Here is a 144,179-nt window from a genome sequence, read left to right as displayed (position 1 = left end):
GATCTATGGAAATTAATACACAGTTAACCTTTCTGGCACAATCCCTTCATTAAGGGCGTGTCCACCATAGTGTGATTGATCTAGGGCGCTTTCACTCGGAATCGATGGAGTAATATCCTGGATCTAACGATCTCTTACAAACGCACAAGGCACACAAACACACGTGATGAAGAACAATAATACTTTTTTTATGCCGCTATCAATCCACCGCTCTGTCCATAGTTAGGTCTGGAAAGGGTCTAATTATATGAAATCCAGGCATACCTGACTGTTATATTTGTAAATAAGTGATGCACCGAGGTCGGTAACTAAAACGAATTTGATATGTTAAGGAGAAGAAATACAATTCTAATAATACGAGAATTGGTGATGCGTTGTTGGCATTTGAGAAAAGGAAAACCAATTACTTCAAGGAAACTGCTGCAAGTTAACCAAATGAAATAGCGAGGCTGACCGATTTTTAAGCTGCTAATTTGATCTCAGAGATGACCAAAATCTGACAGGTTGGAAATGTAACTGAGCTAGCGTCATCTGTTTGCTTCCATTTTTAGATTTCTGTGGTAGTCGATGTGAACCATTGCCCCAGTGGAGTTCATAAAAGATATAAATTACATCGACTGAAGTAGACAATCAAAGAGACTGCCTACAACCTAAAGTGACCCATAATGATGCTTGAAGCGTATTACAGCGTCGAGAAAACATTTTATGTTATCATTACCTCGATTGGCGTTCCAGGTAAGCGACTGCAAGAACACAGGAATTCCGTGAGAGAGCGGTCTTTGTGTAGCTTATTGTGAATTTTATTTGCTTTGTGAAATGACAGGTTAGTAAATCGGGTACCAGCATCCAAAGCTATGTACGGTGATATAACTTCGTTCATTCACGCAGTGTGCATTCCGTAGTTTCCATATTACTTTCATCCACAGGAGTCAAACCTGCCCATGGAACGTACGGTAACCTTGGTTCCGTAAGAAGACTCTTCCCTGACAGGTTCTGCACAGGTGAACAAGAACTCAGGGAAGGCAGCTCACTGGAATGCTTTACTAACACGGATTGTATTAAGAAGTTCACTTACAACAGAGGTTTCCAACTTTTTTATGACATTGATCTTTACCATTAACTGAGAGCTACGTGAACCACAGACTGTGAGCCCCTGACCACGGGGCAAATAACAGAGAGGCCATGTTACTGGAATATAACAACTGAATTTTGCCGAGTGCGGCAGTAGTTCTGTAATGAAACCATTTTCTTCTGAAGTACAGACTGGCTTTGTCTTCCAAATAAACGTCTTCTCGCTCTCCTTGGAAGTCCAGTTGCGTCTTTTACATTCTCGGTGCGGTGTAACCTGTAAATTGGGTTCGTGCAGGCATTACCAGAAAGTTTGGAAAAATAAAGTATCCTCTTGCTGAGATCGTATAGTTGATTTTTTTCCGCAAATTCCATCGAATCTTTCTCCGTTCATCTTCCCCCAAACTCTTCAAATGGTTGTTATCTAGAGACACATTTACTCATCTCAAAGCTGTATTCACTCACGCGTTTTGCCTCCAAGAGTATATGTTGTATTCCATAATGTCTCTCTCATCTGTTTCTCCAGTGAATTTATTGGCGATTACAATACTGTCCCAGGGGAAGTGCGATCTATCCACTTGCACCAATCGCTACTTGGTGGCCATGGGAACGGCAGATCTGATGGTCATTATCATTGAGGTAATTTTGTATCGGATCAGCGTTCATTATTTCCCAGTGACTGTCCTGAACATTACTCCCATGGAGAGTATTAGAGTTGTCCTATCTCGTATAGCCCTCGACTGTTCTGTCTGGTTCACAGTCGCATTTACATTTGATCGTTTCGTCGCCATTTGCTGCCACAAGCTGAAGGCAACGTATTGCACCGGGAAAACCGCGGCCACAGTTCTGACAGCAACTGGTGTGCTATTCTGCATGAAAAACGTTCCCTTCTACTTCGCACTTGAACCGCGAGAAATCATTAACAATGTACCGTGGTTCTCCGATATAAAAATAAGTTACTACACGGATCCGGGGTGGAAGGGATTTGACTGGTTTGATACGGTACTAACTCCATTGCTGCCTTTCGTTGCAATTCTGATTCTCAACGCTCTGACAGTCAGACACATTTTAGTGGCCAGTCGGGTCCGTAAGGGACTGAGGGGACGAAACAAAGGGGAGAGTCGCACTGACCCTGAGATGGAGAGCAGGAGGAGATCAGTGGTTTTACTCTTCACACTGTCTGGCAGCTTCATCCTCCTGTGGCAGACAACTGTTACACAGTTCCTCTATTATCAGATAACAGGAACAGGAGGCGATTGGAATGATTCTGAATATATCTTTTATAAAGTCGGATTTTTGCTGAGTACTTTAAGCTGCTGCACCAACACATTTATTTACGTGGCGACTCAGTCCAAATTCAGGGAGCAAGTGAAAAACCACATCACCTCAGTTTCTGTATTTATTCAGAAAACCAGCTGGTGAGCGGAGTCCAGCGGCCTCCGCAGTTTAGTATTTAGCCTCCAGTTCCCGAAATCCGTGCAGCAATCGACCAGACTCCACCTTTAGATATACAATCAGCGACCAGCCCCTAAATTTCGATCCAATGATAACATCCCTTTCCAAAAATCATTTGTTTCAACCTATTACTGGTGCTTGTAGCAAACTACCCACAATGACCGCTGTTAATGCCTTTCCGCTGTCAAGGCGCGGAGAAGGTTTCACTGATTCACAAATGCCAGCGTTCTCGGCTTTATACATATCAATCACTGCTACCGATCTACCAAGCTAACTCAACAGTCGAAGCAAAACTGCCGTAGATTCAAGGTAACAGTCGTTAGGTTTATCATTTTAATTCTGGATAACTGATAGACCGATATGGTTCAAACACCTGATATTTATCAAGTTGGATTCGACATTGCCGACCGATGATTGAGGTACAGTTTTGCTATAGCATATCTGTGTCCTCAGAGACTGGAGAGATGCGACAGTATCTAACCATGATAGTAAACAGAAAGTACACTGCAGATGTTGGGGTCAAAGCAACACGTACAACAAGCTGGAGGAACTCAGTAGGTCGGGCAGCATCCGTGGAAACATTCACTGCTCGCTTCCACGTTCCTCCAGCATATTGTACGTGTTGCTGTAAACATGACAGCTTTGAATGTAAAAGGAGATACTGAATATTGACCCACGTCGACGGGAAAGCATATCCGTAGGTAGATTGGGGACCACTTAAAAGGAAGTTTCAGTTGTTTCAGGGCATCGCCAATTACGGTCTCCACATATTAGTTAAGAAAACTCGCTGCAAAGATCCTGCTCAAGCTTATGCATATCCTGCATTATTTCATCAAGACCACATTCTAATGTTTCCACAGTCCTGAAACCGAAGGCTTACCTACTCCGCCCTTCCTCAAATGGAAGACTCGATGTCCCAGCCAAGAATCTGATGGAAGTAATCAGATCCAACCCATCTGCAGCGAGTAACAGGGGATAGTGCAGATTTGATCTCAACTAGTTGATGTTAATTTCATAGGATATGTTTTCTCCTTAAATCACATCCAAATAAGCATTAGCACGCAAATGTCGCTTTGTAATTATCCGCTACATTTTACGTTAATAAAATAACACATCTCAATTGCCTAGAATCTCTAAAATTACAGCGATATTCCGTCATTCAATAATATCTCACCACATTCAGACACCATCTACAAGGTGTGTTCCCCGTAACACTACGGATTAAATAAACCAATTTAATTTCATGCTCTCTGCGAAAATAATCGAAGTGCTGCAACTGAGCTTCTCAACCGAACTATTACCACAGATTTGAGTAGCTGGTGCAGTTCCGCCCGGCCCTGTGATGGTTCCCGGCGGTGGCCAATCGCCATCTGATCTAAGTTCGGTAATTCATTGTACAGCTCTGAAATTACTCCGTTTGTACTTCATTGTCCCTGAATGGACATTATTGGAACTCAGTTGACCCCAGGGCAGCAAATTAAATTAAGAATTCTATTGTTCTTTTAGTACCAATATTCAGTCAGAGCACTTCTCCAAACTCCAGACACCGAAATGGGGGATTTGCTGAGCGATTGATCCCTCTTCACCAGGCTCCTGGCATTGCGGTATTTATTGCGATCGAACCACCTCATCCTTTTCCAGTCATTTCGAAATATCTTTCGATCTCAGTGTATCTGGCCTGTCTAGTCCACCTGTTGCAGGTGTTCCCATCGACTGTAGTCGAAGGCAGCAAGTAATGACTTGCAATTATTTTTTTCTTTTCATGTTCTGAATCAAAGCAGGAGGCTCAGTTCAGGTTACTCGGGTAAGAGACATACTGCTGTTTTCCATCTCACCAAAGCTAAACCTCCTCTGTCCCACCACTTCACTCGATATATTGGAAACCGCAACATTTGAATGAAGCAAACGCCAAAATTAAAAATCCTTCCATTAATGCTCCCTTGAAGTAGCATTGTAATTGACATTACTCACTTATTTTAGGAATGTTCTGCTATTGACAGGCATCATATATAGATAGCAATTATCAGGTAAAAGATCACAAAGTTTTGACCATTTCGTTTAAGAATTATGTTGTAGAAACCTAATATTTTCCATTTTGATAAACGGAAGCCAAACGTACTCTTGTAGATTCTTGTCATTTCAGAGCATAACTCGGTGGGCTGGTGAGTGAAATCCACACTGATTCTTGTTGTTTCCTCACATTATGAACATTGTATGGTGAGCACGTTCGGTTTTCACTCTGTTAAGAAATATGCTGCAATATATAGTGGTCCCGACACCTTCCTAGAATTTGCAGGGAAGAGTTTGTCAGGCGAATTCACGATGTGGCAACGTGTGGTGGTAGTACCTATCCATTTCTTGAATTGTTCATCTGAAATCCATTCAGGAAATCTGTGAATCTCCAATTCGATCTTGTAATTTCTAAAGCAGAATGTAACCGCGAGGTTGTCAATTGTAGAAACAACATTTTTCGTGGTTTGAGTAGTTTCATTGTTAACTCTGTTAATAATTCGGATTGTTATATTCCCCAACGGTTGTAAAATATGCCGCAATTCCGATACGACAATCGCTTGTGGCTACAATGTATCCCAATCTGATAAGTTCAACAGAGCCTTTTCTTCTTCTCTTGCATGTTTTAAATTCGCTATGGATATCGTGTTCAATTAATAAATGTTGTAAAATTTCTGGAGGCGTGCATCGATATACCAACTAGTAATTTGGAGTTTATCTCCCGGAAGTAAGGTAACCAGCTCTTCTATTTCTGCTTACTGAAGCTCTCCCTTTTGAAGATGTATGAATCTCAGAACAATACAAGAGTTTTGTAAGATTAGGCATTGCAATCCTTGTGGTTTCAGTGGTCGCGACCCTTCCATGGGATAACTTACGTATGGAACATCCCAGGGCTCCTAAAAAATTGTGATTGAGTTGCCAGGCGTAGATGGTATCCTTTCTGATCTATGACCAGATAATAGTTCCTTTACATTTCCTTGAAATTGTACTTGAGTTATAACCCTTTATTGTCTGAAGCAGATCCAAAAATGAATTCCCAGTACTATCCATCTTTTTTTTTTCCACATATCAATGTTATTCGGCCATGGTTATCAACAGACATCGGTCCTATTTATTTACTAAACCTCTTTTTCATAAATTCGTAATGCCATTCTAGCTTTCTCATCTACCTAGTGTACTAACGTCCGGTGGAATCTAAATGTATGTTTGTCCCGTGAAAGTTGTGACTATTTCAATCACAGCCATTCGGATGTTCATTCTTTGCATCTGTCCAAGTGAATGTTTAATTAACCAGTAATACACTATATTGTATAACTTGTGACTTTCTGCAGAGTTTGCTCTCTATTCGGCAAACATTATTATTCCGAAATTAATCGCTTTGGAATACCTGGTAATAACAAAAAAAAAAAAACGAGAGCATGTTCTGCCTTTTCCAATTAATATAAACATGGAGTCTTAGAGAGGTATAAGACTTTTTACCCATCTAGCATCTGCTAAACTATGTAAGCTGCCGACTCCCATCCATCCGCATCGGGAACATGGCCATCCATAACTCTCCCATACATGTACCTCTACAAATATCATGAACGCTGCAATAGATTTAGCAATCCAGCCCCACTAGTGCTGGAAGCTGGTTCCACACGCTCACATCCCTCTGACTTAAGAAGTTTCCCCTTATGTTCCCCTTAAACTTTCACCTTTCACTCTAACAACATGACGTCTGGCTGCGGTCCCACCCAAGCACAGACGCAAAATCCTGCTTACATTTGCGATATCGGTGCGTCTTGTCATTTTGTGTAACACTGTTTCTTCCTCTGAATTCAATTCTTCCATCTTCTCCTTTATTTTCATAAGAGCTGATGATGAATGCAATAACCGTTTGCTCTCTCTTCCATTTTTACTGCCTTGGCTGGCGCCATTGCAATGATTGCCATGCCTTAACACTATCTTATTAAAGCGGATTATGAAGAGAAATATCTTCGGCATTCGGGTGCGAACTGGATGTAGTTGCCCGGAAAATGATGGGGGCAACTTCTCTTTCATTCTCATCACACATACATTGCCGGAAAATAAATATGACAACATCACCATTTTCTCCCAAAGCATCCTATTGACAATTTGACGTGGGTCTCTGTTGTGATGGAAATGAGAAAGATTCTTTGGGTCTCATAGGCAAGGGCCCTGGACACGCAGTTTTATTAATAAGGAGTTTATTTACAAGGGGAGCAAAAGCGTAGGAACAACGCAAGCGGCTACAATATTCGTACAAACGCGCTTAGAAGAGACGAGTATTGCAAAAGTCGGGTCGGCAGTACAATACATGGGTACACATACAAGCAAGGGAAAAATAACTACAATACCAGCCCGTTGGCTATGGGCAGGCACGGTTCTTTGCTAAAGGGACAACAATAAACTCTCCCACAACGCTATCGAGTGCATACCTTACCACGTGACTCCAGCGCCGTTCTGCAGTCTTCAGCCTGGAGTGAAGCAAGGTGGTCCCTGGAGGATGGCAAAAAAAGAGCGAGCCAAATACATATAGCAAACTTTATAGGTCAGGGGGCTGCATGGTCCAACCCAGGTGAATCTCCTGGGGGGGGCAACGGCTTGGTCCTAGACAGGATAATCCAATTAATGTGGCCAATGATTAAGTGTGCATTGATTAGTTGGAAGAGGCGAAATTTAGACTGGCATGTGGTGACTTCCGACCAGGTGAGGGCAGTGCTGTCAGGTGACTAGCACGGCTCTCTGGATAGACTCCACACGTCGGAAAACGCACCACAGAGCCAGGACACATAAGGGAGAGAGCAAACAATATCAACATATACCAGAAGTAACCATTTCTAAGCAGCTAAATACAGACAGACGAACTCCAAATAATTTGGCATGCACAACATAGTATAAATTAGCGATAATGACAAGAATGAGTGCGATGGACCAGTGAATTACAGTTGTCTACCACCCCCGGAACCTAAACGGCCACCAATTGCCCCATGAGGTGTTTTGCTGGAGGAGCTGGTCCTTCGATTTTTGAATTTTAGCCACCGAGTCTCGAACGTGAGCAGCAAAAGTGGGATAAATCTCAGGGTAGGGACTCGAGTGGAGGTCAAATTGTATGGAGGGAAATACCAGTTCCTGAAGCACCCACCGCATCGGGGATCAAGGGAAGAGACGTTGTGTAGTGGGGAGGTGATGGTGGGGGAATGCCAGCAGCCGCCCCCCCCCCAAACAGATATACCAAAATCAGCAGGAGCAAACAGTCTGTGTAAACAGTTCATCTCGATGTCATCCAGCGGGATCGGTGTGAGTGGCAGCGCACCATCGGCGTGTGCTGCTGTTCGCAAGCACATCTAGCAGTCCGATCTGTTGGTGTTGCTGGCAAACACGCAAGCGACACTGAGGAAGGTGTTGGCAGCTCTCACGAAGCCGATCGCAGCGAATAGGATGGATGACTGAAGTAGCCTCATTGTCCTATTGAGGGAGGGGTGGTTTGCGGGGTGGGGTGAGGAGAAAACTCATTCCCGTCTGGTTAAATGCCGGGTATGTATACAGGACAAATCGGATTTACCCGGATTGGCGAACCAGCCGGTGTCCCCTTGACTGTGCGCGATAATTTCTCCCTTCCTGGAAGGATCCTTTGGCTGTCTTATCCATACTCTACCCGAGTCCTCGGTCTCGGAGGTTCGGTGGTTTCCCAGCCGGGAGATGGAGAGTGTGCCAGATGGCGGGACAGTGGGGACCCGCTTGGCAAGTGGGCCGTGTGATTAATTGGTGCGAGAGTGTGTCAGAGTGCATTAGGTACTGCCCAGGAGTAAGTATAGATTTCCGGTGGTGTTTTGGAGGGTGAGGGCTACTGCTGCACGCTCGGCAAGTTGACTGGAAACCCCTCCCCCTCGGTGGTCAAAATTTGAACGTGGCGGAATGAAGTGCTGCCGCTTTCCACAATGGTTTTCCCCCTTTCCAGCGGCTGGAGCCGTCTGTGAACCAGGCGCGCAGTTTGTTGTCGTGGTCGAGGGAATCGAAGGGTTGACCCCAAAACACTGGGGAAGGTTGTACCTTGGGATGTCCGGGGTAAGGTCCTGGGACTTTTGGAAAGTCATAACATCTTCATGGAGGCGGCTGACCCCTTCAGGACCGGGTTCAGCCCGGTCCGCAATGTACAACTTCCACTTGACAATGGAGGACCTGTGGGAACAGCCCTCTTTGCGGGTGGAGTCAGGGGACTTGACACATCGCATTATGGAGAGAGGGCGAAGGACGACAGGATCGGTGCAGTTCTGTGCTCTGTGGCGAGGAGCACCAGGTAACAGGCTAGCAGCTGGCGCTGGAAGGGGCTGTAGAGCACTACCGCTTCCGATAGGGACTTAGTCCAGAAGCCGAGGGGCACTCTGCGCCCGTAGGTCTTCTGCTAGAAGCTCCACTCGGCGACCGTCTCACTGGCTGAAACCTGTAACTCAAAAGGCAGACCTGCCTGGCGGGGACAATGTGGCACTGGTTGTTCCACAGCCTGTTTATCTGTATCAAAAGCAGATTGTTGCTCTGGTCCCCACAGAAATATGGATTTTTTTCCTGGAGATCCTATAGAGTGACCGAACAAGCATGGTCAAATTGGTTATATGCTGTCTGCAATAGCCAGGGAGCCCCACAAATCTCTGTGTGGCAGTTTTATTAGAGGGGACAGCTAAATTATATATATATTAGCAGCATCAGAGATGATTCTGTGGCCAGAGTCCCATTGTCCTCCCAGAAAGAGCACATTTTGGCTGGGGCCCTGTACTTTGCCCAGCCCCTTCCCCTGAGGGATTCAATTAGCACGTGAAGGGCATCCGAGGCAATGGTCTCAGACTGACCTTGGAGGAGGATATCGTCAATATAATGGGAGATTGACTCCTCGGGGGTAAGCGGAGAAAATCGCGGGAGTAAGGCCATGGCAGATAGTGGGGCTGTGGACATAACCTTGGGGTAGGCGACAAAAGGTGAATTGTCTGCGATCCCAAGTAAATGCAAATTGCTATCCTGCTGCAGTGGGACATAGAAGAATGTATTAGCGAGGTCACCGACCGCATACCAGGGTTTGTGTGGACGTCCTGAGATGTCCTCAATGAGGGTGACAATGTCGGGTTTAGCAGTGGCGGGGGGTGGGGGGGGCAGCCTTGCTTAAGTGCCTGTAATCAACGGCCATCTCCCAGGAGCCTTTCTTTTTTGCGGACTGGCCAAACGCGGCTGTTGAAAGGGGAGGCTGTGGGTCTAATAACTCCCTCCCGCAGTAGGGCTTGAATGGAGTCCGTGATTTCTTGGTGTTACCCTGGTACTCTTACTGACGGTTGCAGATGACCTTGCAGGGAGGGGGACAGCAATGGGCTCGCACTTAGACTCCCCAACGACAACAGTGGCTCGCACGATGCCGAAGGTGAACTTGCCCTTGTTTGACTGAAGGGACTGCCCCTTTAAAACATTGATCCCGAGGATACATTCCGAGGAGGAGGAGATAAGGACGTACAGGTCGGAAAAGGGGGGGGGGGGTGGTGGATGGTTGCCTATTGCTAGACGATATGTGACCTCCCGGGCGGTCAAAAGGTAGCCCCTCATCCCCTGTATTTGCATGTCGGTGCCCCTCCATGTGGCTGCATTCCCTGGAATGATGGTGTGCTGGGCACCTGTATCGACAAGTGCCATCCACATCTGCGTGTTCCCCTTTCCCCAATATACTACAACAGGTCCCCCGGGCGGGGGAGGGTGAGAGAGCAAATGCGCAAGGGACCCTGTTCTTCATCCTATGAGAGGGGGGAGGGGAAATGTCTGCCACGCCTGTGATGAAGTGCCTTGGTGGTGGAGGTGGGAGATTTTTGCCTCAGGAACTCTCTGAGTACTGCCTTGAGGGCAGGCGAGGCAGTTTCAGGTAAGGGAGGTGCAGAGGGTGGGTCGGTGTGGGCATGGTCTGGTCGGGCGGTCTATGGGTTGTGGGAGCCCCCTGCGTCGGGTTTGTTGGCGGGGCCGATGGTGGTTTTATAGCAGACAGTTTTGCTCCAGCAATGCTCCTTCCGTGGGGCATACAGGTTGGGGGTGGGGATGCCATCTATGCTGTGAGAGTCCACCCCTGTACGCAGCAGGTCTGTGTAAAGCTGCCTGCGTGTAAAGCGGGGAGGGACAGTTTCTGGAGCCATTGCCTCGGTCCTGCGGACCTGGATGGGTGCCCCCTTCTGCATATATTCTAATCCTACCAGGTGGGGGATAGCATCCCGTACGGTCTTACCGCTGGCTGGTGCCTTGAGGGACAAAATGACTGACTTCAGGTCGGGGCGCGCGGTAGTGATTAGGTATCCTGCTAGAGCACCGGTCACTCGTGTGTCTTCGAGTCCTTGATAGACGCAGTTGACCAGTGCCAATACCCTGATAACCAGGGTGCCCTTACTGACCGTACCCTATTGCGAGCGCCCGTGTAGATCCCATTCCAGAAGGGTGGGATATCGGGCTCTCACCGAGGTCACTACTCGACCCCACAGGGTAGTGCCATCGCAAACTTCTGTTTGTGGCGCCCGCAGCGCATTGTTTATGCTCTGCTGGTCAGAGAGGCTTTCCAGTACGCTTGCCTCCTGATGGGAGAGGCTGAGAATGGGGCCACTCTCGTCCAACAGCCGGAGCAGCCAGGCGGCCAGGTGCTCGCCATTTGGATCAGCTCCTTGGGGGAGAGATCCTGGTACTCCTTGGTCTCGGAGTGACACGAGGTAGGTCTGGCGGTCCCCCCTCCTCCCCTTCCTCCCTGCGGTGAACCTTGGACAGCATGGTGACGGGTCGGCCATGTTGGAGCTCGCGTGAGAAGGGGGAAGGGTGGTTGTGGGAATTAGGCTCCTCGGGCACCCACTCCATGCCGCTATTCAGCCAGATGTCCCCATCCCCCAGACACGCGTCCAGCTTGTCGTCGTGCTGGACCTGGGCTCGAATCCTTGGCGGGTCCGGCTGCCAGCCAGACCGACGGGTTGCCCACGCCCGCTGCAGTTTTACGAGCCTGCAGGCGGCCTCAGTTCCCCTGCCCTCGAGCTCCATGTCTCGGGTCTGGGCAGTTTGTGCTGCCTCCCGCAGAGTGCAGCAGCGCTGCCGGGGCTCTTCCAGCTCCTTGACCTTCTGACCACATAAGTGCTGAATGTGGTCGGTAATCCTGACCTGGCGTCTCAGCAGGGACGCAAACAACCAAATAGCGCCCCTCTGACTCCCCTTGGCATTCGGGAGCCCTGATTCCTTAAGGAGGGAGACCACCTGGTGGCCCAGCTTCTAGCTGCTCAGACCACTCCACTGATTTCCCGTGCTCTGCCAGCATGCTGGCCAGACTCTCAAATCCCTCCCTTACATCGGTACACCCGCGGATCTTACTCTGGGTGCCTGCACTGGCTTTCTATCCCTTTCTATCCCTTGTTCCAGAACATTCTCCCCTGTGCCCTTTGCCCAGCCAGCGCCAAACTTTGTGATGGAAATGAGAGAGATTATTTGGGTCTCAAAGGCAATGACTTTGGTAACACAGTTTTAATAACACGGAGTTTATTTACAATGGATAAAAGCTTGGGAGCAACACAGGCGGCTACAATATTCGTTCAAACACTCTTACAATAGACGAACGTGGGAAAAGTCGGGTCGGCAGTACGATATACAGGAAAACGGTGTTGGGACAGCGTACACGTACACATACAAGCAAGGGAAAAGTAACTACGATAGCCGCCAATCCTTGACTCAGGGCAGGCACGGCTCTCTGCTACAGGGACAACAATAAACGTTCGCAAATCCTATTCAATACACAGCTCACCACGTGTCTCCAGCACAGTTCTGCAGTCTTCAGCCTGGGGTGTGGCAGGGTGGTCCCTCGAGGATGGCAAAAGGAAGCAAGCCAAGCACATGTGGCACCCTTTATAAGTCAGGGGGCTGGAGGGTCCAGCCCAGGTGATTCAACGGTGATGGGGGGGGGGGGGGAGAGTGTTGGCAACGGCTTGGTGCTAGACGGGTTATTCCAATGATGGTGGCCAATGGTTAAGTGTGCATTGATTAGTTGGGAGGGATGAAATGTTGATGGACTTCCGACCAGGTGAAGGCAGTGATGTCACATGACAGGCACGGCTCTCTGTAAACAGAAGGGTTGTCAAATTATATGAGCGTCATGAGGGCATAACTAAATTTGGTGGGGGTTGGGGTGGAAAGAATGTAGGAGTCTCAGTACCAGTAGCTGTGATGTTAACTGTTCAGTCTAAAAACATGGTTTCTCTGTATTGTTATGGAATGGTTTCTCTGTAACGTTATTTAATGCTGAATGGGTTTCTGTGTTCTGAATGTTCGGGTTATGACTGCAGATAAGGGGGGGGGGAATAACCAACTGAGTATTGTTATGCTATCTTGTATGAGTAAGCTGAGCGGGAGCTCTCAGCCTTTTTCGGGAGGCCAGCGAGGAGCGGACAGCAGTGCCAGTGCGGCGGACACTGGACGTCGGCGGTTCGGACGGTGGCCGAAGTCTCGGAAGGTCGTTGTGGATGGACCCGGAGGCGTGAGCTCCAACGTATTAAAATATTATGTGCACAAGCTGATAAACTTACTGATTTGGCGCCTTTAGGTTATCTGTTTCTACTGACCCATCAGTAAGAAATAACTATAAAGTTGCAATCATTTACTGGCCTTTGTTGTATTTGTGTCTGGTATTTGTGTTGCGAGCGTGTACTCGGGGGGCATTACACCGTATTTACACCGAAGTATTGCACTATTGGCGGGGCGACGGCGGTTCACCACAGGCGAACGGGGTAAATTTGGTCACGGATGCTACACTTGCTTCTCCCACTTTACGTTATTTATCATGGTGGTGCTGGCGGTGGTTCGGGATCCTCCATTGTCCCTTAAGAATCAGCAGCGCTCTCCCCATACCACTCACTAGAGATCTTACGCTTTCATGTCAGCCTGTGTCACACACCTATGCTGGTGAAGCCAGACCCCATCATTGAGGCTCAGGGTACAATTCTCTTGATGATTGTGTGTCCATCATATTATTTTGTGGGTACGGTCTTTCTGACCCCTTCAAGTGCAAACACATTGTTCTGCTCTTTTTGTCGTCTCTGCTTTGGACATTAACCCTTCATGTGTCCCTCTTGGCCAGAGTTATAACATTCAAATACACCAGCTTCAGTTCTCTCTGTTGCTGTCCCTGTTGCATTTTCTCTGCCCCTCCTTGTCCCATGATATTGTGGCGGGAATGCCGTTCGTTTGGGTCCTGATAAGTCAGCCAGGCAGCCTGACATTCAATAGGCATCACCTTCCCATTAGAGAATTCAGTGATCTTTGTTTCCGCTTTCTCCACGCTCTACTCATTTTGCACAGTAGCCCTGCCTCAGTATTTTTGGGTTCAGAAGGATCAAACATTTCAGGTGTCTTTTGAGATTCGTTGGTACATGAGACGCCAGTGTCCTCAAACATCTATTTGATGCTTCTGGTCCTAAGTAGTCCCACTGCAATGCTGTCCCATATACTCCTTCGATCAGTCCATAAAACGGATGCAAATGCAGTGGGATGTTCACCCCTCCCCCCCCCCTCCGGTAACATCTCTCTAACCCGCCTACCGGGTCCTCTCTGTTAACACCCAATACGGTCACTGTTGAGTTTTTCAGTTCCTTACTCGTACCCACACCGTGCCGTTATACAAGTGAAAAAGCTGAGTGTATATTTGGATGTAAACACGTTATAATCAGTTTCCTTTCATTAGAATCATCTAGGCCGTGTATTATTCTCTGAGGACAAGTTGCTAAGAAAAGCTCTCGAGGATTGTACCTGAGTACTCAAGTCCCGATATCCTCGGCAATATTTCTAAGCTGCTGTAGCCCGAACGGTGTGGTGTATGTTATATTCTGATTTTGAATTGCCCCTCCCCAATAGTAACTACGGGTGCCGCTCGGGCAGACGGTAGCACTGGCTCCCCGTTGGTTGGGTGGCAGTGTGAGGTCCTCGGGAAATGATGTTTCATAAATACTGGAACCATATCTAGTCACTTCATCTGCTAAATCCTGCCTGTCCGTATCTGCAGATTTACCTCCCTTCCATTTTTCAGTAGCAAAAGCACATATTATCCCTCCCTGTGCAGTATCCTGCAGCTGCTGAATATGTTTTAAAGACTTTGCCTGATCGCTAGTGTTACCATTTCTTTGCTGTGTTGACTTCTGCGTCGCATTCATCACCGTCTTTAAATCACTGCACTGTTTTCTTAATCCTTTCTCTGCATCCTTCGCTAGTTCGGCTGCTTCTTCTAGTTTACCTTATTATTCAAGTTATTTCTCACACGTGAACTGGAACTGGATCGTATGCATCAAGTCCATTTCTCCCTAACCGTGTAACCCTTTCTCTGAAGGACTCTACCTCCATTTGCAGCCTTTTGTGCTCTCCTTCTAACTTAACTCGCTCGGCTTCTGCTTTACGCCGTCATTCGTTTTCCGATACTAATCTATGCCATTCTGCCTTAGCATTTTCTGTTAATTCTATCGAATCCTCAATTAAACAACCGCCTGCTACTGCTTGTTGGAACTTCGCTCGACGTTGCCCTTTGGCGATTTTCCACGGAGCTTCTCCACCAGTTTTCCCTTCACTGCCAGGGTGACTGACAGACTCCTCATATTGTGGCCACTTCTCCAGCTCTAGTTCTGCAGGTATCCAATCAAAACAATCCAGGTGCTTTGGACTTACAGAGTTTCCTGAATTCTTCATCCTGTGTTAACTACCCAGCCCCAGATCTCTGTACCTCCCCCACGTTGTCCCACTCTTGCCCCCCGCTGAACAATGAGATTTATCCTCGACCCCACTCAGGGACACCTACTCTGTTAGAAGAATCTCCCCTCGTAACGATGAACAGTGAATCACAGAGAATCTGTATTTACCGACAAATAGCTTTTGTTGTTTCCACTGAAAGCACGTGTGTTCACTAGTAGAGCCCACTGTTTGCTCCCAGTAGAATTCCTTGACACCCCATAAGCAGTCAGTGAAGAGAAAATATATTACCCGGGAAAGAAATCTACTCTGGTCAGGCATTCCTTGTGGTACCGAACACAACACGTCCGTGGAGTCCTCCTCTGGCTGCTGGAGAGTTATCGCCGCTACATATTTGGAGCTCCTGAGTCTTATACAGCTCCTCATCAATTGAACCACTGAATCACGTTCACCTTCTTACTGGTCATTGTACAGGGCTACAACGAATATTGTTTCAAGAATCTGCCCATCACTGCTTTGGGTATTTGTGCCTTTACACTGACTGGTTCAAATCCAGATAAATGAAGCACCCCAGACAGGGTAAAAGGAGATGACAGTTTGCTCCTTTCTGGGGTTTTACAGAACAAGCAGCTACTCCTCTGAGCATGGTCTCAGGTTGAACAAATCATTACCTGAAGCTTCCTCTCTCGACATTGAGTTGCTCTGATTAGATTATCCAGGAGCCGGAATCGGTTTAGAGTTCACAACAAGGGGGAAGCAAAGAAAATTGGCTTGTCCGCTTCCCCTGTCCTTGAATAGACAGCGGTGTTTATCTGGCCAACATCATAGAGCGTAGAACCGTGAGGTTTGTATAATTGTTAAATTTCTGTTAATTGCAGGGACGGTACATGTCTCTGATCAGCCAGGGCAAAGCCAATAAAGTGCCGGGCTATATTATAAAAAATGAATCCCTCTTTCCATTACAGTTCCGCGGCTTTTTCTTTTATGTGCAGCTGCTGTAAAAGGCTGACTCCTTAGAGCGTGTTGACAACAGTTGTATCAGTCTGTGCCTTTGCAGTCCGGTGCTAGCTGTTCTCAACTCCTGAGCTCTTGCAGCATGGTACCGGCTGCAGTAAAGATCTGCATCCTGACACTACGGTGCCAGCAGTTCGAAAGATCTGTGGCCTTGCTCTACGCGGTCAGCTGCTTTAATACAGTATGGGGCCGACTATTATTACGATCTCAATCGTTAGTCTTGCGCCAGTTGTTGTACCCTTCTATGTCCTTTCAGCGCGGTGCCTGAGGAACCTGTCTATTCCCTCTTTGAACACTCTGACTGGTTGTTCCCACAAACCCTGCAGGCAGTCCCTCAAATGAGAACCACAGTGATTGTAGAAATAGGAATGTTGTCACATGCCTCCTTAATCCTTTGCCCACTCGGCCTCAAATCATTGACCAATAAATTGTGAACAGTACAGGGTAGGAACATTTCTGTAGCTCACTGCTGTGTGCTAACCACGATGACAATTTACATTGCATGTTTGTCTGTATGTGGTATGCGTCTGTAATGGGCTGATCCTTAAAAAATTTTACCCATCTGAATGTCGTTTGACCTAAAACCACCTTTCCTTCCTATCAAATCATCTAAGAATATGACCCTCCCAATATCTCTACCTTTTTCTTCCTTGCTCCCTCACTCTCTCCCTTAGAAACATAAAAAGTCCACAGCACAATACAGGCGCTTCGACACACAAAGTTCTGCCGAACATGTCTCTACCTTGGAAATTACTCGGCTTACCTATAGCCCTCTATTTTACTAAGCTCCATGTACTTATCTAATAGTCTCTTAAAAAACCTTATCGTTTCCGCCTTCACCACCGTCGCCCGCAGCCCATTCCACGCACTGACCACTCTCCGAGTAAAAAAACTTACCCATGACTTCTCCTCTGTACCTACTCCCCAGCACCTTAAACTTGTGTTCTCTTCTGGCAAACATTTCAGCCTGTGAAAAGCCTCTGACTATCCACACGATCAATGCCGCTGATCATTTGTTATACTTCTATCAGGTCAGCTATCATCCTCCGTCGCTCCAAGGAGCAATAGCCGAGTTCATCCAATCTGTTTTCATAAGGCATGCTCCCCAGTCCAGGCAACATACTTGCAAATCTTTCAAATGAGATGGTGCAATTTCCGAACCAGGCAGTGATGCAGCTGCTCAGGATGCTCTCAATACAACACCTGTAGAATGTGGTGAGGATTGGGGTGGTAGGGGGGGGGGTGGGGTTGGTGAGAGATTATTCTCAGCCTTCGCAGAAAGTAGAGACACCACTGAACTTTCTTTGTTATGGAGCTGGTGTCGAGGGACCAGGTGAGATTCTCCGCCAGGTTAACACCAAGAAATCTGCTGCTCTTAACGATCTCTACCGTGGAGCCGTCGATGTTCAGTGGAGAGTGGTCACTCCTTGCTCTCCTGAAGTCAACAACCATCACCTTTGTTTTGTTCACATTCCGAGACAGGTTGTCGGCTCTACACCAGTCCGTTAGCCGCTGCACCTCCTCTCTGTAAGCTGACTCGTCGTTCTTGCTCATGAGACCCACCACGGTGGTCTCACAGGCGAACTTCATGCTGTGGTTCGAGCTGTGTGTTGCTGCAGAGTCGTGGGTCAGCAGAGTGAACAGCAGTGGACTGAAAACGTAACCCTGGGGAGCCCCCGTTCTCAGTGTGATGGTGTTGGAGATGTTGCTCCCGATCCGGACTGACTGTGGTCTCCCAGTCAGGAAGTCTAGGATCCAGTTGCAGAGGGCTCAGCTTTCCAATCAGTTTCTGAGGGCTGATTGTGCTGAATGCTGAACTGCAGTCTATGAATAGCATTCCAACGCACGCGTCTTTTTTGTCCGGATGGGTTTGGGCCAGGTGGAGGGCGATGGCAATTGCGTCGTCTGTGGAGCGGTTGGGACGGTACGCAGACTGCAGGGGGTCCAGTGAGGGGGGCAGCAGGGTCTTTACCTGCTTCATGACGAGCCTCTCGAAACACTTCATGCTGATGGATGTGAGTGCAAAGGGACGGTGTCGTTGGTCGGGACACTGAAGATTTCTTCAGCACGGGGAGGATGGTGATGGCCTTGAAGCAGGTTAGAGCGATAGTGAAGCTCAGGGAGATGTTGAAGATGTCAATGAGAACATCTCCTAGCTGGTCTGCACATCCTCTGAGCAATATGCCAGGAATATGTTCTGGTCCAGTGGCCTTCCGTGGGTTCTCCCTGCACAGGGTTCTTCTCACATCGGCCACGGTGAGACACAGCACCTGATCATTTGTAGAATGGGTGGACTTCCTCGGCGCCACGTTGTTTTCCGCCTCAAAACGAGCGTAGAAGTTATTCAGAACATCTGGGAGGGATGCATCACCAGCACAGGCATGTGATGTTGCCTAGTAGTTGGTGATGTCCTAAATGAACTTCCACATGAGCTGCGTGTCGCCACTGTCCTGTGGATCCGCTGGGCGTTTGCACGCTTTGCCTCTTTGATGGCCCGGTACAGTCTGGCCCTCGCTGCTGTTAGGGCTGTCCTGTGACCTGCTGTGAAGGCGGAGCGACGGGTCCTCAGCAGCGCAGGCACCTCCGCGGTCATCCATGGCTTCTGGTTAGAGCGTGGAGTGATGGTATTGGACAAAGTGACGTCATCAACGCACTAGCTGATGTAGCTGCTCACTGTTGCTGTGTACTCCTCTAAGCTGGTACAGTCGCCATCAGTTGCAGCCTCCCTGAACATGTGGCAGACAGTGCGCTCAAAGCAGTCTTGAAGAGCAGAGATGGCTCCTGCTGGCCAGGTTTTCACCGGCTTCTGAACTGGTCTGGAGCGCCTGGCCAGCGGTCTGTATGCTGGGATAAGCATAAACAGAGATGTGATCTGAATAACTGAGGTGCGGGTGGGGCTCCTCCCGGTACGCGTTAGGGATGTTTGTGTAAACCAGGCCCAACACGTTCTCCCCCCTCGTTACAAAGTCCACATACTGATGGAATCTGGGGAGCACTGACTTGAGGTTCGCGTGGTTAAAATCACCGGCGACAATAAACATACCATCAGGATTCTGCAGTTCGTTAATAGCCCCGTGCAGTTCACAGAGCGCCTCCTGAGCATTAGCGCTGGGGGGAATGGAGACACCGAATATAAGGACAGAGGTGAACTCTCGTGGCAAGTAAAATGGTCTGCATCTAAAAGCAAGAAACTCCACTAGCGATGAGCAGTGTCTGGAAAGCAGCACAGAGTTCTTGCACCATTCCGTATTGATGTAAACACTCAAGCCACCACCGTGAGTCTTATCGGAAAGAGCTGCATCCCTGTCCGCTCGGAACAAGGTGAGCTCATCCAGCTGAACGGCGGCGTCCGAAATCCCATCAGTCAGCCACGCCTCTGTGAAAACATACGCACAGTAGACTCTGTACTCCCGCCGAGTGTTTCGTTTGAGTCGGATGTAGTCCAATTTCTTGTCCAGGGAGCGGAGATTGGAGATCAGAATGGACGGGAGAGCTGGCCGGCTATGGTTTGCTTTTGCCTGGCATGGACCCCTGCCCGCTTGCATCGCTTCCGCTTCCTTTCACATCTCTTATGACGTTCCCATCTCCAGCCACCAGCATCAGGCGACTCCGAGGACTGCAGGACCGAACCCTTTAGCAAACCGAGGTCGTGTAATTTAAGCAGCAGATCTTCCTGAGAGTTTGTTTTTGGGCGATCACTGTATTGTAGCAGCATCTGGCGATGGTAGGTAGTCGCTTTGTTATCCACGTGCCCTAATCAAAAATTGTGTCTCAAAATTAAATTAGAAAATTAAATTACAGTAACACCAGGTCTGAAAGGCCGCTGCTGCCCTGCCGCGCCGTACGTACAGGAATTAGGCATCAAATTGTCTTATAATGGTGGAGCAGACTTCATGAGTCAAATAGTCCGAATCTGCTCCTATTTCTCATGGTCTTATTGCAATCAGAGCCTGCAAATAATGCTCCGGATTGGGTAATCTAATAATGTCATTACTTCATTACTTTCTGACCGACAGAATCTACAGCTTCGCACAACTGTCATTTTCAGATGCCTCATCCTAGGAAATCCTTATGTGCTCTCCCGCTGCCTTCTTGTTCCAAATGGAAAGAAAAATGGAGGATAATCCTTTAATAAACTAGCAGTGAATGCGGTCAGTATAAATTCGGTGAATTCGGTTGGTAATCGTTAATATTTTATATAGAAGGTGATTGTTCCACACCTACTGGGGTTTCATAGGAGTCTTCTGGGCAGCCAACTGAATGAGTGGGATATAATGAGGAGGGAGCTGTTGGCCAGACGAAACTACAGTCTGATCAAGGAGACGTGAAGCAGGCAAATAGGTTTTCTATTTTTCCACCGATTTGATGGTCTCTGAACTGGTTCTTGCTCTGGGATAATGCGATTAGAGCAATTTAACGTGGAGGCAAGAAGCTTCGTGTAATGGCCCGCTAAACCCAAGACCATTCTCAAGCAAGTAGTTATGTAATCAAAGCAACTAATTGTGTTCACAAGGAATGTCAGGTAATGACCTGCCAAATCTGAGGCTGTTCTCGGAGGAGCAGACACTTACCGTGTAAACTGCCAGACCTGTAAAAGAAAGATTCTGTCATCTCGTTAGAGTCTGTCTGGCGAAACCATATTTAACTGGTCTGGACCAGTCAGAGTTAAAACAAACACAACTAAGCAATGTCGGAGTGAACAGAGCTATGACACAGTGTCGGCTCTAGCCCTGTAAAATGACCAGTGAGAAGGTGACCCAGATAACTCAGGTGACGGTGACCCAGTGGGATGGAGATCCACATGATGAGAAACATTATAACAACCAGGAGCTGCAAATATGTCGGGACAATAATTCTTCGGCAACAAGAGACCAACCATCGTCGATAAAGAGTAGCCCACGGACACTTGGAGATTGGGAGAGCAAGGAATGTCCGGCTAGCGCAGAGTGCTTTTCCCAGAAGGGAAAACGACTGGGAACTCTGTCTAATTCCTGTGTAACACTATTGGTCACGCCTTCCGACATCGAAAACGGCTCATTTATTCTGTCTCTCTGCCTTTAACCTGCTGATTAGTTCTGAGTCCACATATGTACATTATCCGTAATCCCATGCGCTTATCAGAAAATTTCTAACATCCTACCCGCACCACATTCTTCGGTTTCCAATTTTCCATCTGTACATCCATCTCTCAACGCACGCTGACTCTGCCAAAGATGTTGTTGTTGTCCATCCTGCACCGTGGGTGGGGATGTGGGGTTTAGGTCTGTGCCTCTCTCTTTTTTTAATCTTTCAGTGTGATGCGTGACAATATAATGTATAAATTCCAAAGGTCCAGCAGTTCACATCTAAGCCTCTTCTGTTGTGATACAAGACTACAAGACCATAAGATATAAGAGCAGATGTAGGCTATTCGGTCCGTTCCGCCATTCAATAATGGGATGATCCACTTCATATAGTCATTCCCACTCCCCTGCTTTCACCACATACCCTTTGATGTCCTGGCTAAACAAAAAAAAAAAAAACTATCTTACCTTACAAACAAACTTTGACTTGGCTTCCACAGCCACTCTTGGCAACAAATTCCACAGATTAACCAACCTCTAACTGAAGTAGTTACCCGCATCTCAGTTCTAAATGAGCATCCATCAACTTTGAAGCAATGCAGTCTTGTCCTAGAATCCCCTACCATGAGAAATAACTTTGCCATATCTAATCCGTTCAGACCTTTTAACATTCGGAATGTTTCTATGAGATATCCCTTATTCCCCTGAAGTCCAGGGAATAAAACCCAAGAGCCTCCAGACCTTCCTATCACCGTAACTCTCTCATTCCTGGAATCATTCTCGCGAATTTTCTCTGAAACTTTTCCAATGTCAGCATATCCTCTCTAAAATAAGGAGCCCAAAACTGCACACAATACTCCATGTGCAGTCTCACAAGGGCCTTATAGAGCCTCAACATCACATCCCTGTTCTTACATTCTACACCTCTAGACATGGATGCTAATATTTGATTTGCCTTTGTCACAACCGAATCAACCTGGAGGTTAACCTTTTGGGGTATCTTACACAAGGACTCACAAGGCGCTTTGCATCTCCACATTTTAAATTCTCTCCACATCTGAATAATAGTCTGCCCGTTTATATCTTCCACCAAAGTGCATGACCATATTTGTAGTTCCAACATTGCATTTCATTTGCCAATACTTTGCCCATTCCCGTAAACTATCTAAGTCTCTCTGTCGGGTCTCTATTTCCTCAACACTACCCGCTCCTCCAACTATCCTTGTATCATCGGCAAATTTAGCCTCAAATCCATTAATGCTGTAGTCCAAATCATTGACGTATATCGTAAAAAGATGCGGTCCCAAAACCGACCCCTGTGGAAATCCACTGGTAACCAGCAGCCAGCCAGAGTATGAGCTCTTTATTCCCACTCTGTTTTCTGCCGAACAGCCAATTCTCCACTCACGCTAACACCTTCCCTGTAATTCCATGGACCCTTACCCTGCTAAACAGCCTCATGTGCGGCACCTTGTCAAAGGCCATTTGAAAATCCAAGTACACCACGTCTGCTGCATCTCCTTTGTCTACCCAGCTTGTAACTTCCGCAAAGAGTTACAGTAGGTTTGTCAGGTAGGATTTTTCTTTCCGGAAACCATGCTGACTTTGGCCTGTCTTGTCATGTGCTTCCAGGTACTCCGTAATCTCATCCTTAACAATCGATACCAACAACTTCCCAACCACTGATGTCAGGCTAACAGGTCTATAGTTTCCTTTCTGCGGACTCCCACCCTTCTGAAATAGCGGAGTAACGCTTGCAGTTTTCCTGTCACACGGTATATTGCCAGAATCTATCGATTCTGTAGACATGAAGAGGTGTCATACGTTTGGGCCTCCAGAAATCGCACAGACTCTATTTCCGATTTTGTGTTATGACACTGGTGTCTTTTGCAGGTCATACTTCCCTGGTGTGGATACTTTAGAACATGTATAGCTATTTATCAAAGACCCAACATCGATCGTTGTGACACATCACTGGTTACGGGATTGCAATCCTAAACAAGGGTATTCCCCAGCCCCCTCGCACATTGTGTCACCTATCAAAATGCCAATTTCTGGACACTATGTATTGCGGGAGCTTGCCAATGCTCAGATATCCAATGCCTAGAACCATACATTCCTCGATATTCTTGTTGACCTCCACAAAAACTCAGTTCAGTTCGCGAGACATTATCGCCCAATCACCACGTATATTTAAAGCGGAGATCTCTAGGTTCCAGAGAAGTAAGGATATCAAAGTATCGGGTAGAATCCTGGCGATAGGGGTTAAGAGGGCTCATGACTCATCCATGGTGGGATTGTGGAGCGGACTGGATGTGGCCTCATTGTATTTCATTGTCTTATAGTCTTTTGGTGTGTGACAGCTCGGAAGTAGCAATCCGAGTTTAAAGTTGTATGCACAGTTACGTGTTTGCGCAGCTTCAAATATAAGCATATTCACAGATTTGGCAAGCAGACAATTGGAATAAAACTCAAACTATTTTGGTGCAAAGTGATCACGTTGGTCATGGTGCTGCTGAACCACAGTAATTACAGATTTGGGTGTCGAATGGTTAAAGTGAAGTAGTTGCTGTTGAGCCCGCTGGTGTGGGACTTCAGGCTTCTGCTCCCAGTCCTGGTGAAGGGCCTCGGCCTGAAACGTCGGCTGTTCACACATTTCCATACACGCTGCTTGACCTGTTGAGTTCCTCCAGCATTGCGTGTGTTGCTTGGATTTCCAGCATCTGCAGATTATCTCGTCTCTGTAAATTATGCGGGTTCAGGGAGGATAAATATCATCAGAACTTTCTGACGGTGCAAAGTAATTGACAATGAATTGTTACTTGTCCCTCGCTCTGTGATTTAAACGGAATAATTAGATGGCAGCCTAATATCTGAAAAGCAAACGTGGTGTGAAGCGGGGATGATACCGAGTATACATCCAAATGCACAAGACAAATTATAACCGGAGAATGGAATATACTTAGTGGAGCATCACGGTCCGCCATAGGCTCTACCGTGTTTCCACATCGAAATTTCACAGGGTCCTTGTTGCTTCCAACATTTCTCTTTTTGTATGAAGTGGCTTTGTATCGTCTTGTACTTTTGAAAAGTTGAGGATTTGATCTTGTCCACAAACGTGCGTATGTTTGTCACCGAGCGCTTATACAGGCCGACACGACAGAATGCGTATATTAAGTAAAATCGATGTAATGCTCCAGCCGTCTGGAGAAAATGTTCGGCCAATCAGTCCCGGTGATAGTTTTCTCTACTGCATGCTCATGACATCTAAGTTTAAACCCCGTTCCCTGCATACTTTCCCCTCCACTCTATCCTTACGTTTTCTGTCACTGTATATGCAAGGGTTAACTGGACTTGTTCGTTCATTCGGTTTAATTAAGTGAACACCCACTAGGTCTGATTACGTCATCGGTTTGTGCTTTTTTAGTACAAATAGGGGTTTCTTACAATGATTGTCAGTACGAGCAACGCCTCCGGTAATGACATTGTTCAACAGACCTGGCGATCGGAGTTCCGACGCACCGATCCTGGAGAGTAGAGTGCGACAGTTTAACAACGGGTCGGAAACTGGGATCAGTTCAGTGGGAATTTACACTAATCGATCAGAACGTTTCAATGGGGATGCTAACTTCAAATCTCACCCAGAAGGACTAACATTATCACAGCGGATCAGAATTGCGCTCTTGGAATTTGAGCCGGTTTACTACCCAATTCTTGCTGTTGTTGCCACCTTTGGTAAGTCGAAGTCTTGTGTTGAAACTAATTCGAGCGGTAGCTGTACCATGGTCTTATTATCGCAGACAACACGCATGTCACGTCCACTCCTCCCCATGTTACCCACAAATACACAATGTTCTTTTTGCTTGCTTGATAAATACTCGTAATTCCACGTTTATATTCGAAAAAATGTTGCAAACGTCGGTGGCAGACTGACGATTTATTCTCTTTTCTGACTCAGCATTGCATTGTCCATCCTTAACTGTCCTTGAGAAAGGGTGTGCCAGTTGTCTTGTGGAGCGGCTGATGTACTTTAGGAAAAGATATTCCACATGGATGTTGGGGAGACAGTGCCAGGAGACTGTAAAGGAATTGCGATATTATTTTCTACGTTCTAATATATGCATCGCTTAACGTCCAAGATACGTTCTGTGAAATCGGACGTTATGTGATTTGAAAGTTGTACGAATACCATATTATATACTTAGCAAACCTACTTGGAGTCCTGCAGTGTACCTGTTTTCTACAGTCGGGACTACGGACGTATATACGATAGGACGTTGTCAGAATGGACGTTAATGGGCGCACACCTGTAGCGCATTTCAGAGGGAAATGTCAAGACAGCGCAATCCCCATGCTGTGCTGCTCCTGATCTTCCAGACGGCAGCGGTCGCGGGACTGGATCCTGCTGAAGAGTCTTGCTGAGTTGCTTCAGTGTATCTTGTAGGCGCCACCAGTGTCTGCAGATTTACAACCGTAAGCGCCGTTCTCTTTTCTTGTCTTTCCTTTTAATATCGAGAATGTAAACTTATCACTGCACCTGTTGCAAAATCTGTTCCTGCCCGCTACCCTAAACGTCCATAAATATCACACACAGCTGCAATGGACGTCTTCATCCGCCTGTTTTTTTTTTTATTGAATCTGAGGATAGTGCAAACTTCTGTCCGCTCCATTACTCAATATTCAAAGAAAAACCCACAAATCTGCTCCACCGGTGGAGAATCGACGATTTTGGTTCTCTCGGTCACCGGGCATGATGAACCCATAATTCCCTATTCAGTACCTGGCTTCGGAGAGAGGAATTTCACCTACTCCCTGTCGCCCTTTCTAAGCTCTGACCGACTTTTGTGCAGAACTTCTGACTCTGCTCCTCACACACACTTGGAACATGTTTGACTTTCTCACTAAAGGCCAGTTTATAGTTCGACCCGCAATGCATTCAGTGCGGACCGAACAGTGAGTCATCAGGGAAAAATGAGTCGCTTCTGCCTTTCTATCGTTTGTTAGTCTAAAACACGTTTAAACCAACACAAAGTACATGACATCTGCACCTTTGCCAGACAGGGAATCATTTTCTGTCCGCAGAAAAAGTATCTGCGGAACAAATCAGTAAGATCAGCATATATAGATTAATGACCTCAGCGAAAGAAGTAAAATGGCGGAGACATTACAGCTCTGTCAGTGCGGGGAGGGGGGGCAGTGAGACAGACTGCGAGATTCCGGTCGGATAACTGAAGGCAAGACGACAATCGGTGAGATGGAAAATCAGTAGGCTTAGATGTAGTGAAAACTTCAAGACGATCTCGTCAGTTTGTGAAAATTTTACGTAATCTGCATCCGCGTCATTAAAATTCGTGCTTGTTGTTTCAGTGATAATGGCAATTCAGCTTCTTGCCTTAATCCGGCGGTTTTGCGGAAATTAAAATGCACCACCCCAGCCACTGATAATGCTATCAATGCACGTTGACTCTGTCCGTACCTGAGTTACTATTGGACACATTGCTTTACTCTCTCCACCGGACCCCTACCTGACTATTTTATTTTAATCCTGGGGTTGACCGAAATATTCTTGCACTGGTTCATTCCGCCAGTTTCGATCCACTGCAGCCTTCTCACACTCTCATTGTGTACCCGTGTGTTCACTGGGAATTAATGTTTTCCAACCATCTCCATTACTTACAAATATACTCCACCTGTGGTCTAATACCGACGCCAAGGCGTTGAATCACCGTCCGACAGTTTCAGCAGCAACTATATTTGGGTGCTTGTCTGTATCATTCCCACCTGAAACATCAGACTTCAGTACACTTCTGTTTTCAGCTTTTATATGCATCCGAAACACTGCCCTTTCAAAGGGACCGAGTAGTCAGTCAATTATAACATACTGATCAGATCCGTGCCTTTTGGTGAAATGTTTGATTTGATAACGCAGGTGCAAAAACAGCGAAAGATGCAAAGGATGCGGCATTTCCCCGAAACCTGTTCAGCTGAAAGGTTATGGATTTTATTGACCCCAGTTCCATTTTGCGTGCAGCCACGGTATTCGATCCACAAGCACGACCTCTGTTTTATTGACTTTGACCGTGAGTTACCGTGATGTACGGAGACTGATGATTCTGTACTGAACCGGGGCGAAAATCAACTCTATTTGTTCGACTGAAATATGGCTCAACTTGAACACAATATTTACTGCCTCCCTCAGATTGTATATTTCTATGTGGAGAAAAAGCATACAGACGCTATCTGCTCAATTTTGTCCTCACTCTAATCGTGAAATCCACAGGTTCTTCTGTCCGGTGGATGACGTCACTTCCAGTAATTAGTGTGCTTATTGAATATTAATCCCTGACTGACCAAAGAATTGCTGCCAATTACCGATATATTCTTCCACCTCTGGAGCGTGCAAGTATTTGATTTTGTTCTGAGTAAAATTTGCAACAATGCTCTCAGTTTGATGTTTAATTTCTGTACTTCTGCTTTTCACAGTGAACGTGCTGACGATTGTCATACTATCACGGGGAAAGTGCGGACTCTCTAAAACAGTCACCCGCTATTTGATGGCCATGTCAGCGGCTGACCTAGCGGTTGTTTTCCTGGACGTTATATTGATGAAAATTCCGATGGCTTTTCCGGATGACTTCTCCTTCCTGTATTACGTCCGCGTGTGCAGAACCCACGTCTTCTTATTGCAGGCCGCCACAGATTGCTCTGTTTGGTTCACCGTCGCCTTCACCTTTGATCGATTTGTGGCCATTTGCTTCCAGGATCTAAACGCTAAGTACTGCACTGGGAGAACGGCGGCTGTGGTTCTGAGCACAGTGACTGCACTGAGTTGTTTAAAGAACGTTTTCTGGTTCTTCATGGTCCAAGATGTATATGCTTTATCTAACCTAAAGTGGCCTTGCATGCAGAGATTCGGAGTACTAGGGTCATTCGTCTGGACAGTAATCGATGTCGCTCGTATTGCCTTTTCGACTGTGATCCCGTTCCTCGTTGTTATCCTGCTCAATGCTTTCACCATCACGAACGTTTTACTGGCCAGTAGAGCCCGCGGCAGACTCCGGGCTTCCAGCCGTGGTCAGAGTTCCGGAGACCCGGAGATGCAGAGCCGCAGAAAGTCCCTCGTTTTACTGCTGGTCGTCTCGGGAAATTTCATCCTGTTATGGGCGTTGTACGGGGTGATGGCAATATGGAACAGAATGATTCATGCAGTGCGCATCCCATATTGGTTGAGGATACCTACATTTGTCAACGAACTGAGCTACATGCTGCAACTTCTGAGCTGCTGCACGAACACCGCTCTTTACGCCGTCAGCCAGACTAAGTTCAGGCAGCAGCTGAAACAGGTGCTGACTTCCCCTCTCACTCTCATTTGGAAACGGATCCGACACTGAGAGGCCATCTGACCGGCATACGTCTCCTCTACTTTGAAGAAGGAGGTCAGAATGTTGTCCTTTGATTATCCGTGTTGCTCCAGGTTCTCCCTGAATGGACGGACACAACTCTCTGGTTTCAACCCTTGCTGACACGCACACTGCCCTGATACAGTCTCATCTGTTCTCATCTGCAACTCTGTTCATTCGGTTTTAATACATTAAGCAGCCCAATTGTTTTAAACAGGTGCACCCTTTCCTTTCCGAGTCACAACCCGGAGCCGTAAAACTAATGTAATATTAGACACATGACCATCTCGAAATCACATAGTGAGAACAATGACAACCTGGTGTTCATAACAGTAACTAGTTCCAAATTGTTGTAGCTGCAAGAATGGGGGAAGTTCCTGTCCTCTGAAACTCATTACATGAGTGTGAATTTCCATAGTGATTAGAACATGAACATTATAGGGAACTGCTTTTAACGCAAGTTCAACATTGAAATACAGCGAGCCATCACTGGCTCAAAAGGAACACTGCAATAACACATTCGAATCGGAAGCTCCGGCACGATATCTCACCACCAAATATTAAAAGCAGCACACGCAAAATGCTGGAGGAACTCAGTTGTTTAGACAGTGTTCACGGAAGTAAACAAATAAAACAGTTGGTTCTTCTGTCCAATATCCTTCTTGAGAATTGTAAAGGAAGGGTGAAGCCGGCAGAATAGAAAAGCTGGTGGAGGGGAAGGAGAAGAGCAAGAAGGTGACAGGTGAAGCCAACAGGACAGGGAAGCTAAAGGGCTGGAGAGGAAGGACTCGGATCGGAGAGGAAAATACACCATATGAGAAAGGGAAGAAGGAGGGGACCACGACGGGGTGATAGGAAAGTGAGAAGAGGACAGTGTGGGGAATAGAACAGAGCAGCAAAGGAGAATTTTTACGGGTAGGAGACTCGATATTCACGCCATTAGTTTGGAGGCTTCTCAGACAGAATTAAAAGGCGTTGCGCCTGAACCGTGCAGAAAGCGGAGAGTCGAGGGTGGGGAGAGAGAAACATAAGTTTCTTGGTATGATGGTGGAATTTGCAGTGTAGAATATGTTGAACTCGGGGTGACATTGTGTGGTAGGTATGGACAAGGGGAACACTGTCGCTGTTAAGGCGGCGGGAAGAGTAGGTGAGCGCGGATAGCCCGACCATATTTTTAAAGGGATATCTCAAAGAAACAAATCACTACCTCCCATCCCCATCACTCCGCTGTCGGGAGGGATCGTTCAGGACTGATTTCCCTTTGTCATCTCTCCCTCACGACTGATCTCTCTCACGGTACTTTTCCCTGCAAGAGGCCAGCCTACTACACCTGCCATTCACCTCCTCCTATTCAGCTCCCCCGGACAAGTCTTCAAGGTGAGGTAACACTTCTCCTGATCTGTTGCTGCCTTCTCCACGTTGACGAGGCCCGTGATGAGCTGGGCTTCATTTCGTCGAACACCAGCGCTCCAGCGGCGAAAGGCGGAGCTTTCTGGTATCCAAACATTTGAATTTTGTTTCCCAATCCCGACCCGATATTTTCTGTCCATGGCTTTTTCTTGTGCCACGGTGAGCATAAACTCAAGACGTAGGAGCAACAACCTGATGTCTTTAATGTCAGTTAAAAACATCCCTCCACCTCTCCTCTACCTCTATTCACCGCTCTGTCCTCATGTTTATTCTCACCCGCCTATCACCTCACACGTCGTCCCCGTCCTGCTCCGTTTTCCCTGTGCTCCTCTGTCCTCTCTTAACAGAGTGCTTCCGCTTCAGCTATTTATCTTTTTACGCATTTCGCTTCTTCTTTTTCCTCCCCACGCCATTTAATCTGGCTTCTCCCCGCTTACTTGCCAGAGGTCTGTTCCTATCAAATTCTGAACGTACTTACACACTTATTTACTAAAATTAATTAATTTTAATAGTCTGTTTATTTTCATTCAACATATAAGCAGTTGTGTTGCCAAGCCATAGAAAGGTTCAGATCAGGCGCTGCTCACTTGGCTCTATGTGTTTGAGCAACGAAGTTGGGCCGAACGGTCTGTTTGCCATATGACTCTATTACACAGGGCGTACAGCTCCGTAACACGTCATCATTCATAAGTGCATTGTCCATTTCACAGGTTTAACATAAATGATTTCAGAAGACGCTTGTCCTAACAAACCGTTCTGGGAATACAGAATCTATTTTACTTCTTTTTTTTACTAGATTGAGTATATTTAATTGATTTGAGGAAGAGCGGGAAAGATGGAGAAAATTATCCGCCCGCTCACACTGTATCAGATGTTCCCAGGTTCTGGACGGAGACTACACGCTTTCCGCTCGAGCAGAGACAGAAAAACACAAAATGAAACCCACACTCTCACACTGTAGCAGAGACTGAAAGATACAGCATGAAACCCACACTCTTACACTGTAACAGAAACTGACAGATAAAGAATGAAGCCCACACTCTCACACTGTAACAGAGACTGACAGATACAGAATGAAACCCACATTCTCACACTGTAACAGAGACTGACAGATACAGAATGAACCCCACACTCTAACACTGTAACAGAGACTGGTATTTACAGAAGGAATTCACTGAACCAGAGAGTGGCACCTGCAGAGCCCCACACTCTCAGTTTATACCAGGGGCTGATATCTACAAAATGAACCACACACTCTCACTTCGCACCGGAGACCGGTGGATACAGAATGAACCGCCCCTCTTAACACTCTACCCGCGACAGGCATGTGGAGAATGAAACACACACTCTCATACTATCCGACTGAATGTTTCCCATTTGTTGATTGTCGCTGCACTGCTGTCGTTCCCTCTCACTAATTCGTACTTCACGTGAATTTCAAATCAAGCCACTCTTCATTTCCGGATTGAAACGTACTCTCTGATCTCCCAACTCACTGTTTTCTTTCATTTATGCGGCTACCGTTGCATTCCATCTGCCACGTTTCCGCCCAGTTAACAGAAACAACTTTGACATTCGTCACAACCTCAAATCAACAGATATCCACAAATCCGTGTGCACCTACATGCGCCAACAAACCCCTAAATCTGCACCTATTCCCAGTTCCACATGAACACCCGAATCCGTGTTCACCAACAAATCTTCATGCAGTATCAAATCTTCTGACACCTCTACCTGCAAAATTGATTATCGCAGATCGAGAATCCTTTCAAACAGTTCAGAGCATAGTTGTCTCCACATTTAAAAGTACACGAAGAACAGAGTTCAATATTCAAAGTGTATTTATTACAAATGTATTTGTTAATAAAACATCCTTGAGTTTTCACATCTCTGAATCAACTTCCACACTCTTTTCCATATTTACCCATTTTCACCACAACACCCCTAAATGTACGCACATTCCCGGATCCACACCACCCTCACATCATATGCGCAACCCCTAATCCATGTGTACCACTAGTACACATTCACACCAGAAATTAGTCTGCATCTCCTAATACAACGACACCCGCAAATCTGTGTGCACCCCCGAATTTACCGGCTTGGGCAAATCGGAGCACATCACCAAATTAATGTGCTACTTTATATTCGCCGTCATACTAAAAAATCTGAACACATCTCCAAATCCGCGCGCACACCAAAATCTGCCGACAGTGCGATATGCACACCAGATTATCCCAGAGCAAGAATAATTCATATATTAGCTGTCTCCACTATAAACAATAGCGAGAGATATGTTCAATGTTCAAATTGCCCTGTGATTCATCACACCCGCAGATCGACCAACATCACTAAGCTAGCCGAAGCACCCCAATCCGTGTGCACCTCAATCGGAGCCCAACAAAATATTCGACAGCACGCCCCGAAGACTGTGAACGGCACAAATCCGTGTTCTCCCCTATACCGACAGCCATCCAGAAATCCGTCCGCCCTCTGACACCTCCCTATGCATATTACATTATCCGTGAGCAAGAATCACTTCAGAGGACTTCTGCTTCAATGAAACAACCTCGAAATTCGTCATACATTCAAAACTGTAGATACCGCAAACATGTTTATACCTTTCTTAATTTCTTAATACAAAGACGCCACAAATCCAAGTATACACCCAAATTCGTATGCAATCCTAAATCCACGGAGACACCCAAAGCTGTGCACATCCCAAAGTAAGTGCGCACTCACAAATCCATGTACAGCACAAACACGTTGACACCCCCACTTTCGCAGTATAGTATCCCAGAGGAGGAATCTTTTCGAACTTCCCAAAATGGATGTCTCCACAATAAAGACACAAGAGTACTGTTGAAAGTTCAAAGTGCTTTGATAATGGGAGTATCTATAAATGATACAACTTTGAAATAGCTTACAACTGCAAATCCGCAGGCACCACAAATCTATGGGATCCCCGAATTCAGTAAACCTCCCTATATTGAGCTAGACACCCCTAAATCAATAGGCGTTCCCAAATCGGTGTGTACCTCTATAATAGCCGACACTGCACTAAATCTGTGCAATCCTCAAATTAGTGTACACTGCAGACCCGCTGTCATCCCTCATGCAAAATAAATTATATCAGAGGAGGAATCATTTCAACAAATTTCAGAAAATGGCTGTTGCTTCATTAAAAATACGCACGCAATCCGAAATTTGATTGCAAAGTCAGATGAGCTGTCAAACCCATTTCTTGGTGTATTTCCAAATCCGTAATCATCCGGATAAAGGACAACACTCCCTAAAACGTTGCACATCACCAAATCCAGATACACCCCCAAATCCGTATTCACCCCCGTGTTCCAGTACACAGCCCTAAATATTCACGCATGCCGAAATCGACGCGCAGCCCATAAAACAGTGTGTACACCACAGTTGCCGACTTTATCCTAACTCTACGCAATTCCCAATTCAGTGCGTATCCAAAAGAAAGCTAGCATCCCCACATGCACCGTACAGTATTCCAGAACAAAACGTATTGTAAACCGTTCAGAAAATGTCTACCTCCACCTTAAAGTAACAAGAATACTTTTGAAAGTCTTGCATTGATTCTAAAAGTATCTATAAATGAAACAAAATTCAGATACGTCACAACGCTAAATCCGCAGGCACCAAAACACTGTGAGAAACCTGAAATCCGTGAACAGTTAGCCATTGGCCGACATGATCCTAAATAAATAAGTATTCCCAAATCAGTATGTACCTCTATAATGGCGGTTACATCACTAAATCTGTTCACATCCTCAAACAGGAGTGCATCCCCATATTTGCTGAGAGCGCACTAAATCTGCGCAATTCCCGAATCGATGCACAAACACTCTGACACGCCAAGATGCATAACAGATTTTACTCAGAGCAGGAGTCATTTTAAGCAGTTCACAAATTGCTATTTCCACATGACAAATTCGCACACATCCCAAAATTCGTCTACAACTCCAAATCGGCCGACACGCCCAAATCTGGTGTAACCCAAAATCCGAGTGCACCTCCATATTCTAAGACAGACGCCTAAATCTGCGCGAATAACCAAATCCGTGTGCACCCCCAAATCTGGGCACATCAGCAATAAGGGCGCACCCCAAAATCCATGTGCGCCCCAAACCCGTTGACAAACCCACCTGCCCACTGGATTATTCAAAATCAGGAGTCATTTTAAACAGTTCACATTTCTCCTTGAAAAAGGAGAACAAAGTTCAAAGTTCGGTGTACATTTATTCTCAAATTATCTATAACCGAAACAACATTGTGATTCGTCGCACACCTATTCCACCGACACCACCAGCTCCCTGTGTATCCATACTCGCCATGCACATCCACAAATCTCTGTGTATCCCCAAATATGAGTGCGTCCCTACATGTACCTTCGTTTCTCCCAGAGCAAGAATCATTTCAAACTTTTCACAAGATGGCTTAATGCACCGTAAAAATAGCAAGAACGAATTTTAACGCCAAATTGTATTATTTATGAGTGTATCAGTAAACGAAATAACCTTGATATGTGTAATTAACCCAAATCCAGCAAATCGCACAACTCTACATGCACTCACATATCAGTATGCACACTTCGTCGCTGTGCACTCCCAACCTGCCAACACTTCCACATACACATTGTGTTATCCCAGAGAAAATGCCTTTATTAATAAAGCACCTATTAATGAAACAACCTTGACATTCGTCACGACCCAACATCCACCGCAACCCCAAATCTGTGAACACTCGAAGACCGTGCACACCGACAAATCTACTGACACCCACATATGCACATTAGGTGTTTCCAAACGAACAATCATTTCAAAACGTGCAAAAATTAGCAGCATTCTCCTTAAAGAAGTAGCGAGAACCAAGTTCTAAGTTTAAGGTACAATTACTATTAAATGTTCGATAATCGACTTCGAAATTCGTCAGAAACCCAAACCAACCGGCACTCACAAGTCCATGAGTACCCATACGCGCCGAGACACACCTAAACTTGACCATATCCCCAAATCCTCAAGCAAACCCATGTCTGCGTGCAGCCGAAACCCTCACCGACCCTAAGTCTCTGTGCACCCATATTTACAGATACGTTACTAAATCTGCACAACTCCCAAAGTCAAAACCATCAAATCCGGGTGCGTTCCCAAATCCACACGCACCCCAAAAATCCTTGTATGCCCATACTGGCCGAAACTCTCCTAAATCTCTCCGCACCACCACAGTTCCAATGACACATCGCATGAACATTAATTTATTCCAGAGCAAGGATCACTTCCAGCAGCTCACAAACTAGCTGGCTGATACTTAAGTAATAGCAAGATCGAAGTTCAACGTACATTTAGTTCAGGTTTCTGTAAATGTGATTTGTCACACATCCACATCCATCGACAGCCACAAATCCGTGTGCGCCCACAAACTCGCTGACAATCCCACATGAATTTAAGATCATCTTTGAGCAAGAAAAAAATCGAACAGTTGACAAAATCAAACTTAAACAATCATCAAAGCAAAGTACAACAGTGAAAATGCTTTTATTGATAAATTGTCGTAAAAAATCCCTGACACACCAAATCGCCATGCACACCAAATTCGCGTGCAGCCCCCGACCCTTCGAGACACTCAAATCTGTCTTCATCCACTAATCCGTGTGAAGACACAAATCCATGTTTACTCATAAATCGGCGCACATCCTAAGTGCGCACCCCCAAATCGATGAGCCCTCCGAACTCGCTGACACCCCCAGATGTACAGCAGAGCATTCCAGAGAATGAATCATTTCAAACAGTTCTAAAAATGGCTGCCTCCACCACAAAATAACACGAATACTGTCTAAAGTTAAAGCTGCATTTATAATGTAAGTATTTGTAAAAGAAACTGCCTTCAAATACAACATAACTCCATATCCGCAGACACCACAGATCTCTGAGAATCGCTAAATCAGTAAACATCAGAATATAAGCCAAAACAACTCAAATTATTTCGCATCTTGAACCCGTTCATCTCTAAATCTATTCACATCGGCAAATGAATGTGCATCGCAGTTTTACAGACACCGCCCTAAATCTGCGCAATTCCCACAGCAGTGCGCTCCTGAAACAGTCTGACAGCGCCGCTGCATAATTGATTATCTCAGAGCAGGAATCATTTTAAACAGTTCACCAATACCCGCCGCCACCATAATTTAACAAGAATACTGCTGAAAGATCAAAGTGTATTTATTATGAAAGTATCTGTAATTGAAGGCATTTTCAGATACGTCACAACTCCAAATCCGTAGACAAATCCGTAGAACCCGAAATCCATAAGCATCGCCTTATTGGCTTACACACACCTAAACCAGTGTGCATCCCATGTTTGCCAAAACCACACTAAATTTGCACAATCCCCAAATATGTCCGCACCCATAACAGCCTGACAAATAAAGCAAGAATCATTTCAAACAATTTAGAAAATATCTGCATCAACATTAAAGATTAAAATACCGCATACGCCCCGAAATCTTTTTGCAGATGGGCGACATACCAAAATCTGCGTGTCACCCCAAATCGATGTGCACCACCATATTCAACAGTACATACGTTCACATCACTAAAATCTGTCTGTAATCCCAAATCTGCGCCATTCCCAAATAAGAGCGCACCCCAAACCCGCTGGCAACCCCACAAGCTTAGTAGATGAATATTAAACTTGAGGAATAATTATTCTAAGCACAAAATGGCTGCCCTCACATTAAAAACCCACACGCATCCTAAAGTCCGTGCGCACGTCACCAAATCCGCCGACACAGCCAGAACCCCCATATGCACCCACAGAAACGTGGCGACTCCCATATTCGCCCACACACCCCTAAATATGCTATCCCCAAATAGGTGCACACCCAATATCCGGGCAGACCGCTAATTCCATGACCGCTAAATCAGAGCGCATCCCCAGATCCAAGACCATATGCAACACGCAATCGCTCACACAACTTCAGTGAGCACCCCAAACTACTGACACCCCCACCTGCACATCAGAACATGGCAGTATCGACTCTGAACGCAATCAATCATTCGTGTGCAAATCCCGATCCGCAAATTCACACAAATCTAAGTGTATCCCCACATGCCTGTTCATGCCGATGTTCGAAATTCAGTGCACATCACCCATCAGTCTGCACCCTCAATCTATGCACATCAAAAATTAGTTTGCACCCCAAACACGGGAATACCCCACATACATAATAGCAGGAATCAATTCAAACCTATCAGAAACTGTCTATTTCGACATTAAAAATTCGCACGCATCCCACATCGTTCGAGAACGTCAAATCTGCGCGCAATCCCAATTCTCCGTAGACCCCCACACCTCTAAATATCAGTGTACTCCGCAATAATTGTCAATAAAACCCTAAATCAGTGCGCATCCCCGAGAACACGTTCACTACCGTTTACACCCATATTTGCCGGCAGGCTCATATTTGTTTCCACATCCCTGAAACTGCGCACACCCCCTATTCCATGTTCAGCCCCGAAGCCGTGAGAATGAACATGCACACCCCCTATGTGCTGACCCCGCGGTAAATTTGCGCAATCCTCAATTCAGTGCGCATACAAACCCATTGTCACCCCACATTCAAAATACACTATTCCAAAACTCTAGATGTAACCGCAAATTCGTGTGCTACCCCAAATTCCATAACACATCCTCGAATTCATGTTCTCCTGCAAAGCAGTGTGCACCCCAATATTAGCGGACGCTACCTTAATTCTAAGGAATCCCAATCCAGTGCACAGCTCACACTCGCTGACAACCCCACATGCACTTTTGCTTATCCAGGAGCAAGAATCATGTGAAACAGTTCAGAAAATAAATGTCTCGATACTAACATCCGCAGGCAGCCCAAAATTCGTGTGGAACTCCAGATCCGCCGAAAACACCCAAATCGTTGACTAACCCCAATTTCGTTTACACCCCCATATCCGAGAACGAATATGAGTATTCTCAAAACCATGCACGTCCTCAAATCAGAAGGCACCACAATATCCATGTGTGTATCAAACCCCACATGCATCCCAGTGTAAGACTCTTGCTGCGTATATCAGAAATAAAACACATAAATAGAAATCAAGTTCAAATTAAATTTATTACTAGCGTATCTATAAATGAAAGAACTTAGATTCGTCACACCTCCAAACCTGCAGACACCCCAAATATATGCGAACCCCGAAACCCTTGCGCAACCTCCAATCCGTATGCACCCCCATATCTATGTACAACTTTAAAACCGCATGCTCACTAGATTATCCGAAAACAAGAATCACTCCGACTGCTGCTAAAGATGACAAAATCTGTGAACACCGCAAATCTGATTACAGCCAGCAAAACACAGTGCTCCCCAATCCACCAAAAACCTGACATACCTGTGCACCTCCAAACTTATTTAATAACTTTCTAATGGTCAGGACATATAAATATTCGGATTTCAATTATAAAATGATAAACTGAATTTACAGATGACACCTAGATTCAAAACGTGGGTGGAGAGCGAGGCAGGTTATGAAAATTTTAGCAAGAGTAAAGCACCTGGAAAAATCGGCTTAAGAATACTCTGCAGTAATCTCCTCCCCGTGAAATGTGATTGAGAAGTCAATATTTTCCTGGATTATCCATCCCCTTTCACGAATAATAGAATATCATTTATCAATGCTTTCCTGGTCCCTTCTTTGTGGCTATGAAGGACACAAATATATTGGTTCTGTCCGCAGTAATCTGATCGGCTGCCTCTCAGTAATCTGCGGTATATCACGCCTGTCTCTGGAAAATTATTCACTTTAATACACCCTCAAGAGACCAAACACTACCGCCTTAGTGTCCTGTACGTAAACAAATGTAAAAGACACTGTCGGCAAACACAGTACAGGGAAAGTTTAATCTGAGATTCATACAGAAAGGAAAAAGTTCCTTCAGACTTTGCGATTGAGATGTACATTCAGGGTAATTTCTCTGCCTGAGGAGACGGGACAAAGGCAGGCAGATGGGAATACTTTGGTTGTCCCCTGGTCTCCATGCACGGGGTGTGCCGAAGGTACAGTGTCAATTCGGTAATGGAAGTGCCTCGTCAGAGAGGTCGACTATATTCCTCTGAATATATGCAGAAGACCCCAAGAGCGTGACCGAAAGCCGTGAATAGCATGTTGAGGTTTGATGATAACGGTACTCTGTACCGAGGGATGATTGCTGAAGGTAGGTTATCAGTTGTTGTACAGCGTAGAATAGAGAGATAAAAAACTTATTGTGTAAAATAGAAGTGGAAAGATCCATGTTACAGCAGACATCAGGTACCAATACTGCGATCGCGTGAAAGAGAAGAAAATACACACTTTTTTATCAAGCTTCCCAGTTAGAATATAAACACATTTTCAGTGCAGGTTTAGAAACCATGCTCCTTACACCAATCGCACCAAACCTGGTTGAGACCTCGATGCCCGCCTGCACAAATCGTTAACCACACATTTGCCTATATGTCCTTAGCATCTATTCCCTCGTAGGTCTGTGACGCCGGAAGTAAGTGTGAGATCACTATCCGGAGTTGAATGTTCTTAAGCTATAAGCCTTCTTAACCACTAAATTAATTTGTTCGGAAATTTTGAGGGATCTATAGGCTTTCATAGCACGACTCCCCTGTTCCTCCTCACTGCGATAAAATCTGACATTTGTGCTCTGTAATCCAGCTTGAATTTTAATTATGTATCAGTTCATACTGATGGAACTCCGTCCGTCACATGACAGCCCAGATCTATACTGTGTCGATGTCCCATTGTAACAGATGATGAAACACCGTACAGGTGTCATTTATGCATTTAGAGATGAAGCGAATAACAATGAGGTGCAGTGCCCAGCACCACAATTTTATCCTAGCCGGATCGCTAAGTGTTGTTTCTCTTTTTCTTGGTTGAACTTGGGAGAAAGCCCATTAATATCACGGGGAGGACGTACAAACTCCTTCCAGAAAACACCGGATTTGAACTCCGACTTCCATTGCTCCGAGCGTGAATGCTTTGATAGATAGATAGATAGATAGATAGATACTTTATTCATCCCCATGGGGAAATTCAACATTTCTCCAATGTCCCATACACTTGTTGTAGCAAAAACTCATTACATACAATACAATACTTAACTCAGTAATAATATGATATGCATCTAAATCACTAGCTCAAAGGCATTAATAATAGCTTTTAAAAAAAAAAGTTCTTAAGTCCTGGCAGTTGAATTGTAAAGCCTAATGGCATTGGGGAGTATTGACCTCTTCATCCTGTCTGAGGAGCATTGCATCGACAGTAACCTGTCGCTGAAACTGCTTCTCTGTCTCTGGATGGTGCTATGTAGAGGATGTTCAGGGTTTTCCATAATTGACCGTAGCCTACTCAGCGCCCTTCGCTCAGCTACCGATGTTAAACTCTCCAGTACTTTGCCCACGACAGAGCCCGCCTTCCTTATCAGCTTATTAAGACGTGAGGCGTCCTTCTTCTTAATGCTTCCTCCCCAACACGCCACCACAAAGAAGAGGGCGCTCTCAACAACTGACCTATAGAACATCTTCAGCATCTCACTGCAGACATTGAATGACGCCAATCTTCTAAGGAAGTACAGTCGACTCTGTGCCTTCCTGCACAAGGCATCTGTGTTGGCAGTCCAGTCTAGCTTCTCGTCCAACTGTACTCCCAGAAACTTGTAGGTCTTAACCTGCTCCACACATTCTCCATTAATGATCACTGGCTCCATATGAGGCCTAGATCTCCTAAAGTCCACCACCATCTCCTTGGTCTTGGTGACATTGAGACGCAGGTATTTTGAGTTGCACCATATCACAAAGTCCTGTATCAGTTTCCTATACTCCACCTCCTGTTCTAAACGTTACGCATTTTGGAGCTTCAAATTGCAAGTTACAAACTAACTTATCCACTTCCTCTTTCAAGTCACTTAAAAATATCAAAAAAAGGATGGGGTACATAACCGATCCCTTGGAAAGGTCCCATCTACTGCCAGTCCCATATTCACTAGGGAAGATCATTCCAAATCCAGACAGCTGAGATTCCATCAGTCCCATGACTCCCGACGTTCTGGGTGAGTCTGTTGTGGCGGCTCCTGTAAAACGCCTCACTCAATTCCATGCACTGAACGTCCACCACTCTAACCACATTAGCTTGTTTTGTCACCCTTTCACATCAAGTCAAGTCAAGTCAAGTCAACTTGTATTGTCATTTCGTCCATAACTGCTAGTACAGTGCATAGTAAAAATGAGACAACGTTTTTCAGGACCATGGTTTACATGACACAGTACACAAAACTGGACTGAACTACGTAATTAGAAAAAAACAAACACAGAGAAAGCTATACTAGACTACAGACCTACACTGGACTGCATAAAGTGCACAAAACAGTACCGGCATTACAATAAATAATAACGGAAAGTTATTCAGGAGCGCAATTCATGACCTTCCCCTAACAAAGTGATCTGACTGTCTCGAATGCTGCTTCTCCAAATATTTGTCAATCCTCCCGCAGGGAAACCCATTTCAAAGTTTGAGCCTCCATTGATGCCAGGAGTCACTGTTTCACAATTCCCAGGATTATCCCTACTACCCTCTATCCCTCTCAACCAAGCTTATACTTAATGTTTATATTACGATATCACCCGCTCACGATTAACATTAATTAAATTCACCGACCAACTACTGAAGGACTCAAACTGATTCCTCAATTCAGCTTCATCTGGAGTATGTAATATCCGAACACAATCTACTGCTACACCCATCATCTTTCTAATTTTGTAAATAATAATATCCCTATTCGTGTTTGTTTAGAGACCCTCCAATTTCCCAGTCGCTTGAAATACAAAATTAATTGAGCCTTTGTTCCATTAATTATCAAGTGTCTGTTTCTATATCAATGTCCTTTTCAACCATTATTCGCTTGTTCTTTGTCCAGGGTCAGTTCTGTGTTGGCATAGCCGAATATCTCGTTGAAACTGACTAGTAGACCAATCATAAACAGGAGAAAATCTGCAGGTTCTGCAAATCCAAAATGCTGGAGGAGCTCTGCAGACCAGGCAGCATCTATGTAAAAGAATAAACTACCGACGTTTTGGGAAGAGACACTGCAGCTGAATTGGATCTTTTTTTCTCTATCTCTCTCCAGTCCTGCTGCCTGAGCTAAAGACTTTCTCCAGCACTTTGTGTAGGATTAGACCATGTCAGTTCCCATTTCGCCTCACCTGTGTCTTTTGTTCTTGGGTTCACAACATCTACTCTTTCACCGAACCTACTGCAGACCCCCTCTCCCCAACTCTTTCACTGAAGGCTAAATTTCTGTTACTGGAAGTTATCTCAAACGGGAAAACAGAAGGAGAAGCCACAGGTAGAGACATAGGAGAAAACGAGCGCAAAGGAAATGACAGGTAACGATGGGACCAGGAATGGTGATGCCGACGACAGTATACTCCATATCAGGCAGTTTTGTCAGAACCGGGAAGAAGGAGTGACAGGTTGCCTCAAGATTCAATTTAAGCCGGGCGAATGTGAGCTGAAAAGGGGATCTTTACGTGAGGCAGCTCGTCAGGACGAAATTGGAAGCATATGTTAGATATAAGAAGCAGGAAGTAGGAGGGGCTCATGAGAAATATAGGGTAGCCAGGAAGGAGCTAAAGAGAGGACTTAGGAGAGTTCGAAGGGGGCATGAGAAGGCCTTTGTTATGGCCCAGTCCGAAGTCCGTGGACTGGCCCACGGACTCCGGACTCTGGGTTCTCCGGCGGTCACTTGCTTCGGTTGGACTTAACCAGAAACACCTGAGGCTCATAGTGGAACTGGGAATATAAGTGGCCCTGGTATTGAGTGTGGTTGGGGGTCGTGTTGTCAAGATTCTCATGGCACAGATGGCTGGTGGAAGGCTGGAACGGACTCTTGCCATCCTTGGGGCTGCGTTGGAGAAGCATGGCTACTGGAAACCTTGCTGGTAGTAGTCGGAGCTGCCATTACAGTATGGATTCAGTTGCTTCCCGGGCCAGCTGGGTGACCGTTAGCCACTCCGAGCTAGGTAGGGATCCGGTTGCTTCCGTAGCCAGCCAGGGCTGCCGACCGTAACGGCTACTCGGAGCTACCCCGATGCATAGATGGAACTGTCTGTCGTTCTTTCGTGTTTGTCTTTTCTTGTCCTCGCCCCTTGGGGTAAGTTAGTCCGTTTTGCCATTGCCCTGCGGCTGGAATCTGTCTTGTTTTTTTCTTTGCCTCTGTCGGATAAGTCCGGCCGTTCTGCCGTTACCCGACGGACGGTCCTGCCCCACCTTGTAGAGTTAAAGATGAGACCCGGTTTGTCGGCGGATAAGTCCCGGCTCTATGTCTGCGTACTGTCCCGTCTCATGTCAGTGTCTTGCTAAAGATGAATCCCGGCTTGTTGAAGGTTAAGTCCCGGCTCCATGTTGGTTTACCGTTCCTAGACTGCCCCCTAGCTGCAGCCTCCGAGTTATTCAAGCTCCAGCCGCAAGCCTCGACCCAAGCCTGCAGCCTCAAGATCTCCAGCCTCTAGCCAAACCTCAACACCCCAAGCCTCTAGCCAACTCTTTAGTCTCTAGCCAAGTCTCTAGCCAAGCCTCAACCTCAGCCTCGTCTCTAGCCAAGCATCGTCAAGTCCTCGCCTGGGTTTGGGGTTCCGAGCCCGAGGCAAGTCCAAGGTTCCGGGTTCTGGGTCCTTGTCCAGTCTCGGGCTTGGAATCCACCCCAGGCTTCTCGGTCCCAAACCCTCGTCCTGGCCGGACTTCCCTTGCCTAGACTGCATCCCGTCCCGTCCGTTGGTTCCGTCTCGTCTTGTTTCCCGGACTTCAGTGCATGTGTCTTGCAGTTGGGTCCCGATGCAACAGCCTTGGCCAACCCCAAGGCGTTCTATGCGTATGTGAAGAACAGGAGGATTACGAGAACGACGGTGGGACTGCTAAAGGATAAAAGGGCAACATGTGCCTGGAGGCGGAGGAGGCTGGGGAGGTCCAAAATGAATACTTTGCTTCAGAATTCACAAGTGAATAGGATCTTGATCAGGGCAAAGGTCGAAATAGAGCAGGCCTGTGTGCGGGACAATGTGGAGATTAAGGAAATAAAAGTGCTGAATCTTCTTAAACATCAAGATTGATAAATTCCCAGGGCCGGATATGACACAACAACCCCAGTTGTTGGGGGAATAGAGAGAAGAGATTGCCGGAGGTTTAGCTATGATCTTTGAATCAGGGGGAGTGTCGGAGGACTGGAGAATGGCAATTTTTTTTACCCTTGTTTAAAAAAAATTGTAATAGGGAGAAACCTGGGAATTATAAACCGGTGAGTATTACGTTGGTGGTATGCAAATTACTGGAAAAAATTCTTAAGGATAGTATCTACAAGCATTTGGAGAAGTACAGTCTACTCATGAATAGTCAACATGGCTTTGTGAAGGGAAGATCGTGCTTCACGAACCTGATTGAGTTTTTTTGAAGAGGTATCAAAATAAATTGATGAGGGCTGGGCAGTGGATGTGGTCTGCATGGACTTTAGCAAGGCATTTAACAAGGTCCCTCAGGAGAGACTCATCCAGTACGACATTAGTCATGGGATAAGCAGAATATTGGCTGTTTGGATATAAAAAAAAGCTTGAAGGAAGGAAGCAGAGGGTAGTTGCGGAAGGAAAGTATTCTGCATGGAGGTCGGTGACTAGTGGACTGCCGCAGTGATCTGTCCAGGAACCTGTGCTATTTGTGATTTTTATCAGTGACCTGGATGTAGACGCGGAAGGATGGGTGAGTGAGTTTGCGGATGACACGAAGATTGGAGGAGTTGTGGATGGAGCTGTAGGTGGTTGAAGGTTACAAGAGGATATAGACAGGCTGCAGAGTTGGGCTGAAAAATGGCAGATGGAGTTCAAGCTGGATAAGTGTGTGGTGATGCATTTTGGAAGGACAAACCAGAAGACTGAGTACGGGATTAATGGTCAGTTACTTAAGAGCGTGGATGAAAAAAGGGACTTTGGGGTTCAAGTCCATACATCCCTCAAGGTCGCTGCGCAGGTTGATAGGGTAGTTAAGAAGGCCTATGGGATGCTAGGCTTTATTAACAGGGGGATTGAGTTCAAGAGTAGAGAGGTCATGTTGCAACTCTACAGATCTCTGGTGAGACCGCACTTAGAGTATTATGTTCAATTCTGGTCACCCCATTATAGGAAGGATGTGGAAGCTACGGAGAGGGTGCAGGAGATTTACCAGGATGTTAACTGGTTTGGAGAAAAAGTCATATGAAGCAGGTTAGCAGAGCTGGGACTTTTCTCTTTGGAGCGTAGAAGAATGAGAGGGCACTTGATAGAGGTCTACAAGGTTATGAGAGTCATAAATAGGGTGGATATTCAGTACGTGTTTCCAAAGGCACCAACAGCAAACACCAGAGGGCATATGAACAACATTAAGGGATGGGAGTTTAGGGGTGACTTCAGGGGTAAGTTTTTTTACACAGAGGTTTGTGAGTGCCTGGAATGACTTGCCAGGGATGGTGGTAGAGGTTAAAACATTAGGGGTAGTTAAGAGCCTCTTAGACAGGCACAGGGATGAAGGAAAAATAGAGGGTTATGCGGTTGTGTGGATTTAGTACTTTTTTAAAGGATTATATGGTTCGGCACAACGTGGAGGGTTGAAGGGCCTGTACTGTACTGTAGTGTTCTATGGTTCTTTGGAGTTTTCTGCGATGTTGAGGCCGGTGCTGTCGTCGGGATCGGCTGTAAATAGTTGTTTTATAACTATAAGGCAGCACGCAGAAAATGCTGGAGCAACTCAGCAGATGGAAAAGAGTGAACATTCAACTCTTCGGGCCGACTACCGTCATGATTTTGTCCGTGCTGTTCTGTATTTCCAGCATCAACAGATGCTCTCCTGCTTTGTTTGTAACTCAGTTCATCATATTGTTTCCGTTTACTCACAAGTGGGAGTACAGAATAGGGGCATGAAGGCAGCTGAATTGTACTACTGCACAGTCTTTATTTCTATCGTTTAATGAGTTTCAAAGTCCGATTCAGTGGGTATTTCACCGCATTCTTGAGATCCCCTCGGAATTTGCTCTGATTTATGGCGTAAATGCAGGTGTTGGTGCAGGAACTGAGGATCTGCAGCATTCCCGATGTCTCTTCTATAATGTAAACGGGATTCATGACAGAATAATAAACAAAACTCATTGAAATCCGTTGATAGATGTAAAATACCAAACGTGTTCCCCACAACAATATGAAACTACTCGTTATACTGAAGAGCAAAACGATGGATTTGCGACGGTTCTCCATCTCCCGGTCCTTGTCATTCTCTTCACTTCTTTCTCCTCGGAGCCGCCTGCGTGCTGGACTGGCCATCAGAATTCGCCTGGCTGTCAGAATATTGAGCATCAAAATCAGAAAGAATGGGACACATGGTGTTAAAATACGGTGAAACATCTCAAAAGCCGCCCATGAAGGAGAGTTTTTGTAGCTCGGTGTAAGAACACAATACCAGGGATTACCATCAATTATTACAAGAGGGTCAGAGGTAAAACCCCATGGGACACTCTCCAAACACGTCAGCACATTCACTGTCTCGATAACCACAGCAGCGGTTCTCTCGGTGCAATATTTTATCTTCATCTTCTCACAGCAAATAGCTACAAATCAATCGAAGGTGAAAGCGACAGTCAGCCAGACAGAGGCCGCGGTGCTCGCAAAAATCTAGCAGTACTGCACAAAGGAGTGATGAACAGGAATGATTTTGGAGAGTAAATCCAAGCAGTGCCAACACAGATGCATTGTGCAGGAAGGCACAGAGTCGACTGTACTTCCTAAGAAGGTTGGCGTCATTCAATGTCTGTAGTGAGATGCTGACGATGTTCTATAGGTCAGTTGTGGAGAGCGCCCTCTTCTTTGTGGTGGCGTGCTGGGGAGGAAGCATTAAGAAGAGGGACGCCTCACGTCTTAATAAGCTGGTAAGGAAGGCGGGCTCTGCCGTGGGCAAAGTACTGGAGAGTTTAACATCGGTAGCTGAGCGAAGGGCGCTGAGTAGGCTACGGTCAATTATGGATAACTCTGAACATCCTCTACATAGCACCATCCAGAGACAGAGAAGCAGTTTCAGCGACAGGTTACTATCGATGCAATGCTCCTCAGACAGGATGAAGAGGTCAATACTCCCCAGTGCCATTAGGCTTTACAATTCTACCGCCAGGACTTAAGAACTTTTTAAAAGCTATTATTAATGCTTTTTGAGATAGTGATTTAGATGCATATCATATTTTTTTACAGAGTTAAGTATTGTATGTAATTAGTTTTGCTACAACAAGTGTATGGGACATTGGAAAAAAGTTGAATTTCCCCATGGGGATGAATAAAGTATCTATCTATCTATCTATCTATCTATCTATCTATCTATCTATCTATCTATCTATCTATCTATCTATCTATCTATATAACGACCAGTTGATTGGCCGCTGCCATTCCCACCAGGTAGCGAGTTACACATTTGGAGAGACCACACTTTCCCCGAGACAGGATCACAATCGCCACCAGGTTCGCTGGAAGAAAGTGGGGAAATAGCAAATTGAGAAAATACTGAACAGAACCCAGTGCAACATTTTTCGGGGATCGTGAAATATTTCCACTGTTTTGCTGCATGTAGCGGTAGAAGGGTGAAGAGAGAGTCAAGATCTGGCTGAGTTTACGCATTAAAATAAAGTCAAATGATTTGAATTCGGATTCCCTTCTGATGACCAAAGTGTGAAAAGGCAGCCACAAGATAAAACTAGGTAACCGCAGAGTCAATTAATGGTTGGAATAATTTCTGTCGGCGTCATCCGCGTCTGATATGAATGAAATGACTAAAACTCGACGCTGATTGCTGGATTCTTGCATTAAAAATCATCAATTTCCATGCGACTACCTGTCAGCGACAGAACAGCCGAAAGACACATCAGAAACAGCAAATCACGGAACCAATCATCCAGACAAAATAAAATATGTGGGAAAGATATAAACGTGTATTTTCATTGATCTGTTTCAGAGAGCCCCCATGACATGACTAACTCTTTCTCATTATCAGAGTCGTCATGGCCTGCTGTATAAGCATCCCACATTATGGTAGTCATGGATATTAACCGGACCCATGTTGTAAGCAGAAAGCACCTTTAAGCTGCTGCTCTTTGGTCCAGCTTGGAAACTTTTGTTTAATGGCTCCAAACATTCCTACCACATGTCTCTGTTCCTTGCATAAGATGTTCTCTGCTGTCATAAGATCCACGAAGTGAATGCCAGCGTTTGTCAACCTGGATGCGACCAAATGCATTCCCATGGGTACCGCAGCCATTTACCAATGCATTGCCTACTCGAGATTAAAGAGATGCTATAGCACCTTTTTGGATCGATTTGGTGGGCATGGACAACTTGGTATATCGAAGACTTGCAACGATTTGCCCTCTGAAGATCAGTCTCCATCATCTTTTGAGAAACGGCAACACCACTGAACCCTAGGCCTTCCTGGTTTGCAGTGATCCGGGAAGCACCTGTTTTGTCAACTTTTGTAATGTCTCCGTACCTACAAAATCTTGACATAGTTCTGTTACTGGTAGCTACAAAGGTTGAATGGAGTTCTGATAAAATGTTGGATGATGACTCCTTTACAAGCTCACACAGATGCGTGGGGTAATTATATCTGTACCTCTGCCTCTTGAGTAAAGCCTCACAAGCCAAAGTCCCAACATCTACCAGTCACACACAAGCACAACTATGCATCCAAAATGCTGGTATAACACAGCAGGCTAGGCAGATCTATCGGGAGAAGCGATGTCGATGTGTCGGGCCGAGACCCTTCGTCAGGACTAACCGAAAGGAAAGATAGTAAGAGCTTTGAAAGTAGAAGGGGGAGGGGGGAATGCGGAATGATAGGAGTAGACCGGAGGGGGTGGGATGAAGCTAAGAGCTGGAAATGTGATTGGCGAAAGTGATACAGAGCTGGAGAAGGGAAAGGATCATGGGACGGGAGGCCTCAGGAGAAAGAAAGGGGGGGGGGGCACCCGAGGGAAATGGAGAACAGGTAAACAACTAAATATGACAGTAAGAAGGGGAGGAGGGGCATTAACGGAAGTTAGAGAAGTCAATGTTCACGCCATCAGGTTGGAGGCTACCCAGTCGGTATATAAGGTGTTGTTCCTCCAACCTGAGTTTGAATTCATTTTGACAATAGAGGAGGCCATGGATAGACATATCAGAATGGGAATGGGACGTGGAATTAAAATGTGTGGCTACTGGGAGATCCTGCTTTTTCTGGCGGACCGAGCATAGGTGTTCCACGAAACTGGTGTTGTTCGGGTCTGTGTGCTGTTGGTCTCGAAGCAGTTACACTGCATTTGCAAATATTGTGTTTATACTGCCGAGAAGATGATACTAATTGATTGTCTGCATTGGTATGTGAGCGGTTGTGTGAGGTACGAGTAAAGGGAACGATTCAGCAAATGTGAGGAGCTTCATTTTACCAATACAACGGTTTACACGGAACCGTCAATATTTACTTCGTCAATATTTACATTGAATTCTGTACAAGTATCCAACAGGTAGAGATACAGACCAAGTCCCCAGATCCTCACCCACGGGGCTGGCAGAGTCAGTGTGGGCTCAGGACTGGACAGACAGATGGAAAATTGGGAATTGATGAATGTGGTATTGGAAGAACTTAAAAAAGGTTTGGATAAGCACACGGGGTTCTTGATAATATGCATGGGTGAGAATTAGTCAGCAGGTCAATGTCAGATAGAGGAAATAAATGGACCACGTTCAGACATTTAGGTGACTCAGGAATTGTGTGTGAGACCCCAGCTGTTCACAGTCTACATTGGAATTTTCAATGTGAGGACCAACTTTATTATATCCATGTCGCTGTAGCACAGATCTGAATGGCAGGGTTAGTGGTGAGAAGGGCGCAGCCATGGTTTGGGGATGCAGACAGAAGTGAAGGAATGAATATGTGGCAGACGGACAGAATATGGGGGATCTGAGGCCCCCAGAGTTAACATACAAGTACCGCAAATAATTAGGAAGCAAAAAGCAGTATATTGTGCTGTGATGCAGGAGTATTGGAGAAGAGGTATAGAGATGTCTTACTGGGAGTTGTCCTTCAAGGTGTGGTGAGAATTAACCCTGAATATTAGTTCCAGGTCTTGTCACATTTCCTTGGGAAAGTTCTAAAGAGAGGGTGCGAGACTATTGCTTACACTGACAGGTCTAAGTCCTGGGATGGCCCGCTTGCTGCGTGTGGGGAGAGTGAGTCTGTATTCTCTGGAATTGTGAGGAGAAATGCTGGATTCTTTCAGACCATTCAGACTAATTGCAGGGAGGATGTCTCCCCTGAATGAGAATACTGTTACCGTGTGTTATTTTCCCAGTATGAAGGAACGGATATTCAGGAATGCGTGGGAAAGTAATGTCCTCAATCAGTGATTCCTTCTCCAGTTAAAACATACAAAACTGCAGGACAGGAGGAGGCCATTTTGTCTGCGACGGTGGGCTGAAGAGATTAAACCAGTGATGCCTCATTAAAGGAATCCCTCTGCCTGAATGCACATTAAATATTTTTTTCCCATATCTAGTTACAGTTCCTCAGGAAAGTTATCCCTGCAACGGAGAGAGTGAAGGGACTTTTCCTCACACTGACTTGAATGCTTCAAGAGATGGTAGGCTGTATATGTAAGGGGAGAGTGAATAAGCTGGGACTGTTTTCTCTGGAATTATGAGAAGAATTGATCGGTTCTTTCAGGTAATTCAGACCGATTGCTGGGAGGATGTTTCCCTTGAATGAGATTCTATTACCATGGGTCACAGACTCCGAATGAACGACATCATATTCACGATGGAGTGGAAAATAAATTTCCCTCATCAGTGATTATTTCTTCAGTTAGACCGTGCGGGGCAGGAAGAGAACATTTACTCTGTGATGTTGGGCTGATATGGTTAAGCCTGTGATACCTAATTAAACTAATCTCCCTGTCTCCGTGTTGTCTATACCCGTCCCTTCCCTGTGAATTTGTTTGCCTATCTCAGAATCTCATAAACACCATTGCCTTCACCACCACGCCTGAAATGATTTCCAGTCACTCGCAACTCTCTGTTTTATTTTAAACATTTCGCCACACTTCTCCTTTGAACATTTTCCGCTCTCACCTCAACTGCATGTCCTCTGTTATCTGGTACTTTAATGCTATGAGAAAGGTTACAGTTGCCGACTGTATTTATGACTCTTATAAGCTTCTCTATCTCCCGTTGGTGGCTGCCATTCTGGAAAGGATAACAGGAGTTCGTGCAAATCTTCCTCATAGATCCCTTGCCTGTAAATCTCTTCGAAACCCTTTCCGAAGCCTTGTCCTCCTTTCTATAATGGAGCGACCGAAACTAATTTTAAATTCCAGATGGAACCTAACCAGAGCCTGAAAAAGCGGCAACAACACTTACTATTTTGAGAATAATGATCCTCTCAGTTCTCACCTTGGCTTCCACCACTCGGACCAGAACAATCCAAGTTTGTGCAACTTCTAGTTCTCCTCCTCAAGGTCCTCCTTATAACCTCGTCTATACTCTTTCCAAACCCTCGTCACCCTTCCTATAAGACGACTGAAACTAAATGCAATCTGACCAGAGTTGTCCGGTGAAGAGGAACCCATGGGAATAGGCTGGTTCTGCGATGTCCCGACAAGCAGTTGGTGGGAGAGCTGTTGCAGGCTGTTTTCTCTGCACCCGGATAGCTGGGTATCGTTATCAACAGAAAGGAACGGCCACAGCACTTCCTCCTTCAAACACAAGAAGCTGAACGCACGTCGGGGACTGAGAGGTCCTCTCCCTATTGAAGACACAAAGCCAGACGGAAGTCACCCAGTTTCACCAAATGATCATGGAGACATCTTGTGGGACCTCATCGCGATTCCGTTCCCCTATCCAGCCATGTACATGTGGCAGTCCACACCTCTGCAGCCACGTCCACCTTGACAGAAAGCATCCTGACTGGACACATCATGGCCTGGTACTGCAAACCGCTCCTCCTGTGACCGTGAGAAACCGCAGAGGGTTCTGGACGCAGCTCAACACGTCACGGAAGCCAACCTTTCTTCCGTGGACTCTGTCTTCACTTCCACTGCCTTGGTAGAGTAGCTAGTGTACTCCAAGTCCTACCCATCTCAGACATCCTCTCTCCCTTCCAGTCAGACAGAAGATGCCAAAGTATGAAAGCACACACTGCCATGCTCAAGGTCAGTTTCTACCTACTGCCATAAGGACAAGGAATATGTTCTATAATAGTTTTACGTGATAAGAATATCCCTAATATGAGTAGATGGACTTGACGTTAATCTAGTGGATTAGGATCTTGCACCTTATTGTCTATCTGGCCGGTGATGTACTGGCATCGGCACTGGACATCGAGGCGAGTGATCCTGGGTTAGAATCCAACCAGCTTCTTCCAAAACAGACAAAAATGCCAAAGAAACGCTCTCTAAGTCGACATCTCTCTAATAGGACACTAACATATATACATTTTTTGAGTTCTTTTAAGTCTGTTTTTTTTCCACCATCTTTACCGTGTTCCTGGGACAGTTAAAGGCTGCCTTTTACAGCCTGGAGATGGTTTGACTGCTCCAGCGCTTTGGCGGCTCCGAGAACATTCTGCGACAAGAGTGCATAATCAGACGACCACGATGAGAAGAAACATCGATGCATGGCGGGAATTGCTGTTCGACACGGTTTCGCCGCTTAACGAGTCCATTAATCTGCCGAGGAAGTTCGAGATATCTTGGTAAATGCGAAACGCGAGCGAGAGTTCAGCGTCGGCTGCCGGTCAGAGTAGGAATCTATAAGTGACCGATCACAGTGTGGGTTTCTGTAGACGGCGGGTACGCCTCTTTGATTGTGTCTTGTCTCCGTCTTTGGATGAATGTGGATGATATCAGAGGATGAAGCGGCGTTTATAGACTCTGGACTTCCTCAGAATTATGATATTTATGTTCTGTGTTTTTATCGGCGGTTCCTTTTCGGTTTTGTTGTGTGAGGGGAAGAAGTTTCGGGGTTAATGCTCAGTTAAGTATTCTAAAAGTCTTCTTTTTCGTTCGAGATATGAAGCAAATGCTCCTGCTCTGTTTTGTCGTTTCGTGCGGTGTTTTTTGGGGGGGAGTGTGCGGGGAATTAGGTGATCAGGATGATGTTCCTTTTGACTAGGGAAGGGTTTGGGTCCTCTTTCAATGTTTTTCCTTGAATTAATTTCATGTACTTTCTTTGACTTGTGCTTCTCTGAGAAATGTTTAAAAAATCAGATTTGCATATGGATGTGTGCTTTGATAATAAAAAAAAACCTTTGAATCTTTCAAAGTTGCCGTGCGATGCGCCACGACATCGTTATTGTTTAACTGTACTGCACTTTATCTGTGGCAGTTCTACTCTATTCTGCATTCTGTTATTGTTTTCCCTTTTCCTACCGCAATGCCCTGTGCAATGTAGTGATTGTTGTGCACGGTATTCAAGACAAGACTATCACTGTCCCTCGGTACAGGTGTCAACAATAAACCAATCCTGCGAGGTACGACAAGGCGCCAGGGCACGGCTCATTGCTCTTCTTGTCTGGCATTGCTGGTTTATTGCGAATTATTCAGGAGCTCCAGGTTCACAGATTGTTGTCCGGTGCCCTCCCGGCTGCTTCAGCACTTGTATCCCCCTGCCTCACCGCCAGGGCTGTGAGCGGTGACAGGAGTGGCTGACTGAACAAAGGTCCTTCCGACAACACCTGAACCTGAACCCCACCCACACAGACAGTACACACATTTCTTCCAAATGTGCTCCTTCCCTACGCTAGCCTGCGGGTCACACTTGGACAACGAGTAGCATAAGGTTAACCTAACCCACCCCCTCCACGATGGGAGCAGTTGGTGAAAGTTCATTTGAGAAGCTGCTGCATATCACAAGTTTTGTTTCTCTGACCACTGCCGCCAGACATACAAACTCGGAAGAGTATTGACAAGGGCAGAGTTCACTTTTCTTGTAAAAACACTGCACAGGAGAATACGGCAAACTACTCTCTCTCTCTCTCTCTCTCTCTCTCTCTCTCTCTCTCTCTCTCTCTCTCTCTCTCTCTCTCTCTCTCTCTCTCTCTCTCTCTCTCTCTCTCTCTCTCAGAGGTTACATTCTCTTGCCATTTTCCAGTCGGCAGTAACACTGACATCCAAGGACCCATTTTCCCTTTTCAAATAGAAGGCCCTGAACTTATGGATTACATCACTTCTTCGCCAATTCTCTCATGTCGCATAACAGATTTAATTCTAGCGTGACCCTCTCACGTAGCTCGTCACAAAGTTGGCACGTTATCTAACTCTGCTGACAGCCGCATGACTCAGCGCCTTCCATAAATAACACATCTTGGGTCGGTATAATTTGGTATCAACCAAAGAAGTAAGCTTGAATGTTGAAATGAGGGAACTTTAACTCTGGTGATTGCCGGGTGAATGCTGCCCCATCCACAGTTGTCATAGATAGATAGATAGATAGATACTTTATTCATCCCCATGGGGAAATTCAACTTTTTTTTTCCAATGTCCCATACACTTGTTGTAGCAAAACTAATTACATACAATACTTAACTCAGTAAAAAGATATGATTCATCCGGATATAACAGATCGTGCATTGGCATAAAAGAAAATAATAATATTTATAAAAAAAACTAAAGGGCCCATTGCAGATAAAGCAGTCTAAGGGTGTACATAAATGTTGGAGCTCCGTTCTGTACTAGTTGACTGTATCACTTTACTCACGATGATGGATTCCATTCACCGGCCACAGATCGAACTTCCCTCAAAGATCGTCATGTGCAAACTGGCTAACTCAGAATTAATGGCATTTCCTCCTTGAAAATATTCTTTGGAACAAAGCACTCCTGGCAATAGGGTCTGCCCTTCAGTTGTCTCCTCCAAGAGTCTACCCTTGTGCTCTTCTCCACACACCAAACGCGGCTGCTGTCCCTCGGAAATCTGATCCCGCCCAGCTCTCTCGAAGCTTCCATAGCACCCCCGGGTGCAATGTTACGAAATGCTCTAAAACGAACTTGGTTGGCTGACACGACATTCCTAAGTTTGGCATATGGCTCCTCAACTTTAGCCAAAGCCAGAACTTTAGTCCATGAGGTTTAACAACAGGAAATGCTGTTATTGTAGAAAAAAATCAAAAACTTGCTAAACTAAAAATACCTAACAGCATAGCAGTATAATACAATACAACGTGTACTTAACCAGAGCATTACACGTGTAACTACTATCGGGCAATTTGAACAAGGATTAGTCCGACTGTATTAACTTCACCATTGCCTCAAGAGCCAATCCGGCATACGGACCTGAAACATTCTTATGGCTCAGCATTGCTGCGCCATCCAAGCTGTAATCGTCAGTTGGTGTCATCGCCTGCTTTGGGTCAAAACTCTTTAGACATTTTCTACCACGTACCAGACTTTCAATCGTTGTAGCTGCAGCCGAATCTATCATTTCTTCTGGCAGCATCAAGATTTAAAACTTATTAAATATTATTACGAATGAACAATTTCAAATAAAAATGAAATAGTTGTTAACCCGGATGCAGCACAAAAACATTAAGATTAAGAACAACAGATTAAATTGGCACACAGAAGGCATGACTTGCCATACATAGATATATTCATTACACTGAATAACAAGTATTTTCCTGTTTCCTTAGAATTTTGTCTTTGTTTATGTTTGAACACAAGTATAATTTCTGACTACATGTATCACTTAGGAATTTGGATAAAAAAGAAATTAACTGTCATTGAAAATAATATGTTTACTTGCATAACGGTGCTGACGATTTGCAATAGCTCAAATGACCTAAAAGGTTTTGTTGATGATTTTCGTCTGCTCAGTGTTTTGGGCTTCTTGCTTAGTAACCAACAATAACCAGCCATCATTGTTGGAATCCAGTTGTCCTGCTTCATCATGACTGCAGTGTCCTGGTCAAACCATTAACCACGTTGGTCAGCGTCAGCGCCAGGATTTACAGGAAAGAAGTCTAAATGGGAATGTATAAAATGAAGCTTCAGTGGCAGGATACACTTCATGGTTTCGTATGTTTTAAGTATGCTGTCCACTAGCTGCACGTCGTTTGGCGCCTTGCAGTTGCCAGGCTAAGTTTCACCAATGTCCATGGATGTTTCCCATGCGATATTCTTCAGACAGAGCTGAAGTTCTTCGAACTGCATTTCATTGAAAACCTGTTCGATATTTGGACCAATAACAAAGACTATCCTTAATCTTGGCATCAGTTATCACCTTTACGAAATCAATCGAGTTCGTTATCCGACGCTCATATCCCCAAAAAACAGAGAGAGCACGGTCTCGGTCGTCCACCCATTCTGATTAGGTAGTCCTCATCCAATCAGTATTCTGTTGCCCCACCTTGATTACAATTGAATTCCAGGCTTACTACCCAATTAAGCATTTAACGTCCATGCGGAAGTGAAGAGTTAAGATTGATTCTGGAACAGGTTAAATGTGCAGCAAAACATTGTGGGCCGAATGGTCTGCAGTGCTGTACTTCACTATGCTCTGTGCTCCGGAATGAAGGTATGCAAGCAATCAAAATGGTGAAGACCTGTTTTATTGAAATGTCGTTATTGGCTGGAGAAGAGAACACAAGGTCAATGGAATCCTATTGCAGCTTCATGACACATTGATGATCACACTTGGAATACAGTTGTGCAATTCCGATCTCCTTAAGATAACTTTTCATAGTGTAGAGTTACTACTTACCAGGATGCTGCCTGTCCCAAGGGTAATGAACAGGAGTTTAGAGTTTCAACAATCATGGGCTTTTATTGGAACGTTAGGGGCTCAGGAGAAACTTGATATAACTTGATAAAAATATGGAGCAATGATAATGTAGACCAGGGTTCAAAACTTTGTTTCCGTTCTTAACGGCGAACACCGTTAACGAAGGAGTACGTGTAAATGTGTGTGGGGGGGGGGGGAGAGTTAAAGGAGATGAGTGGGCAAGTTTTTCTGTAGATTTTCTCCGGTATTCAATATCATCCTGTAACCTAAGACTATCCCACCGATTAACACAGCCACCTTATTCTCTCTTATCTGCAATCTGTTTAGATTGGTTCCCTTTATCATAAAGTTACCTAGAAATATCTGTGCACTATTTTGTGTCTTTAGTGCATTGATTTTCACAACGTAGATAAATGAGCATAACTATCACAACTGAGATAAAACGATATGTTCTGTATCAACAGAGGACAGCAAGGACATGCTGTCCTCTCGGCACTCCATCAACGTGCTTGTACAGGGGCCTCAGGTCTCACACAAGCAGGTTCAGAAACAGTTACCACTCCTCAACCAACAGGGTTTTGCACCAAAGGGGATTACTTCACTCAACATCACCTGCCCCATCAGTGAAATGTTTCCCGAACTAATGGACTCAGTTTCAAGAACACTCCATCTCATTGTTTCGATATTCAGCTCATTTTTATTTATTATGATCTCTCTTTATTTTGTATTTACACAGCTTGTTGTCTTCTGCACTCTGGTGAATACCTTATTTGGGCGTTCTTTCATTGATTCGGTTATGGTTATTATTCTATTGAAATGCAAGAAAACAAATCTCACGATTGTTTATGGTGACAAAGTAGAAGTTGGAGTTCCTGTGGCGAGGGTCTCGTCTAGCCAGATACCAAGGGCTTCCCATGCTTTAAACGTCAGAAGTATTCTGGGTGGGTTCCAGTTCCTTTCACAGTTAAATCATGCCACAAATCTACCACGTTACCTTCTCACGTTCTACAGGTAAAGACGGCGCTGGGACCCTCCCGACTTTCCTGGATGCAGTTAGTCTATGTCTCCAACATCCAACATATTAGCTTGGTACAGTCTACTGGTCAGAAACGTCCTTGGACCCTTTCGAATTCCCTGGGTGCAGGTAGTCTATGCCCCAACATACACCACGTTACATTTTCACTGTGTACAGTTCAGGACTGTGCTGGAACTCTCAAGACTGCGATTTCGATGACTCGCAGTAAATTTGATACCATCCAGGACAAAGCCAGTCAGCTCGCCACCAAGCCAACCACAAGCACAGTTTAAACACATCCTCTCTCCAGCACTCCACACACTGACTGCAGTGACTACGGACGAAGTGGAATTTTACCAAGGCTACTCCAACGCCCATCTCACACCCACCGCCTCGCATACCGAGGGGGTGAAGGACACGTGGTGCAGGGCAACATCATCACCCACAGGTTCCACTCTCAGTCTCAAACTTGGGGGCGATATCACCTCTCTCCGTCTCTGGCACTGGCCGTACATCATTCCGTACACTCAGGGAATGCACCGAGAGAACATATTCACTGAAGGACGGGGGAGGCTGAAGCAGCTGTTGCGTTAATCGTTATCTGGATGAGGAGTCCAGGAAAAAAAAACAACTGTTCACCCAGAAGATGAAGAGAGAGGGAAAGGAGAACCCAAGTCACGCAGCAGGTGGAGCACAGGTTCAGAGGGGCCATTAGTTGTGGGGGAATATTTCACGGTTTGGTCAAAGATTGGACTGAAATTTCCGCGGTAACCTGATACCTCTCCCGATAGCTTTAGAGTTCCTCGTCCTGGGCAAAAGAGCGTTGCTGTTTATCTTACTGAGGCCCCTTGTGATCTAATAAATCTCTTTCAGACCACATGACATAGAAGCAAAATTAGGCCATTTGGCCGATCGAGTCTGCTTCGCCATTCCATCCTGGCTGATTTACTGAATGTCGAATAAACCCCATACTCCTGCCTGCTTCCGGATAGTTAAACTTAACTAATCGAAAACCTCAAACTCCTTTTTAGATATACTTAATGTCTTGGCCTCCACAGCCGCCTGTGGCCGTGGTTTACACGGATTCATCACTATTTGACTAAAGGAATTCTGATGCTGTTGCCTCTGGTCCTAGATTTCCCAAATACAGGAAACATCTCCTGCCCACACTCTACCTAGGCATTGCAAAGACCAATAGTTCAGCTCCTTCATGCTTCTAAACCACGCTCAGTACAGGCGCAGAGCCATAAAACGTTCTTTATATGTTAACCATTTCATTCCGATGATTATTCTCCTGACCCTCCCCAATGTCAACACATCCCTCTTAAATAAAGATTCCAAGCTGCACACAACACTCCCAAGCGCAGCCTGACGCATGCTCTGTAGAGGCTTAGCATTTCACTTTACCTGTCAGCCTCCGTATCTCCAGAAAAAACGGTTCTAACCTGTCCAGTCTCTCATTAAGTCCGTCAGTCCTGGTGAATCTTTTCTCTGGTCGATCATAACTTTGTGAAACATGGATCAGACCTCAGCTGAAGTTTTTTGTGCAGCTTTTGTCGCTAGCTTAGTGGAGGGATGGCTTAACTATGGGGAGGGGATTCAGTGGGTTATGGTCCGCGACGGACAGACGTAGTAATGCAGAGCATAGAGAAGAGACACGTGAGAGAATGAGATGGAGACAGTGTGAGACAGAGTGAAAATATAATGGGATGGACTGGGAGATGGAAAACGCTATGTAGTGAGAGAGAGGAATGAGGAATGAGTGTGTCCGAGGGAGAGAGGGAAAATGGGAGAACGTCAGGTGGAGAGACGGACAATGAGAGTGCTTCATTGTGTAAGGGTGTGTAGGTGACCGGGTGGATATGTACAGGAGTGTCCTGTGGTGTGCGGGTGTACATAGATGTCTGTGCAAGGGTGGGCAGGATACTTTCTTCAGACATCCGGAGGTCCAGAGACGTTACACACTATATCTATACCTCATGACAATTTCACGGTTTTGCTTTTTAATCAAAACGCTATTCATTACTTTATACATTATTTCAGTATAATCAAGCAGTTAACAGCAAATCATTGGCAATAAATTAAAACAATGAAGCCCGGTGTCACGTAATTTTTCAAATTTATTGTGAGCCCAGATGTGTGTCTCACACTGATCCGATGCTTCAGTGAGGTGTGTCGGTGGTTATAGGAACAATACACTGTGGGAAGTGTGTGACCTCTCACACTGACTCATTCCTATAGTGAGAGGTTCCGGTGTTTATCGGAACCATACACTCTGGAAGGTGTGTGACTCGAACTGACCCAGTCCTGCAGTAAGCGGTGCCGCTGTTTACAGGATCCATGCACTGTTGAAGGTGTGTAATCTCTCACACTGACCCAGTCCTGTAGTGAGGTGAGTCGGCTTTCACAGGGATCAAACTCTGCGGAAGGCGAATGACGTTCCGCACTGACCCAGTGCTGTTGTGATGGGGGTCCGTCTTTACAGGGAACGAAACACGGTGGAAAGTGTGTAACGCCCCTCACTGACCCAGTTCTGTAGTGCGTGGTGTCGTTCCTTACAGGGGACCATACACTGTGGAATGTATTTGACGTCTCACACTGTAGTGAGGAGTGTCAGTGTGTAGAGGGACCATACCCAGGATACTCTGTGACTCCAGGCTTCTGCTGTCACTACTCAATGGGATAATACTTCATATTTTGACCAACTAAAAACACGCAGGCTGCGATACACTGCGAATCAGGGGAATGTAGCAACATCTTGAGGCTCAACTAGTATTAAGGCTCTGTGGGCAGTATCTTTGGCTTAAGGCAGGATAGAGTAAGGGAGATGGTGTGAAGCGTCAGGGAGATGGAACTGCAGACTTCTTCATTCGTTGACGGGTCGCCCCTCTCTCCTCCGGAATCTCCGACATGCACAGCACAAGCTCGAGCTGAGGATCTGGATCACCGAACATCTCCCGGAGCTGCGTAGAGGAAGATGAATGCTTAGTGAGGTAGTTGAGGGGTTTTGAGGAAACAAGAGAAGCTGAGAGAGGGAGGTAAGAGGAAAGAGGTGTATGAGAGTAGAGAGAATGGAAAGAAGAGAGAGAGAAAAGTGGAAAGAGAGAAAAGAGAGAGAGTGAAAGAGAGAGAGAGACACGGAGGGAGGGAGAGAGGAAGGAGGAGACGTAATGGGAAGCGAAGGAGAGAATATGGGCCCCAACGTTCCTCCTCACCCCTACCTTACCCCTCTCAGTTCACTCTCTCACCTTGTGCCGAGTGGCTTCCCGCACCTCTTCGTCAGTCATGCCTCCACTCGCTGCCACCAGCACTTCAATCCACGTGTGCTCTTCCTCTAAAGAAAACAGCCCAGTGTCAACATGGTTCCACTGTCAGGTCAAGTGCCGCTCAGGGCACGTGTTGCGTCGTCTCTGTCCCCTCGATTGCGCAATCCCCTCCCCCTCCAGCACCGTCTGAGACATTGGATCCGCCTACCCGACCTCATCACCTACGCTGTCAGTCGGTATTGCTCACGATAGGGGCAGGACGAGTCTGAGAAAACGGCAGGCGGGTTAGGGTGGGGGTCAGGGAGAGGGGGAGTAAGGCAGAGAGCATGTAGAGTTAGAAATGAGAGGCAAACAACAAGGGAGAGACCGACACTGAGCGCGATTAAAAGTGATAGCGATAGAGAGTGAATGAGAAAAAGAGACTGAATTGTGAAGAGAAAGATGTACGAATCCAGAGTGAGAGAGGGAGAGACATAGAGTGTGAGATTTCCCAGTTACCTGGATTGCAATGTGTTATGGACATGTGGAATTATGCCAGTGATATCCACATGTTGGATTAGAGCGGTACATGTTCATTGCTGCAGAAGACTAGAGTTCCTGGTGTTTGGTATTGTGTGTTAATGAAGAAGGAAGGCTTATGACCACATGGAGAACAGGCACGTGGAGTAATACATCGTGCAATCAGGCCCTTTCACCCAATTGGCTTTAAACCACCCGCATTCACTCAATTTATCAATCTCCGTTCAGGCCTTACCAAACATAAGGCTGTAGCCCAGACCACTCCATATCTTCATCCCTCTCACTCCGAAATCATTCCCACAATCTCTTCAGAAATACAACATGCCACACCACAGCCAGTGAGTCCCTCCTTCAGTGACATGAGGTCTCTGTATTCGGGCTTAGGTTAGAAATTACCGGCACATGTCGGGAAACGGATTGGTTCCAAGGAAGAGGAATAGATATTTATATATATATACATACACACACACATTCAGTGCGCCAATCTGTTTCATGTCACTTCCCCAATTTCCCCATTGCTCTGATCGTCACTCTGGGTCTCCACGTTTTCCTTCTCCAGCAACGGACCGGCCACCCGCCCCTTTATCTCCCCTGGCAACATAACTCATTTTTTACTGCACATTCGTGGAGAGAGAGAGAGAGAGAGAGAGAGAGAGAGAGAGAGAGAGAGAGAGAGAGAGAGAGGAGAGAGAGAGAGAGAGAGAGAGAGAGAGAGAGAGAGAGAGAGAGAGAGAGAGAGAGAGAGAGAGAGAGAGAGAGAGAGAGAGAGAGAGAGAGAGAGAGAAAGGAGCGGGGTGCAGTGGGAGAGGGATAGGGGAGAGTGAGAGGAGAAGAAGAGGGATAGGGAGATGGAGAAGGAGAGAGAGAGATGAAGAGAGGGAGAGAGGGGAGAGGAAAGGGGAAAGGGTGATGGAGAGGGAGGGAGAGAGAGAGTGAGAGAGAGAAAGAGAGAGCACAAAAAATGCTCTCCAGCCTCCCTCCTCGCACTCTCCTTCACTCTTTCATTCTATCTTCCCTTATCCTACCCCGCCTGACACTTCCTTTGGCCAGTTTTCCTGTTCTTTTTTCCCTCTGCTTCCTTCAACCCTCCGTCTCTCCTGACCACTCTCTCCCTTCGATCTCTCCTTCACGACCTCTGCATTCGGTTCTTCCCTACCTCCTCTCTCCTCATTACCCCCCATTTGTCATCTGATTTCTGAGTGAACATTGAACCAATGAACTCCACCTTTCTACTGTTTTTCTCACTCTGCAGTGTTTACTTAACTGAACATTTTTATATTAGAAATACATTTCTGTTTACTCTAATATCCGGGATTTTTGGATGCTGTATCACTGAGTCCCGCTGTCACATAACGGCTAATTTCACAACGTATTGAACTTGATTCTGATTCTGGGAGGATGTTTGGAGGCAGGGGTTCAGGGCCTGAGTTGGAAGGCAGACACAAGTGTACTGCGGGGTGGGCTGGAGAAAATATGAAACAAACAATCCGCTGTGGCTGATTTATTATCCCTCTCAAAGACATTCTCCCGCAATTTCCCTGTAATCTTCGGCTCTGCTCCTAATCAAGGACCGATCAACCTCCACTGTAAATATAAGCAATTATCTGTCCTAAAAGGTCACGGATTCATCACACTCCAGCTGAAGAAATTTCACCACATTGTTGCTCTGAAGCAAAAGGAGAGGCCGGAAGAGGGAATGAGAGAGTGAGCGACCCATAGAGTGACATATATCCAATGACTGTAACAGACACAAGCCCTGGTACCTAAGGATGGCTCTTCTCTTGGGGCAGTTGACGGTTCCTGCGTGGACACTTCAGTCGAAGTTAGTTTTGCCTGTTCCGTCGTAGCCGTCTCCGGGGCTGTAATGAACGAACAGAGACAGGCAAGTGTGGAAATACTGAAATCGGTCATCATAATAGGACAGGAATTCAGGGGACAGGAGACGCGGTCTGTGATGTCCGGACTGTATTTCGCAGAGAAGTTAGAGAGACTGGGTTTGTACACGCTGGAATTAAGGAGACTGAGAGGGGATCTGATTGCAACATATGATTATTAAGGGATTGGATAAGATAGAGACAGGAAATATGTTCCAGATGCTGGGAGAGTCCAGTACAAGAGGGCGTGGTTTGAGAATAAGGGGTAGGTCATTTAGGACAGAGTTAAGGAAAAACTTCTCCCAGAGAGTTGTGGGGGTCTAGAATGTACTGCCTCGGAAGGCAGTGGAGGCCAATTCTCTGGATTCTTTCTAGATAGGTATCTTATGGATAGGGGAATCAAGGGATATGGGGACAAGGCAGGAACCGGGTATTGATAGTAGATGATCAGCCGTGATCTCAGAATGGCGGTGCATGCTCGAAGGGCCGAATGGTCTACTTCTGCACCTATTGTCTATTGTCACTGATTGATCACATTCTAGCTGAAGAAATTTCACCACATTGTTGCACTAAAGCAAAAGGGGAGGCCGGAAGAGGGAATGAGAGAGTGAGCGAGCCACAGAGTGACAGATATCCAATGACTGTAACAGACACAAGCCCTGGTACCTAAGGATGGCTCTTCTCTTGGGGCAGTTGACGGTTCCTGCGTGGACACTTCAGTCGAAGTTAGTTTTGCCTGTTCCGTTGTAGCCGTCTCCGGGGCTGTAATGAACGAACAGAGACAGGCAAGTGTGGAAATACCGAAATAGGTCATCATAATGGGACAAGAATTCAGGGGATGGAATACTAGGGAAACCAACACCATTCCTCTCATTTTCCTCTCCAATATTACCCTATCCTGGAAAACACTTTATCTAATCGCTCATCTCCTCCCTTATCACATTTCACACCATATCCAGCCGTTTCCTTCTTCACTGTCATCACTTTGCTCCATTCGCACTGTCCATCCCTTCCCGTCACTCTCCGCACATCCATATCTACTGCCGCTGCTACTCTGCCCTCCGCCTTTCCCCAATATATCTGCCATTCTTCCAACCCTGCCTTTGCCTTCTCCCCGTTGTTTATTCTATTTCCCACTGCCTCCCAGTACCCTCAATCTCTCCATAACTCTCACTCAGGGTCTCCCGACCACACCACCTTAGCGGTCTCCCCTACTGGCCCTTCCCCTTGGTCCCTCCCTTTCTTCCACCCCCTCAGACTCTCTTGACGTCTCTCTCCCTCGGTATCTCCCTTTCTCCTTCTCCGCTCTGTGTCTCCTTACGACCCTCTCCCCTCCGTCACTGACCTCTACTATTTCCCGTCGGACTCTCCCTACTTCCTTCTCCCCTCGGCCTCTCCCTCCCTATCTCCTTCTCCTCTTAGTCCCTTCCTTTCTACTCACAAACCCCCGCCCCCCGTCTCCCCCGACTTCCTCTCCTCTCGGTCTCTCCTCACCCTTTTTTTTCCCGCGGTCTCCCCCTTCCTCCCTCTGCCCTCGATCTCTCCCTACCTTCCTCTCCCCTCGGTCTCTCCATACTTGCCTGTCCGTCGGTCTCTCCCGACCTGCCTGTTCCCCGCACCCCCCCCCCCACCTTGCTCTGCCCTCGATCTCTTTCTATCTGCATCTCCCCAAGGTCTCTTCCTAAGTACCTCACCCCTCATTCCCACCATCCCACACTCCAGGATATGGCTTGTCCACACTCCAGGCAGCTGTCTGGGAAACTCAGCCTGGTTGTACATGTTGGTCACTTGGGACGCCCTCAGTTACGCCACAGCACCCTTATTCAGTGTGACAGGGGAACAGTAACCTACCTGTACAGTACACGGCGCTGGAGCAGGGTGCCGGTTTCAGCTGATACACAAAGTAACGGCAGCAGTTTTTCACCTTGATCTCCCTTCTCCAATAACAAGTGAAATCTCTCCAGGTGAAGCAGACGGTTCTGGTCACCTCCCCCTCTTCCACACTGGGATGGAATGCGGTTAATCAACACTGTAAAATGTACCAGGTCTCTCAGTCGTCAAAAATAACTGAACCCCACAGAGTAAACCCTGACCCTACCGTTCAACCAGCCCGGGATTACTCCGGAACAGCGCGCCTCTGGAAAGACTGTCTCGGAAATCATCCGTCCCCCGGAACTGAAACATTAATCAGAGAGTCAGTCCCTGATCAGAGAGGGTGGCTTTCAGTCAGAGAGAAATACGGAATTGGTCTCATCCTGTCTGTATCCCGACTCTGGTCAATAACCACCCAAACCAGGGAATCCCCACCCTGTCGTACCTGCCACTGCCTCTACGCTGAAGAAAGTTTCAACCGTCTCTCCTGTTATTTACTCCCCATCTCAGTGTAATCACTGATGATCCCGGTGTCCATGCATTTCCCACTCACCCACACCTTGTTCCCACTATTTACATCCCCATCTGTGATTGCTGCCTCATGTTACCTGTTAAATCTGTACCATCCCACTTCAAGTTTTCCATCACCCATCCATTGTCCTCCGGTGCACTCAGTGTGGGAACAATCTGTGCTCCTCCAGGGCTGATCCAGGACGGTGTGAGTTACACACGGGTCAAAGCGTGCGGTGCCAGCAGCTGAGAGATAGAACAAGGTTCACTGTGAATCTGAATTTCGGCTCAAGTCAACGACCATCTACATCTGAACCTCCAATATCATTAACCCAGAGAACCAATCATCTCCCGTTTATCAGTAACAACATTCCTTAACTCATGGTTCAGCGCTCTCCCATCGTCTACCTGTTTCAACAAAAATGGCCTTACACCCTTTAGGAACATGGTAGCCTCGGGGGGGGGGAGGGGGTGCGGAGTATGGTGTCCAGTCCTATGTTACCCATCTCCCCTGCCTCTCCCGTTTTATTCCATATATTCGCACAGTTCATCCACAAGGACACCTGGCCTTTGATTTGTCCTGACATTGATCCAAAGTTTGAAACATTTGATACGAGCCAATTAACCGGCACGTATTTGTGTGGTGGAGGGAAGAACCCACACGGTCGCAAGAAGAACTTGAAACTCCAGACAGAGAGCACTGGTGTCAGAATTGAACATGGCTCACTGATGTAGAACCGAATACTCCAGCAGAGCACATGGATCCCTGGCAGGGACACAGGACTGGCATGGGTAGTTGAACGGGGGGCGTGTGGGAAAGCGCAGAGGGCGGATACAGCAGTTCCAGGATGCAGAGATTCTATAGATCTGTTACGGGGAGTATTCTAAATGGCTGCATTCCTGTCTTGCACTTTTTTGGGAGGGTGGAGAGGGGTGAAACAGGCTCAAAGTATGCTGCTTTGTTATAAATTCAGTCAGCACTAGCCTCCTCAGCATCCCGGATATCTTCGAGGAGTGATGTCTCAAAAAAGGATGCATCCATCATTAAGGACCCCAATCACCCAGGACATGCTCGCCTCTCATTGCAACAGATCGGTGTGGGGATACAGGGAGTTTTCAGACACACAGGGAGCTGATTGACAGATACACAAGTGTGCCGGCGGGTGGGAGGGAAATAAGAAACAAACAATGCTCTCTTTCTGACCAGTGTAAATTGCTGATAATTTGAGACCATATGACTTGAATTAGCTCTACAAAGCCATCATGACTGATTTATTCACAAATAATTCACAAATTCATCAGCCTCATCAGCTGAAGAAATTTCACGTTATTTCTGAGAGGCACACAGAGGCAATCACCGACAGAGAGGCAGAGACAGACAGAGACAGAGAGATAGAGGACTAGAGAGAGCTAGAGACAGAGAAAGAAGGTAACGGAGAGAGGGGAGGGTGGAGAGAGAGAGGGTGAGTAGAGAGAGAGAGAGAGAGAGAGAGAGAGAGAGAGAGAGAGAGAGAGAGAGAGAGAGAGAGAGAGAGAGAGAGAGAGAGAGAGAGAGAGAGAGAGTCTTTTGTTGGGTCAGAAGTCAGTTCATGATGGATGGACCCTCCAGTCCATGATAATCTCGGCTGTTCCTTGTGGAAACTTCCAGGTCTGAAGGAAGGAACAGGGACGTGGGAAAGTTGAAACACTGGAATAGGTCTGGGCCTCAGGGAATCAGCAACTAGGTCTGTGGTGAAACCAACGCCTGCCCTCTCCTGGAACGCAGTCCATAAGCTTTTACCTAATCTCTCAGTTCCACCCCTGTGGCATGTCACACCACATCCAACCATTCTCTTATTCCGATCTCCGTTTTGCTCCATTCACATATTCTTTCCATTTCCCTGAATTTTCCATACCTCCTTTTCCACTGTCACACATTTCTGTTCTCTAATCACACAAAAATCTTCTTTAGCTTCCTTCATCCCATCATCCTCCACTTTATCGGTTATTCTTCTGCCCCTTCCTGCTGTCAATCTTCCCAATCTCAATTATATCTCTCTTTGCCTTCCACTTCTCTCTGGTCTCCCAACCTCTCTCCTCAACCTTTTCATACCGCCGTCTCACCTCAATCTCTACACACACTTTGTCTCTTTTTGACATTCTCCCCACTCACACCCCACCTCCCTCTCTCTGCCAGTCTTTTCCTTCCCTCATCTTCTACCAACCTCCGCCTCCCCCCTTCCTCCTCCCCTCTCAATGATCCACGCTTCCTCCTCCCTGCTTGGTCTTTCTCAGTGTCCCTCAGTTATCTTTCTCACTCTACACCCCTCACCCCTCGGTCTCACTCTAGATCTCCCTCCTCTCCATCTTCCCCTACGTTTCTCCCCCACTTTCTGTCACTATTTCCCTCTGCTATCTTTCGTCCATTCCCTCACTTCCTTGTCGATCCCACCATCCAACCAGACGATGGTTTTAACACAGTACAGCAGCTCTTCAGAAAACTTCTCTCAGTGTTCATGTTGGTAACACGGGATGTCCCAGATATTTCCCAGAACACCCATATTCCAGTGTCACGGGGGAACAGTGACCTACCTGTACAGTACACAGCTCTAGAACAGGGTGTCGGCTTCAGCTGATACACAAAGTAATCGGAGCAGTTTTTCAACTTGATCTCCCGGCTCCAGTAGCAGGTGTCTTCATTCCAGGTGAAACAGACGGTCCTGGTCACCTCCCCTTCTGTCACGTTGGGGTGGCTACCTGGAATAACGTTTATAAACATTGTGAAATGTACCCGGTTCCACAGTACGCCAGGCAGTGTGATACGGGAACCAGTGAAATAGCAGACCCGCTCAACTACCTCTCCCCACCCCACCCTGCCCACAGCAGCAACGGCTCACGGCCGGAGGGTAGTCCGTGTGCCAATTCCTCTCAGGGGGTTTGGGTTCAGTGCCTGTGTTTGAAGTGATCCAAGTGTTCAGTCTGACCCTTCACAAAAACAACCAACCCCGTAGATGTAAACCTTGATCCTACCGTTTAACCAGCCCGGGATCACCCCGGAGCAGCGATCCTCTGGAAAGACTGTCTCGGGCATCGTCCATCCTCCGGAACTGGAACAGTAATCAGAAAGTCAGACCCTGATCTGAGGAAGTTTATTCAAAATTTCAACAGTTCGTTCTATGTCATAGACTCAGCCTGTCCGTTCCCCTTTTCTGGTCAATGGCCCGTCAATCCTGTGAATTCCTTCTCAATTGTACACGCCCCGTATTTCTAAGCCCGAGAGGGTGGGATCTCCCTTCCACTTGTACTTACTCCCCAACTCATTGTGGTCATTGATAATCCCGGTCTCCTTGCATTTTTCATTCACACTCCCGTTGTTCTTCTGTTTGCATTTCCCCTCAGTGTCCAGTTTCTCAGTGATAACCACCTCACAGTACCTGTGAAATCTGTACCATCCTTCTCTAAGATTTCCATCACCCATCCATTGTCCGTTGGTGCAATCGGTTTGGGAACAATTTGTGCTCCTCCACGGCTGATCCAGGACCGGGTAGTTTACACACGGATCATCGAGTGTGCAGCTAGCAGCTGAGGGATAGAATAATATTTAGTGTTAATCTGAAATTCAGCTCAGGTCCCGTTTACTCTCTGACATCCCTTAACTCGGTCAACACAAAGTACACTGCAGATGCTGTGGTCAGATCAACACGTACAAACAAGCTGGAGGAACTCAGCAGGTCGGGCAGCAGGTGAAAACGAGCAGTCAACGTTTCGGGCCGAGATCTTTCGTCAGGACTGAAGGAGGGGGTAGGGGTCCTATAAACTATACTACACATTGTGCTTTCCCCATACATTCCTTCTTCACCTTTCCTGCCTAGCCCTCCCTGCTTCCCCTCCGCAACCCTTGATCTTTCCTCTGATTGTTTTTTCACCTGGCACCTACCCGCCTTCTCCTTCCCACCCACCGCACCCCTTCCCCGCACCTCTTTATAGGGCTCCAAATCCTCTCCTTCATCAGTCCTGACGAAAGGTCTCGGTGCGAAACGTTGACTGCTTGTTTCCACAGAGGCTGCTCCACTTGCTGAGTTCCTCCAGCTTGTTTGTACGTGTTGATCCCTTAACTCAGTATCATTGCCCTCCCACTTGTAACAACAAAGGTGGCCTGAAACCCGTCAGGACAATGACTGTTCCAGGGGACCAGTCCCATCTCAAACCCCAAACCCCACTGGTTCAATTCCATACACTTCCATAGCTTGTTTACTCTGACTCCTGTCATTGAGCCGAATGGAGCCGAACAAGCTGCACACGGTCACAGTGGGAACTCGTAAGCTCCTCACAGAGAGAGTGGGGATCAGGATCGAACGTGAGGGGTGGAACCGAATAGAACGTGCAACACTGAGGACAACAACACAGAAACAGGCCATTCAGCTCACAATGTTAATACAAACCAGCGAGAAGCAAATCTGAAACACCCGAAGGCTGATTGCCCCTGCTTGCACCATGTCAACATCCCTGCACCTTCCTCACATCCATGTGCCCATTCAAACGTCCCTCATATGTTTGCCTCTCCCATCATGCCAGGCAGCATCTTCCAGCTATCCCAGGTTATCTTATCTTACCATCCCTGTCCTTCCTTCTAACAAGTACATATCTTTACCGTACTCTGTGCAACTCTACGTGTCTGATCTGGATTTGTCAGATAAAAAAGGTGTTCCCAATTAATTCATCGTAGTCGTGCCTTAGCTCCTCCTATTCTGTTCTACTTCCATTTAAAACTCTCCCATAAGGAGCATGCCTCTCCTTGTCTAAAGCTATCCTGAAGATTAAGGATTTGTGGTCACTGTTCCATAACTGTTCACCCACTGAAAGGTCTGTCAATTGGCCAGGCTCATTACCCTACAGCAGGTCCCCTTTAGCCCCTCTTGTCGATGGACCATGATTTAACAGACCCTCATACACAGACTTATCAAATTCTGCTCCATCTAATTTCCTCTGTACTAAGAATGCCCCATGTCAACATCCCTATTATTTTTATACATTTCCATAATCTGGTTGAATATCCATTCCGCAATGTCCTGATGGCGATCAGGGGGTCTGTAGTACAATCCCATCAGTGTGATTGCACCTTTCCTATTCCTGACTTCGACACAGATCAACGCAGTCTGAACCCTCCCTTATGTCTCACCAGAGTGCAGTGGTGATACTGTCCCTGATAGGTATTGCAACCGTGCCTTCCCCTTCAAACCCCTCTCCAGCCCCTTCAACACCACCTCCTTTACCCTCTCTGTTTTCTAAAAGTTGAAAACATGGTATATGAATCGCACATTATCTCAACCAAGTTTCTGTGATAGCGACACTATTGCAGATCCATGTGCTGATCTATAATCTACGTTAATTAGAACACCATTTAGTACAGTGATGTGGAAAACAACTTTTTCACCCAGAGAGTTGTGGATATGTGAAATGCTCTGCACTAGAAGGCAGTGGAGGCCAAGTCTCTGGATGCGTTCAAGAGAGATCTAGAAAGAGCTTTTATAGATAGTGGGGTCAAGGGATATGGGGAGAGGGTAGGAACGGGGTACTGATTGTGTATGATCAGGCATGATCAACAGTGAATGGCGAGGCTGGCTAGAAGGGCCGAATGACCTACTCCTGCACCTTCTGTCTATTGTCTATGACCTTGACCGATCATACTCCAAGAACTAAATTATACACACTTCAAACTACCCGACCAATCATACCTGGCATTTTGAATTTTCTTTTCATTACATTCCCTGATATTTTTCTTCTGGTCCCATCGTTTCCTTACCTGACCTGGACATCCGGATCCAGGCCCCCTACAAATCTGTTTGAAAGTCACAGATAGCTTCCCGTCCAGGATAGTGTTCCCATTCCAGCTGAGGAGCAATCCGTCCTTCTTGTGCAGGTCATCCCTTCCCCTGAAAAGTTTACAATGATCCTAGAACAGGAAACCTGGTCCCCTGCACCATGTTCTCAGCCATTCATTCATCCGGGCGGTCACACTATTGCTAATTACCCTGGCCTGTGGCACTCTGGGAAATAAGGAGATTACTATCTTGGAGGTCCTTCCCTTCAAACTCTGTACTAAATTTATATACCCACTGTGTAGGACCTCTTGCCTTTTTTCTACCTATGTCATTGGTGCCAATGTGTACCAGTACCTCTTGCTCCTAACCCTCACCCTTCGGAGTATCCTGCAGCCGCTCTGATACACCATGGACCCTCGCAATACAACAGCCTGGTGTCTAATTTACAGCCATAGAATCTCCTACCTGTCCCCTTGACTATCGAGCCCCGTGAAACACCGCATTGCCATACCTTTGCCTTCCCTTCTCAGAGAGCAGAGGTCAGTCAAGTTGGCGTTAAACGGCTACTCCTTTGTTTGCATCTTCGGAAACTGCTCTATTTTCATCCTCTTCATCTTTACTTTCTCCCCTTCAGGGTTTTTTAAAGATCCTGACCTGGAGTCATACGCTGACGTCGGTTCTTTCCGGGAATGGAACTGGCTCTCGGGGTTTCACGACTGGCCTCCATCCCACAGGCAAAGGGCGGGCCCTAAGGCTTCGGCTCGCCTTTGGAGGACTAGGATCTAGGGGCTCTGGAGGCGGTCTAATCGAAGGTCGGTGTTTCGGACCGTTGAGTTGTAAGAACTGGAGCATCTTCAGCTGTGTGCCCAGAGTCTTGATTTCTTGTGTCTCCTCTCGCTCTAAAACGGCAACATCTCTGTCTCCCTTATTTGGCAGAGAGAGAGAACCTGTGGCATGTCGAATACCGGGTGAACGCGCAATCTTTGGGTTCTGCAAGTCTTGTTTTTGCTGTTGCTTTTGCTGCACGCTTGACGGCTCAATGGCATTTGCCGATGCTTTTTTCTGCTGGTGGGCGCAGAGGGGATCATTGTTTGCTGCCGCCTACGCGAGGGAAGTAGGGGAGCTGGGGGTTGGTGGTAGTTTGGGGTTCCCACACTTAACTGTCATTCATTCTTTGGGGCACTCCTCTGGTTGCGAAGAAAAGGCATTTGAAGATGAATATTGTATTTATTAAATGTACCTTTTAAATATTTTAAACGTTTTAAACTTTCTGTGTCTCATATCAAATGTTAGTCCATTTGCTGAGTCCCTCCAGCATTTTGTGCCAGTTTCCCTGAACGAAACCTGACCGTTTTTGGCATGAGAGGAAAACCAGGGAAACAGCGGGAGGCCCCGTGGTCACAGGGGGACCATATAAGCGCCATAGAGGTCAGATTTGAACTGGGTCACTAGAAATGCCTTTGATCCTCCATTAAACTGTGCCCAGGAGCACTGAAACCTCAGGTCCCAGGTTTATTTATTCGCCTGGCCGAGCGCTCGATAGGTCTGTTGGAGTCACTGACTGGCTCCTATCACATCTTTGCCCCACGGTGACGCTCGCCTTTGTAACATTACCCAACTCTGTCCCGATTTCAGCACATTTCTCACGGAAATCTCAGCCGTCTCCCACACCTGCCCTCTGTTCTCCACAAACACCGCGGTTGTTCCTAAAGTAGCATAAAACCCATCTTTGCTTTCACATCCCAACATCCTCAATACATCCTCCAAGTGTAATCACCTGCAACTCTTACACTCCCTCCAACCCCAAGCTCTCGGAAGGTAATCACTGCATTTCCAGCCGTGCCTTCTCCTCAGCCTTCAAGCCTGAAATTATCTGCTGAAACCTCTGCCCCCCGATCTCCAACCACTCCCGACTGTTGTTCTATAAAACCGGGTATCTGGATGTTTCTGATCAGCGGCTCTAATGCCATGTATCCCGCAGTCAAATTGGATTCATAATGCTCCCGAGGTCCTTTCAATACTTTACCCCCATTAAATTCAGACCGTCTGCGCCCACTTACAGAAACAATTAATAACATCTACTTCATCTTACTGTAAACTGTACACAGATTGTCCCGACGAGACACAACTCACCCACAGAACCCAGGATCAGCAGCAGAACCGCCAGCTCAGCCAGTGACATTCTGGAAATGAAAAGTAGAATTAACGCAGAAATGACACACTCGGGCTGAGGGCAATGTGGACATGGGGATGGGGAGTGAGGATAGAACGGTTTATCCACCTGCAGTTTGATAGATGCATTAGCCTCTCACTACAATCACGCCGACAGAGGGGGAGACTATTTTTTTTTACTTCACTGAAACCCATGGATATAGATGACAACTTCCTCGTTGAAACCCCATAGACAAAGGTAGGATCTCCTTTGCACCTTCATTGAGACCCCAAGGACAGAGGTGGGACCTCCTCCACTGGGAGCCCACGGACGGGACGGTTGTGAGATATCCTTTCCTGCTTCACTAGAACCCCACTGAACATGAGAGAACTCCCTCACTAAGACCAAACAGACAGAGGTGAGTCCTCTCACTGAGATGCCATGGACAAGAAGTAAGATCTCCAGCTTTCCATCACTGAGACAGTATAGATGGAGCTGAGATCTCCACGACTAATACCCCAGAGACAAACATGAGATATCATTCAGGGAGACCCAACAAATGAAGGTGTGACCTCACTCTCTCCCTTACAGCGACCCCAAAGACAGTGGGGGGAGGGGGCGTTAGACACAAGATAAACGGCCACCCACATCGATAGTGTTTCAGTAAATGCAGTAATGGGTGTGGACCGTGTGCAGGGTCCATAATTGTGAATAAATTTAGAGGTAGTATTTTGAGATATGCAAGGTCGTGTGTACCTAGTCAGATCTACCTTCACCGAGTCCATAGCTCTCCATACTTCACTCAGCCATGATTCGCATCGCATCCACTTGTCCAAGCCCTTCGTAAATGTCACTCTATACGCATCTACGACTTCTGTTGAAAACTTGTTGCACTCTCAAGAACCTCTGAGTGAAGTCCCCCCAATTGATTCCTTTTAACTATTTCATCTTCCCGCTAAACATACCAGTGAAGAAATTCCTAATGTATTCAAACTTTTTCTGCCCTCAAGTTCCTTACTACGAATCAAATGGCAGAGGTGAGATCTTCCTCAGTGTGAAGCCATAGACAGTATGATGTCCCTCTTGACCTCACAGAAGGAGATGAGATCTCACTCACTGAGATCTCTGAGAGGTCAGATCCCCCTCTCTCCCTTACTGGGATCACACATACATGAAATTTCAATGACTGAGTCCCTGGACAGAGGAATGAAATCACTTCCTGAAACCTCACAGGTAAATGAGGAGCTCCATCCATCTTACTTGCAGACCTTTTGTCTCTCTCTACCTCCCATGCCCATCCCTCTCGCCCAACACACACACACACACACACACACACACACACACACACACACACACACACACACACACACACACACACACACACACACACACACACACACACACACACACTCTCTCTCTCTTACTGGTTAGACCAGATACATGGATGTCTGCTCACTTGTGACACCCAGTGAGGTGATGGTGTGCGGCCTGGAAGGAAATAGGGCCACCTACGACCTTTTGACTCTCTGCTGTAAACGGTGTTAGGTTAAGCGACACGACACTGACTACTTTGCGTATCAGCTAATCGAATCAGTGAACCTGGAGCTGGGTGGCGGAACGTTCTTGTAAAAATCATTCAATGCAAATAAACAATATTTATCCTGAGGCTCTGTAATGAAGAGCCTTTTGTTCTCAGTCAGTGAGCTTCCTCTAACAACCACGGGTTCTGTGATGAGCAAATGAGCCAGAATTAACGCAAGTTCTGGAGAGAAAATAGTCACAGGATTAGAGTTGTCAGGTTTATAATGGGTCAGAGTGTTCGATTTGATGTGTATATCGTCGGTGATGGAGAGCACACATTAGCAGGAGAAGACATAACATAAACCCCTGGTCAGGTGGGCAATGAATCAGTACTGGAGTAATGGGTGTGTTTTGTGTGCAGGGTCGACAATGGATAACGAATTTAGAGAAAATGTTATGAAAAATGTGAAGATGTTTGTACACAGATGCAAGTCTGTAATCACACTGGTCCACCACAGGGTGCTTACCTCAGACTGCAGGAAGGGACACCAGTAGTTGGGAAGGCAAATGAACGTGGACATTTATTGTATGGGGGTGCTGGTCAGAGAGTGATGGAGTACCACAGCACAGAAACAAGAACTACCACCCATCAAGTCCATGCCAGCATAGTCCCATCTCTCTGCATCCAGACCATAGTCCTCCATACCTCATGATCCATGATCTCTTATCTCATCCAGCTGTCCAAACTTTCCCTAAATTTCTATGTTGAACGTGCATCTAGGACTTCTGTTGGTAGCACGTTCCACTCACAGGAACCTCTGAGTGAAATTACTTCTCAGATTGCTCTTAAATATGTTATCCTTCACACTAAGCACATCAGTGAATAAATTCCTAATGTAGTCAAACTGTCTCTGCAGCTCAGATCCTGAAGTACCAACAACACACTTGTAAATCTTGTCTGCATTCCTTCAAGTTTATTGATATCTTCTCTATCGGTACGCATTACTTTGAAATTAACTTCACTGACATTTTTTTTTTAATTTCAGCATACCTAACAACTCCTGTATTCAATGCCCTGATTTATAAAGGCCCATGTACTTAGGCTCTCTTTACAGCTGTACATCTACCTGTGACGCTGATTTCAAGGAAATATTGATCTGTATTTCCAGGTACACCTAACATTCACTGTTGTATCGTGTGTTTCCCTCCCAAAATTGCAATATCCCACCCTCACCGGCAATGAATTGTCTGCCTCGTTTCAGTCCATTTTCTCATTTGGTCCAGCAAGCATTGATAGACTTCTTCACTGTCCATTCCTCCCCCACCCCCGCCCCCCACCCCCACAATCTTGTAGTCAGTGGAAAATTTCTATGATCCAGTTTAACACATTATCATTCGGATTATTGTCATGGATTCTTGTCGTTTAAGAGAAAAATAGAGGACTAAGGGTAAATCTAGGTAATTTATCAGGGAAGGGTATGTTTGGCACAGGGTTGTGGGCCGAAAGGCCTGTAGTGTGCTATAGGTTTTCTGTGTTTCTATGTTTCTTTTACAAACAATGGATCTCACCACTGAGCTATGTTGTTTGTGAGCCGACTACCTACTACCACTCTCAGGCCGCTGTCCATGCAGAAGGTTGCCTACAGAGTTGTTAAATTCCAGGTAAACAATGTCAAACACAATGTCATTGTGTAATGCACCCAGACTGGGGATGTTGTGAAGAATGAGGTAGAATATTATGAGAACCTCTCAGTGAATTCTCCCTCCCCCCCCCCCGCTCCGGCTTTCTTTTAAATATGTTATTTTCCCCACTAAACATAGCAGTTAATAAATTCCTGATGTTTTCAAATGTTCACTGTCCTCAAGTTCCTTCCTGCGAATCCAAAGAAAGAGATGAGACCTCCCTCAGTGAGAACACACGGGCAGTATGATAACCCTCACTGACCTCACAGAAGGAGGTGATATCTCACTGACCAAGATCTGACAGAAAGCAGATCTCCCTCTCTCCCTTACTGGGATCCCACAGATAGAGAGATCTCCCTCAGTGAGATTCCACAAACATTGATGAGGTCTCCATCAAATACCCACAAACAGAAGTAAGATCTCCGTTAATGAAACTAATGGAGATAGGGCTTTACTCTCTGGAGAGAAGGAGGATGAGAGCAGACATGATAGAGGTGTACAAGATATTAAGAGGAATAGATAGAGAGGACACCCAGCGCCTCTTCCCCAGGGCATCACTGCTCAATACAAGAGGACATGGCTTTAAGGTAAGGGGTGTAAAGTTGAAGGGGAATATTAGATTTAATAGAATGTTACCTGTGTTACAGCACCTAAGTTACAGAGAAAGGTTGAACGAGTTAAGTTTTTATTCTTTGGAGTGTAGAAGGTTGACGGGGTTCTTGATAGAGGTATTTAACATTATGAGTGAGATAGATAGAGTTGACGTGGATAGGCTTTTTTCATTGAGAGTAGGGGAGATTCAAACAAGAGGACATGAGTTGAGTGTTTGGGGGCAAAGGTTTAAGGGTAACACGAGAGGGGACTTCTTTACTCAGAGAGTGGTAGCTGTGTGGAACGAGCTTACTGTAGAAGTGTTAGAGGCAGGTTCAATATAGTCATTTAAAAAATGTATAGGTATATGGACAGGAAAGGAATGGAGAGTTATGGACAGAGTGCAGGTCGGTTGGACTAGGTGAGAGTAAGCGTTCGGCACGGACTAGAAGGGCGGAGATGGACTGTTTCCGTGCTGTAATTGTTATATGGTTATATGGAAGGTTTTTTACTCAGAGTGAGGTTTGTGTGTGGAGTGCACTGCCTGAGTCAGTGGTGGAGGCAGATACATTAGTGAAATTTAAGAAACGACGAGACAAGAATATGGAGGAACTTAAGGTGGGAAAGGTGGTTATATGGGAGGCAGGTTTTAAGAGTCGGCACAACATTGTGGGCCGAAAGGACTGTACTGTGCTCTACTGTTCGATGTTCTATGTTTTATGAAACCACACTGACAGCGTCAGTCCACAGATAGAGTGAAATCTCCTTCTCCCCTTCACTGTGATCACAACTATATGAGATTTCCTTGACTGAGACGATAGACAGAGCTGAGAAATCACTCCCTGAAACCTCACCGATTGATAGGAGCTCCATTTATTTTACTTACAGACGGTTTGTCTCTCTCTACTTCGCACCTCCATTCCCCCTGCCCAGCACAGCGCGCGCGCGCGCACACACACACACACACACACACACACACACACACACACACACACACACACACACACACACACACAACAATAACAACAACAAAACAAATGCACAGGATCAATCAGATACGTGGATGTCTACTCACTTGTGACTTCCAATGAGGTGATTGTGTATGAACTGGAAGGAGATGAGACCACCTACGACCTTTTCTCTCTCTCTGCTGTGAGCTGTGTTAGGTTAGGCGACACGTCCCTGACTAGCTTCCGCGTCGGGATCTCGAATCAATGAATCTGCAGCTGGGCGGCGGAACAATTGATGTATTATTGTAAAAAGTATGCAATGCAAATAAGCACCTTTTATCCTGAGACTTTGTAATGAGGAGCCTATTGTTCTCAGTCAGGGAGCTTCCTCTGACAGCCACGGGTTCAGTGATAAGCAAATGAACAGGAATGATCAGAGGTTCAGGGGAGCAAATAGTCACAGGACTACTGTGTCAGGTTTATAATGGGTCAGAATGGTGGAGTGGAATGTGTATATTGTCTGCGATGTACAGCACGCATTAGCAAGTGTAGACGCTGCATGAATTCCCAGTCAGGTTGGCAAAGGGACTGCACTGGAATAATGGGAGTGTAAAGTGTACAGGGTCTATAATGGAGAAGGAATTCAGAGAAAATATCTTGAAATATGCAAAGATGTTTGTCCACTGATGCAAGCATGCATTCTCACTGGTCCATTTAGGGTGTTTATCTCAGACTGCGGAAGGGACAGCAGTAGTTAGGGAGGCAAATGGCACATTGGTATTTATTGTATGGGAAGTGTTGGCAGAGAGTTATGGAGCACTACAGCATACAGGAACTTCAGCCTATCTATTCCATGCCAACCTACCTTTCTGCCATGTCCCATCTCCCTGCAACCAGACCATAGCCCTCCATACCTCATTGACCCAATATCTCTCATCTCATCCACCTGCCCAAGCTTTCCCCAATGTCATTATTGAACGTACATGTACGACTTCCGTTAGTAGCTTCCTCCACTCACAGGAAAGTCAAGTGAAGTTTCACCTCTGATTCCTCTTAATTAGTCTTATCCTTTCCACTGAACACACCAGTGAATACATTCCTAATCTGGGCAAACAGTCCCTGTAGCTCAGGTCGTCAAGTACGGACAAGCCACTTGTATACTTTATCTGCATTCTTCCAAGTTTATGGATATCTTCATTATCGGTAGGTGAACCAGAACTTCAGGCATTACTTTCACTAACATATTTTACAATTTCAACATAACATCCCAACTCCTGCACTCAATGCCCTGATTTATAAAGGATCATGTACCTAAAGTTCTCTTTACAACTTCATCTACCTGTGACGCTGATTTCAAGGAAATGTGGATCTGTATATTGCAGAAACACCTAACATTCACTGTCTTACCGTGTTTTGTCCACAAATTGCAACATTTTACACTCACCGGCAATTAATTCGATCTAGTCCTTTTCAATCCATGGTGCAGGTACGACTGCCAGCATTAGTAGACCCCCTCAGTGCAGGAACCCTCATGTTACCCTTAAACGTTTCACATTAATCGACTTCCTCGCCGTCCATTCCACTCACAAACTTGTAGTCATCGGCAAATTTGCTGATCTAGTGTACTACATTATCATCCGAATTCTTGTTATAGATGACAACCAATGGACACAGCACTGATCTCCATTGATACCACTAGCCACAGGCCTATAGATTGTGAGCCGCCTACCTACTACCTCTCTCTGGCTTGTCCCACCCAGCCTACGTTGATTCGAATGTACTCCTTCATCCTGAATGCCTAGCGAATTAAACTTCTGACCAGTCTTCCATGTGGTAGCTTGCATAAAGACTTATGCAAGGTAAACAATGTCAAGCACAATGTGGATAACTTGATCAGCAAATTTGTGCAATAAATCCAGTTTGGTGGTGCCGTGTGTGTGTGTAAGGATATCATTGTTTGCAGCGGATCTAGTACATCTGGAAAATTGGGCTGAAAAATGTCAGATAATATTAATGCAGAGAAGTGCAAGGGTTTGCATTTCCGTAGGAACAACCAGAGTAGTTTTTACGCCGTGATGGTAGGATGCTAAGGAGTGCAATGGAACAAAGGGACCTGGGAATACAGGTCCATATTGAATGAAGCTGGTGTCAGAGTTAGTCAGGGCTGTAAAGAAAACTTACGGCATATTGCCCTTAATAAATCAAACTATTTACTGCAGGAAATGAGATATTATGTTGAAGCTGTACTAGTCCTTTATGAAGCTTCAGTTGCAGCATTGTATGCAGTTTTAATCACCTACTTACAGCAAAGATGTAGATAAGATTGAGAGTGCAGTGCATCTTTACAAGGATTCTGCCCGAACCGGAGAAACTGGGGTACGAGGGAACATTGAATATGGTCCGACATCTTTCCATGGAACGTAAATTAATGAGCGGAATTTTATAGAGATATGCAAAATTATGAGGGGGATAGCTAGGATAAACACAAGCAGGCTTTTTTTCCACTCAGGTTGTGTGGGACCACTACTGGAGATCACTCATTAAGGACGAAAGGTGAAACGTTTAAGGGGAACATGAGGGTTCCGTCACTTATAGGGTTGTGAGAGTGTGGAAGGGTTTGTCAGTGCAGGTGGTGCATGCGAGCTCAATTCCAATTTTAAGTGGTTCGGATGTGTAAGTGAATGGCTGGGTATGAAGGGCTATTGTCCTGATGCAGTTTGATAGAAGTAGGCATTTAAAGTAGCTTTGGTGTGGGCTAGATCTGCTTCTGCACCGTACTTCTCTGTGACGGCAATGTTGTGGCAGTTTGCAAATATTCAGCTTGCCATCTAAAATTCTGATTTCTATATATGTGTGATGAAGAGTACACTGACTGGTTGCATCTTTGCCTGGGATGGAAACAACAATGCCTAAAATAATGCAGCCGACGCTGCCCAGTCCATTACGGGTAAGGCCCTGCCTAGCATTGAGCACGTCTCTATGGAGCATTGTCACAGGAAGCAGCATCCGTTATCAAGGACCTCCAGCATCCAGGCCATGGTTTCTGCTCACTGCTGCCATTAACAAGAAGGTACAGGATCCTCAGTACTCACCATCATGTTCAGGAACGCTTATTACCCCTCAAGTAATAGGCTCTTGACCTAGAGGCTATAAATCTACTCGACACATCACTGAACTTTTCATCTCATGATCTCAATACTGATTATTTAGTAATGTGTTTATTATTATTATTAAATTTTGATTTTTCTGTTTCTCTGTGCATTTGCATGTTTTATTGTCTCTTGCACAATGGTTTTTTGTTCATCCTATTGGGTGTAGTCTTGCATTGAATTTACATAGAAACATAGAGACACAGAAAACGTAAGGCACAATACAGGCCCTTGGGCCCACAATGCTATGCTGAACATGTCCTTACTTTACAAATTGCCTAGTGTTACAAATAGCCGTCTATATTTCTAAACTCCATACTCCTATCCAGTAGTCTTTTAAAAGACCCTATATACCTGCCTCTACCCCCATCACCGCAGCCCATTCCACGCACACCACTCTCTCCGTAAAAAAAATTACCCCTGACATCTAGTCTATACCTATCCGCAAGCACCATAAAACTATGCCCTCTCATGATTGCCATTTCACCTCTGGTGGAAAAAAAATATTTTTTTTTTAAAAAAAACATCTGACTATCCCCACGATCAAAGCCTCTCATCATCTTACCTCATCATCATCTCTACCCTCCATCGTTCCAAGGAGTAAAGGTTAAATTCGCTCAACCTATTCTCGAAAGGAATGCTCCCCAATCCAGGCAACATCCTTGTAAATCGCCTTGGCACCCTTCCCTAATTTTAAGTTCCCAAGCCCCCACTACCTTATTTTCACCATAGTCGTCCAGTCCCTATATACCTCCACCCCTCACCTGGACGGTCTCAAAGCTCTTCGCTTCTTTTTGGATTCCAGACCTAACCAATTCCCCTCTAACACTGCTCTCCTCCGTCTAGCGGAATTAGTTCTTACTCTCAATAATTTCTCATCTGGCTCCTCCCACTTCCTCCAAACCAAGGGTGTAGCCATGGACACCCGCATGGATCCCTGTTATGCCTGCCTTTTTGTTGCTTTTGTGAAACAGTCCATGTTCCAGGTCTATATGGGTATTCGTCCCCTTCTTTTCCTTCGCTACATCGACGACTGCATTGGCGCTGCCTCCTGCCCGCATGCTGAGCTCGTTGACTTCATTAACTTTGCCTCTAACTTTGACCCTACCCTCAAATTTACCTGGCCCATTTCCGGCACCTCCCTCCCCCTTCTTCATCTTTCTGTCTCCATCTCTGGAGACGGCTTATCTACTGATATCCACTATAAACCTACAGACTCTCACAGCTACCTGCACAATTACTCTTCCCAGCCTGTCTCTTGCAAAAATGCTAACCCCTTCTCACAATTCCTCCGTCTCCACCGCATCTGCTCTCAGGGTGAGGCTTTTCATTCCAGGACGAAGGAGATGACTTCTTTTTTTAAACAGAGGAGCTTCCCTTCCTCCACCATAAACTCTGCTCTCAAACGCATCTCCCCCATTTCCCAGACATCTGCTCTCACCTCATCCACCCGCCACCCCACACGGGATAGGGTTCCCCTTGTCCTCATCTACCACCACAGCAGCCTCCAGGTCTAACGTATAATTCTCCGTAACATCCACCGCCTCCAATGGAATCCCACTACCAAGCACATCTTTCTCTCCCCTCCTCTTTCTGCTTTCCACAGGGATCGCTCCCTAAGCGACTCCCTTGTCCACTCGGCCCCCCCATCCCTTCCCACCGATCTCCTTTCTGGAACTTATCCTTGTAAACGGAACAAGTGGTACACCTGCCCATACTCTTCCTCCCTCACCAGCATTTAGAGCCCCAGACAGTCCTTTCAGGTGAGGCCACACTTTACCTGTGAGTCGCCTGGAGTGGTATACTGTGTCTGGTGCTCCCAGTGTGGCCTATTATATATTGGTGAGACCCGACGCAGACTGGGAGTCCGTTTCGCTGAACCCCAACACTCGGTCCGCCAGATAAAGCAGGATCTCCCAATGGACACACTTTTTAATTCCACGTCCCATTCCCAGTCTGATATGTCTATCCATGGTCTCCTCAACTGTCAAAATGAATCCAAACTCAGGTTGGAGGAACAACACGTTATATACCGGCTGTGTAGCCTCCAACGTGATAGCATGAACATTGACTTCTCTAACTTCCGTTAATGCCCCTCCTCCCCTTCCTACCCCATCCCTGATATTTTTAGATTCCCCCATCCTTTTTCCCTCTCTTTCTGCCCATCACTCTGCCTGTTATCCATCTCCCTCTGGTGCTTTTCCCCCCTTTCTTTCTCCCGAGGCCTCCCGTCCCATGATCCTTTCTCTTCTCCAGCTCTGTATCTGTTTCGCCAATCATCTTTCCAGCTCTCAGCTTCACCCCACCCCCTCCGGTCTTCTCCTGTCATTTCGCTTTTACCCCTCCCCCTACTACTTTCAAATCTTTTACTATCTTTCCTTTCAGTTAGTCCGGACGAAGGATCTCGGGCCGAAACGTCGACAGTGCTTCTCCTTATAGATGCTGCCTGGCCTGCTGTGTTCCACCAGCACATTGTGTGTGTGTTGTCTGCACCCTCCCTATCGGTTCTACATCCTTCCTGTAGTGAGGTGACCAGAACTGAGCACAATATTCCAAGTGGGGTCTCACCATGGTCCTATATAGAATTAACATTGCCTCTCGGCCCTTAAACTCAATCCCAGGATTGATGAAGGCCAAATGCCTTCTTAAGCACTGTCAAGCTGAACAACAGCTTTGAATGTCCTATGAATTCCAACCTCAAGATCTCTCTGATCCTCCACAGTGCCAAGAGCCTCATCATTAATACTATAATCTGCGATCATATTTGACCTACTAAAGTCAGCCACCTCATACTTATCTGGTTGGAATTCCATCTAACACTTTTCAGCCTAGTGTTGCATCTTATTGATATACCGCTGTAACCTCTGACAGGCCTCCACACCATCCACAACACTCACAACCTTTGTGTCATCAGCCAATTTATTAACCTATACCTCCTCTTCCTCATCCAGATCATTTATAAAAACACAAAGAGTAGGGTTCCTAGAATAGATCGCTGAGGCACACCACTGGTGATCGACCACCATATAGAATAAAAGCCGTCTACAACCACACTTTGCCTTCTGAATCCACAAAACAATATCCCCTGGGAAACCATGCCTCCTTACTTTTTTAATAAGCTTTGCAAGGGGTACCTTATGAAAGACTCTGCTGAAATCCATACACTACATCTCCTGATCTACCTCTCTGAATGTGTTTATTCACATCCACAAAATAATCAATCAGGATTCTATTGTGCTTTTTTTTCTATTTACTGTGTGTCCACAAGAAAATAAATCTCTGTGTTTTATATGGTGACATGCAAGATATTTATAATGATCTTTGAATTTTGAACTCCGAACTGCTTAGAATCGACCTGCTTAGACCTGACTTGTGTCTCCCTTTTCTTTACCAGGTCCTGAGTATCTCTCGATACAAAAGTTCCCTGAACCTGTTAGCTCTCCCTATTATTCTCAGATGAACATACACTCAATATCCCACTTCTGATATCCTCCCATTGCCAAGTGTCTCTTACTTATCCAAATCCACATCCAGCAGATCCCTTCTGATTCCATCAAATGTATATTTTCTCCAGTTTAGAAATTCAATCTGAGTCCAGGTCTTATCCTCCTCCGTCGCTGTATTGAAGCTAATGGAAATGTGACGATTCACCCGGAGACATAATTCTGCCATCTGGTCGGTCTCATTCCCAAAGAGGAGATCAAGTATCACGCTCTGTCCAGTTGGAACTTCTTCATATTGATGAAGAAAACTTTCCTGACCACAATATCCAAACCCTCCCAACCCGCAGTTGGGAGTCTCAATAATCAGGTCCTTTCACTTTGTGAACATCGATGACATGTTCATCTATGAGAGTTTCACGCTGCATGCACAGATTGACACCTCTCTAATGGACACTCTGCTGTCGCTGACTACAACCTTCCCCAAATCTGCTTTTAAAACACCCTTGGTTTTACCTTCACCAATTCTAACAGTGATATTTCATGACATCCATCCTTGTCATTCAAATGTCCTTGTTAACCATTCTGACACTTTTCATACTTACTGTATTTATCTCACTCTGCCTGTGAAATATCTCCTTTCTTCATTTTACCCAACCCTCAAAATTTCCCTCAACATCTCGTGTTCACTGATCTTGTTACCTTTGGCTCTGACACTAATGGGGACATGACAGTTATGGCTTGTGTTATTTTTCGGTAAAACATAGTGGCTGAATTTGACCATTCGGGCCATCGAGTCTGCTCTGCCATAATGCATGCCTGCTCCCGGTAACCTTCAATACCCTTACAAATCAATAACCTATTAATCTGTGCTGTAAATATACCCAATTATTTAGCCTTCATAGCTGCAAAGGGCAACGAGTTCCACATATTCACTCTCTGGCTGAAGAAATTTCTGATCACTGTTCTAAAGGGATATTCTTCTATTCTGACGACCATCTGGTGCTAATGACCCCCATTATATGATACATCGACTCCACATCCACTCAGTCTCTGTTTTAATATGCAACTGGCTTTAATGAGATCCCCAATCATTTTTACAAACTCCAGTGAGGACAGATCCAGAGCTATCAAAAGTTTTTCCCTTTCATTAACGAAATCATTCTCATGAACCTTCTCTGGACCCTTTCTCATATCAGCAGATCCTTTCTCAGATCAGGGTCCCCAAACTACCTGCAATATTGCGAATGTAATCGAACAAATGTCACATAAAGCCTCAGCATTACATCCTTCCTTTGATATTCTACTCCTCTCAAATTAAATGCAAATATTGCATTTGCTTTCCTAACAACTTATTTAACTGGCAAGTTAAGCATGAGGAATCCAGCTTCCTTTGCGGCCCTGGACAAATCTGCTCGCCACAGTTCCCAAAGAAACAGTGGATTGCATAGTAGGAGAGGGATATCTACAGGAGCAAGTGGAGGCGGTCGGGACGTTCTGCATGCCATAGTTCCTGAGGAGATTTTGGATTTTGCATAAATAGGCACTTGCAAAGGATATATAACATTATGTTTAAGCGAACTCGCCATTCTGTCTGTGGCCCAGTGCTGGAGTTAGGAGAGAAGGGGTGAAGATATTGTCATCCCGCTGCAAGGGAGCCTTGATTTTAAACCGGAGTTGCGGGTGTGAGTTGTAAACATGAGTGACAGAACAGATCATAGAGTGGTTGCGGGGAATGATGTTGTGATGCCTGCATACAGAGTCAGAACTGAAAAGTTGAGCCCAGCGAGACTAATATTCTGAGTTGTGTATGTTTTAATCTGTATTTCAATGCAAGGAGTATTGGCAGAGAGAATGGTGTGGTCATCACGTGGAATCAAGACTCTATTGAGACATGGTTGCAGGAGGAAATAATACTCCACTATCTGCTCAGTGTTCCATGGATACACTGTTTTCGACATGACAGAGCAAGGGTGCACGATACTTGATCTGCTGTTGGGGAATGAGACGCTGTAGGTCATCTTTGTTTACGGGAAAGAGTTTGCTAGTTCGAAGCTCTACCCACAGCAGAAAGTTTGCCAAGAACTAGCTGGATTCTAACCCAGAACCACTCGCCTCGAAGTTCGAGTGTTCAGTTTTTAGGCAATTAAGGTGCACATTGTTCTGCTCCTCGGTTGACGTTCTAAATTGCAGAAAGGCTAGTCTTCACTTTATCAGAAAGGATGTGGCAAGTGCCGATTGGTACAGGTTGTTTTCTGGGAAAAAGTATGATTTGTATGTGGAGGCTTTCAAAGATGAAATTTTGAGAGAACAGGGTGTGTGTGATCCTGTCAGAATAAAAACAGCAAACATAATAGATTTTGGAAACATTGGTTTACAAGAGATATTCAGCTCCTCGGTACGAAGAGGAAAGGGGTGCACAACAAATAGGGGATGGAAGGAACTTTAGGTACCTGAGTATAGGAAATGCCAGAGAACACTTAAGGAGGAAATCGAAAGTGCTAAAAGAAGGCATGAGTTTGCTCTGGTAGACGAGGAGAAATATAACCCCGAAGAAAACTGGCCCTCCTGAGGATCTTCCGTGCATAGAGAAAAAAAGATGGGTGAAGCCTAATACTCCTAATACTTCTAATATTAGAAGTATTATATTTCTATAATACTCCTAATACCCATACTCCTAATATTTCTAAGTTTTTATCAGATACATAACTTCCCCACAACTACCAACTCCTCCACTTATCATCCACACACTTGGCACAAAACTGTCCATTCTGCCATGTAAATCATTGACAGAATATAATGTGAAAAGAGAAGGTCCCAACCAACAGCAACTGCTGAAGGAACAACACTAGTCACCGGTAGCCAACCAGGAAAGTCCACTTTGTACCTACTCGTTGTTTCTTTTCAATCAGCCAATCCCCTGTCACGCTTGTACCGTTTCTAGCGTCATCTGCGGAATCATTTAGAAGACCTACTAAAAGTCCTTGTAATTAACATTTACTGACTCTCCTTTCCTGCCTGTTATTTCCGCAAATAATTCTAACAATTTCATCAAGAATGATTTCCCCTCATGGAATCCATGCGGACTACGGTCTATTTTATCATGTGCCTTCGAGTTCCCCAAAACCTCATTGTTAATAATAAATTCCAATGTCTTACCTACAGCTGACGTCATGCCACCTGCGTGTGTTCTGCCACTCTCCCTTCTTAAAGAGTGGAGCGATGTTTACAATTTTCAGACCTCCAGAATCATTCCAGAATCCAATAACTGTTGACTGATCAATACCAATCCTTTATAATTCAGTAATGCCTGATGGTGGTGGGCGGTGAGGAAGAAGCTGTTGCTGAGACAATGAGTGCGTGGCTTCAAGCTACTGTACATCCTCCTTGACGGTAGCAATGAGAAGCGGGCATGCTCTGGGCGATGGGTCTTTAATGCTGCATGCTGCCTTCCTAAACATCGCCCATTTGAGATGTCGTTGCTGTTGAGGAGGCTGGAAGCTGGATGAGTCTGCCACTTTCCGTGGCTTTTTGTGATCATGAACAGTGGTACCCCCACCCAATAGCAGAGAGTGATGCAACCAGTTAGAATGCTCCCTGCGGTACAGCTATCCGAAATTTGCAAAAGTCCTTTGTGACATATCCAGACTGATCGGACTCCGAATGAAATATAGTAACTGTCGTGCCTTCTTCGGAATTAATGATGGGTCCCGGGTAGGTCTTCACAGATGTTGACACCCAGGTACTTGAAACTGTTCACCGTTTCCTCTGCTGATCCCTTAACGGAGACTGGTATGAATTCCCCGGAACTCTCCTTCCTGAAGTCTACAGTCAATACCTTGGTCTTACTGACGTTAAGTGCAAACTTTTTGTTTTGACTCCACACAACAAGCTGATTTTTCTCACTCCTGTACACCTCCTCATCACCATCTGAACTTCTGCCAACAATAGTAGTGGAAATCGGGTTTCAGGGAAAGGTTGAACAAGTTAGGTCTTTATTCTTTGGAGCGTAGAAGGTTGAGGGGGGACTTGGTAGAGGTATTTATAATTATGAGAGGGATAGATAGAGTTGACGTGGATAGGCTTTTTTTCCATTGAGAGTAGGGGAGATTTCAAACAAGAAGACATGAGTTGAGAGTTAGGAGGCAAAAGTTTAGGAGTAACACGAGGGGGAATTTCTTTACTCAGAAAATGGGAGCTGTGTGGAACGAGCTTCCAGTAGAAGTTGTAGATCTAGTTTCGATATTGTCATTTAAAGTAAAATTGGATAGGTATGTGCACAGGAAAGGAATTGAGGGTTATGGGCTGAGTACAGGTCGGTGGGGCTAGGTGAGAATAAGCGTTCGGCACGGACTAGAAGGGCCGAGATGGCCAGTTTCCGTGCTGTGATTGTTATATGGTTATATGGCTATATAGCAAATTTATGGACGATATTAATCGGAAAAATTATATACATATATTTGAGACACCCACACCGACTCTGCCCTCCTACGTTGTTGCATTTCTGACATACTGTCGCCCGCAGTGAAAAAAGACACAGATGCATAATCAGTTCATATTATTATCACTGATGCAACCACAAGCTGCTGTAAAAAGCCATCTCATATGCATTCTAATATTTCCTTCTTTTCGGATCCAGTAGCAACCTGATTTTCCCAATCTACCTGCAAATTCAAATCCCGAATGGCCTGTTTCTGTGTTGTAGGACTTTGTGACATTTATCCTCCTCTCTCAGCTCTACAGTCCTACACTTTCTCGTTCTTCCCATCCCCACACAACACGTCACATTCCAGCAATACCTTTGTTTTCAACCTGTAACCTTTTAGATAGATAGATAGATAGATAGATACTTTATTCATCCCCATGGGGAAATTCAGCATTTTTTCCAATGTCCCATACACTTGTTGTAGCAAAAACTCATTACATACAATACAATACTTAACTCAGTAATAATATGATATGCATCTAAATCACTAGCTCAAAAAGCATTAATAATAGCTTTAAAAAGTTCTTAAGTCCTGGCAGTTGAATTGTAAAGCCTAATGGCATTGGGGAGTATTGACCTCTTCATCCTGTCTGAGGAGCATTGCATCGACAGTAACCTGTCGCTGAAACTGCTTCTCTGTCTCTGGATGGTGCTATGTAGAGGATGTTCAGGGTTTTCCATAATTGACCGTAGCCTACTCAGCGCCCTTCGCTCAGCTACCGATGTTAAACTCTCCAGTACTTTGCCCACGACAGAGCCCGCCTTCCTTATCAGCTTATTAAGACGTGAGGCGTCCTTCTTCTTAATGCTTCCTCCCCAACACGCCACCACAAAGAAGAGGGCGCTCTCAACAACTGACCTATAGAACATCTTCAGCATCTCACTGCAGACATTGAATGACGCCAACCTTCTAAGGAAGTACAGTCGACTCTGTGCCTTCCTGCACAAGGCATCTGTGTTGGCAGTCCAGTCTAGCTTCTCGTCCAACTGTACTCCCAGATACTTGTAGGTCTTAACCTGCTCCACACACTCTCCATTAATGATCACTGGCTCCATGTGAGTCCTAGATCTCCTAAAGTCCACCACCATCTCCTTGGTCTTGGTGACATTGAGATGTTAACTGTTCCATAATGAGAAAACCTCTCTGTTCTCAGTCTGTTCGCATTTGGTGGCAAATAGAAGCACAGAACAGGGCAGAATTAACCAGATGGATGTCAGTATTAGAATTGTAATAGCCACAGAAGCAAGGGCAAATAACATGGAATGTTTTGCAGACAAACAGAATTTTCACCCTCACAAAGAGCCGGGCAGCTCTTTGGCCCTCCCTCGCAAACCGCTAACCCCTTTCTGTTTATCATCCTCTCTCTCTCTCTCTCTCTCTTTCTCCCTGTCCCACTTCACCGCCCGATTCCAGGAAGACCTCTGACTTTTGTCTGTGGATGAATTTGCATCTGTGGCTTTGAACACGTGATACCTGCGTGAGTGAAATGAACTGGCCTTTGTTCTCCATCTGTGTTTCCTGTTGCCTATAATTTCCCGACTTTTGCCTCACTCCCTTCTTAAAGTGCGGAGTGGCATTTGCAAATGTCCATTTCCCTGGTAGTATTCAAGAAGTTCGTGACTATTGAAAATTATCGATTACTAATGCCTCCACAATCATTTCAGACACTTCCAGACCTTTCAGCTACCAACCACCTTCTTCTCAGTATTGGCAACTACTCTCACTTGTGCCCTCGACATCAAAATTCTGGCATAGTGATGGTGCATTTCGCAATGACGATCAACACAAAATGCTTAATAAATTTGTCGGACTTTCTTAATTACGAACTTTTCATAATCATGTGCCACTGTTGTCTGTATTTTAGTCCCCGCACACCCAAAAACTATTTTGATATTTTCTTTTATATCATTAGCTATTTTAACTTTTTATTTCATCTTTTCTTATTGCTCTTTTCTTGCTTTTAGTTCTTATTTTTAATCCTCTAATTTCCTACAAATTATTCAGTTATTGAATAAGTTATGTTGGTTTTCTTCTTCGTCCTCCATTTACACTATTTCTTCATCTTTGGCATTTATCTATCTTGTGCCTTCTGATTTACTCCCAGAGACACCAGGCATTGCTGCTCTGTCATCGTCCGTGCTAATGCCCCCTTCTAATCAACTTTGACCAGGTGCACTCTCCTGCCTATGTGGTACTGCACTGTCATACTCATATGATTGTACCTTCTACCTTCCAAACCCCAGCGTGAATTCTGATCACAGCCTGATTATACATCAACAAATACAGCTTGCACTAACTGTAGCTGGCTCAATCACAAGCTGCTCGAAATGTCGTCGTGCAGAAACACTACAAATTCCATCCTTTGGGATCCAACACCAACCCAATTTTCCCAAACGTCCTGATCATTGAATCTTTTATGGCTACCATAACTTTGGCCTTTTTACATTTCCTGTCTCTCGCCTGCTGCAATCTGTAGCCCACATCCTCTTTCCGACAGAGATATGTGTATATAACTCCCGTCAGACTCTGCTTATCATTTTAAAGTGGCCATGCCACTTTGATATGCTCTCAGTCATTTTAATGTGGAATGCAACGGAAATAACACGCAGTAAGGAGCACTGCTTACATACATGAAATAATAAACTAAAAGTCTCTCTCAAATATACAGTATAAGAGAGACAAAAATGGATATAGGCACATTGTTAAATGTCCCCGGTGTGGGTGTAATGCACTTCAAAAAATGGCGGATGAATTCAATATGATGCGTTGACCTTGACTCTGGAAGACACCAACAGGCGTGAGTGCAATTGCTCTTACTTATGCAAAGGTGCTTGGGATGCTAAAAGGGTTGACGGTAGATAAGTCACCTGGACTATATGGACCACACCCGAGCGTTCGGAAAGAGATAGCTGAGGAGATGCTAAAGTCATTAGTAACGACCATTCAAAAAATCGCCAAATTCTGAAATTGTTCTAGCAGAATAGAAGATTGCACATGTCTCTCTGCTCTTTAAGTAGGACGGGAGACAAAAAGACATGAATTTATAGTTGAGTTACTCTGTCCTTCAATGGCCCAGTAAGAGTTCCGAACTTAAGCCAATCAAATCTCTCTAAAGACCTCAGGATTGTTGTCCACTGGCGCTGCCAACTAACCTGGCGCAGCCTGAACAAATCTGCAAGGTGGAATGGGGCAAGTCTTGTTTCATTCAGTTGTGTAAAGTTAATAGAAACTTATCCAAACATTCTACTGGCTGTAATAGCAAGGATCAATGAATAATTCTGAACTGTCACATTTCAGTTTTTGAGTTTTAGTTCTATTATTTTACAGTTTCCCCTGTTTTGGGTTATTCTGTGGAAATCAAGAAATAAGTGGGTACTTTTTCAAGACACTGTAACTTCCCTCCATCCACACTTGTCAGATCCTGTATAGGATAATTAAAAGGGCATTAATTATTCATGCTACTCATGATCTGATATAATCTTATCAGATCACCCCTCAATTATTTACACTCTCTGGAATTTGCAACACTCTTTTAATTCAGGCCCACCAAGTCCAGAAACATCTCGGTAAATCCTTGCTGCACCCTTTTATGTTTAATACAGTCTTTGCTACAAAAGAGTGATCTAATCCTTACAGAATACTCAAAGAGTCGCCTCACCCACGTGTTGCGGAAAAACAACAAAAATTCCTAATTCCTATCAGAAACATAAGGCAATCTGTAGTTGCTGGAAATCAAACAACGCCACAATCTGCTGAAGAAACTGAGCAGATTAGGCATCATCCATGGAAAAGAGTAAAGTTGACATTTCGGGCCGAGATCCTTCATCAGGACTGCAGACACCTCAGCTTCTGTCCTGTCCCGTCTTGTCCATAGTGCACCAACCGCCGCTACCGGGCTATCAACGCGCAGGAAGAGTGTGTGTTTAAGTGCCCTGCTCAAGGACACACACGCTCCCTAGACTGAGGCTCGATCTAACGACGTTCAGATCAAAGTCTTAACCACTTGGCCACGCGCCACAGATTCTGTCATTCACTGCCGTGCTGACGAGGCGTCTCACCTGAAACATCGACTACACTATTTTCCATAGATGCTTCCTGGCCTGCTGCGGCCCTTCAGCATTTTGTATGTATTTCCCAATGCCCATACTCACTCAGTTCCCTGAATGATGACGTTTTTTCATGATCCTTTCCATCTGTGTCGCTCTGCTTTGTCTAAGCGATGTACTTGCGCTCCTTGACGCCTCTGATCGATAGCACACCCCAGGGATCCAGCCTTCTCTGTATAAATCCTACACTAGTTTGATTTCACATTGTGCATTGCTTCATATTAATCTGATTGAAGGACATTTGCCAAAGCTCACCCCTCATTGCTAGATGATCTTCTTGTAATTTCTCATTGTCAGCTAGTCAAACTACAACACCACGAACTTTAGCATCATTTTCCAACAGAGTTTGCCTCATGTATTCACATCTGAATCATTCATATAAAGTTCGAAGCATAAATGCCCCAGAACTAACCCCTGTGACACATCATCAAACTCAAGCCTCCTCTCTGAGAAACAACTCTGAGAATCCTCTGCTTCCTACCACTGAGGTTATTGTGAATCTAATCAGATCCCATTATCTCAATCCCACACAGTCTAATATTTTTGACTAATCTACCAAGACGGACTTCTGATGCATACAGAGAGCATCCACAATGCTTTCTTCATTTACAATCCCAGTTACCCCCATGAAGTAATCGAAGGCATTTGTCAGACATGGCTTTCCACACACAGTCTTACAGACTGTTCCAAACCTGACACAGTCTCTCGAAATGTTGGTAGAGCCCATCCCCTAAAACCCCATCTGACAATTTGCCCACCATTGATGTCAGGACGATGGGATTATTGCTTGTTTTTACTACTCTTTTTAAACAGTGTAAACAGATTAACCACTCTACAGTTGTCCGAAATCTCAGATACGAAGCCAACATTTCGAAGGGGCCCTGTAAGATGTTCTTTAATTTCCCACAAAGTCCTATTTGGCCGGGCCCTGGAGATTCATCTGACTTAATACATTGCAAAGCGCTAACACCTCCTCCCTGTTAACTCATATGTGGTCCAAGGCATCACTCATTTCCTGAATTTACGACACTCTCATTAGTTTGTACACAATAAAAATTGAAGGTATATATTCCCTAAAAATCTTTCCATTCCCCTTCGTTCCAAATAAGATGGTCACGCTGATCATTAACAACACCTTTTAATCCCCTAATGCCCGAAACAGTAATGAGATGACTAGCGAAATTCTTGGTCATATGTCTCATCTTGCCTTCAAGATGATCTCATGACCATTTTTTCCACCGCCCGAACCACTCATAACTTTAATAGCACGTGTATGTTTGTAGTTATCAAGTGTTTAACTCGGACAATATTGCTGATGTGCTGTGCTTGACACCCTCTTTGTCAACTAAACCCCGGAATCTGTAATAAATCAGGGTTCCTGAAACTTGCCAGTCTTGTCCTTCACCCAGTCAGCCACTGCAAGATCTCGCTTCCTGGCTCCAAACTGCTCTGGTCCTGCTCAGGATCATGACATGTTAGGGCAGGGGTGTCAAACTCATTTTAGGTCACGGGCCAGATTGAGCAAAATGCAGCTTCATGTGGGCCGGATCAGTCGGACGCGTGCGAACGCAGCTTTCGTTGCCTCCGTTTTTTCAGCCTGCTCTCATGTGTCTCAGTCTCTGCTATAACTACAAAGTGTTTCACTTTACAAATTCCATTTCTTATAGATAGATAGATAGATAGATACTTTATTCAGCCCCATGGGGAAATTCAACATTTTTTCCAATGTCCCATACACTTGTTGTAGCAAAACTAATTACAACCAATACTTAACTCAGTAAAAATATGATATGCATCTAAATCACTCTCTCAAAAAGCATTAATAATAGCTTTTAAAAAGTTCTTAAGTAGTTTACTTAAATACATTAAATACAATCAACCCCGGCACTTTAACATATCTTACTCCTGGCGGTTGAATTGTAAAGCCTAATGGCATTGGGGAGTATTGACCTCTTCATCCTGTCTGAGGAGCATTGCATCGATAGCAACCTGTCGCTGAAACTGCTTCTCTGTCTCTGGATGGTGCTATGTAGAGGATGTTCAGGGTTTTCCATAATTGACCGTAGCCTACTCAGCGCCCTTCGCTCAGCTACCGATGTTAAACTCTCCAGTACTTTGCCCACGACAGAGCCCGCCTTCCTTACCAGCTTATTAAGACGTGAGGCATCCCTCTTCTTAATGCTGCCTCCCCAACACGCCACCACAAAGAAGAGGGCGCTCTCCACAACTGACCTATAGAACATCTTCAGCATCTCACTGCAGACATTGAATGACGCCAACCTTCTAAGGAAGTACAGTCGACTCTGTGCCTTCCTGCACAAGGCATCTGTGTTGGCAGTCCAGTCTAGCTTCTCGTCTAACTGTACTCCCAGATACTTGTAGGTCTTATGAAGAAGACTGCCGAGCAAGACTGCCAAATAAACACTAAAAACCCTGAAAACCTGGTACCTGAATAAACTCAGCATTAGCCATATCATACGCCATAGGCGCTTCGATTACTGGGGCCAAATTTAATAGTAATTAGATATTATCTCGCGGGCCAAAGATAATTCCACCGCGGGCCGGATTTGGCCGCGGGCCTTGAGTTTGACATATATGTGTTAGGGGATTTGATTATTCTCCATAACGGAGATAGAATGGGCGGCAAATACTGGCAAATTTTCCAGGATACTTGCCATAAATGTTGCTCCGCTAAGCGTATAAACTAAGAATCACAGTCAATATTGGGAAAAATATAACCACGTGATACTCTGCTGCTTTTTCAAACTTTCCTAGTGTGCCTACATTTCCGTTTCTCTCTCTTATGATGGCATTTCAAAAACCATTGGAAATTGAAGCACATAATTCCCAATGTTCTCCTTTATCAATTTTGGTAAGGCATTTGACAAGGTTTCACACGGTAGACTTATTCAGAAACTCAGAAGGCATTAGATCCAAGGAAGTTTCGCCAAATGAATTCAGAATAGGCTTGCCTGCAGAAGGCAGAGGGTCGTGGTGGAGGGAGTATATTCAGACTGGAGGGTTGTGACTAGTGGTGTCCCACAAGGATTTGCTCTGGAGCCTCTACTTTTCGTGATATTTATTAACGACCTGGAAGTGCGGGTAGAAGGGTGGGTTGGCAAGTTTGCACACGACACAAAGGTTGGTGGTGTTGGAGATAGTTTAGAGGATTGTCGAAGATTGCAGAGAGACATTGATAGGATGCAGAAGTGAGCTGAGAAGTGGCAGATGGAGTTCAACCCTGAGAAGTGTCAGGTGGTGCACTTTGGAAGGACAAACTCCAAGGCAGAGTACAAAATAAATGGCAGGATACTTAGTAGTGTGAAAGAGCAGAGGGATCTCGGGGTACATGTCCACAGATCCCTGAAAGTTGCCTCACAGGTAGATAGTGTAGTTAAGAAAGCTTATGGGGTGTTAGTTTTCATAAATTGAGGGATAGCGTTTAAGAGTTTAACTCTGGTAAGGCCACACTTGGAGTATTGTGTCCAGTTCTGGTCGCCTCATTATAGGAAGGATGTGGAAGCATTGGAAAGGGCACAGAGGAGATTTACCAGGATGCTGCCTGGTTTAGAGAGTATGGATTATATTCAGAAATTAAGGGAGCTAGGGCATTACTCTTTGGAGAGAAGGAGGATGAGACAAGACATGATAGAGGTGTACAAGAAATTAAGAGGAATAGATAGAGTGGACAGCCAGCGCCTCTTCCCCAGGGCACCACTGCTCAGTACAAGAGGACATGGCTTTATGGTAAGGGAAAGGAAGTTCAAGGGGGATACTAGAGAATGGTTTTTCACTCAGAGAGCGGCTGGTGCGTGGAATCTGAGTCAGTGGTGGAGGCAGATACACTAGTGAAGTTTAAGAGAGTACTAGACAGGTATATGGAGGAATTTAAGGTGGGGAGTTATATGGGAGGCAGGGTTTGAGGGTCGGCACAACAGTGTGGGCCGAATGGCCTGTATTGTGCTGTACTATTCTATGCTTTATCAACTTTCTATTTTGTCTTGAATGATGCGCAGCGGAAGGGAAGAAATTAATAGTGTCCATGAATTGCAGTCCAGTCTCAGGGTTGCAAAGATACCTGCCCTTGAAGTGCTGGGGCTGTACTAGTGTAGTGTACTGTAATGTACTCCTTGTATTCCCGGTGGAGTACAGTGCTGGGTGTGCACAGGTCCGGGTTTTCACAGCACAGTTTTCATGGTTTGATTGAACTGTGCCCGAGTACTGAGCTCTATATCTTGTAGCGCTAATTTTCCCGGTGGTCAACTGTTGACTGTTCTTGGAGAATATCGTATGCAGGGCATGTTTATATACAGTAACATCCTCCCCTTCTTCAACAAACTGAGGTGCAGCAGCTTTTGTGTTTGATTTCTACTTCTGCTCTTCCCTGCCTGCAGTGCCAGAGCGATACTGGGCAGTATCCATGTAGTCTAGAGCTGGATTGTAGGTCGGTGTTCTTCCAGTGTTGCAGGTGGCTGGTGTATACAGCGGGCTGAGTAGAGTCTGTCCTGGGCTGTGTCTTAACAGAGCGATGTGCAGCCCTTCCTGCCTTTCCCTGCACAGCCACTCGATGGTGCTGGTAATCAGTGGCCCCAAAGTGCAGTGCTGAGCTTGCGGGATCCGTGTTTTTCCATTTTGGTTCTATGTTTAGTCAGCTCTAATGGCTCGTCATAGAGTGCCGAACAGAGTGAGGTTTGTATTATTTTTAAATTTCTTTTCATTGCAGGGTTTGTATCAGTCGCTGATCACACAGGTGAAAGCCAGTTAGGTGTCGGCATATAATAAGAATCTCAGTCCTTCCAGTACAGTTCCATGGCTGTACAGGTCTTTGTATGTCCAGCTGTTGTAAAGGCCTGTCTCTTACAGCATGCTGACATCAGTTGTAAACGTCAGTGCCCTTATGGTACCTGCTAGTTATTTTTAACGTTAACAGTGAAAGCACAGCAAAGGGACGGACCTCTCAGCTCACTGTGTGTGTGCTGTCCATGATCACAGTGTCAAATGCATGTTTGCCTTTATGTGGTCTGTGTATCCTCATGAACTAAATCCCCGGAAGGATTTAGAGACCTTAAGGCTCTTTGACCTCAAATCATCTCCTCCGTCGTATCAACACGTCTGAGAATATCACAATACCAATTTATTAATTTAATTCTGATTTAATTCTCTCTATCTGCCTCGTTCTCTCTCTCTCTCGCACGTCCTATCTCTCGCGATGCCTCTCCCTCTCTTGAGCTCCCTCTCTCGCATACCCTCCGATGCCACGTTCTCTCTCTCTCTCTCTCTCTCTCTCTTTCTCTCTCTCTCTCTCTCTCTCTCTCTCTCTCTCTCTCTCTCTCTCTCTCTCTCTCTCTCTCTCTCTCTCTCTCTCTCTCTCTCTCTCGCTCGCTCGCTCCATTGTCAAATAAATGCAAAGGCATTTTGCTTCATTTGTAAAGCAGTTGCAAATCCACAGTGTCTGTCCATTTGTTTAAAAGCCGGTCCCCGGACGGCAAAGGTCAGGGTCCTTATGGTACCATGCTAGATATTGTCAGGGTATGCACCCTACCAGTATGGCAGCGGCTGGAGTAAAATTCTGCATTCTTACTGTACGGTGCCAGTTGTTCTGAAGATCAGTTAAATTACTCCTGCTGGAAGATAGTTGAAGGTGGCAGAGAGAAGCGGAAGAAATAAAGAGCTTGAAATAAACACGTGTTGTGACGGGAGCAGGGGTCTTTGCTACAGGCGAAAATATACTCTGGATCAGGCAGTGTTGTCAAAACCGGGAAACAGGGTTACAGGTTCGCCTGAAACTTCGATTGAATAAGAGCGGGAGGGGGGTGCAAATGGCATTTCTACGGAAAATGCTGAACAACCGACATTTGGGGCCGACACCCTTCATCAGAACTCTAATTTCTGTGCGTTGTTTGTAATTCGAATATCTGCACATTTTCTCGCGTTCGCGTTGTAACTGTCATCACATTGTTTCCATTTACCCGCAAGCAGGGGCACAGAATAGGGAGAATGAAGGCAGCTGCATTATCATAATTTATATCATTCATTTATAACGTTTAATGAGTTTCAAAATCCGATTCAGCGGGTATTTCACCGCACTCTTTAGTTCATCGCGGAATTTGTTCTGAGTCAGGGCGTAAATACACGTGTTTGTGCAGGAACTGAGAGCCTGCAGCATCCCTGACATGTGTCCTGTGATGGAAAGGGGATCAGTGACAGAATAAACAAATCTCTTTGAAATGCGTTGATAGATATAAAATACCACCTGTGTTACCCATAACAATATAAAACTACCCGTTATGCTGAAGAGCAAAACGATGGATTTCCGTCGGTTCTCCATCTCCCGGTCCTTGTCACTCTCTCCACTCTTTTGTCCCCGGAGCCCCCTGCGGGTTCGACTGGCCGCTAGAATCCGCCTGACAGTCTGAATATTGAACAGCAAAATCAGAAAGAATGGGACACAAGGGGTTAAAATGCGGTGAAACATCTCAAATGCCGCCCATGCGGGAGACTTTTGGAAGCTCGGTGTATAAACACATTCCCAGGGAACACCGTCAATTATTACCAACGGCTCCGTTACAAACCCCCAGGGGACACTTTCCAAACAGGCCAGCACACTCACTGTCCCGATAACCACAGCCGCCGTTCTCTCGGTGCAATATTTCGGTTTCAGCTTCTCACAGCAAATAGCCACAAATCGGTCGACGGTGAAAGCGACAGTCAGCCAGACAGAGGCCGCAGTGCTCGCATAAACCAGCCACCTATTGAGTCTGCACACAGGAGTGATGCGCAGGAATGATCTACGAAAGTAAATCGATGAGGTCCACATCAGCAGGGGACTCGAGAGAACGACCAGGAGGTCGGCCGCTGCCATTCCTAATAGGTAGAGAGTGACACATTTGGAGAGACCGCACTTTCCCCGGAGCAGGATCACAATCGCCACCAAGTTCGCTGGAAGAGAGGCAGGAAACAGCAAGTTGAGAAAACACGGAGCGGAAGCCAATCCAGCTGTTTGAGGGGACATGGTAATATTTCCACATTATTGTTGCGTTTAGAGGTGGAAGGGTCGAGAGAGGGCGCACAGGCGCCGTAGAAAAAGGAGTTTATATCGGAAAGTAAATATGATTTGAAAACTGATTCCTTGCTGATGACCGAAACGTGAAGTGGGAGCGAAAAGCTATAACTGGGTAACTACCTCCACAGATTCAATAGTAGATGGAGTGTTTTCTGCCAGTCTCTTCCCCGTCTCATGTAGATGAAATTAATAATTTCGGACTGTGGTGGTGGGGTTCTTACATTAGACAATCATAAACTTCCGTGGTGCTCCCAGTCAGCGACAGACGCCGCAGGACGGATCAGAAACAGGAAACGCTGGAAACACTCATCCAGGCAAAACAGATTATGTAGAAAAACAGTTCACGCGTCTCTCCTCAGAACTGTTCTCAGAGAACCTCCTGATATGAAATACAAGCTACTGGGGGTTTAGGGCTTCCAGCATTCCGCGGGGTTGTTTCCTAATCCAGCAATTGCCACTTCACAGACTTCACAACCGAACATTGACTGATTCCAACAAATACTGCGCAATCTGACACAACCTCACGGAATGAAATGACATCTCCCATGGAATGCCTTGCAGAGAAACGGGGTGGGGAGGGGGAATTCTACGGCCAGCAGCAAGCTCGGTACCGCAGTCAGCTATTTGTAGCCTCGTCTTATGTGGATGTAATATAACACTTTTCACCGTAACTATGAAGCCACACGTCGGTTCTGAAAATTGGCTCAGCAACGACTTCACTGTGTTTTCCATCAACTGCTTCACATTCAGTCACATTTACTAAAAATCCACAAAAGTTTCATGCTGCAACATGGAACTCCTCACATTTGCTAAATAGTTTCTGCCAATCGATGGTTTGACTGCTACACCTAACGCAGAAAACCGCTCAATTATAAATGCAGACAATCAATTGGTACAATCTCCGTGTGTAAACGGAGTTCCCAAATACAGTGCAGCTGCTACAAGACCAAAAGCACAGAGACCCGAGCATCCCATTGTTGAACAGAAGCAGCTGGAAGAACACTGCCGAATCCATTGAGTTCCAATGATGTTCGCCCAATCGCTAAATCCCTGCAGCAGTTTGTTTTCCATCCATATCTCAGAATCCATATTCTCGGTGCTTCTATTCAATTCCTGAAATGCGGACCACTGGGACTGGACAAGTGACAGTGGAAAGCGGCGACAGAAACAATCACAATATTGGAATTAAACTTCAGTTCTCACCAAAGACAGTTGGCACTGTGGCTTACCGAGAATTCCAAAGACTGAAATAAAAGGATAGTACAATTCTTCTATTCGCGAGATGACACGGTACACCATTTCAGTGAGAATGTATGAATTCTGTTATTCCTGAATTCACAGCTCCAGCAGACAATCTGAGCTGATGCATTCAAACGACCCTGATTTATACAAAGGATGGGTCTCCAGAGATGTTATTGCACCCCTAACTAATTGTTAATTGAACAAGTACTTTAGTTTAACACCATTGGCTCCGATGTAAATATTGGGCTGATTAAAGACGAATGCATCAAAGTTCTTGGGCATGAGATCAGCAGTGATTCATCTGTTGGAAATATGCCGGAGCTCCCATGACAAAGACTGAGCTTTGCTACGGAACAACCATATTTACAGAGTTCAGGTCTTTGCTGACTAATTATACATCTGTTAACGGAGTTCATCGACACCGACCGAGCGACCCCCGACTTCTGCACCTGCGGTTTCTCATATGCGTACACATGAGCATACACACACACACACAAACACTCCCAATCCCAGACCTACAAACACGCACATGGAAACCCATATATGAACAGAGATACAATCCACAGAACAACTTCACTTTAGAAACGATCCAATGGCCACTTTGCTGAAGCACAACCATTTTAATACAGTGAAATCCATTCCAGCCCTGGTTCCAGCCAAGTCCCTGTAATGGCCACTAGGTCATAGTTCTATGTATGTATCCAAGCTCTCAGTTCATTAACTTTTTCCTGATGCTTTTTGCATTGAAGTAAACGTACTTTAGCCCTTGTACCTTACTACATTTACACCCTTTATTTTGCTTCTCTTTCCAGAAAGCCTATTTATATGTTAGCTCCAGCTTTACTCCATGCATATGTTTGCAGTTCTCGTATGACTTTTATCCTCCTCCATCTCACTATCTACTCTAACACTGTGGTTCCACTCCCCCTACAAACCTATTTTAAACCCCCCGGAGCAGCACTAGCGAAACTTCCCACAAGGATGTTAGTCCCCCTCCAGTTCAGGTGCAACCAGTCCCGTCCGCATAGGTCCCAACTTCCCTGGAACAAAATATGAAACCCTCCCTCCTGCACCAACTCCTTAGCCACGTATTTAGCTGCACTATCTTCCTATTTTTAGCCTCAATAGCACGTGGCACGGGTAACAATCCTGAGATTGCAACCCTGGAGGTCCTGTCCTTCAACTTTGCTCCTAACTCCCGGAATTCTCTTTGCAGAACCTCCTCCTTCTTCCTATCCACGTCATTGGTCCCGACATGGACCACGACATCCGGCTGCTCACCCCCCCTTTTGAGAATTCTGAGAACACGATCGGAGATATTACAGACCCTGGCACCAGAGAGATAACAGACCATCCGGGATTCTCGATTTCTTCCACAGAAACTCTTACCTGTCCCCCTAACTATCAAATCCCCTATCAGTCCCACTGTCCTCTTTTCCCTCCTCACCTTCAGAGCTGAGAGTCCAGTCTCGGTGCCAGAGACGTGACCATTGCAACTTGTCCCAGGTAGGTCGTTCACACCAACATTATCCAAAACGGTATACTTATTGTTGATGGGAACGGCCGCAGGAGTGCTCTGTTCTTCCTGTCTATTCCCCTTCCCTCTCCTGACAGTCAGCCAGTTACCTGCCTCCTGACTTTTAGTGGTGACTATCTCCCTGTAACTCCTGTCTATTTCTGCTTCTGCCTCACGAATGATCCGAAGTTTATCCAGCTCCAGTTCCAGTTCCCTAACTCGGTTGTCCGGAGCTGCAGCTGGATGCACCTTTCACAGGTGTAGTCACCAGGCCCTGACTTCCCACGTAGAGCAAACGGAGCACTCGACTGCCCTAACTGCTGCCTCCATAACCTACTTCTAACTCACATAGATTAATTAAAGGATCGTACCCGGCGCCATACCTCACTGGGAGCAAGCTTGTCCTCAGCCTCTGCTCGCCGAAGCCTCTGGAGCCAATGCCTCCCTACCCTGTCTTCCACTACTCCATCGCCCGCTCCAACGACGCCGAGCCTCCCGCTGTTCTCACAGGCCGACCTTCATGTGCTTGCGCTGTCGTGCCCCGTTCAGACTGCCAAAGAAATGATCGAGTTAACACAGTGTTCTCTTCACTACCTCCCCCACACCTCTAAACACATCTCCCTCACCCAAATCCCCCCTCTCCCAGGCCAACGCTCTCCTTCCCTCGCCACGGTCTCTACACACACCTTTCACTTCTATGCCCCAAATTCTTACCTGTTAGCTCTCCGTCTCACTCTCTCACTATCTCTTCCGCTCTCCCTTCTTCGTCTCTCACCACTCTCTACACCTCCAGAGGAAATACCCACGCCCCGTCTCTTTCGCACTCAATTCTCCCTTTCTCTCCCACACTATTGACCTTTTCTCTTACCTCTCCTCCCCTCTTTCACGTCTTTGTCTTTCACTTGCCTTTTCCCCTCCGTTTTTCACCCTCTCTCCCCTTTCACCCCTCTCTCACCTCACCCTTCTCCATCTCTATCTGCTCCCTCTCACCTCTCTCTCCCTCTCACCTTTCTCCACCCTCTGTCTTCCACCACGCTCTCCCATCTCTGTCTCACGTCTCTCTCCTCTGTCGACTATTATCTCCCCCACCTCTCCTCTCTCCTCCGTATCTACGCCCATCTCTTTCCCACCCTTCCCCTCTTCACCATGCCCCTCTTCTTTCTCCCCACCTCTGTCTCCCACCGTCACCTACAACAGATCCCAACGCAACTTTCCCTCTCTCATCTCTCTCCTCTCTTTTCCCCGTCCACCTCCAAAAGGTAACTCTCCTTCTCTCTCCTCCTCCTATCTGTCTCTCACCTCTCTCCCGCCCCTCTATCTCTCACCTCTCGCTCTCACACAATTTTTCTCTCTCCCTCTCTACTCCTTTCTTTCCACCTGGCTCTCTGACCCTCCCATGTCGCTCAGCCGAACACCAGATCTTCCTCTCGCACCCGCCGCGCTCTCTCTCAGATGTTTGTGAGCGTAATCACGCTGATTTTTGCTGGTAAACTGCCTTGTCTCTCCTGTGATGCTCATCCTCAAGGCCATTATCAACATTATCAATTGTAGGAGCATGGAGTGCTCCACCGCACATGCTACGGGTGTGAGTGGGATCTTCCTGTACACTGGGTGTGGACGGCGAGGGACGGGACATAGAAGAGATAGTAGAGAGAAGAGAGATGAAAAGAGGGTGGAAAGGGACGGGGGAGCAAGAGAGCGGGAGGGGTACAAAGAGAGATGGGGACAGAGGGGAGAAAGAGGGAAAAAGGGTGGGGAGAGGAGGTAGAGAGAGGAGATTAGGGTGCAGGTGAGAGGTAGGGGAAGAGATAGAGAGAGAACAGGGGATACCGAGAGTGAAGAGGGGAGTGGGAGGGAGAGGCGATGGTAATGGATAATGGATGACGCAAGGGCTATGAGGCTTTTACTCGTCTCGCTTCTTCCCCTCCTCTTTCCCTCCACCCCCCCCCCCCCAATCTGATCCCTTCCACTCGCCTCTGCCGATAATGGAGGTGATACACGCTATCTAGCCCGCACCGCCACACCTCGCCTCCATCTCCTCCAGAAATCCCGCGCCCGCTCCTGCCTTTGACAGGTCCTAGTGATGACACGTTCCCCACTGCACGGGGCAGCCTGAAGAATTCGATCCGAGCTACTTGAGGAGGGTAGCAAAAAAAATCGAGGTGGATTTTGGAGACGGGGGTGGGTGGTGTAGGTTAACAGTGCCATCCTCTTCTCGTCGCCACACTCCTCCCCGTGGGTACCCCCAGTTCCAGCTCCCGTGTTACGAGTCGCTCTCTCCCACCCTCGCCATCCTGTCTCTCCTGAAACATTCCGCTCTCTGTTCCTTTTGCTCAACCACTCACTTCCCTCCCTGTTCATTCAATTTTAAATCTTCATCCCTCCACTCCTTTCCTTCGGTACCCCCTCTCACAACACTCTCTTTAACCTTCTGCCGATGGCCTTTTCTGACGCAGTGCTACCCTGCCTCCCACTTCCTCCAACACTAACTGAGTCACTCCCGCCCACTCATCATCTGGTCATCCTCCTTCCCATCCTATTGCTCACAAATCTCCTCCGTCCCTCCCCGATAGAGGACGAACTGCCAGGACTCCAGCTGTCATTTGAGACCTCTGCCCTGTGACTCCTATCTTCTATCCACAACCAGTGACCCCAGCCCCCTATCAAGGTCATGGGAAGGTAGCTGAAGATTGAACCCTTCACCCTAGTGACATCAGCAAAGCTGATTGACAAGTGGTGAATGTGGATGAACCGTAGGAGTGTGTGGTGGGACAATGTTGAGGAAGCATCACTCTGTCTGACCACGGGGGTGTGAGATGGGAGAGTGTGGAGGGAGCTTCACTACATACAGTATCTAATTGTGGGAGTGTGTGATGGTATTGTGTAGAGGCAGCTTCACTGTGTCTGACACTGCTATTGTGTGATGGGACCTGTAGAAATAGCTTCACTCTGTCTGACCCCAAGAGTGTGTGATGGCATAGTGTGCAGGGAGCCTTGCGCAATGTCGCATCCCTAGAAGTATCTGATTGGAGATTGTCGAGGGAGCTTCACCGTGTGTCTGATTTCGGGCGAGTGTGATGTAGAAGCAGGAGCTCCCAACCTGGGTCCAGGGTCCCCTCAGTTAATGGGAGAGTTCCATGACAGAGAACAGCTGGGAACCCCTGATAAAGGGAGCTTTACGCTCTGTGTGCTAGAGTGTGATCACTTTACTGTCACTGATGTGGACCCCAGCAGAGAGAGGGAAGACACGGACACCCATTCACCACAAAGGGACGGGGGACAGGGGAACTGGGCATCAACATCCATTTCCCTATTTTCTAGTAATCTCCTCCCTTTGGTGAGCTCCGGGATCTCTCCATCATTGATCAGGGAGCCCCGCCCACCGCGCGATCATCGCGCTCCGCCCTCTCCATTAGTTCGGGAATCCCGCCGACCGCGGGAGCTCCGGTCACTCTCAGCGATTGATCAGGTAGCCCCGCCCACGGCGCGAGCTCAATCCCTCTCCACCATTGGCCAGCGGCCCCGGCTCTGCGCGAGCTCCAATCTCTCCCTACCATTGGACAGTGTCTCCGTCCACGGCGCGAGCTCAATCCCTCTCTACCATTGGCCAGCGGCCCCGGCTCTGCGCGAGCTCCAATCCCTCCCTACCATTGGACAGTGTCTCTGACCACGGCGCGAGCTCAATCCTCTCTCCACCATCGGTCTGGGAATTCACGTCGGTTGCGCGAGCTTCTCTCCGACATTTTCATGCTTTGGAAAACTCCGCCTCTCAGTTTGACCGTGTCCGAGGAGTTTGAGGTGAGGGACTGTCTGTTGTTTAGTGAGGGTCTCGGGGGAGAAAGAGAGTTTGGGGTGAGCGAGGTTCCGATGTTCAGTGAGGGCCTCGGGGGAGGGAGGGTGTCTGAGGTGAGGTAGCGTTTGGTGTTTAGTGAGGGTCTCGGGGGAGGGAGGGTGTCTGAGGTGAGGGAGTATGAAGGTCAGGCAACACCCAGGGTGGGCACGGACTGAGGGACAGTCCTGAAGTAGAGGGAGAGTCTGAAATGTGGGTCTAAGCGGACAGAGTGAGGGCAACTCAGGGAGAGGGAGGGAGTAAAGGGAGACTGAAGGAAGGACCAAATAGAGCTGGCAAACATCAAGTGGTTAGAGGAAAGTCAGAGGGACAAAGGAGAGAAATAGTGTGGGACAGTGAAGAGGGAGGAAATGTGCAGTGAGGGTGGTAGGTAGTGACGGTGGAAGGGAGGAATAAGGAGAGAGAAAGCATGGGGAACAAAGCAGGAGAGGAAGCTGGAGGGATTGCCTGAGGAGAGACACTGGAACGGTGAGATTGTGTGGGGAGAGAGACTCAGGAGGAACATGAGAAGGAAGGACAAAGGAGGTTGGTCATTGTGATAGAAGGTGCAAGTGAGGGGAGAGAAAGGAGTGGGAGGGGGACAGAGTGAGAAGGGAGAAAGAGGCCCTTAGTCATTGGTAGCTAACCTTCCCAGGGTGCAAACGGAGGGAGGGTCTAAGGTGAGGGAATTGCTTAAGACTTGAAAGACCAAGGAAGCTGAACTCCTCAACTCCCCTGGGAGCTGAGAATTTGCAGGAACACCTGGATTCTCATTGCGGCCAAAGCTCACTCCCCTCATGCTCTCCCTCGCCTCCACACCTACTCCAAGCTCATTGTCTACGATGTCGGAGATCCTGTGATGCAGTGATGATCATGGGCCGAGCGAGGGTTTGAAGGGGAGGGTCTAATTAAGGATGAAAGAGGGAGCTCATGGGAATTGAAGGAGCTCTTCAGGTAGATGGATGGTTTGATAAGGAGGGAGATCCTGAGGTAAAGGGAAGGTTTTTGAGGGAGCATCTTATGATGAGGAACAGACAAAGTGAGCTCTCTCAGGGTGAGGGATGGACGAGGGTCTGAGGTGGGCAGAGTTCCAATGGTGAGAGTCACTGATGACGGGTCTGTTACAGGAAGGTATCAGAGCGAGAGTGATGGACTCTTGTCTGACGCAGAGGCAATGTCCGGTGTGGAGCCACAGGGGAACACTGAACAACAGATGGAAACCAAGCTGAGGTAAGAGATGGTGCTGAGACTGGGAGTCGGAACATTCTGGTCTTACTTTCCACTGAGATATCACTGCTGTCCCTTCCCTGTCATTATTAAAGTGGTTTATTGTTTATCTCTGCTCTAGAATTACATCGTGGGACATATGCACCTCCACAGGGGGACACAGAACAGATCAGGAGCTTGACTGGGTCACCAGGCTTCTCAACTCTGGCTCACTTCTCAAATCAATCCAGGTGGTTTGCCCTGGCCTCAAGTCCTCTCCTGGGCCAGCTCTAGAAAGCTCTCAAATTTCCATTCCTTCTCAGATTAGGAGACCAAAACTGCACACAAAACTCTAGCTGTGGTCTCACCAAGGCCTTGTACAACTGCAGTAGAATCTCCCTTCTCCTGTACTCCAATCCTCGTGCTATGAATGCCAACATACCATTTGCCTTTTTCACCGCCTGCTGTACCTGCATGCCCACCTTCAATGACTGTGAATGACAATGAATGATTCAATATCTCCAGTGTTTAAGATTCTGGATTTAACACAGTGAGAAGAAATACCGATGTACATCATTTTTAAATGACCACACAACTTGTTTTTTGAGTCAATAGACAATAGGTGCAGGAGTAGGCCATTCGGCCCTTCGAGCAAGCACCGCCATTCAATGTGATCATGGCTGATCATCCACAATCAGTACCATGTTCCTGCCCTCTCCCCATATCCCTTGACTCTGCTATCTTTAAGAGCTCTATCTAACTCTTCCTTGAAAGCATCCAGAAAATTCGCCTCCACTGCCTTCTGAGGCAGAGCATTCCATAGATCCACAACTCTCTGGGTGAAAAAGTTTTTCCTGAACTCTGTGAAGTGACCCTTCAACTGTAAGTCTGTTGAGGTCATATACTGTGTTCAGCACACCCAGTGTGGCCCCCTGTATATCGATGAGGCCTGACGTAGATTGGGAGACCGGTTCTCCAAGCATCTATGCTCCATCCGCCAGCACAAGCAGGATCGCCCAGTGACCACCCAATTTAATTTCACTTCCCATTCCCAGTCAGATATGTCCTTCCCAGGCCATCTCCACTGTCGTGAAAAAGCCACATTTTGGCTGGGGAGTGTTATGTAGCCCTAGCTTTCATATTTTCTGTGGACAATCACTTTAAAAATGTCAGTAGAATGAGGCTGGCTTTTGGACACTGACCACCACCCGTGAACTGGTGCTGCTAACGAGACAGATGAAGAACAGAGGGGGAGGGAGTGTCATTCAACTCAGATGGGAGAGAGAGAGACAAGGATTAAAATGGATGATTTAGTATTATGGCTTCTTCGTTAATTGTTGACTTTAACACCAAGGACATTTGGCCTGTTTGTGTGGATCCCTGCTGACACAGCAGAGTGATGCCAGGTGCCTGCTGACACAGGAGGGAGTGGCCAGTTTGATAGACATGGAGTTGATGGATGGCTGGTACCCCGTTAGGGGAGATAAAAGACGGGTCTGCTGAGACACCGGCAGACACGCCACGAGACAATGTAAGAGTGTTGTGCACCCACAGGAAGGTGGGGGCTTGGAGGACCGAATTGAGAGGTCGGCCACAAAGCTCACAGTGTGACAGCAGGACCGGTGGGGGCGTGTGGGTGTGTCCACTCATGACAGAGTGACGAGCCCACCACGGAAGAACGGAATATCTGAATGACCACGTCAGTACAACGGAACAAGAAGACAATGGAAGGTTTGCCTGCTACAGCTGCTCACATCTCTCTCTCTCTCTCTCTCTCTCTCTCTCTCTCTCTCTCTCTCTCTCTCTCTCTCTCCAACGTCACAACAGCAGCTACCTCGCCTTAAACTGAACTGAACTCTGCATTATCTTAAGACTATTCATTTACCCCTAGACTATGATAGAGCTTGGTTTTGATTCTTATTGCTACACTTCCGTATATATAATTGCTAACCTGTTTTATATGTATATTTGCATTTTTGTACTGTATTACTTAGTTTACTAATAAACACCTTTAGTCACAGTATCACCAGGCTCCAACGTAACATTCCATTTCTGTTGGTTTGGTAACCCAGTTACAGGGTACGGAACAGGGAGAAAAATACTTTATATTCCGTTTGGGTACCCTCCAACCTGATGGTATGAACATCGATTTTTCAAACTTCCCGTAATCCCCCCTTCTCCCTTTCCCATCCCCTTTTACCTCTCTCATGTAATTTCCTTGCCCACCCATCACCTCCATCTGGTGCTCCTCTCCCCTTTCTCTCTTCCTTCCATGGCCTAATGTCTCTTTCACCAATCAACTTCCTAGCTCTTTGATTCAACCCTCCCCCTCCAAGTTTCAACTCTCCCCTGCCCCCACCTTTCTCCAATCCTGCCAAAGCTTTTCAGCCCAAAATGTTGACTGTGTTTATTTTGCCCTAAATGCTGCCTGGCCTGCTGAGTTCCTCCTGCATTTTGAGTGTGTTGCTCAGATATCCAGCCTCTGCAGATTTTCTCATGTTCGTGATGTCATTGTAATGTGTTTGATGTACAAAACACGAATGCCACTCAAGCACAAAGCATTACAGCACAGGAGCAGTCCATTTGACCCACAATATCTGTAATTACCACGTTGCCAGTGTGATCTAATCCCAACTTCCTCTACAAAGAGCATATCTGACACTGTGCTGGTGTGGAAGGATCAATCCTGCAGTCTGTCTCTCACTCTCTGTCCATTACAATCCTGTGTACGGTGTGAGAGCATGGACACAGACACAGTTTGGGGCTGGATATATTCTGAGGAGGTAATTGATCATAGATGAATTAAAGGTTTCAACCCAAAACATTAACTCTTCATTTCTCTCTGCAGATGCTGCCTGACCTGCTGAATGCCTCCACCATCTTGTAAGTTGCTCCAGATTCCAGCCGTCCCTGGTGCCACATACTGATGTTGAGTTTATAAAGGAAACTGACAGAGAATGAACGATGGACTCTCCGTGTCAGACACAAAGACAACATCTGCTGAAAAACCACAGGACAACATTAATCAACAGTTGGAAACAAGGCCGAGGTGAGAGATGGGGCTGGGAAACAGAAACAGGTTTATTATCACTGACATATGTTGTGAAAATTGCTTTGTGCTGACAGGTGAGTGAAAGACATAATTTGCAAAATAAATAAATACTACCAGAGACAAATAATGAGGTAGTGGTCTTGAGACTGGGAGAAGGTTTCATTTTCTCTGATCTTACAGAGATATTTTTGTTCTCTCATTCCCCCCCACCCCCACCCTGCTCTATGCTGTATTGAGGAGCTTTGGGGCCCTTTTTGAAGAAAGGGTGTGGTGGCATTGGAGAATATCCAGAGGAGGCTCACAGGAATGATCATGTGAATGAAAGGGTTAATGTATGTGAACATTTGATGGTTCTGTGTAGGTATTTGCTGGAGTTTATCAGAATGAGGAGGATTTAATTGAAACCTATCGGATACTGAAATCCCTGGACAGAGTGGACGTTGAGAGAATGTGTCCCATCGTGGTAAATTCTAGGACTGAGGGTCATAGCCTCAGAATAGATGGACGTCTATTCAGAACAGAGATGAAAAGGAATTTCATTAGCTAGAGAGTGGTCTTTGGAATTCATTGCCAAGGATGGTTGTGGAGGCAAAGTCTGGTATATTTAAAGAGAAACTTTTTTTCCAAGTGACCTGTTTTTACAGATTCCTCCTAAATAATATAATATGTCTCTGCAGTTACTGTATTTCAAATAATAATATTGCATGTTTTAATCCAGTCTCTTTTTGACACCACATTTGCAACAGGAAACACACAGATTGAGAACAAAGGGCTGTTCATTTCACTCACGCAGGTATCACATGTTGAAAGCCACAAATGCAAATTCACCCACAGAGAGAGGTGACAGAGTTTCCTGGAAAATAGGGTGGTGATCTGGTACAGAGAGACAAAGGGTCAGAGAGATACCATGCAGTTTCTAGAGCTGAATATTCTATTTCCCTGCAAAATTTACAAATTATTTACTCTTGCTTCTGTAGCCAATCCTGATCTAATAGGAATATCCCTCTGGTTAATTCAGTCTGGTTCTGTTCTCCTGTTCGCCACTGAATGCAAACAGACTGAGAACAGACGGATTTCACATCATAGACATAGGTAACATTTGATGAAAGGTCGCAGAGCCTTTTATTTTTCGCTGTAGAGCCCAAATCCAGGGAGAATTAGAAAGCAAGAAAAATTCAAAAGTCAATAGTATTCATTCCCATTTGCTCATTAATTAGTTGAATCTCTGACAGCTATTACAGAGACTAATGTTTTAAATTAGTGTACTAAATTTGACCAATGTGATGGAACAAGATTTGCTCAGTCTTCCTTGCAAAATCGTTCAAGCTGTGCCAGATTAGTGGGGAGCAGTGGTGGACAGCCATCAAGAGTTCTTGCCAGAGATGTTTGATCGGTTAAGGTCCAGAATCTGACTGGGACGAGGAGATTAATTTTCTTCATTTGAAGCCACTTCATGATTGCTCTGGCATTGTGCTTTGGGTTGTTGTCTTGATAAAAAGATGAACATTAGGCTTTCTGGCAGAGCTAGCAGGTTTTTATCCAGAATCTCTGTGTTTAGCAGCATTCATCTTCCCATCAATACTGACCAAATTTGCAGTCCCTGCTCTTGAAAAGCATTCCCACGGCATGATGCTACCTCCAGCAGTTTGTCTTTTGTACATTTGTTGAGAGTCGGTCTTTATTTGTGCATATTTTTTCATTGCTTCTATTGTATTTCTTTATAAAACTGAGCGTCTGCATGGAAATGAATCTCAGGATAGTGCATGATGACATACAGTATACTGTATGCACACTGGTTATGAAATTACTTTGAACTTTGAAAACACTCTAGTCCCAAAACTGGTTGCACGTACAGGCCTTTTGGTCCTTCCAGACCATGCTGACCATCAAGCACCTATCTATACTCATCTCAATTGAACACACTTCCTTCATCGCCTCCTACACCTTCTTGATTCCAGTGCTAATCTGGATATTACACTTTCAGGAACTGCACTCCAATCTCCGAGGAGTCACTGGGTAACAATAGAATCCTGAAATCTGCTGTGTACCTTTGACTACTGACCGTAAAACTACACCCTCTGGTAATAACTATCTGGTCTGAGAATGGCTGCTGCTGACATCTGGTCATCGTGATAGGTGAGGGAGATCAGCCAGGGATTATTGTTTAGCTTGGTCTTAATTTCAGAGCAATGAGATGTTCCAGTGTCTGCTCTGGGAGTTGGGTTGATTGTTAAAGAGCTGGATTTCCAAGTTTATAATCATCTCTTTGTCATGTGTTCTGAGTTTAGAAATATGAGAATTGGTCAGTGATTGTATGGCTAAAGTGATATTTCAGAGGAGCAGACTTTCAATTCAAGGTGCTTTTGGAAAAAGATATGGATTTAGATTTTAAATTTGGAAGGGAAGGGGTAGGCATTGTATGCTAATAAGACAGGACCTGACAAATCATAAACACAACATTCTGCAGATGCTGGAAAACCAAAGAAATGCATGTAAAATGCTGGAAGAACTCAACAGGTCAGGCAGCATCTATGGAAAGGAATAAACAGTTGACATTTCAGGCCTGCACCCGATGGGACCAATATCATTGTGGGCAGGTTTGCTAGAGCTCTTGTGGATGTTTATTTTGGCAGGGGAATGGAAACTCGAGTGATAGGAAGTGATAGCTGAGGATGGGAAGTTGGTATACAAGAGGATACAGTGTATGGCTGAGACAGTGAGGAAGGAAAGTCAAATCAAGTTTATTGTCATCAAAATACGTAGATGTATACAGTCAAAGGAGACAAGATTTCTCTGGACCGGGGGTAAAGCGCAGACATACACGTAACACACATATGAGGCACAATAGCTTAGGAAAGTAAGAATAAAATCTGCAAATGAATCATGCATAAATACACAAAGTAAAATCCATAAATTAAATATTGTTGGGTACAGAACCAATGAACTAGTGACATTATGAATTCAATGCTGCAGTGAGTTCAGAAGGCTAATGGCCCAAGGGAAGAAATTGTTTCCCATCCTGACCCTACTTGTCTTAATACACCAGAGTCTTCTGCCTGGCATTAGAATGTGAAAGAGGATGCTGGATGGATGGGTGGGATCCTAAGGGCCCGGTGTACACAGCACTCCTGATAAATGTCCCTGATGGGTGGTAGGGAAACCTCAGTGATAATCTCTGCCGTTCTCACAGTCATTTGTACAGACCTTGGGTCTGATGCTTTGCTGCTCCAATACCATATGGAGATGCAGCTTGTCAGGACTCCTGTAAAATTTCACTGATGGAGGGTGCTCACGCACCTGAATATCCTTAAAAAGTGGAGGCGCTGCTGTGCAGCCTCGTTCAGGGAGGTGATGTTGATGGACCAGCTGAGGTCATCCAGGATATGAACTCGTAGAAGCTCGGTGCACTTAACTCTCCACAGAGGAGTCATGTAGCACAGAGGGGGATGGTTCGTCTGCACCTTCCTAATATTCACAGCTATTTCCTTGGTCTCATCCAAGTTCAGACTTAGTTTGCTGTTCTCACACTTCCACTCTGCTTCCTCTGACTCATCATTACCATAAGCACTGTAGTGTTTTCCGCAAACTGTATGACACGATTTGAGATGAATGCTGTGATAGTCGTGCATCAGCAGTGCGCTGAGCACACAACCCTGGGGTGCACCAGTGTTCAGTGTAATGGAACTAGAGATGTTGCTGCCCACACGGACTGACTGTGACCTTACCGTTATGAAGTCCAGGATCCAGTTACAGATGGAGGTGCTGAGACCCAGCGAGGACAGTTTCCCCACCAGTTTCTAGAGTATAATGGTGTTAAATCAGTGGATTGATTCAAGTGATAAGCAAACTGGAAAGAGTGTAATGTAGCCAGATAAACGCTTTAATGCAGTCAAAGATGAGCTACACAAGCCAGTTCATAATAATAGATGGTAATGCCACCTCACAACACTCATTTAGGTGGGTTACTGTCACCTTCTAAGGTACTGGGATGACGTTGCATCTTGAAAACTGAGGGTAAAATGGACTGTTCCAGTGAGATGTTGAATATATCTGTCAGCAACTCAGTTAGCTGGGCTGCCCACACTTTCAGAACCCCACCTGGTATATTATTGTTCCCTGCAGATCTGGATGGGTTGACTCTGGCCAGGGTCTTCCTCACCTCAGCTTCAGCCAGACAGAGTATCTCCTCCTGTGGTGCCTTTCTTGCCAGCACTCTGTTCTGTGAATCAAACTGGGTAAAACTGGACTTCTCTAGTGCCTTTAACACCATCCAGCCCAAGATCTTAAGGCACAAACTAACGGAGATGGGAGTAGACTCTCACATGGTGGATTGGATAGTGGACTACTTGACAGATAGACCTCAGTATCAGCAGGTTAAGACCTACAAGTATCTGGGAGTACAGTTGGACGAGAAGCTAGACTGGACTGCCAACACAGATGCCTTGTGCAGGAAGGCACAGAGTCGACTGTACTTCCTTAGAAGGTTGGCGTCATTCAATGTCTGCAGTGAGATGCTGAAGATGTTCTATAGGTCAGTTGTTGAGAGCGCCCTCTTCTTTGTGGTGGCGTGTTGGGGAGGAAGCATTAAGAAGAAGGACGCCTCACGTCTTAATAAGCTGATAAGGAAGGCGGGCTCTGTCGTGGGCAAAGTACTGGAGAGTTTAACATCGGTAGCTGAGCGAAGGGCGCTGAGTAGGCTACGGTCAATTATGGAAAACCCTGAACATCCTCTACATAGCACCATCCAGAGACAGAGAAGCAGTTTCAGCGACAGGTTACTGTCGATGCAATGCTCCTCAGACAGGATGAAGAGGTCAATACTCCCCAATGCCATTAGGCTTTACAATTCAACTGCCAGGACTTAAGAACTTTTTAAAGCTATTATTAATGCTTTTTGAGCTAGTGATTTAGATGCATATCATATTATTACTGAGTTAAGTATTGTATTGTATGTAATGAGTTTTTGCTACAACAAGTGTACGGGACATTGGAAAAAATGCTGAATTTCCCCATGGGGATGAATAAAGTATCTATCTATCTATCTATCTATCTATCAGTATGAGTATGAGTAGATCTATCTATCTATCTATCTAAAAAGACATTCACCCTGTCAGTGAGTGAAGCATCCTTGTTATTGACATACTAGGTATATTTGTCTGTAATCCTTTGAGTTCCCTGCCACCCGACCAGCAATAGGGTCCCAGTTGACCTTGCCTCTCACCTCACTAGCCTCCATGTCCAACACATAATTCTCTGAATCTTCCGGCAACTCCAACTGGATCCCATCACCAAACACATTGTTCCCTTCCCCCACTTGCTGCTTTCCACAGGGATAACTCCCTACATGACTCCCTTGTCCATTTGTCCCTCCCCACTGATCTTCATCCTGGCACTTATCCTTGCAAGCAGAACAGGTGCTACACTTGCCCCTACAACTCCTCCCTCACTACCATTGAAGGCCTCAAACAGTCCTCCAGGTGAAGTGACACTTCACCTCTGAGTCTATTGGGGCCATATACTGTGTTCGGTGCTCCCGGTGTGGCCTCCTGAATATTGTTTAGACCTGACGTAGATTGGGAGACTGCTTCGCCAAGCGTCAATGCTCAGTCTGACAGAACAAGCAGGATCTCCCACTGTCACCTATTATAACTCGACTTCCCATTCCCATTCTGAAATGTCCATCTGCAGCCTCCTCCACTGTTGTGATAAGGAACATCACCTTTTATTCGGTTTGGGTACACTCCAACCTGATGGCATGAACACTGATTTCTCAAACTTCCAGTCATCCCCCCTTTTCCATTTTCCATCCCCTTTTCCTTCTCTTATGTTATCTCCTTGCCCACCCATCACCTTCCTCTGGTGCTCCTCCCCACACCCCACGTTTTTTTCTTTCTTCCATAGTCTCTTTCAAGAATAAACTTCCCAGCACTGTACTTCATCCCTCCCCTTCCAAGTTTCACTTATCTCCTTGTGTTTCTTTCTCCCCTTCTCCCACATTTCAAATCTACTCCTCAGCTTTTTTTCTCCTGTCCTGCCAAAGTGTTTTGGCCCAAAATGTTGACTGTGCTTTCTTCCCTAGATGCTTCCTGGCCTGCTGTGTTCCTCCAGCACTTTCTGTGTGTTGTTTGGATCTCCAGCCTCTGCAGGTTTTCTCTGTTTGTAGTGTCAGTGTAATGCATTCCATGTACAAAACACTAATGCCGTTCAAGCACAAAGCAGTAGAGCACAGGAACAGTTCAATTGACCGACAATGTCTGTAATTACCACATTGCCAGTCTGATCTAATCCCACCTTCCTCTACAAACTGCATTTCTGACACTGTGCTGGTGTGGGAGGATCAGTCCTGCAGTCTGTCTCTCACTCTCTGTCCATTACAATCCTATGTACAGTGTGACAGCATGGACTGGATGTAACCTGAGAAGATAAATGATCATAGGTTAATTAAATATCTCGACCTAAAACATTGAACGTTCATTTCCATGTGCAGATGCTGGCTGAGCCGCTGAATGCCTCAACTATGTTGTATGTTGATCCAGCTCCCAGATGTCCCTGGTGCCACATACTGAAGATCTGTTTGTGAAAGAAGGCTGACAGAGTGAATAATGTCAGACGCAAAGAAAACATCTGACAAATCAACACAGCATGACGCTGAGCAACATTTGGAAACAAAGCTGAGGTGAGAGATCGAGCTGAGGAACAGAATCAGGTTTTTTAAAAAAATCTGTGATATGTCTTGTGAAAGTCATTTTGTGGTGGCAGTATAGTGCAAAACATAAAAATTATGATACTGTGGCGACCCAATTACTGGCACACTCGAACCGGCTGACAATTAGCCAGAGTGCAGGCACAAAGGAAGAAAGCCTGAGGGGGTTTCAGTACGTGCTCTCGAGGTATCCGGTGGGGGAGACAGGCTTTAAAGCAAGACTGTGAAGTTGAAATAAACTTATTCATTGACTGCAGTTTACCGACTCCGTGTCGTTATTTTAGCGTGTAGCACATCGCTACAATTGGTGACCCTGACGGTCCAAACGTTTTTGGACCGGAGATGACCGACGCCGCATCTGTTATTGCGGTTTCCTTGAAGCTGCCAAGCTTCTGGACGCTACAACCTCACCTATGGTTCGAGCAAGCAGAAGCCCAATTCCACGTTCGGCAGATAACCTCAGAGGACACCCGTTACTACTACGTGGTGAGCTCCCTCTACCAGGACACAGCGGCCCAGGTCGCGGAGTTCGTACAGTCTCCACCAGCGGACGGCAAGTACACGGAATTCAAAGCCCTGCTCATAGGGACTTTCGGGCTCTCCCACCGCGAGCGAGCTGCCCGTTTACTGCACCTGGATGATTTGGGAGACAGGCCTCCATCAGCTTTAAAGAATGAGATGTTGTCTCTGGCCGACGGACACCCATCCTGCCTCATGTTTGAGCAGGCATTCCTGGAGCATCTGCCCGAGGACATACGCCTGCTGCTGTCTGACGCGGATTTCAGCGGCCCCCGGAAGGTGGCAACCCGGGCGGACTTGCTGTGGAACGCAAATAAGGTGAGTTGGACGTCCATCGCACAGATCACCCGGCCACGCTGCCAGCAGCAAACCAGTCCAGGCCCGGCCGCAGAGCCCGCTAAACCCAGAGGCCGGGGTGTGGAGCCCAACGAGCAATGGTGTTTCTACCACCAGCGGTGTGGCGCAGAAGCCCGCCGTTGTCGCCCACCCTGCCAGTTCCCCGGAAACGCCAGGGCCAGCCGTCGCAGATGGCTACGACGGCTGGCCATCGGGATAGCCTCCTGTATCTGTGGGACAGCAGGTCGGGACGCCGGTTTTTGGTCGACACCGGTGCCGCGATCAGCGTCTTACCTCTGACGAGTTACAACACCCGCAACAGGGCACCGGGTCCCCCCCCCCCCCAGCGGGCCGCGAACGGCAGCACTATAAGGACTGATGGCACCCGTCCGGTGCAGCTACGGTTTGACTCCAGCCAGTTCACTCTGAAGACTCCAGACTTCACCGTGGCCGCCGTAGCCCAACCGCTTCTGGCTGCGGATTTCTTGCGGGCTCACAGCCTACTGGTCGACCTGCCCAGGAAGAGACTGGTTCACGCCGAGACCTTTCAGACGTTCTCCCTGGGTGTAGCCCAGTTGCCAGCACCTCACCTCGGCTCCATCACGCTGTCCGACAATGATTTCACCAGGGTCCTGGCGGATTTCCCATCGGTTCTGGTACCGCAGTTCGCGGCAGCCATGTCCCGACACGGCGTACAGCACCACATCCTGACCCAGGGACCACCCCTCCATGCCCGCGCTTGGCGACTTCCCCCGGACATGCTCCGACTGGCGAAGGAGGAGTTCAAGAGGATGGAGGAATTGGGGATCATCCGGCGGTCCGACAGCCCATGGGCCTCCCCCTGAACATGGTGCCCAAAGCAACAGGGGGCAGGAGACCATGCGGCGACTACCGCAGGCTGAACGAAGCTACAACACCGGACCGCTACCCTGTGCCGCACATTCAGGACTTTGCAGCAAACCTGCACGGCGCATGGATCTTCTCCAAGGTAGACCTCATCCGCGGATACCACCAAATCCCGATGCATCCGGACGACATCCCCAAAACGGCTCTCATCACCCCGTTCGGCCTTTTTGAGTTCCTCCGCATGCCGTTCGGCCTGAAGAATGCCGCTCAGACGTTCCAGCGGTTGATGGACGCGGTGGGACGCGACCTGGACTTCGCATTCATCTATTTGGACGACATCCTCATAGCCAGCAGCAGTCGTCAGGAGCATCTGTCCCACCTCCGACAACTCTATGCCCGGCTGAGTGACTACGGTCTAACAATCAACCTGGCCAAATGCCAGTTCGGGCTCGACACCATTGACTTCCTGGGCCACAGGATTACCACACACGGGGCAACCCCTCTGCCTGCTAAGGTAGATGCGGTCCGCCATTTCCCCCAACCCACCACGATCAAAGGCCTTCAGGAATTCGTAGGTATGGTCAATTTCTACCACCGCTTCCTCCCTTCAGCTGCCCGGATCATGCGCCCCCTGTTCGCCTTGCTGTCCGGACCGGCAAGGACATTACCAGGGGCGAGGTGTCCGCCGCCGCTTTCATTCAAACGAAGGATGCCTTGGCGAACGCCACGATGCTAGTGCACCCCAGAATGGACGTCCCTACCGCACTCACAGTGGACGCATCTAATACGGAAGTCGGTGGTGTACTGGAGCAGCTCATCGCGGGCCGCTGGCAACCCCTGGCGTTTTTCAGCAAACACCTGCGGCCACCCGAGCTCAAATACAGTGCTGTCGACCGGGAGCTGTTGGCGCTATACCTGGCAATCCGGCATTTCAGGTACTTCTTAGAAGGTAGGCCCTTCACCGCGTTTACAGAACACAAACCGCTTACCTTTACATTCACAAAGGTGTCCGATCCCTGGTCGTCCCGCCAGCAGCGCCATCTGTCCTACATCTCTGAATACATGACGGATGTCCGGCACGTCTCGGGTAAGGACAATGTCGTGGCGGATGCGCTCTCTCGCCGTAACATTCACGCCCTTTCCCAAGGGGTAGACTTTGAGGCGCTGGCAGAGGCATAGCAGGCAGATGAGGAGATCCCGAGTTACAAGACTGCAGTCTCCTTTTTGCAGCTCCAGGACCTCCCCGTAGACCCAGGTGAGAGGGCCCTACTCTGTGACGTCGCCACCGGCCAGCCCCGTCCCGTCGTCCCGCCACCTTGGCGACGACGTGTTTTCGACTCTGTTCATAACTTGGCGCACCCCTCCATCCGCACTACGGTTCGGATGGTCTCCGGCAGGTTTGTTTGGCACGGACTCCGCAAGCAGGTCCGTGAATGGGCCAGAACGTGCATGCACTGCCAGACGGCCAAGGTGCAGCGACACACCAAGGCCTTGCCGCAGCAGTTCCACCCCACCCACCGGCGTTTCGACCACATTCATGTGGATATCGTGGGCCCCCTGCCAGTGTCGCGCGGAGCGCGGCACCTCCTGACTATCGTGGACCGGTTCACAAGATGGCCAGAGGCGGTCCCGCTCACCGACACCACCTCCGAATCTTGCGCCCGGGCACTGATCGCCACCTGGGTGTCCCGCTTTGGTGTACCGGCCCACATTACCTCCGACAGAGGCGCCCAGTTCACCTCCGGCCTGTGGTCAGCGATGGCCAGCCTGTTGGGGACTCAGCTGCACCACACCACTGCCTACCACCCACAGTCGAACGGACTGGTGGAACATTTCCACCGTCACCTGAAGTCGGCTCTCATGGCCCGCCTGCGAGGAGCTAACTGGGCGGACGAGCTTCCCTGGGTCCTAATCGGCATCCGCACGGCGCCCAAAGACGATCTGCACGCTTCGTCGGCCGAGTTGGTGTACGGCGCACCCCTGTCTTTCCCGGGGAGTTCATACCAGCCCCAAGGGGGCGAGAGGAAGAACCCGCAGCAGTCCTGGGCAGACTACGCGAAAGGTTCGGTGCCCTGGCCCCCATACCCACTTCGCAGCATGGGCAGCACCCGACCTGCGTACCCAAAGACCTGCAGAACTGTAAGTTTGTGTTTGTACGACGGGGCGGGCATCGGCCACCGCTGCAACGGCCCTACGAGGGGCCGTTTACGGTGATCAGAAACAACGGGTCCACGTTCGTGCTGGACGTTGGGGGGGGGGGGAGGAGCTTTTCACGGTGGACCGACTCAAACCGGCCCATGTGGACTTGGCGCAACTGATCGAGTTTCCGGCACCGCGGCGCAGAGGCCGACCTCCCAAACAGGGTCCGGCCCAGACTGTGGACATTGGGGGGTGTATCGCCGGTTCTGGGGGGGGGGGTTATGTGGCGACCCAATTACTAGCACACTCGAACCGGTTGACAATTAGCCAGAGCCAGAGACAAAGCCTAGGTCGGCAACAAAGGGTGAAAGCCTGAGGGGGTTTCTGTACGTGCCTCTCGAGGCATCCGGTGGGGGAGCGAGGCTTTAAAGCAAGACTGTGAAGTTGGAATAAACTTAATCTTTGACTGCAGTTAACCGACTCCGTGTGGTTATTCTAGCGCTGCGTGTAGCACACCGCTACACTATCCTCATTTGTTCCCTTTTTATACTTATCCTGTTAAAGCGTTCCTATCCATGGTCTGTACAATTACATTTTGAATGTTCTGCAAGTGTGTACCTCTAGCACATCCTCGGGCAGCTCGTCCCCTACACTTACTCACGTCATCGGTCAAAAGTGGTCCCTCCTCTTCTTACTAATGCTCCCCGTCACCTTAAATTAAGGTAACTGATTGTAACTGGTATGTCTGCAGATCCGAGCCCATTGGACACTAAGAGCTGCTGCAGAGGTTTACTCCGTGGTTAAAAAGCGTACGGAGCATTAGACGAGAGCCGATAGGTAATGTTGCAGCTTAATGTGACCCAGGTCAGACCCCACTTAGAGAACTGTGCTCAACTCTGGCAGCCACACTAGAGTAAGGACGTGGAAACCATAGAAAGGATGCAGAGAAGATTTACAAGGATGTTGCCTGGATTAGAAAGCATGTCTTATGAGAATAGCTTTTGAAATCGACCTTTTCTCATTGGAGCGAGAAACCTCTATATAAACCTCTTCTATACCATTTCGGAAGCCATCGCCCCCTTCCTGTAATGGGGCAGCCAAAACTAAACACAAACCCTTGATGGAACCTAACCAGAGATTGATAAATCTGCAAGAGCAGTTCCTTTTATGACAATAATGATCTTCTCAGTTCTCCCCTTGGCTTCCACCACTCGGGAAAGAAAAATCCAAGTTTGTGCAACTCCACCTCCTAAAACTCCTCCATATAACCTTTTAGATATACTTTCCAAATCCACGGCATCCTTCCTATCATCGGGCGAACGATGTTAAATGCAGTACTCCAGATACAAACTGGCCAGAATTTTGTGTTCAAGTATTGGGCTGGTTCTGCGATGTCCCAACAAACAGAAGGTGGGAGAGCTGCTGGAGGATGTTTGCTCAGCACCGGAACAGCGATCAGCCAAAGTAAACGGCCACAGCACATGAGCTGCACTCGCGTCGGACACTGAGAGGGCCCCTCCCGAATGAACACAAAGCCAGACGCAAGAACAAGACGCATCTCCCTCCCCTCCATGACCTCTGTATAATGAACACGATGTTTGATCAACACCCTCGGTGCAAATACACATGGACAGCCCTGATGGTAAAACCAGGAACCAGATTCATTGAATCCTCACCAACAAAAGATGGAAATCAAATATTCTGAACTGCAGGGCATATCCGTGAGCTGGCTGTGGTACTGATCATCAACTGCTGTTGGCCAAGATGAAGATCGATGTTAAGAACGTAAATTGAGAAAAAACACTAGTCAGATATGATCTCACAAACATACCAAACTCTCTCAGCATAGAGGTATGCAACAGTTTCGAAGCTCTGTTGAACAGACAAGAAAAGGTCGAACCAGAAGAACTTTGGAACTCAGCAAGAGATGCATTGACAATAGCAGCAGAGAAACACATTCCAAAGCGACGCAGCACAAAGGCACAGACTGGATCACAAATGAAACTCTGCATGCAGTGGAAAAGAAGAGATGGACGAAAGGTCAGAAAGGAACAACAAGTCAGGAATACAAGGAGCTGAAGTGTGAAGTACAACGACGCTGCAGGCTTGACAGAGAAGCTTACCTACAACGCACCTGCTGCAAAATGGAAAATGGGGTCAACAAAGACAACAGCAAAATAGTTTTTGCTGGAGTAAAATAACTTACCGGCACCTTCACACCAAGAATTGGAACGATCAAAAATGACAACGGAAAAATTCTGACAGAAGATGCAGATGAGAGGGAAAGGTGGCTCGAGTACACCAAGAAACTCTATGAAAATCACGAGGATGAAAACCGTGACAAAGCCATTGACTGGAGTATGGGCAAGAGACACTACTGTCAGAGGTAGAAAGAGCAATCGAGAAGCACCTGGTTCAGAAGACATACCAGCAGAACTACTGAAAACAATTGGCACCTCAATGGCCCACATCTTGCACCGCATTGTCCGCGCAATCTTGAGGCTTGGCAAATGGCCAACAGACCGTTGCAAATCTGTCTGCATTCCAATTCCCGGGAAAGGGGACCTCCTGTAGTGAAGTTATTACAGAACAATTGCATTCACACGCCAGCAGGTTTCTACCTACGCTCATCTCTGAGAGATGGAAGATCTACGTAGATAGAGAAATTGCACTCGAACAGGCTGGCTTTAGGAGTGGCCAAGGTACCAGGGACCAACTCTTCAACATGCGCCTAATAATGGAGAAAATGAGAGAGGTCAATGACCCCCTGTACATCTGCTTCATAGACCACTCAAAGGCATTTGACTGTGTCCAATACACCAAACTGTGGACGACAATGATTCATCTGGGCACCACAACTAGACGCTCTTCTAGAAACATTGTATGCTATGCAATCCTCCAGCCTTCGGACCACATCTGGCGACACTGAGACATTCTGCAATAGAAAAGGAGTCCGCCAAAGCTGCATCCTTTCTCCACACTTTTTAAACATCCACACTGAGATGATCATGAGACTGGCAATTCCAGAAAACGCAGGCATAAAAATAGGAGGAAGAACCATCAGAAACTTAAGATACGCGGACGACACAGCCCTGCTGGCCACAACAGAAGAAAACCTACAAGCACTATTCAATAATGTTTCAAAAGTCTCTACTGAATTAGGATTGCTGATAAATGGCAAAAAGACCAAAGTTACGGTGATAAGCAAGACTGTAATTCAAGCTTACATCCACATTGGAAACGACAAGATCGAGCAAGTGTCCGCCTTTACATACCTTGGTGCGGAACTAAATGACACAAACGAATGCAGCAAGGAAATAAGGCGAAGGCTGGCAATGGCAATCACAAGCACAACCAAACTCTGGAACATCTGGACAAATAGATCTGTCAGCACTGACACCAAGATACGCCTCCTCAAGAGTCTCGTTTGGCCAGTAACTCTATATGGCTGTGAAGCATGGACACTAAAAGCAGCAGATGAAAAGAAGTTGACAGCATTTGAGATGTGGACATACAGACGGATCCTCAGGGTATCATACATTGAAAGGAGATCCAACAATTTCATCCTAGAAAAGATTAGCACGAAACCAATACTTCTGGAAACCGTTATCCAAAGGAAACTTCGTTATTTTGGACACATCTCAAGGACTGATGACACACTGGAACGCACTGAGTTGGAAAGCAGAGTAGAAGGAAGCCGCTTCCGAGGCAGACAGAGGACAACCTGGATCAACAACATCAAGAAGTGGACTGGCCTCACCGCCAACGATGCAACAGGTTTGACTGCCGACAAATCGCAATGGAAGAAAGTGGTCGCCGAGGCTCTGACAGAGTATGGCACATGATCATGATGATGCTACTGTCCGGCTGATTCAGCACTAACGTCAAATGCAGGACCACCGCGTAATCCATACGGCGTTAACCTTAAACGAGCAACTGAATCTAATGTCAATAGATTGTAATTTGTCAAAATGCACCTGCCCTGGTTTCCACATTGATCAACCACTGAACACAGGTTTCGCAATTATATGAAAAGTAAATTAACAGATATCACTTTTTTTTTTTTCAGTTCGGCCACCGGAGGAAAGCGATTTAACCACGCAGTAATGTAATTTGGTGGCACACACGTTGTTCATTTCAACTTTAGCTTCTGCATTCACGCTTCATACTCAACGAGTATGGCATAAACATAAACACAAGATAAATTATAATCAGCATTTACTTCATTACATCTGGTTGTAGAAATAAATAAAAGGAGACAGCTTTCTCACCCTGTGAGACGAGACACGATTTAGACAACAGAGTTGTGTAAAGGAATCTGAGGTAAAATTTTTCCAACCATATGTCTGAAGGAATTCAGAACGCACTGTGTAAAGTGATTAGTGGAACCTAATGAAGATTAACATCACCGGAATATATCGCGAAATGTGGCGTTTTGCGTCAGCAATACATTACAATACATAATAGTTAAAACGCAGGTAGAAGATAATATATTTTTTTAAAAACTGAGTTAAATTAGTGCAATACAGGACAAAATGTAGTGAGAGAGTGTTTATGGGTGCAATATCCAAATAGGAACCTGAGGGCTGAGGTTATCATTGAGGTTATCACATCACTGAGCAGACTGGCAGGGCCCCAACTGATGAAATCCCACGTCCCTGATCTCAGTGATAATTTCACAGCATATCCATTCCCATCACTGTCCACACAGAGAATAGGCTGTTGGTCCAGTCCCATTATGTTCCGCACCAGTAATGTCGCTGCTGTTCCAACACCATCACTGACAATGAGAAGCTCTGTCTTTAAACACGCCACTCAGCAGAACAATACAACCAAAGCTGATGTCCAGTTATCATTGATCCCATTGTTATGGGTTACGGAGGGTAAGTGTGACAGCATCTATGATATATTGAATTGTCATTTGTGTTAGCATGCCATCAAATATAACCGTTGTCGGTACAGTAACATATAATCTGCACAGTCAATACTTCAGCATTGTTATGACTGATGGGATTTCTTGCACATGAACAATATGATCATATGATGCTCTTATTCACAAGAATATCACTGAACACTCACGCTGATCGGGAAAACGCTCGCTGTGTGTGTGTTTTTTTTACTGTTCCTTGGTCACTTGGGCCGTGGTTACACTACGAGCAGAGCGGTGAAAGGGAGGGGTTTTCTTCTTTTTTTTTTGCACAGGGTTAAACATACATAAAGCTTAATATATTTACTGCAATTCCACCGAAGACATTTGTAACTTCGACGTTCGTTTAAATCTGTTCACTGTTCAGTTGATGAGCTATTACAATACCTGAAGTTACACAATCAAGCGTCGCTTGTATTCAGTGGCTAGCCGTAATGGTGCCGACAGGAGAATCTAATCATATCTTCATTTCGACGCTGACTGTGCAATGGTTTATAGAACATTACACGACTCTGCTTTTCTGATGTTTTGTGTGATGAAGAAAAATGCTTTAATATAACGTACATACATTTAAGTAAACTGTTAACAGCTTTAAGCACCTTTCTTTCAAAAATGATTGCGATGAACAATGCCAATCAAAGTGCTCCCTTTGCTCTTTCGACATTTCTCAGGTTTGTATGACTGCGGCGTGACCTCCTTTATGGGGTATGGGTACCGGTATGTGCTGTAAAAAAAAAATACCCCCCCCCTTTCGTTTCTGAATCAACAACATCTGCAATTCGCACAGAAGCAAGGCGCTGTACGCATGTTGAACATTATTACTGTATCTAGAGGACATTTGAAATACTAATCAGCCAGTTGTGAAACCACAGAAAGACTGTGGAAAGAATACTCATCGACCAGTCAGTGATCTGAAACACTTTGTACTGGAAGGAACCCAGTTGCCCACAGCTAATTCCATCATGCTTGTCTCTGTATCCGTCTCTGTCTCACTCAATCCCTCTTACCTACCTAGCCATGTGTGTTCTTGTCAACATGAGAACACGTATTCACAGAAGGCTGATTGTCTTGTTCTCTTTCATAAAACTTCAACGTTCCAATCTACTGCCGTTCTGTTTCAGAACCACCGACTTTTGTCCAATTTCACACACAACAAAGTGGAATCATATGTGATTTTTGACAAATCTACCTCTTTCCTTCACTGGTTTTTAAAAGAGAATATATATTTTTATTATTTAAGTGTCATTTTGTAGGTCTTTAAATTTAGTAAAATTCACCAAAATGTTGTGTTGTTTTTTTATTGCAATTCCATTATATGTGATAGCAACAACACTGATCTACACACCCTTTCCACAGCTACTGGGTCAACCAAGGGTTAACTCGATCTGGCGTTTCAATGAAAATAATTAGCGTAGTTTCAAGGTAGGCTGTTGACGTCACCAAATGAATTCGCTCTCTTGTTAATAAGAGTTCCTGTTACTCAGTTACCGCAGTTTCAACGAGAGAAGCCTCTCCCCCCACGGACACAGATCGAAGAGGGAGAGCAAGGACAGATTGGTTCGTTCTGTCATGGATCAGAGTCCGGGAAGGACAGGTTGGAATATAACAGGAAAGGAGAAAAATATCTTCTGGATGGTTCCATATATATTTGCAGATGGTGATTGGATAACGGTAGATTTTCGAATCACACATGCTTTAGTCGCCATTCGAGTGACTTTCCTCCCCGTCCTCGCCATCATTGCTCTTCCCGGTGAGTCTTTTTCCAACGATAACTTATGAAACAAGACGGAAAAGCGCATTTTCCCTCTTACGTATACCTCTTATAGCAATAATTAATGCTGCCCTGCACATACCAGTTTATCATTAAGGAAATCTTTGCCCGATGCACTTTGCTAATTTACGGTCCAGTGGATCACTGTCTAGGAAAATATGCGCTGGCAGCTGTGATGATAAAGAGCAAGTTTACGAGAATGATGCAGAGAATCAAAGATCGAATGTATGAGGCGGGTTTGATAGTCCTGTCCCTGTATTCACAGGAGTTTAGCGGGGAGGGGTGGGTGGGTATGCTGGGATGTTTACCAGTATGAGGCGGGTTTGATAGTCCTGTCCCTGTATTCACAGGAGTTTAGCGGGGAGGGGTGGGTGGGTATGCTGGGATGTTTACCAGTATGAGGCGGGTTTGATAGTCCTGTCCCTGTATTCACAGGAGTTTAGCGGGGAGGGGTGGGTGGGTATGCTGGGATGTTTACCAGTATGAGGCGGGTTTGATAGTCCTGTCCCTGTATTCACAGGAGTTTAGCGGGGAGGGGTGGGTGGGTATGCTGGGCTGTTTACCAGTATGAGGCGGGTTTGATAGTCCTGTCCCTGTATTCACAGGAGTTTAGCGGGGAGGGGTGGGTGGGTATGCTGGGATGTTTACCAGTATGAGGCGGGTTTGATAGTTCTGTCCCTGTATTCACAGGAGTTTAGCGGGGAGGGGTGGGTGGGTATGCTGGGATGTTTACCAGTATGAGGCGGGTTTGATAGTCCTGTCCCTGTATTCACAGGAGTTTAGCGGGGACGGGTGTGTGGGTATGAGGCGGGTTTGATAGTCCTGTCCCTGGATTCACAGGAGTTTAGCGGGGAGCGGTGGGTGGGTATGCTGGGCTGTTTACCAGTATGAGGCGGGTTTGATAGTCCTGTCCCTGTATTCACAGGAGTTTAGCGGGGAGGGGTGGGTGGGTATGCTGGGATGTTTACCAGTAATTGAACGCTCAGATAGTGCCGTCGTGCTGAGGATGCATCCAATAGTGGGAGAGTCTAGGGCCCGAGAGCACAGACTCAGAATAGATGAATTGCTCCTTAAAACAGTGCTACGGAGAAATGTCTACAGCCAGAGGCAGTGGGTCGGTGGAACACGTTGTCATAGACTTTTGCTGAGGGTATCTATGTTTACAGAGTGTAAGAAAGAGAATGGTGTTTGGAGAGGAATATACCAGCCATGATTGAATAGCTTATGGTCATGTGCTGTGGTCAGACTGTCTCAGTTAATGCTCCGGATACTATGGTCAAATTTCTGACGAGTAAACTTAAACACAATCGTAGCACACAGCAGCCGGTCAGTGATCACGACGTATTCTGTTGGTGACAAATCAATTTCATTGTTTCTAAAAAAAAAAAATGGGCTGCTGTTCCAACTGCAGGACGGTCCCCGAGGTAACGATCAGGGACGGGAATCCGCTGTTCAGCAAAACCCGGTGGGAGTCAAGGGCAGTTATATCACTGCAGCTGAGGATCCGCAGATTTGGTGGATGATGCATTTTTCAACGTACGGAATTTCCCGATAACCAGCCATCGCTATCTGTGTTCATCGCTTTTTGTTGCGTTGCTGATATCCGACCGAACAGATTGCACTGAGTTTACACTACTTTGCGGAACGGTTTAATTCTATTGGTGGTAATCTCTACGATTCTATTATTTCGTCATTCGTATCATTGGCACAGCTTATATGTTTGCTTTAAGAGAAACCTTCCTGGTATGTCTACCCAGACTTTTTATTTTGTTTGGCAGTGAACATGGTGACCATATTCATCCTGTCTCGGGGAAAGTGCGGCCTCTCCGGAGTTGTCACTTGCTACCTGGTTGCCATGGCAGTGGCGGACCTTCTGGTTCTTATCCTGGACCTGATATTGAGCAAAATTCCACTTATGTACATGTCATTTTACGTTTTCATCCAGTCAATGCCCAAGATGTGTAATATCCACGCAGCTCTGATTTACACCGTCACCGACTGTTCGGTCTGGTTCACCGTCATGTTCACCTTTGATCGGTTTATCGCCATTTGTTGCCAGAATCTGAAAACAAAATATTGCACGCAGAAAACTGCGGCCGTGGTTTTGGGGACAGTGACTGTGATCAGCTTTTTAAAGAATATTTACTGGTATTTTCGGCTCTCAGAGATATACACATGGGCAATCAATCCATTCATTTGTAAAAAGAGAGAATATTATTTGAATTTCTTGAGTCAAATTGACATGTTTTATTACTTCCTCACCCCTGTGTTCCCATTTGTTCTGGTTCTGGTAACGAATGGCTTCACTGCCAGACATGTCTTAGTCTCCAGCAGAGCTCGCAGGAGACTCAGGATTCCCGGCAACGGACCGAGTTCTAGAGACCCGGAGATAGATAAACGCAGGAAATCTCTGGTTTTATTGCTGATCATCTCGGGTAATTTCATCCTGTTGTGGGCACCCTTCACTGTGTTCTCTGCGTGGGAACGGTTGTATGATCTTAAAGTACCTTTGCCTCCGCCAGCTTCGCTGCGAGAGCTGGGCATCATTCTGCAGCTTCTGAGCTGTTGTACAAACACGGCCCTTTACGCCGCTACACAGACCATGTTCAGGGAGCAACTGAAGAATTTGGTAAAATATCCACTCGCTCTCGTTGTTGCGAGGAAGCCGTGAATTAGTGGCGTCTTCCGCCCTGAACTAGTTAACGTTCCATACATGGTCAGCGCTTTCTCGTTTTCAGAAGGGGCTATCCTTCTTCCTCTCACACCTCCCAAGCGGCAATTACACAAAGGGACCCTTGTAAAGCCGCAATTTTCGACCCTCATTCGCCAGCCTGTCTTTCCATCTCCGTCCTGCTGATCTTAGTGCATTTTCCCCCATGGTTACACCGTGCAGTCCTTCCGGCCGCCCGGATACATCACTGCAGCTGCAAAGCCATACTCCTGTGAGGGCGTCTGTGTTCCCGAAACAAGCCGTTCATCCTTTTGGTATGCTGGCCTTTACAAATCATAGCATTGAGTATTGAGTATAGGAGTTGGGATGTAATGTTAAAACTGTACAAGGCATTGGTGAGGCCAAATTTGGAGTTCTGCTCACCGAATTATGGGAAATATGTCAACAAGATAGAGAGAGTTCATAAGAGATTTACTAGAATTTTACCTGCGTTTCAGCACCTAAGTTACAGGGAAAGATTTAACAAGTTAGGTCTTTATCCTTTGGAGCGTAAAAGGCTGACGGGGGCCTTGATAGAGGTATTTATAATTATGAGGGGGATAGAGTTGACGTGGATAGGCTTTTTTCCATTGACAGTAGGGGGGATTCAAACAGGAGAACATGAGTTGAGAGTTAAGGGGGAAAGGTTTAGGAGTAACACTAGGGGAATTTCGTTACTCAGAGAGTGGTAGCTGTGTGGAACGAGCATCCAGTAGAAGTAGTTGATGTAGGTTCGATTTTGTCATTAAAAACAAAATAGATAGCTATATGGACAGGAAAGGAATGGAGTTTTATGGGCTGAGTGCAGGTAGGTGGGACTAGGTGAGAGACGCGTTCGACACGGACTAGAATGGCCGAGATGGCCTGTTTCCGTGCTGTAATTGTTATATGTTTATATATGTTTATATTCCCTTCCGGGACGATTCAATTGGAACTTCTTCCTGCACCAAACTCGTCAATCTCATTTATGTTTCTTGCAACTTCTCACATCGCTGTCAGATCAGGATGATGCCATTCTGACACCTCTCTTGCCAGCGCTCCTTATCCTGTCGCAACACAGACGTATTTAAAGACGTCAGTCAGCAGAGACAGACTACCAAGGATGAATCACAGTCATCCCGGCATTAATGACATTGGTTAACGAGGCAAAGCTCAGATTTAAAAGTAAATGCAGTGACATGCAAAGGTTTGGGCACCACTGGTCAAAATTTTTGTTACTGTGAGTAGCTAAGTGAGTAAAAATTTCCTCATTTCCAAAAGGCATAACGTTTTAACGATGACACATTTCTTTAATATTATAAGCAAGATTATCTTTTTATTTCCATCTTTTACAGTTTCAAAATAACACGAAAGAAAAAGGGCCCGAAGCAAATGCTTGGGCACCCTCCATGGTTAGTACATAGTAATACCCACTTTCGTAAGCATCACAGCTTGTGAACGCTTTCCGTAGCCAGCTAAGCGTCTTTCAATTCTTGTTTGGGGAATTTTCGCCTATTCTTCCTAGCAAATGGCTTCTGGTTCTGTGAGATTCTTCGGCCATCTTGCACGCACTACTATTTTGAGGTCTGTCCACAGATTTTCGATGATGTTTAGGTCAGGGGACTGTGAGGGCCATGGCAAAATCTTTAGCTGGCACCTCTTGAGGTAGTCTATACTGGATTTAGAGGTGTGTTTAAGATTATTATCCTGTTGTAGAAGCCATCCTCTTTTCATCTTCAGCTTTTTTTTTTCACAGACGGTGTGATGTTTGCTTCCAGAATTTGCTGGAATTTAATTGAATTCATGCTTCCCTCTACCAGTGAAATGTTCCCCGTGCCACCGGCTGTAACACAAGCTCAAAGCATGATCGATCCACCCCTGTGCTTAACAGTTGGAGAGGGGTTCTTTTCATGAAATTCTGCACCCTTTTTTCTCCAAACACGCCTTTGCCCATTTACGTCAAAAAGTTCCCTTTTAATTTCATCAGTCCACAGGACTTGTTTCCAAATTGCATCACGCTTGCTTAGATGTTCTTTGCAAACGTCGGACGCGGAATTTTGTGGTGAGGACGGAGGAAAGGTTCTCTTCGTACCTTCCCCAGAACAGATACCAGTGAGATTTCAACCGGTAAACGGAAAGTGGACGGATTGATAGATAGATGGATATATAGATAGACAGACAGACAGACAGATAGATAGATAGATAGATAGATAGATAGATAGATAGATAGATAGATAGATAGATAGATAGATAGATAGATAGAGAGTGACAGAGTGAGAGGGAGAGAGAGAGAGATAGATAGAGAGAGATAGAGAGAGAGAGGCAGAGAGAGAGAGAGAGAGAGAGAGAGAGAGAGAGAGAGAGAGAGACAGAGAGAGAGAGAGAGAGAGAGAGAGAGAGAGAGAGAGAGAGAGAGAGAGAGAGAAGGAAGAAGAGTATGCGCCGAGGCAATTACCACTTGTCTATCAACATATACAAACTCCAGCTTGTATGTATGTGCTGATTTGACCACAGCATCTGCTGAATACTTTGTGTTTACCACTTGTCTATCGATGTGAAAGGGACGTGGTAAGTCAAGAAAGGACAACGATGATTCTGCAGACTATAACTGCGCAAGCGTCGATTCAGATTGCCCGGGGGAAGCAGGGGGCGTGGCGATCCTTCTCGCCAATCACCATTCAGGTCACTGAGTTACATCACAAGCGGGACTGAAGTGAATGGATTCATTGCTCCTGAACAGAACACTTTCACTTGGGACGGAACAAACCTCCAGGGAAGATGTTGCTGTTTCTCCAACTGATCGTCTCCTTCCACTGTGAGGGGAATTTTCTAATACTTTTTCCGCTCTTTTCCCACGGATAATCCTCAGTTCCTCTGGTCCTGTGCCTTTCTGTCTCGTTCTGCGCTTTTCTCCGCACATTTCCATTCTCACTCTGATCTTTCTTCATCGAAACCTCTCCGTACCGCCCGCCACCCGAAAATACCCCAACGTCAATCCTCACCCTTGTGTACACCGCCCTTCTCGCCGTCCGCATACTCACCTCTTTTCACTCCCACTCTCCTGCTCAGATGTGACCCCGGTGACGATCCACCAGATTCCAGCTTTCTCCAGTCCTATCGGCCGGGCTATGACGGTGAACTGTACTGTCGAGGGGAGTAGCGACACGGCTGATACGATGTTCTGGCACAGACGCTACCCGGGACAGGGGTTGGAGAACTTGTTCTGCTCGACATATGCCGGCATCATGGAACCAAAGGGGTCGCTGTACGGCTTTACCGCAGAGAGGCCGAGCAGCTACATCTTCAGGCTGAGCTCCGTCGGCTTGGAGGCGAATTCGTCAGCCGTGTACTTCTGTGCCTGGAGTGATCACAGCAACTGGGTCAGACGGAGGAGCTGAACAAAAACCTCACCGGCTTGATGTCAGTCTGAGCGTGGGTGTGAGCCTATCCGACAGGTGGCGCTGCGTTGCTGCCACTGAGAGAAATAAAGCTGCGCTTGATATGTATTTCTCTTGTTTGGCATTAAAATGACTGAAGCGATTCTACACACATATTTTTGCACCCGGACTTTTTTTTTTTGCTCAGGTAAAATCATCCCTCCGATGATCACACTATATAGAAACTGCCTCCATCTCAATTCGCCATCCATTAAATCCTCCGCATTTAATCCGTGTTTTCCATTGGTCGAAACACCCTCTTTCTCCCCTTCCGAACTGAGCCGGATCCCAGTGTTCAATCACCGCATTTTGCCTCCCCCGTCTCTTTTGTCCAGAAGCGACCTCGGTGACGATCCACCAGACTCCGGCTTTCTCCGGAACTCCCGGCCGGAATGTGACCCTGCGATGCACAGTACAGGGTCGTATCAGTGCTACTAACTGCTTCTACTGGTACCGACAATACCCGGGAACCCCTCCGGAGTACATGTTTCACTCGAAAAGAGTTAATTCAGTGCTACCAAAGAAATTGGTCGACGGTTTTACTGCGTCGAGACCGCAGAGCAACCAGTTTCTTCAGCAAAACCGGAAACATGACTCCTGTCAATCTCATGGTGGGAGGTGGGTCTATCATTCAGCCGTGTAGTGGAATCAGTGAAATACGAGACGATGCCATCACACCGTAGCTTTTAATTTCCTCCTCTCATGAAGCAGTCAGCTTGGTGAAGACAATCCGCACTCCATTGTTCTTTGTTAAGTGAGGTCCTCCCACTTATCTTCGGTCCGGGACCTTTCAGTACACTCAGCGTATCGGAAACTTGGAGTGCGCCAATACTGTTCAGTCTCCAACATCAATTTTCCTATTAGTGGATACACAATATACGAGGAATACTGCGCGGTTCGGGAACAAAGTGACCTCGGGACATTAGGTTTTCTATAAAAATACCGTAAATGGTGGGGAATGTTGAGGAACAGAGTGGTCTCTGTTGAAAAGGGTGCGAGAAATTCTATGAATGGTGGGGAGAGTCGAGGGGCAGATGGATCTGGTGTACTAGTAAACACAAAGTGCACTGCCGATGCTGTGGTCAAATCAAGACTTAAAAAAAGCTGGATGAACTCAGCAGGTCGGGCAGCATCCGTTGAAATGAGCAGTCAACGTTTTGGGTCAAGACCTTCGTCAGGACTAAAGAAGGAGGGGCAGGGGCCCTATAAAGAAAGTGAGGGGAGGGTGGAAAAACAATCAGAGGAAAGATCAAGGGGTGGGGGAGTGGAAGCATGGAGGGGATAGGCAGGAGAGGTGAAGAAGGAATCTAAAGGGAAAGCACTATAGGTAGTAGTAGAAGAAGGCAGAGTCATGAGAGGTGAAAGGCAGCTAGAAGAGGAGACAGAGTGAATTTGGGATGGGAGAAGGGAGAGGGAGGGATTACCGGAAGTTGGAGAATTCGATGTTCATACCAAGGGGCTGGAGACTACCCAGACGGTATATGAGATGTTATTGCTCCAACCGAAGTTTGGCCTCATCATGGCAGTTGAGGAGCCTCTATATGGACATATCCGAATAGGAATGTGAAGGAAAGTTGACGTGAGTGTCAACCGGGAGATTCTGTCTGTTGTGCCGGACGGAGCGTAGGTGCTCGACGAAGCGGTCCCCCAAACTGTGTCGGGTCTCGCCGATGTAGAGGAGGCCGCACCGGAAGCACCGGATGCAATAGATTACCCCAACAGACTCACAAGTGAAGTGTTGCCTCACCTGGAAGGACTGTTTGGAGCCCTGAATGTTGGTAAGAGAGGAGGTGTAGGGACAGGTGTAACACTTACGCTTGCAGGGATAAGTGCCAGATGGGAGATCTGTGGGGAGGGACGTGTGGACCAGGCAGTCACGGAAGGAACGATCCCTGTGAAAAGCAGAGAGGGGTAGAGAGGGAAAGATGCCTTTAGTGGTGCGGTCCTGTTGAAGGTGGCGGAAGTTGCGGAGGATAATATGCTGGATCCGGAAGCTGTGTGGATGACTGGTAAGGACAAGGGGGACACGGTAGCGAGAAGTAGGTGCGAGAACTGGGTGGTGCAACTGTGCCCCGCCCTCCTCCACATTGTACCGTTGTGTCCTCTCATCAGCTTGTTTTTTCTCCATCCCTTGAACCCACCTGGCTTCGTCTGTCATATTTCTATATGTGTTTATGCTTCGCATGGCAGCTTATAATTGGCTTTTTATCAGTGGTAGTTGCCAATAAAACTAAGTGTATTGCCTATGTATGTTGGTACAACACTTACTGAACCTCTCGTTCAACATCAACTATGCCTCCACCTTCGCTCTCCTTTCGGTTTTCGATTTGTAAGGACGTTCACGGTATGATGCGCAGGAACTGACACCGTCGGCAAAGGGCCAATGAGATTCTGGCAACCAGATGAGAGACAACTCGTTTCTTCTGAAAACCGGCACTGCGCTGCACTCGATGCCAAAGTGAGCCGGTATCTCCATTGGGTAGATGATGGCTCGTGGAACGCATTGCGTCCTCCTGATTTTCTTTGTGATTCCGCTCTGTTTAAAAGTCAAACTGTAATAACCTGGTTCATATTTGTTGTATGTATTTAATTTAGCAGTTGGGTAAGATCAGTCCGTTCTGCTGACAACCTGCTTGGATTACTGTTAAAGATACGGAATGTGTGCCATCCGACTAGCAAGGAAGAATCAGAGGGAGGTTTTCTTGGTGAGGGACAGTAGCTTGGTCTTGATTTATTTATTTTTTTGGTTTGGCGGGAGATGAGGGAAGATTCCGATCGTAGGATACCACCCGGCGAGAGACCCGTTTGTTAGAGATGGATTGCGTTGACCGAGGGCCCAGCGTGCGAGTGACAAGGAAGTTCTGCTGTACATAGACTGTTTAATTAGAATGGGCTTTCATCTTTTTGTTCTGCGTTACTAACACCATCGCTAAGTTGTTAAACCATCGCTAGGTTGCGTACATGCAACCCTGTTTAAATCTCAACAGCGACAGAACACACCTGGAGTCTGGTTTTGCTGTTAGCAAAACACTATTTTTCTCGTAACTACGTAATATAGTAACTTCAAACAGGTAAGTGAAGAGGCGACGGTGTTATTCATATATAGATGAAATAAAGTTAGCGAACTTATTGAATCTTCAGTGGTAAGTTATATCGTCTTACGATGGTCTGTAAGAAAAGTTCAATTCAGTTCACAGGCTAATTAGTGCGAGATGTTCGTACTCCAAAGGCGAATGTTGTGAGAAAGCAATTACGTCGATATTACACAGATTCCACTGCAGCACTACAAAATAACAATAGCAGTAGCTTTTATCTCCGGCGTTGTTCCTGTCCACACCCACGAAGTATCACCGACAGTTATCTTTAGCGAAAATCCTTTCAACACAGGTTGTACAAGACCCGAATTCAGCTCCGGGTCATCCCAAAGTGGTGGCCACAGGATACCGAAACAGAATCCACGTTTGAATTATCACCAACAGTCGCTTATCACAAAGCGAACCCTCTTCAAGGCGACCACCCAGGCAAGAGTCAACACACCGGTTGATTCAACAATGTTACCCCAAACACACAACATGAGAACAACTTATCCAGTTCCACGACATCCGAAATAACAGTGATTTGCCACAGGGCGACAATTCTTCAGTGAAGTATCACACGCAGACAAAGGGTGAACACACACGTGGTACTCACAGTAGAATTCCCCTCACCAAGACAGACAGACAGACATAAAGACAGAGTTTATTGATCCCGAAAAGAATTGGGTTTCGCTACCCACTCCTGTGGATTAACAAAGGGACAATCAGCCTTTCGTAGCCGAATGGAAACAAACTCACCCTCACGGGCTACTTACAGAGAGTGTCCAAACAGTGATTTCCTTGTCACTAGGTTTCTTCTGTTTCAAATCCATCTCTCCTCTCTTCTTTTCCTGCAAACTTGCTCAAGTTGCAGAACACCTGCGGGAGTCATTCATCAATACTCAGGATCGATCTCAACTCACCCCGTTTGAGCTACTGAAAGTTTAAACCAGGGACAGACTTTAATTGAGCGAATCCATCTTGCCTCTAACTGTGTCTGTCTCTGTGTACTTGCATATTTAAAACATGTTGCAGAGAAACCATAACATCGATTTTGCATCACATAACTTCACCTCTCTCTCCCCCCCCTCTCTCTCTCTCTCTCTCTCTCTCTCTCTCTCTCTCTCTCTCTCTCTCTCTCTCTCTCTCTCTCTCTCTCTCTCTCTCTCTCTCTCTCTCTCTCTCTCTCTCTCTCTCTCTCTCTCTCTCTCTCTCAAACAGGCGGCCGGCGCTTTCTCTTTCTCTCTGTCACGGTTTAAACACGGTTCTACAAGTCACAGATTCCATCACAACCACTGAGGATTCCATCTCAAATTTAAGATTCATAAATATAACCTCTTTAATCATAAGCTGTCTGTTATTTCGTGGCACTATTTATTTAACAGGTTTGCAAATTACACAGCAGCAAAACCATCCGGGATTTGGTTTGCAATCTAGCCATCTCAATCTCAGTAGATTTGGGGGGACCGGAGAGTATTTTGCCTGGACTTAGGCAGCCAAAGAAACCGTGTGGCGGGATCAGTATATATACGTTTCTAAATACCACGAGATGCATTCTCTTGCTAGGAAACTCAATAAATCCATAATAGAAAAATAACCACGATAGAATCGACGAAAGACAGCACCCACAGTCGTTCAAACGGTCAGAGTAAGAAGATCACTTTCGTCTGAGCTCTCTCCTTAACAAGACGCCTTCGGGAAGGGCGCTCACTGGAAGTTTTTCTTGATATCATGACTGATTTATTGTCCTTCTTAACCCCATTGTCTTCACTTCTCCCCGGAACATTTGAAAACCTTTGCCATTGGCAACCTTGCTGTCTCCGCTTTAAACAAAAGGTCATGCGGACTGATTTCAATCTATTTCACCACGTGGTTATACTCTATGTAACAGTATCGTGCACAATCTAGGTTTGTTTTATAAGAGGTTGAAAGACAACCCAGAACCATCCACAATGGTGAGCTAAAAGATGAACCGATACTTGTCCCAGCTGACATTCCATCAACCTCACACTCACATCAATTTACCAGCAGCCCTCCCAAGCTGAGTGAGGTGGATGAGGCAGTGAAGTTGGCAAGGTCGGTATCAGCGCCAGGCCCTAACGGTGTTCCATATTGCGTCTACTAATAAGCCCCGGATGTTCTGAAATTTCTCTGGAGAAACATGAGGGCTGCGTGGGATTAGCAAGCGATCCCCAAACCCTGGAGAAGAGCGGGTGGAATTCTGATCCGAAAAGAAAAGTATTCGTCCACCATACAACAGTTGCGCTAAATAAACATTCTGAAAGTAGAAGGCGAGATCCTTTTCAGCATTTTGGCACAAGGACTTGCAATGTATCTGAAACAAACAAATTTCATTGATACGTCAATCCAAAAGGCTGGCATAGCAGGCTTCTCGGGACGTCTTGAACATACCAGCGTCATGTGGCATGAAATCCAGATGGCTAAGAAAGAAGGAAAGGATCTGCATGTCTTGTTCCTCGACCGGGACAACGCCTGTGGAGCATTTCCTCATTCCCTACTGTGGACTGCTTTTGAATTCTTTCAGATGCCTGCAATAGTAACAAATCTGGTTAAACACTGCTTCGGGGAATTGCAAGTTTATCTCACAACACCAGAATTAACTACAGCTTGCCAACCAGTGGAAGTAGGCAGCATGGCGGGGTGCACCATCTCCCCACTGCCCTACACTGAAGCAATCGAGCTCATTATCAGAACATCAAAATGAGATACAGTAGGGAAACGACTACAGTTTGATCAAGGGTTAACACCGATATGAACCTATAATGACGATATAACAATACTGACGAAACTGTCCCCTGGAAATGTTTCCTCAACACATCACGTGGGCGAGGATGAAGATCAAGCCCAGCAAGTGAGAAGCATCTCCATTGTCAAAGGTCAAGTCACGGATCAACGATTTCATATTGACGGAACACCTGTCCCAACTGTTTCAGAAATGCCAGTGAAGAGCTTGGGTCGATGGTATGATGTTAATCTCAAGGTCACAGAACAGTTTAAACAACTCGAAAAGGATACTATCATTTACACAGCTCCCGTCCAGAGGACCTGGCTGCCAGGAAAACTCAAGCTGTGGTGCTTCCAGTGCGGCGGACTCCCAAGACTCATGTGGCCTTTCGCAGTGTATGAAATTCCCATAACAAGGTGGAAAAGCTCGAAAGAGAGATCAGCACACATTTGAAGCAGTGGCTTGGACTTCCACGATGCTTAAGTCCTGTTGAACTGTACGGGAATGGCAGATTCGAATTACCAATTGCAAGTCTTGTGGAAGGATTTAAATGCACCAAAGCAAGGATGGTCACGACCCTCACTGAATCTGAAGATATTGTTATTCGATCGCCTGCTCACCGTGTGGCTACTGGGAGGATGTGGACTCCCATCTGAAGCTGTTCAGAGTGCTATGTCTGCTCTTCGCTTCAGGGACGTGGGTGGCCAAGTCCGGCTTTGGAGAGCCGGACTTGGGCTCGTCCCAGAGTATCCTTAATGGAACAGGGCAACATCAGTTCAGAAGAGACAACTCGTGGTTGAGGAATGAGAAGGCAGGGGGAGGCAGAGCGACACGCCAGGGCGCTCTAAGTGGCCAAGCAGGACCGATGCTCTAATTGAGAGATCCTGGAAAACAGGAAATTCAGCTTGCGTAGCATCTGGGGGATGAAGGAATTTAGGCTAAGTTTTGTTATCAGAGCAAATTATAACCTCCTACTCACACCCCAGAACCTGAACCAGGTGGGGGATTCGTGGCTACATCTACGACCAGTCTATTGAAGAAGATGGGGGTGAGGGGTTATTTACCCCAACAAGCAATCAAGTCCCTGTCAAATGCAGCTGGAGAAAGCAGTAACTGGATTTGGATTAAAAGGAAAGACAACAACTGGGCTGCAAGATAAAGACAGGTGGGTATGGAACCGAGGGGTGTGTACCTGGGACGCCAGGTAGCAACTTTGCACCCTCTGGAGACGTCGTGGGCTTATCAAAGAAACGTCGAAGGAGGAGTGTGCCCACATGATTACTACGCTGAGATTACTCCTTGTCAACACTCCAAGCCCATCGCCCACATTCAGTTTGCCGACTTATCATTGGGATTGAAATATCAGGTCCTGTTAGCTCTACCAGCTGGGTGGCCTGCGAAATAGAGACAGACAGAGAAAAACATCTTCACACTGTTTCACTGTGTCTCGACTCCAATGAACCGATTGCCAATGACCCAGAGAAAGTATCGCATTCGGCCAACGTATACAATTTATACCCTGTTCATGTTTAATGCTCTTTCACTTTCCTCTTTTAATTCAGCATATAATGGTGTTTGTCAAACATTGATTTCTGTATGTTATCTGAGTTCGCAATGGCTTTATCTATTGAATAAGTTGTTGTTCTTTGTCTATCCTGTGTTACTATATCCGGACGCTTATTTTGGATTGTCCCTTCTGGAGTAACTGATCAATTGGCATATAATTTGTAGGAATCTGACACTTGTAATTATGATAAGTTATTGTGTCTTCTGTGCTTCTCAGCAGCTGGTGAAACCTGATGTCCGGACATAGACAAGCGGGCTCTTCTCATTTGTTTAGAACTTTCAGACTGTCCTGGTTGTGTTTAAAATTGTGGCCTCTGCAGATGTCCATAAACATTACTGCGTAGGACCTTTTCTGATTGGACGGCGGTGATTAGAGAAGTTCCGCAGTAATCAGTGTTGAGACCGTTTCTTATCGCGTTATACATCAATGATTTGGGTGAAGGATTTGATTGCTTTGTGACAGGGTTTGAGACCCAGCCGAAGGAACATGGAATGTCAGGTAGAGCTGAGGATGCAGGGTGCTTGAAGAAGGAATTAGACAGACTGGAGAAGAGACAAAGAATTATGAAGGAATTTAATACAGAGAAGTGCCCAGTGTTACTCTTTGAAAGAGGGAATAAAGGCATGGTATATTTCGTAAATGGGAAGAACATTTGAATTGAAAATCAGATTGGCAGAGCCACAGGAAAATCTCCAGATTCAGTCAGTGGTGAGGAGCTAAAATGCATGCTCCAATCCATTTTTAGTAGACTGATATATGAATGCGTGCAGGATGGCGGGCCGGCAGCGTGTTGGTCACGCTGTGGTGATCGGATACTCTCTGTGGTAGCCGGACTATTATAGAAAACGGGAGAATATTGAAAGAAACGGAAGTGCAGAGAATTTTGATAAGATTCCCCACAGGAAGATTTGCAGAAAGTTGAGGAAGCCAAATACAATGTTAGTTTCATTTCCAGACGAGTGTGATATAAAAACAACTCTTTAGCAACCTATTAATCTGTATACTCGTCCAGCTTCCTGCCTCACAAGCACGTAGCACGGGCAGCAAATCCTGGAGGGTCCTGCCTTTTCACTTCTCCCTTAACTCGCTGATCTGGCAGAGCAGTACTTCATCACTCATCGCACCCATGTCATTGGTAACTCAATGGATCACGATTTCAAGCTGTTCACACTCCCAATTAAGAATGCTGAGGACTCGTTCGGAGATATCCCCGACATTGTCGCCGACTGAAGCACCTGTCCGCACCACTAACGAATATCCTATCATGACAACGTGATACTCACCCTGCCGCCCCATCCAGCCCACACGCACAGACACCGCTAAACTCCTACTTCCCTTCTGAGTCACTGATGCAAACTAAGTGCCTGAGACCTAACACTGTGACTGAACACTGTTAGGTGATTCTTCCGCTCCTCCCTCCACCAAACTCCACGACGGTATCGAAAACGTTGAAGGCGATCGTCACATGGGAACTCTTCCGTGGCTCCTTCAGCTATTTCTCCATCCTGGCTGTCACACTTCTCCTCTGCCTTGCGCCCTGGGTGTAACTCCCTCT

At 46.3% G+C, this 144,179-nt stretch overlaps 1 protein-coding gene and 1 pseudogene across 1 annotated transcript; both read right to left on the bottom strand.

Moving 5' to 3' along the window:
- Positions 1-46,515: 46,515 nt before the first annotated feature.
- LOC140723330 (lysozyme g-like) lies at positions 46,516-48,779 on the bottom strand (annotated as a pseudogene).
- An 11,949-nt stretch (positions 48,780-60,728) lies between these two features.
- LOC140723329 (uncharacterized) lies at positions 60,729-124,896 on the bottom strand. Its single transcript, XM_073037926.1, has 12 exons — positions 124,620-124,896; positions 115,168-115,456; positions 74,017-74,066; positions 69,496-69,643; positions 69,092-69,168; positions 68,654-68,818; positions 66,181-66,328; positions 65,552-65,703; positions 64,367-64,462; positions 63,590-63,685; positions 61,290-61,375; positions 60,729-61,004 (listed from the first exon to the last, which is right to left on the bottom strand). Exons 1-12 carry the CDS (start codon positions 124,894-124,896, stop codon positions 60,882-60,884), a joined length of 1,707 nt encoding a protein of 568 aa, XP_072894027.1. The 3' UTR covers positions 60,729-60,881.
- Between the last annotated feature and the right edge of the window lie 19,283 nt (positions 124,897-144,179).

Source organism: Hemitrygon akajei, unplaced genomic scaffold (assembly GCF_048418815.1).
Source record: "Hemitrygon akajei unplaced genomic scaffold, sHemAka1.3 Scf000109, whole genome shotgun sequence".
Taxonomy (NCBI): Eukaryota; Metazoa; Chordata; class Chondrichthyes; order Myliobatiformes; family Dasyatidae; genus Hemitrygon; species Hemitrygon akajei.
This window is presented reverse-complemented; position numbering and strand designations above follow the sequence as displayed.

Excerpts from the sequence above, each read along its gene's own strand:
- LOC140723329 (XM_073037926.1), bottom strand. The coding sequence starts at position 124,896 with ATGCGGTGCAAGATGTGGGCCATTGAGGTGCCAATTGTTTTCAGTAGT. Across the intron at positions 74,067-115,167 it reads CACTTTTTAAGGATATTCAG|AATGTCACTGGCTGAGCTGG; the intron begins GTGCGTGAGCAC and ends TTTCATTTCCAG. Across the intron at positions 69,169-69,495 it reads GGATGGTACAGATTTCACAG|TTCCGGAGGATGGACGATGC; the intron begins GTACTGTGAGGT and ends TTACTGTTCCAG.